At 39.5% G+C, this 120000-nt stretch overlaps 2 protein-coding genes across 15 annotated transcripts in view; one reads left to right on the top strand and one right to left on the bottom strand.

Annotated features, from left to right (window-relative positions):
- Nucleotides 1-3700: 3700 nt before the first annotated feature.
- LOC143284607 (calcium/calmodulin-dependent protein kinase type II subunit delta-like) lies at nucleotides 3701-95194 on the top strand. Of its 4 annotated transcripts, XM_076591443.1 has the most exons (20): nucleotides 3701-3793; nucleotides 4358-4489; nucleotides 5014-5108; nucleotides 8745-8804; nucleotides 17383-17437; nucleotides 18905-18970; nucleotides 21046-21118; nucleotides 23768-23870; nucleotides 25521-25604; nucleotides 26055-26149; nucleotides 27608-27730; nucleotides 29160-29243; nucleotides 48449-48491; nucleotides 59026-59043; nucleotides 65522-65602; nucleotides 66538-66606; nucleotides 81368-81443; nucleotides 84611-84705; nucleotides 86076-86190; nucleotides 86571-95194. In XM_076591443.1, exons 2-20 carry the CDS (start codon nucleotides 4425-4427, stop codon nucleotides 86689-86691), a joined length of 1521 nt encoding a protein of 506 aa, XP_076447558.1. In that variant the 5' UTR covers nucleotides 3701-3793; nucleotides 4358-4424; the 3' UTR covers nucleotides 86692-95194. The 4 variants fall into 4 exon arrangements, with proteins under 4 accessions (XP_076447558.1, XP_076447567.1, XP_076447576.1 ...); XM_076591452.1 differs by lacking the exon at nucleotides 59026-59043; XM_076591461.1 differs by lacking the exon at nucleotides 66538-66606.
- Nucleotides 95195-110404: 15210 nt separating this feature from the next.
- Nucleotides 110405-120000, bottom strand: part of LOC143284534 (netrin receptor UNC5C-like) — a 908143-nt gene continuing 898547 nt past the window's right edge. For all 11 annotated transcript variants that reach the window (XM_076591319.1, XM_076591328.1, XM_076591302.1 and 8 more), the window contains 3 exons: nucleotides 117683-117804; nucleotides 116985-117086; nucleotides 110405-116461 (listed from right to left, as the gene is read on the bottom strand). In XM_076591319.1, coding sequence (XP_076447434.1) covers nucleotides 116290-116461; nucleotides 116985-117086; nucleotides 117683-117804 — 396 coding nt within the window. In that variant the 3' untranslated portion in view covers nucleotides 110405-116289. The remainder of the gene's footprint in view (nucleotides 116462-116984; nucleotides 117087-117682; nucleotides 117805-120000) is intronic.

Here is a 120000-nt window from a genome sequence, read left to right as displayed (position 1 = left end):
TCTCTCTCTCTCTCTCTCAGTGTGTGTGTGTGCATGCATGCGTGCGTCCGTGTGTGTATGTATGTATGTGTGTGAGTGCCAGTGCGTGCATGCATGCGTGTCAGTGTGTGTGTGTGTGTGTGTGTGTGTGTCTGTGTGTCTGTGTATGCATGCATGTGTGCATGTGTGTTCGTGTGTGTGTGTGTGTGCCAGTGTGAGTGTGTGTGTATGTGTGTGTGTGCGTGCGTGCGTGCGTGTATGTATTATGTGCGTGCGTGCGTGCGTGCGTGTGTGTGTGTGTGTGTGTGTGTGAGTGTGAAACGGCTTTTTCGTAGCACTAGAGTTCTGTCCAGTTTTTAATTAGTTCGACGTTGATTGTTCAAATAACAAATAGCAGTCAGCAAGCGATGTGGAGTTCAATCACAATCTGTCATTGTCAGTGTGTTTGTTTGTCTGTGAGTGCGCATGTGCGCGCTCATGCGTGCGTGCGTGCGCACCTGCGCACGCGCGTGTGTGTGTGAAATTATGTGTCTGTCTTTGTATGTGTATGAAGTGTGGGCCATGGGAGGTAGGGCTGCGGGAGGGGATGCGCGTGAGCGTGTGGGTGGGAGAGGGGGTAGGGTCAACATCTTTTCACAACGCTGTGTTGATGCATACATGAAACCACACCTGCATGCTGTCTCTTATGATCCATTGCGCTTGGGAGAGCTATGTGGGATTTAAAAAACGAAAAAGGTTATCTTTCGTCTCGTGTATCACACACACACGCGCGCGCGCGCGCGCGCGAGGAGAGAAGGATGGTCTTGGATGTCCTGGTTAAGCCACGGTGGCCATACCACTTCGGTTTCCTCTTGTTGACAGTTGACAGCAGGTCCTCATAGCTTTTCTTGTGGTCACAATCGTCAAATCAAACGGTTTTCACCCGACTACGCTGAGCAGGACAAAATTGATGTACGTCCAACAAAGCGATGGTCATTCATTCAAGCGTTTTTATCTGTTTGGGGTTGGTCCATTACGACGATGTTCTAAAAGGAGAATGTTAGATGAGGGTAGTGGTCGACTGGACGTGAAATGCACCAGTCCACATGTGCTAAGGAACACTGATAAAGCACTGACACATCTCTGATAAAATTTGGGATTTATTTTCCTTTACTTTTTTTTTCTGGTGGTGACTGAATACTTACGTTACATTTCATTCCTTGGATATGAAATCAGATAAAGAGCACATGGACAGTAACATTTCAGTCAAGTAATGGAAAAGGGAGAAACGCGCAATTCAGATTCTATCGTCCCCCTCCTCTCCCCCTGCTTGTACCCCAACTCAACTGAATTCATGATTCAGCTGGATCTGGAAGAGAAGTTGGAATCCATTTGAATTAATGTCAGAGGTAAATGTCGAGTGTGAATATTGTGTGTGACAGACAGCAGTGTATGGTGAGAGAGCACGCAGATCCAAATTCACGCAGATGTTTATGTGCAGCTGGATAAACAATTTCAATATGAGCTCAGTTTTAGCCCAGTTTTTAGGTAAAGTGATTCAGGTGCATCTTGCTCAAGTCGTGGCTGCCAGTGTGTAATAAGACAGAGTCTGTCTAAAAGATCTGAACCCAAATGGGTTTCCAAAGCAAAATCCTCATCCTCGTTCCCAACCATCGTCGGGAAAAAAAAATCTGTGTGTGTGTGTGTGTGTACATGTAATTTTACTTTTTTTCCCCAAAACAGCCGATATGGTGTGGCGTTTATGGATTGGTGCGCAAGTTTTGACATCTCATTTAAAGTGAAATTTCCACTGCTTGTGGTGAGTTCCTGTCAGTCGTTTAATTGTGTCAGCGAGTTTATGTGAACAGTTATTGGCCGGGATTCACAAACCTATCAGAATATATTCATATTTCTAATGATGCACTAGACCACAGGGGCCTTTAAGCAACCGAGAAACAAACAACGTAATAAACGCAGTCGTGTGGGCGATAACATTTACTGACATAGCAAATTAGCAATCGGCACAGCAATGCCAGTGTAGGCTTATGTTTGACTTGCTAATTTGACAATATACCGCGCTTTCATAACAAATTCGCAAATATTTATCCCTTATCTTTAGCTGTATGTTTACCTACTTTATTTCTTTGAGCTTAAACATTAATGTAGACACACTAGAACAATGCGTGAATATAGTAGGCCTGGTACTATTAACAGGTTCAGAAGAAAAAAAACTTGCGTCACGCATTATTACGCTATCATTTATCGTATAACAGATAATACATTAAGGTAATGCTGGAAATTGATATTTTGATTGAGAGAAGGCACTTAACTCCGATTTTCCACCCCTGCTCCACCCATGTGTGAATAGGTACCTAACTTTGTTGGCGCAGATTTAAACTCAGTACTGAAGGAGAGGACTGAGACCCGCTTTCCTGTGCCGATCTTTCATATATCATATCTCCCCCCCCCCCCTCTCTCTGTGTGTGTGTGTGTGTGTGTGTGTGTGTGTGTGTGTGTGTGTGTGTGCCGGGTGTCACGGTGTCTGTGTGTGTGTCTGTGTGTGCCGTGTGTGTGCCATGGTGCGTGTCAGTGCCGTGCCGTGTGTGTGTGTGTCAGTGTGTGCAGTGTGTGTGTGTGTGTGTGTGTGTGTGTGTGTGTGTGTGTGTGTGTGTGTGTGTGTGTGTGTCCGGGTATGTGTGTGTGTGTGGGCAGTGCTGTGTGTGTGTGACGGTGTGTATGTGTGTGTGAGTGTGAGTGTGTGTGTGCCAGTGTGTGTGTGTGTGTGTGTGTGTGTGTGTGTGTGTGTGTGTGTGTGTGTGTGTGTGTGTGTGTGTGTGTGTGTGTGTGTGTGTGTGTGTGTGTGTGTCACGGTGTGTGTGTGTGTGTGCCGTATGTGTGTGTGTGTGTGTGTGTGTATGTGTGTGTGTGTGTGTGTGTGCCGTACAGTACTGTGTCAGTGTGTGTGTGTGTGTGTGTGTGTGTGTGCGTGCGTGCGCGCGCGCGCGTGTGTGTGTGTGTGTGTGTGGTTGGCGTCAGCCGAGCTGGGCCGACTGACGGAGGAGGTGTACAGGTGTATATGTACCGGCATCAGTAACTGAAAAAGTCCTAAAAATTGAAAAAGCAGTACGAAGGTAAAACTGATGTAGGCCTGTTCGCTGGTACCCCGGCGCCGCGCCCCGGCTTTCCCGCGCCGAACTCATACAATATTTGTATGTCACGGTACCAATTTTCAAATCCATGAAATAGTCGATCTTTGATTTGTTGATCATTATCATCAGTCATGTTTATCTGTGGTTGACTAGTCCTCTTTAATTTTATCAGTGCACATGACATGCTTTACCGCCGGTGTGAAACTATCATTGTTGGCCTACAGTCTTCAGGTGTTTTTTTCGCCCCGCGTCCTGAGTCTTAACTGAACTCATATACTCCCCCGGCGGCTCACTTCCCCGTCCGAGTCCCCGGGCCGTCACTGCTGTTCAAAAAGTTGGATTACCCGGCCCCCCCAAATCCTTCCCCCACCCCACCCCCCGCACACACATACACCACCTCGGCCCCCGCCCCCCTCCCCGTTCGAAAGATAAAGGATCTATGATGGCGGTCACAGTGACTGCGATTGGGATGCTTCGTCATGTCACGGCAAAGGAGTGGAATTATGTGTTTTGCTTATCTCACATGAAAATGGACATCGTGTAATTTGTATGGCATAACTGTTTACCGTTGGCCTTAATCATAGTGCCGTCCGGGCGTGTGGCTGTGACCAGTGACACCGGCCGGCCGAACACTGACGGAACGGCAGTGCGTTACTCACGGCAGATTGCAACCGTGAGAAAAGCAGGTCGTAAAGCCTTTGTTTTACTTAAGGACGATTATGGGGATGAAATCAGAAAAATTTGAAAATGTGATCTTGTGGCCAGGATTAGTGTTACATGTTTTTGACTGTAATGCTAAAAGTAGTAAGAAATACTGTCGCTTAGTCGGTCAGTTTTGCAGTACGTGCTCCCAGGTCATAATATTATTTGGATGGCGAATAGCCTACCTGGTCCGGCATGATGATGGATTGGATAGTGTCGTGACGTTGCTTTATTTGATTATTTTGGGGAGTTTGGGGGTGAGTGGAACGGGAGGAAGGGCTGGCCGGAGAGGGATGGTAGAGTGGATCGACCGGTGAGCCGGAGAGGTCCGTTTGAGGAAAAGACCAACCTAGTTTCTGTTTCTCATTAAACCATACACCTCCATTCTCACTTCGTCTACTCATATAAAAGCGATCTCCTGCTAAATAATATCGAATGAAAATCTCATCAGATATTTTCCCATTCAAATATGAATCTAGTGCCCTTGGGAAGTGAGAGCGTGTGGATACCAAGTGAAACGAACTGCGTGCTTTTTTCTTTCTCCGCAGGCATCCGTGGTCTCGACTGATGCGCGAGACATTTCGAGATTGATGCTGGTATCATTTAGCATTCAACATGGCCGCCCCGACGTCTGCTGTGAAGTTCAGTGATATTTACGAATTGAAGGAAGAACTGGGAAAGTAAGTACAGTCTTTGTTGGATATTTCATGTATTATGGGTTTGTTGGTGGTTCTTTTAAGGCATGAGTGATGTTAGAATATCAAGAAACAAGGCTGGCGTTAACAATCCGTCAGGTTCTGTTTCAACTTGTAATCGTGCACACAGACACGGCACAAACAGCACATTTGGTGAGTGGTGGTGCTGCTTCAGATCATACAATAAACATGGAACCAGACACAAAAAATCACACATCTCGAAACATGTGATTCTGGGTTAACAGTCTGTTGTATGCTAATTTGAAGATATTGTCGAGTGTTATTTTGAACTCCCAGAAAATTATAATTTGAGTGAAGTAAGGAGTGAAGCGCAGCATATTTTTTAAATCGAATTATTAGCACAGGACAAAATAGCATGAATTTAAGAAAAAGATCTAATTATTAACACAGGAATGCATGGATAATTGTTTTGATAGATATGTTTATTAAGAAAATTTTATTCATTGCGTGTGTAATCATGGTAATTTGATTTGTGTTTTTATTTGCAGAGGAGCATTCTCAATTGTCAGACGATGTGTGCAAAAAGCAACTGGATTAGAATTTGCAGCAAAGATAATTAACACTAAAAAATTATCAGCAAGAGGTAAGCTTTTTGGCTCCTTCCTTTACATGTATGAGTTAAATTGGCTTTGTTTGAACAAATGCTTACAATGTTGACCCATTGCAAATATACATAATAATGATAATTCATAGAACTGTCCCATTGTCAGTGTCTGTCGGTTTAGTGTTAAGTGTAATGCAAACAGCATTATTTTACTACTAAACACTTACTTGCTGCATAGTCTACACTCAAATGACATTATGCTTACAGCCATATGTTAAAACGTTTGGGATAACTTTTTATTTTTGAGTCAGTGCAAACCAACACTATTCAGAACAAACTGGAGTAAAGTGCATAACAATCATTATCTTTTGACAAAAACAAGCATCAGACATACAGTAAAATGAAATAAATGATAAATTGAGTTAGTAAACAGCAATTGATTGATTGTCATTTATGTGAATCAGATTGGGTGGTTGATACATTAGATCAGATATATATATATTATATATATATATATGAATGTGGCTGTTTGTGTTATAAAAAGGAAGTCATATGGATCACTCTGTCCGAGATTTAACAACATGGGGTTTGACTGCAAATTTTTTACCAATGGAAATTGGAATGCTTACCATTGGTTTGCTGGAAAGCATTTATATCTGATAAATTTGTTAGTTATGCTCCAAAAGCCCAAAACATGACAAGACTAATGGAAGTGTAAATGCGGAGAAAAAAAAAGAAAAAGAGCAAAATAAAAACAAACCCCAAAACAAACAAAAAAAACCCCAACCAACAATAAACTTATCACGCTTATGAATGTATGTTATAGGAGAAGGGTGGGACTATAATTGGGGGGTGGGGGGGAGGGGGGGGGGCTAATGTTGTACACAATAACACTGAAACTGTTTAAATAGATGTCTTCAATTTATAGAAAATATGAGAATGTGTGCTGGTCGCCTGGTCTCCCTGTTTGCTGAACCAAAAATTGTATGTTATTTGGCAATGAATTTCTTTTTTCTTGTAATTTAGTTGAGTTTTTTCCTTCTTTCCATAAAAATATTTGTCATTCAGGTATTCAGCAGATACATGTGTATGTGATTCTTTTTTTTCTATGCTGTCAGTCTGACAGTTTGCATTTTCATTGTTTATTTATTTGATATTTATTTGATTGTTTATTTAGCTTCATCATTTGCAGTTTCATTGTTTATTTATTTGATATTTATTTGATTGTTTATTTAGATTCATCAAAGTATTTAATTAATTATAGTTTGTTTGTTTTTTAATTTTTCTGCTGAAAAGAATTTTGCAATGATGTATTGCATTGTCCAGTTGGGCTAAATTGAATGTAAAATGTTTCATTTTTGGAAAAAAGAAGGGGAACCTTTGCTAGAGAGAAAAAGTATCTGAGACCTAAAACTGTGAAAAAAAGTTTAAAAGGGTATTGGTTGAAAGTTTAACAAATACAAACATATTTCATCATAATTTATCAAAGCTGTGATTGGAGAAGTTAAATCTTTCATCTAGATAATTGTGAAACAATTAAATGCCAATTGGCCTGGGGTGATTTAGAGGAATGTTTTCTATATTCATAGACAAAAAGTTGAAAAACATGCTCAACACTCGCACACACATACAGATACACACACACCCAGACCCCCTCCCTCAAACACCCCCCCCCCCTCCTCCCCCCCCCTCTTCATGACGCCCCTTTTTCAGTTTTAACTCAGTTGCCTACGCATTTTCAAATTTTGTTTTAGTTTCTGTTGATTTGACTTGATTTGGCATTTGTTTTAAAGCACCAGTTGACAGGTTTTTTTTTTTTTTTTCAAATCAATTAAGGAAGCTGTACATGGATTAATTTTGTCTTTTCAAAGAAAACGATTTTAACATTATTAACAGTCATTATTTTTGTAATAATTTGAAATGGTCTCAAATTGTTTGTAAACATTAGTCAATTCTAATCTGAATGTTTGGCAAATTTAGTGTACTTTTTTATGCAAGGTTTTGAGTACCATTTTTTTTCTTCAGTTTCTAACAATATGGTCTGGTTTACTTGTTAACAAGAAATAGATATGTGTGGAAAATGTGTATACATGTATCACTCAGTCCACTGTCAACTCTGCTAAGAAGTTTGGAATGGAGAGAGGGTGGAGAAAGAGGGAGATCACAAATTTGTTTACCCATGATTTATTTAAACAATGTACATGATTGCTATTCTTACACAATAACATTACCATAATAATGTGGATACAAACACAGTAACAGGTCATTTAATTCTTGTTTGACATTTGCACCAATTGATAAGAACCTTATGTATATATATATATATATATATATATATATATATATATATATATATATATATATATATATATATATATATCTTACTCCAAGTGTATTGTATATTTTAAAACTGTGTTTCAATACTTGGCTAGAGATGCTTGGATAATTAGTGATTAATTGCTGAATTTTACTATGTGGACGAGTGAATAAATTCGCAGACTGTCAATATATTGTCTGTCTGTGTCCTTCTCAGTGTTTGATAGTGGCCTATAAATTGCTCAGAATGATAACTATAAACTTGTATACTTGACATGAATTCTCATTGTTAATTCTCATTGTTAACAACCTATGAAGTATGATGGTTGAAATAAAAATTTCTTTGAAATTATACTGTTTCTCATTTACTTTTAGCAGCCTGTACTAGTGTGAAGTAACAAAATAAATGATGCAAGAGTGGAAAATGGTCTGTCAGTAATGTGATTTTATGTATGTTTTTGGAGTCAGTTGTGCAGTGTAATGGTAGAGTACGCCTTTTCTCCACACAGTGTCTTTCTGTCTCCTACACTGTACTCTATAGATCGTTCCACTTGAATTTCAGTTAGTTTGAGGCTGCAGTTAACAGCATGCAAACAGATTGGTCACACAACTCTCACAGTTGGTCACACCAGTTTTGCACATTATAAAGTATGTGATAAGAACATTAGTACATCATGCAACATGTGTGTCTATGCATACTGCTGTCCTTAACTTGGACTGATTGTGTTCCCAACCTTGCAATGTTTTCTTTTGGAGAAAAAAACAACACTGCCTGCCTGTAGTCAAATCAGTGGATGTCATTCCTCCTGCAGTTGTTGAACATTGGAAGCAGAGATCAAGTTGCCAATTTTTTTTTTCTTTCTGAAATGTAGTTACTTGGGAATGAGACTAGATGATAGAGAGATTGTGAAATATTTCATGTCTTTTTAATGGGGAGAGAAATTTCTTGGAGAGAGAGATGGATTTCCTTTGTTGTTGTTATTGCACACAATATTGTGACAGTGCAGCAGAGTATATGTCACATTGCACAACACAGTTCTTAAGTTACTGGTCAAAGTAAAGTCAAAATCAAATTCTACGAATTTCGGTATGAACTAATAAATTAGGGTAAAAAAAAAAAGTAAGCTTTTATTCAATTCTAAATTTATACAGCATTTTATTTTAACCTGCCATCAGAAAGAAAGAAAACTGGAAGTTAAAAATAATTGGCTTAATTTTTGATAACAAATAAACTTTTGTTAATGAGGACAGAGAAACCAGTGATTTATATAAATTAGTCTTTTCAGCTTCCCAAAGTTTACATCTTCTGGTTGACCTGTATGGTGTGCTTACTGAAAGCTGTTTTCACTCTTGTTTCAGATCACCAGAAATTGGAGAGAGAGGCTAGAATATGCAGATTGTTAAAACATCCAAACATAGGTACGTAAAATGTCAAACATTTTCTTTGATTTGTGATATAATGTTTATGTGGTTGCTGGTTTGATGTTTGCTGTGTTGCTTGTGTCAAAAGATACAACTGATATACTTATTTCATTACATATATCATCAGATCATGAATTATGCATTATGATTCAGCATGTGTGACTTGTGTGTGTGTGTGCGTGTGTGTTGTTGTTGTATCACATGTATGGGGCTTCCAGTTTGAGAATATATTTGTGTGTCCTAACTCCTATTCCTAATCAGTGAAAATAATTTGAAGTATAGAACTCATTAGAAGTAGTCTTTGGCATAAAGAATAGATTTGTGATTTGTTTGACAATGTATTTGGTTTTGACTCTGTGGTACAGCTTCTACACTCATGTGCAGGTTCAGTCTTCAACAACAACTGTGTACAATTTCATTTTTGATCAAATGCAACACTGCTACTGCTCTCCACACATGTACTTAAAGATTTTTTTAGTCTGCTGAACACACACAGCCACTTAAAGCAGAAATAAAGATGGCATCATGCTGATGACTTGCAGAATCTACAAAGATGCTGACAAAGCTGAAAATTAGACTGAAAAAATATGTCATGGTTAAGGCTTATCCATACCCACTTCTAACACAACTCCGCCTCCTTCCTGTTGATTTACTTTGTCGCATGTAATCATCACGAGGAAAACCAGAATCACTTCAGTTGATCAACAGCAGCATTACCTTTGTTTTCTATCATGTTTTTGTAGTAACTATTGTCAACATAGTGTGGAAATTCAAACAAAATTATTGCCACCTCTTCTGTACCGTACATCCTGGCAGCCATGTTGACACGCTTAACAAAAATTGCATTAAAATAGAGCCAAAACTTGCTGAGATATTGCTTTGAATGCTCATCAAGGCAGTCGTCATTTTCAGGGAAGTAAATGTTTGCACATGAGTGGGCTAGGCAGTTGATAATACAGTTAGCCCAAAACCGTAGATATATATATATCTGTGGTCAGAAGTGAAAAAGTTTAAGGTGAAGTAATGAACAGAAGTATTCAAATTTACTATAGTGTGTGATTCAATCCACCTTTATTGAAAAATAAACACAATGCATGCTTTCTTTTCAAATTCTAACAAACACTTTTCTTGATTTGTTGTAATTGTTTCATTCTTTCCTTTCCTGTGTTTTACTTAACCTCTCTCCAACCTTTTCTCTCTCATATGGTTAAAAAAAAAATCCCAGAGCAAACAAAAAGAATGCTCACACACGTGCACACACACTGAATTCCCCTGCCCTCGTGTGCGCGCACACACACACACACACACACACACACACTGTCTCTCTCTCTGTCTCTCTCTCTCTCTCTGACAGAACCTTCCTCACCCTCTATACCCCATTCTGATGTGTAATGTGGTGTGTGTTGTATGTTTGTGTTTCTTTGATCTTGTTCATTTTTTTTCCTATGCATTTTACTAACACCATGCTAGTGCCTGTATGCCATGTGTGTGTGTGTGTGTGTGTGCGCGCGTGTGCGTGCGCGTGTGCATGTGTGTGTGTGTTGTTTTGTTTTGATTTATGCATATTTTTTTCCTCTTTTGTGTATCTCTACTAACACCATGCTTTCATTTTATTAAATATTGTGTAGTGTAGACCCTATTCAGGGCAGGGACTGGATGTAAAAAAAGCACACCAGTGCTTATCTATTATCCTCAAAATAAAGAATTTGTCTTGTCTTGTCTTGTCTTGTCTTGTCTCTCACACACACACACACACACACACACACACACACACACACACTCACTGAAGTTACACATATATATACAAACACATGTATACACACATACATAGACATACAGGTGTGTGTGCACACACGTACACACACACACACACATACACGTGCGCGCGCGCGCACACACACACACACACACACACACACCACACACACCACACACACACACCACACATATGACTATGAAGCCTTGATCTATCTTGTCTTGCTCTTTCTCACACAATGTCACAAGCTCACAAGCTCACAAGTCAGATACACACACACACACACACACACACACACACACACACACACACACACACACACACTGTCTGACATTCACACACTTTCACATTTCCCACCAGACTCCTGTGTCTGTCTACTCTCCCATGGCTGTTCCTCGTTTATCATAGAAAGATTCTTATTGTTCCTTTTTCACAGTGTCAGAGTGTGTATATGTTTTTTTGATTTTTCATTTTATTTTGCCATTTGGAATAGGGTGTGGACTGTATACATGTGTAAATACACACAGATGCTTATCTATCATCCGTTGAGTTAGAAACAAAGATTTCTGTTGTCTGTTCTCAGTCTGTGTGCATCTTGATCTCTCTTGGTCTTCCAGTCTTTGCCTCTCTCTCTGTTAGACCCATTTATCTTTTAATTATTGGTTGAAATGAGACATGTCAGTTATGACATATCTCCTTTTTAGGGTGAATATGCTGACAACGTAACTGAGGTTGTGTGTGCAAGGTTGACTTGCAAACTGCATCAACAGGGACTGTGCATAACGACTGACGGCAAAAGATATTGATCTCTAGAAGTAGAAAACTGTAAACCTGCCCTGAAGTAGTAGCCCCTGTTACTGTCAAGATAATTCATTGTTGGGACACTGTGTGCATACTGTGTGTGTATGTGCATGTCACTTAGTATATTATGCATGTGTGATGTGTGTCTGCGTTTGTTAAGTACCAAAACTGTGTGTATTTGTGTGTGTGTGTGTGTGTGTGTGTGTGTGTGTCTTACTGTGTACATGTGTGTATTTCTCACTGTGTGGATGTGTGTGCTTGTGTATGTGTGTGACAGAGAGTGAGTGGAGAGAGAAAGAAACACAAAATTTTGGGTGAAACATGCAATTTCCTCATTATTTACTTTGAAGGTGAAGATAGAGGGGTGGCTCAGGGGATGGCAGTGAGGAGCCATTGATTGACAGAAACTTGTAATAGCACTAGAATACATAATAATAAGATAATAATATTAATAATCATAATGAGACCAGTTATGACATAGCAGTAGCATCAGTAATGTCAACTTCTACAGTAATGACAACAAAGATGAGGCAAAAGCGTGTGATAACATTGTAGTATCACAATAAGGAACAGTGGGTATACCACTTCTACATCATTGGAAAAGAAAGCTTTTGGTTAATTAAAAAACAACAAACAAACAAACAAAAACTCCCAGTACAAGTGTTTTGCAGTGGATGTTTGTTTTTGTTTTTGATTATTCCATAAGGACTATTATACGGAATGGTTTCTGTAAAACAGGCAAAAGTATAATTAGGTAATAGTTTCCATAATTGGCAGGTAGCTGTTCCACTTCGTATGAAAAGCGTAATTGTTCATCAGTATTTAACTATATTAGATGCATATTCTTCTACTTTGTATTTGAGCTGTGTTCTAAATGCATTGAGTTGTGGTTGTTGTTTATTGAATTTCCATTTATACAGAAAGTTTTTGGCAAATAAAATTATAAAATAAAAAATGTCATCAGTAGCAAATGTGTTTGAGTTGCCATATAAAACCAGTTCTTCACTTAATTGGTCATTTTGTACATGATTGCATTTGTTATTTATATCAGTTTGGAAAACAGACCAAAATCTCTGCACGATCTCACATCTCCAAAAAAGGAGCTCATTGGTTTGCGGATGTGATACGCAGAAGCAACATCTATCTTTATCAGATATTCATCTGTATCAGAGATCTGTTCATGAAAAGAATATTTGTCATAGAAGAGTGTGCAAGCACAAACTGATTTCAGTCACATTCCTGCAAATTACAGCACAATTGTGACTGAATTTCTGGGTAAACAGGATTTATTGCATTCCTGAGATGGAAGAGAAAAAAAAAAACCCATGAAAATGAGCTGAAGCAGAATTAGATTTGGACCCTGTCAGGTCTTACATAATGTTGGAGGTAATTGTTTTGCCTGAGCTGTACATTACGCAAATATCTCCTTTTTTCTCTCTCTCTCTCTGAGTCTCTCTCTTTGGTTTGGTGAGGGAAATGGGAGAAAGCTGTATGGTAATATGGAAATGTTGTGACTTTGATTTTTTTTTTTTTATACAGTGTCATTGAATGGATGTCAGTAGGTGTGTTGCTGAATTTCTATAATAATAAGTAATTTTAGGAAGAAACTTTCCTTTTTATGAAACGTCCCCCCCCCCCCCGCCCCCCCCCCACCCGATCTTCATGAAAAAAGTTTGTTGTGTGTGTGTTTCTGTGTGTATACATGTATAAAAATGTGTGTGTATGTCACATTGTGTGTGTGTGTGTGTGTGTGTCATTTACATTGGGGCACCCTCGTCTGTCTCGCACCTTCTGGCTGAAAAAAAAAAAAAAGAAGAAGAAGAAAAAGAAAAAAAGAAGAAGAAGAAAAAGAAAAAAAGAAGAAGTAAAAGTTGAATGCAGTAGAAGGATTTGTGATGGCTTTTAGCAGAAGAGAAAGGAAGACAATTTGCTTTTGTGGCTGAGATGTCCTAGAATTGAAAAAAAAAAAAAGAAAAAAAAAGAGAAGTAAAAAAAAAAAAAAAAAAAAAAAAAAAAAATCAGTGTTGAGACAGATATTTGGGGAATGGAAAAACAGAGAAAAAGAATTAAGGCTGAAAGAGACTGCATTTTGATTATTAATTTATTTGGTGCACATTTCACAAGAACACACATTATTTGGCATGCATTCAGAGAAAGGATTGGTGAAAGCTGCTGTTTTGAATGGAAGAAAAAGAAGATGGAAGGGGGTGGGGGAGTCGGGCTGGAATTGAGTGACATTGTTTTCCACATGACTCTTGTAACAAATGGATGTTTTTAGTGCTGTAAAATACTTTTAGCAGCAAGGGAACAGAAAACATGAAAGAAAGAGGTGTAGTTTAGGCTGTGATGTGGGATGCAATCCGAAGAGCAAAGGCAGACAAAAAGAACTTTGACGTGGTATGGCTGGATCTGGCAAATGTGTACGGGTCAGTTCCTCATAAGATGATCCAACTGGCTCTTGAGATGCACCATGTACCAACAAACATCAGTGAAATGCTGAAGTATTTCCGTGGCTTCTCAATGCGGTTCACCTCCAAGGAATACACAACAGATTGGATCAATCTGGAAGTGGGCGTAGCCATGGGCTGTGCAATTTCTCCAATCCTGTTCGTGCTGGCAATGGAAGCGATCTTGAAGGCCTCATTGAAGGGAACGGATCAAGCCGACCTTGGTAATGGATACCAGATACCTCCTTTGAAAGCCTTCATGGATGACACAACAGTCTTTTCAACAAAAGAGGATGACACCTGTGAAATATTGAAATGGCTGAACGAGCTGTTGCGTCAGCGAGGATGAACTTCAGACCAAAGAAATCACGGAGCCTCTCACTGCGTAAAGGAAAGGTAGCTGAAACAGTCACATTCACTGTAGCAACCAAGCCATTTCAGTGGTGTCAGATGAACTAGTCAAGAGCCTTGGAAGATGGTATGACAAGTCCCAGAAAAAAAGACACAAAAAGAGGAAAGACACAAAAAGAGGAAAGGAAACCAAGCAGACAGCAGAAGAAGGCCTGCATATCATAGACCAGTGTGGCCTTTCTGGCAAATACAAAGTGTGGTGCCTACAGTCCATGCTGATACCAAAGCTCCTGTGATCTCTTCTGATATATGATATAAGCTGAAGCACAGTTGAGTCGATAGAGGCAAAGATCAACAAGTACACACACAAATGGCTTGGTGTCCCACCTGGTCTCACTGACATGGCACTCTATTGTCGCCAAGCAAAGCTGAGGCTACCTCTGAAGTCCCTTGTCGAAGAATACAAGGTAGGAAGGCAAGACTTCTCAGCATGCTTGAAAGACTCATGTGACAGTATTGTGAGATCCAATCAACCCAAGCTGAAGACTGGCAGAAAATGGAAAGCCAGGGAGGCAGTCAGTGCAGCAAAAGAAAGTCTTAAGATGAAGGAAATAATAGGACACACCCAAATCAACAAGACAAGGCCTGGGATCGACAAAGATGGAACGGTGGTCCAAGGCAAGGGGGAAAGCGAAAAGAGACATGATTATACAGGAGATCAAGAAGGAAGTGGATGATAAAAGAGTCCAGAAGGCAGTCCAGAAAGGCCAGCAGGGGCAGTGGACAACATGGGAAAATGTTCGCCAAAGGAGCCTCAGCTGGAGCGACGTGGAACATAGCCCCTCTGAGGATCAGCTTCATTCTAAGATCTGTGTACAACCTCCTTCCCTGGAATACAAACTTGGTGAAATGGGGGAATGCAGATGACCCTGCGTGCCCACTCTGCCATGGCAAACAAACAGTGGAATGTCCTCAGCTCATGTAAAGTGGCGTTGAGCCAAGGACAGTACACATGGAGGCACAGCCAAGTGCTAAAGAAATTGCACACATGGTGAGCACTGTCCAAGGAGCACCAACCCCACCAGAAGTTCCAGTAGAGTTCGGCTTGGCAGAAGGCAGTAAAGTCTGGCCAGGAACAGCATCCAAAGTTTCCAAAGCATGGAAACGTGGGCTGCTTGATGGTGCCGAAGATTGAGAATGCACAGTTGACCTACCAGAGGGGAAGAAACGCCCAGAAATCAACAGCAAGAGCGGCATGAGACCTGACATGGTACTCCACTCCAAGGCAATGAAACAAGCGATTCTGATTGAGCTCACTGTGCCATACAAAAGCAGAATGGAGGAAGCCCACATCTGCAAGACCGAGAAGTATGCTAGTCTAGCCAGCAGCCTGAGAGAATCTGGCTTCCAAGCCAAAGTCCTCGCCATAAAGATTGGTGCAAGAGGGTTTGTGGGCGCATCTGCCTACAGCCTCATGAAACCGTTGTCAATTTCTGGCAGAGAGGGGACATGGGCTCTCAAGGCAATGGCAGAAGCAGCAGAAAAGAGATCCAGCTGGATCTGGTCGAGGAGGAATGAAAGTAAACTTCATAAGGATTAAATTTCCCAACTCAGACTAGGCGTACGTTAGCTCAGTGGTTAAAACGTCTGCCAGAAAAGGTGATTTTCAGTTTTGAAGTGGCGACCACCCTGGAGGCGCGGGTTCGAACCTGCTGAGGACCAGGGGAAAAAAAAGAAAAGAAAAGGTGGCAATACAAGGGCATCCAGGAGTCATGGGCCCCCTTAGAGTGTAAGGAGTTAAGGGCCGAAACACTTGACTGAAGGGGGCTTCTTCTCTGAAGACCTTGTACTGTCCAGCTCTCCCTAGAGTTTTTTATCACTAGGCTGTGAAAACACAAGGAATGTTGGCTGATGTTTTCTGTCAACCCTTCCTTGTTAGTGTTGATAAGATTGTGGTTAATGTGTTACACTGTTTAGAAAATGAATGTGTGTGTGTGTGTGAACAAAAATCCTGAAGTTTCAGACTCACACAGATGCTTTATATGCCATAAATTAATTAGTTGAAACGGATAAAAGTAGCTTGTATTATCGGTACCTGTGTCATTTTGTCACAGATTCTTTCAAGACAGTTAACTGGTATCAGACAGAAGTAAGGTGCATGTGGGAAGATTTTCTTTGGTTCTTATTTTGTATTGCAGTATACACAAATTCAGATATTATATATATATATATATATATATATATATGTATGTATGTATTCATGCCTCATGCCCACCAGTATCCTCCTACACAGGAGATGTACAAATGAATTTAATTACCACACCTTGATATCCTATCAGAAATGAATCTTGTTGAATTACGTGTACTGCGCTTATAAATCTGTCACATTGATCCTCCAGTTCAGTTTAGAGTCGCTCAGAACACAGCTCGTCCGTTCTACCATCAAATGTGGACCATCTTATTGATCACTGTATACACATAAATATATATCTGAAACTTCTGCTCGTCGTGTGTGTCTGTGTTTATGCACAGTCTTGTTTGTGTATGGTGTGTCATACTTAAGATATCAATATTAATGTACACTTAACTTTTTATTGTAAATGCCTTGAGCTTCCTGCCTGGGAAGTGTGTGTTTAAGTCTGCATTATTACTATTATTGTTATTATTGTCATCTCTATTATTACCTGTAGGGAGAAAGATACAATGTGTGACTACAGTCAAAGCAAGTGACAGCTGTTTTGTTCAGGGGACGAACCATATCAAGCCTTTTCCTTTCACTGTATCTTTTCCTTTTCCCCCTGTGTCAACAATTTTGTTTTATTTGTTCAAGGACAATACAGTGCAGCAATAAACACTAGCATACTAAGGTTAAGAAGTGGAAGCTTATAAAGCATCCTCTTGCAATAGTATGTGCACCGATTTGACTGCAGCAAAGAAACTTTAATACAAAAAGGAATACGAAGGGGAGAAAAAACAGAAACACACCATCCCACTCCATGGTTTGAGCATGCTGGAAAAAATGGTCCACCTCTGAAATAGGTTTGAAAGCTGATAACAACTGCATTATTTATATTTTGCATATATATATATTGTATAGCTTTTCATGTTTGTTTGCTATTTTTTTAATTATGTTTCTCTGCCCTGTGCCTTGTTCAGTTAAAATTGAAACTATTCATGGTGTTCTTTTCATGGTTTGATAATATGTTTTCTTTCATTTCAGTTCGATTACATGACAGTATACAGGATGATGGGTTTCATTACCTTGTATTTGACCTGTGAGTACTCTGTGTGTGCGAATGTGTGTGTGTGTGTGTATGTGTGTGTGTGTGTGAAACAAGTAGGTTGCAACAAAAAAACAGATGAAGTTTTATCTGAAAGACTGTGTAGAAATATATATATGTTACTGAAAAAAAAAATGTTTGGGGATGAATTGTTAGTAAATTCCCACTCGAATATAATTTACTGGTCTTTTGTGACTTTTCCTTTAACTTTAATAGCTTGTACTTGAATTTGAAAAAAAGAAAGAAGAAAGGGAGGAATAAAAGGAAGGAATACCGTATTGCTTTGTTAATGACAAGGACTACTGAAAAACACCTTCAAAAGGAAGACACTATCTTTAATCAATGAAATCCGGCTGTCATCTGATTTATAATGCACAGCTGTTGGTGCACACAGAGGCAGAACCAAAGTGTCAGGAACTAAGAAGTGGGTGCATATTTAACAAAAACAAATGAACAAAGCAAACAATAAAAGAAGGCCAAAAAACAGGTTTGTTAAGTAAGCAGTGATTTTTTGTCTTTATGTGAAAGCATGAGTGATTTTGTATTGAACTGCAACTGGCATTGATTAAGTATGGAGATATCTACTCTGTTGATTGCCAAGTTATGCAATGAAAGGGATCTAAGCTATTTGCTAAAAACTCAAACTCTGTGTGCACAGCATTATTAGATAATGAGAAATAATTTACTCACGTTTGTTTGTTATGCAAAGTAAGAATTGTATTGTGATGCGGATGCATAAATTATGTACAAAAGTGTGTGGTGTGTGTGCGTGTGTGGCTGGAGGGGTGAAAAAGTGTATGTTCTGGGAGGGGGTGGGGAGGATGGCTGGCTTTTGGCTGCGTGTTTCTTGTACTGCTAAATGCTGTCTTCTGTTGTTCTGCTTGTTAATTCCTCCCTTTTTCTCATTTGATTTAAAGAATATAAGCTTGACTTGTGCTTAATCTTAAATTTGAGTGTAAAAAATGATTCTGAATTTCTTGTCTCTCCTTGTCCCATGTACCCCACCTTTTTTTTTCTATAGTCAAGTTATTATTTAACTCATTTAACTTCATTCTGATGTTCTCCTTACTATTAACAAAAAAAACATTCTAATAATATTTGTTGTGAACAAGTCACAACCAGTCATTTACATTTGATCATTGTTGGCAGATGTACATCATTGTTCAGTTGAATACACAGGTGTGAGACTTAACCACTTCTGGTATTCATAGTTGATGGCTTCAACTGTTTTGTTTTGTTTTTCTTTCCTTTTTTTTCTTTTAGTCTTTTGTTCCCCTTAATATTGGTAATGTTTGAGTGGATTGATTTTGTTTTTAGTGCATTGTTGAAATGCTTGTTTTTAGTGCTTCGTTAAAATTCTATGGCATATTTTCGTGGCTGGGGTTTTGACATTGAAATAATCAGTTTGGTCACTCCTGTTGAAATATATTATTATATTAATATTAACATTGTGTTTTTCAGGGTGACTGGAGGAGAGTTGTTTGAAGATATTGTTGCAAGGGAATTCTACAGTGAGGCAGATGCAAGGTATGTCTTCTCACCTAATCCACTGTGGGGCATTCTTTCATGAACGAGCCCTTAAATTATGGTTTTAACCAATTATGGTTATTGTTGTAAATTATTCTTGACACCAGGGTACAGACAGATTCAGAAATCTTTAGCTTGTTCTTCTTGTCAAGTGAATGTGCTGTTATTGTAGAGCATTCAAAAATTAAAACAATAAGGAAAGAAAAGCCCACAAGCCATATTGATTACATACAATAATCTGGATGCAGCCATCAAATTATAGAGACTCAGCTTTATAATTTGGGTGTATTTTAAAATCAAATGCCTTTTGGTTTAAAAGACAGATGGACATCCTGGATATGTACTGTTAAACCTGTAATTATAAACAAAATATGGAAATGTTATGAAGCAGAGTTTGTATTTATGAAGATAATGGACAACACCATTGTTGTGTACAGACACAGATGCCTTGAAACAGGTGTGTAAATGATGGACACACATGCGCGCGCGCGCACACACACACTCTCTCTCTCTCTCTCTCTCTCTCTCTCTCTCTCTGTCTCTATCTCTCTCTCTCTCTATCTGTATTATATATTTATAGTGGTAGTAGAAATCTAACACACAAATATGTGTTTTCAGTGATTGTTGAGATGATATACTTCAAGTGCATAATTCTCAATTCTGTTTGTTTTTTGTGACTTTGTGTGTGTGTGCGTGTGTTTGTGTGCATGTGCGTGTGTACATGTACATGTACATGTACCTGTGTGAATGTGAATATTCAGATCCATTCATTTATTTGCCAATGTTCATTTCAGTGTAACCACTAAAGTTTCCATATTTGAATATACCCCCTTTCAGCCGGTGCATTCAGCAGATATTAGAAGCTGTGCACAACTGTCACATACATAGTGTAATTCATCGAGATCTGAAGGTCAGTGGGGATGCCACACAGACGTATTCTGTCATCTGTACTGTTGGCTGAGTCCGTTACAGTAGCAAAATCAGTAGAACTAATCGCTTGCGTCAATCTGAGAATATTAGCTTCAGTATGACTTTGTCATGGAAAATGCATTTCAGCGTGCATGTTCTTGTTGTCCACTAAATCGCAGGGTAATCCGAATCGCGTGGAAACTAATTTCATTTCTTTTATTATGTTTATTATGTGCTAGTGATTTACATATATATGTATATATAATTTGTCCTTTTACTTGTTTTAGTTGCAATATTATTGGGCACTTGTGGCTTAAATTATGAATGCCATCACCTGCTTTTGGTGTGCATTTATTTTGTTAACACTCACATGACTGTATATTCATTTTATTGCTATTGTAAAAATAAAGTGAAAATTGTTGGACTTCAGTCAGCAAATATGGTTAACAATACAGAATAAGAAAAAAGTATGAAAGTAAGTGAAGTTTTGAATAGGTCAGTTGAAAATTGCCCAGTAGGAATTAAGCAAGTGTACAGGTATGCACACACACACATGCATGCACACATGCTTATGCACCCACAGATGCACTTGCAAATATATGTTCGCTTGTGCTCACCCACATGTACTCACATGAACACACACAAAATGTGCACACACTTGCATGCATGCTTGATCATTCACACACTCATGCACAGAAAAACCAAATTTCAGTGAACTTAAATTAAATCATTTATAAAAGGATAAAGCTTGCTTGAAGATATTGGTGAACGTCAAGATGGGCAATTATGTTTTGGGCTGATTAGAAAGTCATGAAACAGGGAGAGGGACAGGAGAGGTGGAGGTGGCTGGAGATGAATGCCCATTTCAAGCATTAATGAAAGATAAGAATAGGTCAGAATCAAACAGTTTTTTGTTAATTTGGGGAGGGGAAAAAAGGTTTCCTTTTACACTCTCCATCCCAATCACTCTGTGTCTGTTTCTCTATTCTTGCTTATGTCATTGTCTCTGAGTTGTTTTGATTTTGTTGAAAAGGTCGATGACTGGGCACATGCTGCAAAAGCAAAAAACATATCAACACCTATATCACTGTACATAACGTTACATACACATGTATTAAAAGTGTGTGCATGATTGAGTCTAGGTGATTTGTGTTCGTTTGTTGCAGTCACTGCATGCAGCAGATATTAGAGAGTGTTAACTATTGTCATCTACATGGGATCGTACACAGGGATTTGAAGGTAAGGGGGAGACGCCCTGGTTGTGTAGTAAGTTTCTCTTCTGTATTGGTGTGTCATACTTATACCTAATATAATTACAGTTATTGCAGTATTTGAATTGTTGGAGTCAGAATAGCAGCAGCAACGAAAAACTTGGTAATGGTTGTTCATATGATAGAAAGTATCAACATCAAGGCTGTATGTGTGTGTGTGTATTTGCGTGTGCATGTGTGTGCATGTGCGCATTTAAATCTGAAGAAACTGATGGAACTGTTTCATTGGCAAGCCAATCATTGTTTGGATTGCAGTTAACTTATCTTTTACACTGCTGTTAATTATTAATTTCTCAGTTGCTGGCAGACATGACTTTTATTTTTTAACTTTGCCTGTGTTGCTTTTTGTCGAGGTACAAGCACATGTTAACTGTGTGTCCTTGTTTGTTGCACATTAATAAGTGTCAAAATGAAATGTTTACACTCTAAAACAAACCATTGTTAGAGCTTTTTTGAAAAATTGTGAAAAAGTATTTTGATCGGTTGAATAGATTTGTTTCATGCAATGCCAAAGGATTATTAAAAAGTTGTTCTGTAGTTTGGCTTTCTGAGGGAGAATGGATATTACAGCTTTGATCGTAAGTTATTAAATTGATTAAAGTTGAAAGATTTCATGTTCACTCTTGATTTTGATTTTGAAAGTTAATGGATTAAAAAAACAAACAGTCAGTGTTTTTTTTTTTAATGCTTTCTTATTTAGTTTGTCTTTGTAATGTGTGTTGAGCTTGAATAGTCCATTCCTAACTGATGCTTTGACTGTATAGGACTGACTGTATAGGACAAGCATGTTGTGGTTTTTAAATTTGATGATTTTTAAAGTGTTCCAGCAGTGAACATTGTTCTGTGTGTGTGTGTGTGTTTCAAAATGATGGTGACTCATCTGTCTCTGAAGAAAAGTTTTGTTAAAAGTCAGTGTTCATTTTTAACAAAATTGGTTATGATTATTAGCGGTGGTGTTGGTTGGCGGTTGTGGCAGTTTTGTTCCAAAAAATGAGGTTATGTGAATCATAACAAATTTTAGTAATATGGTGCGTTTAAGATCAGTGCAGCGGTGAACTGTCATAATTTACTTGTTTTTTACTTTGAGAACTGCTCAATTTCACACACACACATGTATGTGTATGTGTGTGTAATATGATAAACCAATTTTAGTTTGGTACAGACTTGAGGGTTACTTATTTTAGTTTGATACTCAGACCTATAGGCTATACTTAAGAACCAGCTGCTCAATATATTTGTTGTTTGGTAATTGTATTTGATGCTGCTAATTTCTGGGAGTTTCCTGCACTTGATAGTTACAAGAGCACGGAAGAAAAATAATGTGTTACTTGCTAGTGTGCAACAAATCCAATTTTTTTTCTTTTGATTTAGACATACACAATAACAAATACTTGGAAACATGCAGAGAAGTGCCAGCTGCTGTGCTGTTGTGATAGTTTAGTATTTGTGATGAGAAAAATAAAAGCTGTAATGCAAGTAGATTTTTCGCTTACCAGTTGAGGGTCATGAATGACCCAGCATGCATGGCGAATTGAAACACATGCTCACACACTCTGAACATGGTCATGATATATCATGCAGTTACAATCTTATACTGACAAGAATTTTTCGATAATACAGTGTGAAACTGTGAAAAGAAGGCACAGAAAGTGAGTTTTCTAAATTTATTGGGCTTGTTTGTGATATTGGAATAGTGTGAACATCAGCAGATAAGAAGCCATATTATCCAAAGAATTACCATCGATGAACCTAGATAACTGAAGTCACATACCACATAGTGTGTGTGCGTGCGTCCTTTGCACTGATCACTTCAACAGCTGTATTTGGCCAATAATAAGATAAACTAAAAGAATTCTATTTCCTCAATATAGAATTCAAGCCGCCCAATCATTGCTCCACTGGCTGCCCCTTTCAGTTGATCCCCCACAGTGTACACCCCACCAGACCTGCCCGCATTACTGCTTGAACAAAAAAAAAGTCCCAGTTTATCATGATGGCATAAGTCATGCCATTATGTTTGCAGATATTTGCCTTCACAGACCAGTTGTAGTGCTGCTGTAGAGATGTTGCAGCTCCAGATATTTGTTGTAAGATTTTACTTGTACATCAGTATAAAACGTGCAATATCACCAACTTTTTATAAGTTGTGATCTGACTGTTTTGCAGGCAGTCTTTGATTTGTGGTATTGGGGACAGATGGTTTGGAAACCTGGCATAAATTGATATGTCATTTTTTGGTCATGGGAAGTCAAAAAAGAGACTGGCATCTCTGCCAACACACACACACACATCTGTGCACACATAACAGCACACACACACACACACACACACACACATGCAGAAACATGCAGAAACCTTTAAAAAGAAAAAAAAACAATTACACAGGCTGCATATAAACAGTTTAAGTATGTTGACTGATTTTTTGCTTTGTGTATCTTGTTACGTGTGTGCAATGGCTCAGTGTACAAGCATACATAAACTTTTCATCAGCATATTAAAAAATATATATAGTATTTGTATGGTGCAAACTCCCCAGATAGTGGGCTCTCTGAGCACCACCCATGAAACAATACATACACTGTAGTAACAAAGATGCCGTTTTTTTCTCGCTGAACAGCCAGAGAATCTGCTGCTGGCCAGCAAAGCGAAGGGAGCTGCTGTCAAGCTGGCAGACTTTGGTCTGGCCATTGAGGTCCAGGGGGACCAGCAAGCCTGGTTTGGTAGGTGCCCAGCTGTTCACTCATCCTCCACACTTTGTTCAGACAAGAATGTTAGATTAGATGGATGGGCATCTGTCAGTCTTTGGAGTTGCTGTCCAGGTAGTGTTTTTTTTAAGTGCCAGGTTTCTGGCTGGACAGGGCAGTATGGAAGTGACATTCCTTCCCATGCTGTGTACTGGTGGTCTGCCATGGGTCAGGAATGTTTATGGGACTGATATATTTGTACAAAACAGGCGCACCAGGTGGGTTAAGGGTGGAGATTTTTCCAATCTCCCAGGTACAGACATGCTAATTCCTGAACCCATACTGTGTATGTGCATGCAGATAAAATTCCCCCAACTGTGTATATGCATGCAGATCAAATTTGCATGTTAAAGATCTTGTAATCCATGTCTTTGTTTGGTGATTTATGGAAACAATAATATATCCAGCATGCACACCCCTGAAAATGGTGTATGGTTGCCTACATGGTTTGGTGAAAGTGGTCATGCTTTGAAAAGCCCACTTATACATACCAGTGAATATGCAGCCCATGAATGTAGAAGAAATGCAAAACAAAGTTCTTGGACATCTGAGAAAAGTTCTCATGATATTTCATTACTGGTTAAAGTACTTAAGAAAAGCACCAGCTGTGAGAAAACGGCACATTTTTGTAATACAGAAAGTACTGTATATTACGGTTTTATTTTCATTTGCATCTGCACATGAACCAGGAAAAAAACCCTGCAAAAATTGGATATTGTGGAAAGTGAACTTTTGGGATCAGAATCTGTGTTATGTTGTATATTAGAACAGTTTTGTAATGTGTTACAACTGCTGAGAGATGGTTTTAGTGATTTGAGAGCAGAGGAAGAATGTATAATGCCAGTTTTGTCATAAAAAAGTTGCGAACAGGAAGCAGCTGGCATTGTTGTGTGATTTTGTAACCTGCTTGGAATTTTGTGGGTCATAGGTAGTCAGGTCAGCTAAAGCATATGGTGCTTTGGAAGTGTTCAGTGGAACTGTTTTAGATTGGGAAGGTGATTGTACTGTAAGCCATAAATTGCGTGACAGGTTCAAAAACAAACATGTTCACACAAACTTACAGAATACACAAACACGCACATGCACACACATACACAAACAAGTTCACACATGTATATATACTCATGTCCACGCACACACACACACACACACACACACACACACACACATATATGCATACAGTGATTCTGTCTCCCACCTCCCTCCCTTCGTCTTTCACATGATGGAAAAGTGATCATGGCTGGCCAAGGGGCCTGATGTGGCTGCTTTTGTAACACTAATTCTTGTATGGCAAAACATTATTTTCTGGTATGTGGGCACATCTGTGCAGGTGCACGTGTGCATATAAATATCTTGATTGTTTTTAGTTTTATGACCTTTTGGTTATTAATCGTCGCATGTATTAACAGTTCATGTCTGTATTATAAAGAAGGAAAAAAAAGCCATATCAAGTATTTGTGTAAGAGTGCTAATGTTTATTAGCATTTGTGTATGTGTATGTGAGTGTGTGTGTCAGATTGTGTATGTGTGTGTGTCAGATTTTGTTTAAAAAGGACAGAGAGAGACTCAGAGAGAGAGGAGTATAAACATATATTGTTTTAATTGTGGGCCATGTTTCACATACAGGTTTTGCTGGTACTCCTGGCTACCTGTCCCCTGAAGTTTTGCGGAAAGACCCCTATGGGAAACCTGTTGATGTGTGGGCATGTGGTGAGTAGTGCTTTGTGAATTTCATGGGTTGCGGGCTTGTTAACTTTATTACCTCAAAGTAGAGACATTTGGCCAGGTGCAGTATCGCAGCATGGACAAATAGACTGCTCAACATTGAAACATGGTATTTAAAAAATGCAGGTATTCTATATATGTGACGAAGACACGAGTGTGTAGAACACAACACAACACAGCACAGTACAACACAATATGTGCTGTTTCTATTCCTCCTGGTAATGCCAGTGAACTTGAGGATCAGCAGTTATGAAAGCAGACCACAGCATAAGTATGACATCAGAACCGGAATGTTTTTAAAAAGGGGAATAGCAGTAAGTGAAGGTAAAGTAATACTTGCACTCTAGCCTTTTCTATTTGCTGATAGTGATGTGTGTTGATTTGTTGTCTGTAACTGCATTGACTTGAAATGCTATGACTGCCATGTTCCATCAGGTGTGATCTTGTATATCCTGCTGGTTGGCTATCCCCCATTCTGGGATGAAGATCAGCACAGACTCTACGCTCAGATCAAAGCTGGTGCTTATGATGTAAGTCTCTGAGGGTTATAATGTATTTATCTGTATAATAATGTGCGAGTGTATTCTGACGTGTGTGTGTGTGTGGTGGGTGGGAGGTGGGGGGGAGATGTTATGGAGGGGGAGGAGGGGAACGAAGTATAAAGCGCTTTGAGCAGTATTTCTTGAAAAATGTGCGGTATAAATGCTGATTATTACTATTGTTGATAATGTTAGTAATTAGTAAATCTCTTTATGCAGCAGTAAATCTTGTGCAGAAACAAATCTAAGCACTTTCACACCGTTTATATGCATGCATAACTCAGAAACAAAAGGATGGAAGAAAAAAAATCGGTGTTCCTGCATGTGAAAGTTATGAAAGCTGTGTTGTGAATCGTAAAGGGAGACCATATTTGTGACAATTTTTTTTGTGTGTGTGCATGTGTGGGATTGCTGCTTTTGAGTATGTTTAGTGGGCTCTTATTTGGTGGCGACCATGAATGTAGAATTTGTGTGGTCAGTAAATATTATGCGTAATAGTGTGTGTGTGCCTTGAGAAAACTTGAATATTTGTATGCATATGTAATAAAAATTTATGATATGTATTTAGTTTTAGCATAACTTGCTCTGTTGTATGTATTGCATCTTCTGGCAGTTAGGGTTAGTTGGGAATAGTTACAAACCACCCCTGTGCATGTTGTGACTCTTGCATTTTCATTTCAGAATATGTATGCTATTCTGTTTAAAAATCCCCAGGGTTAGCCTCCATTTTCAGTTGCAGGACTGTACAAAAGAAATTGCAGTGATTGCATTTCAAACATAAGCAGTTCTGCTGGTAATTGTTAGACTTCAAACAATAAAAGTGGACCTTGTTGTTGAAGAACAGCTGACTAAAATGCGAAATTCAGGTTCTTGTTGTGGGGCAGGGGAGATAATCTGTCCTGACAGAATATTGTCCAGTGGAACAGTGTAGTGGTATTTCTTTGTTGCTGATTTTAATGCTTTTGCTATTTTTAAGTTACGGTTGAAACATTTTGTTTACCTCTGCAGATCAGTATGTTTTGGTTTATATTTAGATATTTTATGAGGGAGATTGTAGGTGAAACAAAGTCACAGCAGCACAAAAATGAAACTATAACTGACTCTGCAATTACAGACTCTTGAACTTTGGAAAATGTTCAGGTTGATTTTTTTTCCCTCTGGTAAAGAATTAATGGAATGGTCAGTCTGAGGCATGGTCTAGGTTTATGTACATGAATCTGAATTTAATTTACCTAATTTTCTTTTCTATAGTTTATTACTTTTTGTTTTTCCAATTCTGTGGAATCAGTATTTACAGTTTTTCAACACTGATAATGAAGCTGTGTGTTCAGCTTGACTTTAAACAGCAAAGAAAGAAAAATCTCAGTTGTATTTCAATGGTAATGGCATATGCCTGTATGTGTGTGTGTTTGTGTGTGTGTGTGTGTGTGATCGCATGTGTGATTGCAGTACCCATCACCAGAATGGGACACGGTGACCCCTGAGGCCAAGCACCTCATCAACAGTATGCTGACTGTCAACCCTGCCAAACGCATCACAGCCTCCGAGGCCCTGAAGCATCCTTGGATATGTGTAGGTTCTTTGCTTCTGCTCGCTCTCACTCTTTTTCGGGTCGCAAGAAATCCAGTGAATGTTAGGTTTGGTGGGAGTTGTTTTTCATTAGAGAGAGAGTGCGTGTGTTTTAGCAGATACATGGTAAATGGATTTATGTGTGTGTGTTGAAGCTAGTATTTTTGTATGAGGTTAAATGATGTTGATTAGTCCTAATTTCTTTTGAAGTGGTTTTTCACCTGATACTTGCTTGAAACATTTATGGAACAAATGCAAAAGCAGTACACAGCAAAAAGAATTTGATTGATCAATGTACCCATGTACTTGAGCCTTGATAGTAAGAGAACAGGAAAATGATAGAGCAGTATAGCAGTACAGTTTAGCATTGAAAGTATTAATTATTGCTGAATAAATTGCATTTTTAAATATACTTTAACGATTTTTATAAACAGCAAATTGATTTTGGTCAAGTCTTATCTTGATAGTTTGTATCTTTATTATTTCTAATCATTAATGACAATATCTCAACTCATATTAGATACAAATAGAGGGAAAGTGGTTCACCTTGTTTATGAACTCTTTCTAGCTTAGACCAGCTGGAATACTGACAGTGCATTGACAAAATAAAACACCCAAAGTTTTGTACAGTGTTCTAGTCCATTGTACAATACTGGGACCAAAATGAATGAAATACAAACATTTTTCAACAAAACGCCATATGCTGTCAGTAGATGTTTTGTTTTTTTTTTGTTTTTTTTAATTGATAAGCAGGAACACATGGTTTTTCAGCCTGAACAATAACATTATAAATCAGTTGTATGTTTTTGCCCATGTAACATTCTTTACAAAAAAACTTTTGACAATTTGTTAATAATACTTGGCAGTATAATATGTAATCTTTCAGAAATTAAAGATGAGGCTTAGATTTAAAAAAGAAAAAAAAAAGAAAGAAAAAAAAGAGAGAGATGAATTTAAAAGAGAAACCAGGTGCCAGTTTTGGATAAACTATCTGGGCTTGTTATCTTTTGGAAGACAAATTACAGTTCCTTGCCCCTGAGAGCTTGACAGCAGTTCACATTCATAACGATTATTAACTGATTGAACCTAAAAGTGACTAATGTCTGTAGACAATTTTGAAAAAAAAAACACAGTAAATCCATCAGGTCCTGGACTTTTTTGATTTTGCACATTACTTAGTTAATGCATCTGCTGCTTTACTATAAACACTGTTTAAAAACCATTCCCTTCCCAAACGAATGGTATATTTGTATGTATAGTCACATTTGCTGGAGAGGTCACTTGAAAGTTGAAATATTCCAAAAGCCAGTGTGTCATGCATGGTCCCTGTGAATTTCACGGTAGCGTCAGGTTGGGTTACAATTATGACGTAGGTGTTGGGTGTGTGATTGGTGCAGATAACTAAAGCCTGGGATGGTTCCTGTTGTTACAGCAGAGGGAGCGTGTTGCATCTGCAGTACACAGACAAGAAACTGTAGACTGCTTGAAGAAGTTCAACGCCAGAAGAAAACTGAAGGTGAGTTGCATTGTTTGTGTCAGAAAAACATTGTTCCGTCTTGTGTCCTTAGGAAACAAGAACTGGTAAAAATTCACTGCCAAAAGAAAACTGAAGGTAAGCATTTTTGTTTGCATCATGGTGAACATGTGAAATCGGTATTGGAACAAATTCAGCTTCAGAAGAAAACTGACTGAAGTCATATTGTTTGTGCTGTGGTTAACTTTGGAAAATAGTGTTGGCTCTCTTTTTTTTTTTTTACCCTCTTTGTTTTAACTTTGGGTTTTTTTTGTTGTTGTTTTGTTGTTATTTAAAATTTTATCTTGTTTTATTTTTTTGAGAGAAGAAATACGTATTCTGCTGCAGTTTTAATGTACAAATAAACAGATGTGTGACATAAATCAGCATTTAAAGTGTGGAAAAGATGTGGTGACTTTCTTCTATATTAGTAGCTGCATTCACATTCTTTTAAATTTTGGATCGCATTTGAAAAAATGCTAAACAAAAATGGAAAAGATCTGACTTTGAACCCAGTAAAGAAGCTTTGGCTTGTATTATTTTTTTGTCACAATAGATTTCCCCATGTGAAATTTGAGCTGCTATGTTTGGAGAGAGTGCCTTGCCACAGTGCAATGCTGTACATAAATTTTTCTCTTGCAAGTATATTTATTTTAGTATCAAAGTGGATTTTTCCTACGAGTTTTGCCAATTTCAGCCCTTTTGTTGTGGGTTCTTTCACATGTGCTAAGTGCATGCTGCGCGCTGGACCTTGTTTTTTTGTTTCATTTGAATGACTAGAATCCAGACCACCACTCAAGGTCTGTTGGAGGGGGAAGTAAAAATCATGGTCCATATAATCAGTGGGACTTGAGCCTGTGCAACATGTTGTTATCTGGCATGCAGCGTTGATTTGATAAGGCATGGCTCAGACATACAGTCAGTCAATATTAGTCACCGATCAACATTGATTGGTATTCTCCACAAACACAGATAGCTGAGTGTTGAAAGCCTTACTCTGACCTTGTTTCCTTTACCTTTGACCGGACCATTTTAACTGCGTGCACAGATAATTTTTTGTCTGAAAATTGGTTGTGCCAACAGTAGATGTGAGTGATTGTTGAAGCAAGCTTGTTAGATATCATATGGAAAAAGAAGAAAAGGCGATTTGGGATATGAGGTGGGCTGCAGACATATGGAGACTCACATTGTGTTGATATTGCTATAGATGCATTCATGGAGAGTTGTACGCTTCAACTTCATTCTGCATGTGTGTGTCTGGGTGGAACAGTCACACAAAGAGTGTTGCATGCAAAGTCATGTATCTGCCATTTTATGTCATTTTTTATCTTGATAGCTCTTTATATGATCTAGCTCATAGTTTAAGTCAGTGTGTTCATCGATTGGTGTATTTTGACATCAGGAATACCATGTGCAATAGATTTTATTGTTGAGTCAGCATTTTGTCAAAAACGTGCCACTTATGTAATGGAAAGCAACTACATGTTATTTAGTACTGCCAGTTAGTTCCCCTGACTTTCCCCACATATGACCCATTTGTATGGGTAAGAAATAAAATCGCCAAAAAACAAATGTTAGAATTTATGAACTGAAAACTTCCAGACTGATCAGTAACATACTGAGTTAGTTGGGGACAAAATATAAAACGTCCTCACTTCTTATGCTATCATGCAGTTAGATGATTTAAGTATCCATATTTTTTTAGTTGAAACTTGCACACACTGATGACTTGTAAATGAATCAAGGAAAGCGTACACGGAATTTGAAACAGATTGAATTCAGTATGTTACATAGCCCCAATAGGGTTCCTTCATCTAATTCTATTGCGTGCATTGTGACTGAGAAGAAACTGGGTCAGACACCATTGTTGATACGCACTGTTCACATGACCCAGTCATGGCAAAAATAACTCTCATGCTCGTGAGCACAGCAGCACACTCTGCATTTATTGGTCATGATGGAGAGTGGAAAGTTCAGTTAAGATATTCTTAGCTTATAATGTCATTTGACAGGTGCAATAGCCGAGTGGTTAAAGTGTTGGACTTTCAGTCTGAGGGTCCTGGGTTGGAATCTCGGTAACGGCGCCTGGTGGGTAAAGGGTGGAGATTTTTCTGATCTCCCAGGTCAGTATATGTGCAGACCTGCTTGTGCCTGAACCCCCTTTGTGTGTATACGCAAGCAGAAGATCAAATATGCACATTAAAGATCCTGTAATTCATATCAACATTCTGTGGGTCATGGAAACAAGAAAATGCCCAGCATGCACAACCCGAAAATGGAGTATGGCTGCCTACACGGCAGGCTTAAAAAAAAAAAAGGTCGTACAGGTAAAAGCCCACTCACATACATACGAGTGAGTGAACGTGGGAGTTGCACAGCTCATGAAGGAAGAAGAAGATAATGTCATTATGCAGATTGGTGCCACTCCAAAAATTCAAAGCTGTCTAAAGCCCCGATCAGGCTCCTTCATCTGAAACAGTTGCAGACTGTAGAGCCTCGATCGGGATCCTTGATCCGCTGTGAGTTAAAGTCCCATTCTGATTGGGTGTTTGAATCGGAAATAGGACCACTTAACCGGAATACAGACCTTCGTTATTCTTTCAACATTACTTCCATCGATTTTGGGGAAAGGTGTGGGAAAGCTATTAAACCCACCTTTCCACCCTGGATAGGTCCAGCTTGACAATTTGATATGTCTGAAGACTACCTGTGTATTTGATACAGTCCACTCTCTGCTTTAATTCCAGAACTGAGAATGAAGAGTATAGATTTGGCCAAATAGAGAGAAGCCATTTTGCTATCACTGTCATATCCTTAGTTTTGGCCAGATTTTGCCAAATAGAGAATAGCTGTTTCGTTTTGGCTGTCCTATCCCTCCTGGGACAGTTTGAAAGTGCAAGACTCATTGCGAACATTTTCTTGTGTTTGCCTTTTAAAAATTTTTTTTTTTTAATCTTTCTCTCTCCAATGGTGTGTGTGTGTGTGTGTGTGTGTGTAAAGTTGGGTACGGAAGTGGAAGAGTCTGTTAAAGTTTCTGCAGTGACTGTAAACTAATGCAGTGAGGGGGTAAGTAGGGGGTAAGGGGCTGGAGATCATCATCGTCACCATTACCTTTTTGTCAGTGTGTGGAAGTTTTTTCATATTACTAAGTAATGCAATCATTGAATGAAATAAAATCATCATGAGTATTTTCACTGACCTGAACTTTTTTTTCCCTTAAGACCACAAAAAATATACAGAATTTTATGCTAGAGTGCTCCAGAACCAGAGGTGAATTATACAGAATTTCTAATCATGAAATTATTTGCTCATTTCCAAAGTGAAATATGTTGAATAATTTACAGTATCTGTTGGCATGTTGGTTTCAAGAAAACAGTTGATCAAAATGAGAAGTTAAACATTAGATTAAGAATAGACAATAATCTTCCATCCTGCAAGGACACTTACTTTTGTAGGATTAGCTCGTATGTTAGTTATTAAAAGTTACAGTTGAACAAACTAACAGACAGTAATCTTTCATCCTGCAAGCACATTTAGTTTTCTATGATTAGCTTGTTTGTAAGTCATCAAAAGTTACAGATGAACAAATTAGAAACAAATGAGATGAACTAACATCACTTAAAGTGGAAGACATTAAACTGAAGAAGAAGAAGATGAACAAATATTTTGAAGTTCTGGGTTGTTCCTCCATGCCTCTTATCCATATTGTTGGGGAATGGTAAGCAGGATTGGCAGGAAGTTGTGAGCTGTTGTAGGACTAAGGAGCGAAAGTGACAGCACTAACTCAAGAAAATGCAATACTTTGTCCAGGACTGTTTGTTAACCCTTTCACTACTGCAAAAGATACTCATGCAATTTTCCATGCCTGGGAGGTTTTAGAATTAACTTTTAGATTTAAGATATAATTATATAACTAAATTATTTAAAATATGAGACTTACAAATATCTTTCACTTGATTTATCACCTCACATGGCATTATTCACTACTATCATTGTGAATATTGTCATCATCAAGAGATCTGTATACATCTGGGAACAGTTTGTTTAATTCTTACTGAGTAGTGAAACATGAACTTGGCTATGAGCATAAACTAAGCTTGCAAAATAAAACAAAAAAACCTATTTAGTTACCCAGAAATTTATCAACGCATGAAAGTTGCTTCCTGATTCTGTTTGAAAGAAATATGGGAGAAAAATTATGAAGCAAAATTTGATAGTGTTGATGGTACATGATTTTTGAGACTTTGTTCAGACATAATGAAGGCGATTCTTGCTCCTGTTCTGAGGCATGTCTTTTATCCTGAAATGTAACAAAATCTAGCTCAGGTATTTGGGCAAGTTGAAGTTGTTTACAAAGCAACATGAAAGTGAAATTGAACATTTCACAGATTATCTCAGATCGGTGTGTTCTCTTGTAGATTGATTAACTGTGGAACTGAACAGAAAAGTACAACTTGCACTTCCAGACACATTATATATATGTCTTTGGTAATTGTGCCTAACTCCCTTGGCCAAAGAAACAATACATGCATGCCATAATTTTGATTAAGCTCATCACTTTGCGCTCAGATGCCTTCAGAAATAAAAGTTTTAATCAACCCCTTCTCAAGATTAGAATCAGACCACTGATGAAGAAAAGCAACAGAAAAAAAAAGAAGAAAAAAAAAAGCCAAAAAAAAAAGCCACAGACACTGACTGCACTGTGAAAGGCCTGTCACTGTATCAGTCTAATAAAAGCTTTTTGACAGTGCAAGGTGAAAGGAACGTCAACCACAAACCATTCAATACTCTGTATATCCCATGATAACTGGGACTGCACTGGTGAAAGCACAGGAACATTGGATACCGCTGCAAAATGAAATTAACTTATTAAGAATATATATTGACATCAACATTTGTAACAACTGTGGATAACACAAGCTAGACCATGGGCATAAAATCCAGTGAAACATTCAGATCTTGGCCGTACAGGAACTAACATCTTCAGGAGAAAAATCAGAGAAGCTTCAATGATACAAAAAATTTGACACATTCACGGAACAGTTGACAAAGCTGTCTCAGAAAAACATAATTCTTATTTATTTGTTTATTTATTTATTTATGTTTACTGGCATGAAGAATGATTATGAAATTGTCATTCTGGTGTGGATCTGAGGGAACCCTAGGTCATTTTTTGTTGTGGGTAATACTTCCAGATTTTCAATTGTAATGAATGATTTATTATGTGCACTAACAAATTGTCATTGTGTGTTTATAGGTGAGAGAGAATAGCACATCTGATATTTGAAAGTTGTGTTATCTTCTAATATCTTATATTCAATTGACGGGTGCAATAGCTGAGTTGTTAAAACGTTGGACTTTCAATCTGAGGGTCCCGGGTTCTAATCTCGGTAACGATGCCTGGTGGGTAAAGGGTGGAGGTTTTTCCGATCTCCTAGGTCAATATATGTGCAGACCTGCTGGTGCCTGAACCTCCTTCGCACATTAAAGATCCTGTAATCCATGTCAGCATTTGGTGGGTTATGGAAACAAAAACATACCCAGCATGCACATCCCCGAAAACAGACTATGGCTGCCTACATGGTTGGGTAAAAACGGTCATACATGTAAAAGCCCACTCATATACATATGAGTGAACGTGGGACTTGCAGCCCACAAACGAAGAAGAAGAAGATATTCAGTTCTCACAGTTCAAGTTTATCTAGTGTTTGAAAAAAAAAGAAAGAAGAAAGCTGATTGATAACTTGTTGAGATTCAGTTGTTGTCCTTGTAACCATTTCTCTCCAAGAACAACAGCAACAACAACGAAAGAAAGATTGATAAGATCTTCAGAACTCCCATATGATTCACATGAAATCCAATGTAGGAATTAAGGAACATAAAAAAGAGGATTCTGCAAAGCAAATAATTTGCAAATGGGTATTGAATTACACACTGATGTGAACTTGGCCTATGACTCATGACTCATACCTCCATTTTTCTCACAATGCCATGTTGTGACTCTTTTTTTTTCTTTCTTTTTTTCACATGATCTCCAGGCGATGTGGGATTTTTATTCTAACCATGACCTATCACAATACCAATTTTAATGAGGATTGTATACATGCAAGACCATAACTCTTCTGTACCTTCATTTTTGTTTTGTTTTTTGTCCCTGTTATTGTCACATGCCTTGTTGAAACCTTGCCCTTTTGACCCTTGACCTTAAATTTCAGTGGAGAAAGTGTCACCAAGGCCACTGATGAAGATCTGATGTCAGGCATAAACTCTCTCAATCCTTTTCAGTTTTATCAAGTGTTAACATGGACTGTTGACCTCTCACCCTGCTTTCTACATCATTATACAGAGAATGACTTTACAGGTCCTGATGTCCTGTTGATAACTAACATTCTACTGGTTCGACCAGCAGCAGCAGAGAAAATGCCAACGATGAAGTTTGCCATGGACATGCACACACGCGAACACACTCATGCATCCATGCAGGCACATGCACACACCCATCCCCCCCTCGGCCCTCCCCACCCCCCCACACACAGAGTCCATATTGTTCACACGTCAGTAAAAAAATTAACACACACACATCACTTACCCTTGTACACATATGCAAACACACTCACAATGTAATTGCGTTTACACAAGCAAGTCATAAAGTGACATAAACATTGCCCACCCCCACACGCGCTCTCTCTCTCTCTCTCTCGTTATCTCTCTCGCACATATTCTGTGTGTGTGTGTGTGTGTGTGTGTTGAAATGCAGAATGACATAAACAACTGTGGTATGTGTGCCCAAAGTACAGTGAAGGGCAGCCCAGTCATTTGCAGATCTTGTGGGGAGGAGATTCTCATTTTGCCAAATGTTTCACATTTGTCCTGTAAGTGTTTCATCAAGCACTGTCACTATGCATTTCTGGCGGCGCCAGTTATAGGCCTTGTTCGTTAGGAAACTGGAAGTCAATGAAAAGTTCAGCCCCTTCACCTTGGGACGTCTGGATAAGGCAACATGGCGACTCTGTCTGCTGAAACTAAAAGTGCGCTTGAATTCATATAAGTTAAAGAACCGAAAGAATATTTAAGAAAAGAACGGACAACTGACAAGTAGCGCGAAAGTTGAACTTTGTTCGTTGTGCAAAGATTTTCAATTGTTGCGGAACCAGAAACAAGAAGGCGAAGTCAAGTCAGTTTCTGCTGTCACAGAGACATTTCTGCTGTCACAGCGACATAAACCTCCCGCAGATTTTTAACAACTGAACTGAAGAAAAAAGTATCGCTCCTGTGTGTGACCCATTCATTCAGAATCTATAATATATACATTCTAGCATTTCATATTGTTGCTGCATAGTATGAGTGAGTGAGTGTGTGTGTTTGTGTCACTGTGTGTGTGTGTGCGCATGCCTTCTAAAAACAGATTTCAGACTTGAGAAAATGGCCATTGCTGTTCCAATGAATTTGATCTTTTTCTGGCTTTTCTATCACATGACTTTTTAATACATATTGTGGGGAGGAGGGTGTTGGAGTTGAGCATGGGAATCTGGGGAAATGAGTGGTGCAGTTTAGCGTGGAAATTGTGGAGACAAGAGTGCTGGAGCTGTGCATGGAATTTGATTAAAGATAATCATCATCAAGACTGATTCATATGTGTTTCATCACAGTTGCATTGATGATTAACTGCAAGTAAAAAATGATTTCATCTTATGGTGTAGCATGCATGCATGTGTGCATACAGTACTCACTCATTCATCATTACAAGTGACATGCATTGATAAGTCTCTCAAGACTCCCAGACATTCAGACACACCAGTCTGGTACAATCAGCTGGCCTGTTTACCCAGAATGGTTATGTCTATACTTTCACCAGGTTAGAATCTGTATTTCTTTTATGGAAACCTGTAAGTTCAGTGTATCTAACAACTGGCCAAAGGATTAACACATACAAACCAGTTTTCTCTTTGATGTCATTTTTTAGAAACTGGTAGTGCTGTAAATTCTTAGTGTAAATATTTGCATTTATTTACATTTGCATGCCCCACCTCCCATCTTTTATTTCCTATATTTAAAAAAAAAAAATCATCAACATATATATTTCATTTGCTTATTGTTTTTTGTCAAATCTGTACAATCAAATTTGGACTGTTTTCAAAATGCAGTGTAAACAGGTCAGTCAAACACAGACTTGAAGAAAATCACTTTGATTAGATATTCTTTTATTTTTTTGTATCATTCATTCATACCTAAATGCTAAACAATGAACAATTGTCTAAACAATTGGAGTTATTTATTATGTGAGCACCATTTAGTTTTGGATGTTGTGCATGTGTGCATGCTTGCGCATGTGTGTGTGTGTGTATGTGTGTGTGTGTGTGATATACATCTGTATTGAAGTGCAATGTCTACATTCACAAAGTTTTGATTTTTTTCCATGATCAGAAAGAAAAATACAGAACTCTGCAGTGAATCTTAACTGGTTTGAACCACACTGCACCCGTCCCCACCCCCCACCTTTCTCTCTCAAAGAGAAGAAAAATCACAGCTACAGGTTCTGAGTCTTTTTTAAATGTACCATATGATCAGTATTATTAGCAAGCAGTGGGTATAAGCTTTGGCTGTTGAAATCAAATTATCTTTTGTATACAAGTGATGTATATATTGCATATAAAGCAACATTATATCAGATAATTATAAACAGTATATGAACAGTTGCAATATTTGTTCACATCAGTATGAAAAAAATATCAGGAGCATTCAAACTCCATAATTCCCAAAAAGAAAGCTTAAAAATAAATCTTCATACACAGGTGATAATCTGACTGCCCTACACAATTTGTCAATACCAGTGATCCACCTGAATCAATCTGCTCTCAACTAACACACGCATACACTCTACAAATTGACACCCACTATTGTAACCCCCCTTCAGTCTAAATTTTTTGACAAAACAGTCTTCAGGGCCCTAATACGTCATCTTTCACTGTGTCATCATTGTCAGATTGGTGTAAAGGGGGAAGCAAAGCTGTCAGATCATTACATATTTTCACTTCCAAATTTGTTAAATTTTGTAAAATTACTCAATTTACTGTCAGCAGCATTGGTTTCCACTGCTGATGCAGAAGTAGCAGTGATGTCTTCTTGGACTTGCACATCTGACAGCTGTGACAAAAAAAGAAAAGAATATATAATTATAGCTTGAATGTTATGACATTTGTTTTAATCTCGTAGCTGGTATTCGTTGCGATGTCACCTTTTTTTCCTTTGAAGTTCGAACAGCACACACAGTACTTCTTTCCTCCCGTTTTCCCCAGACCAATTGTGAAGCATTTACACAAGTACAGTCGACGAACTCACAACTTTCGCTTTTATAGACTACCCACAAATTCTCTTTCCGGCGTAATCAAGGGCAAATTACTCTAATTTTTTTTCTAACAAACAATGCCTATAGAATCAGCTTGTTTGCACTCTAACTTATCCATTATTATCACCTACATCACAAGATGATTGGCATTGTACCAGTATAGCAGATATGTTAAGATGCAATAAATGCTTTAACTACAACTGGAATGTACTGTTGACTGTAACACCTACCCACCCCCCACTCTCCACCCCCCACCTCTCCAGATTTGACCCCTGTTCAAGAAAAATTTACAGAACAGACCATATGAGTTACTAACTGGAAATAAGAAGGTAGATTCTTTAAAAGGAAATAATAATAATAGTAATAATTCATAACTTTTCTATGGCGCAGTACCCAGTACTAATGCTGCTCAAAGCGCCTTACATCATCGAGCCAGATATAAACATAACATAAAACATTACAACAGCTCAATCCAATGCATTCACAGAATGAATAAAAAAGCATGATCCACCAAACAGTAAAAATATCAAAAAAATAATGCTTATATTAAAAAGAAATACATTCCTTAAAAACACACATTTTTTAGACACACACATACATGAAAAAAAAACAAAAAAACTTTTTCTGCCAAGCCTTAAGTTAATTGTAATTAAATGATTTAAATTCTTCATGATTGTTAAGATGTGAATATGACAGGTGCAGTGGCTGAATGTTCAGAGCGTGAAAGTTTCCTTTGTTTGATCCCCTGCTTCTGTTCAGCTGGTGGGTTAAGGGTGGAAATTTTTCTGCTTTCCCAGGTCAACCTATGTGTGTCATTGAAACAAGAATATACCCTGCATGCACATCCCTGAAAATTAAATATGACTGACTACATGACGGGGTAAAAATAGTACACTTAAAAAGCCCACTTGTATTCATACAAGTGAACATGGCAATCACAACCTTCAAATGCACAAGCAGAAAAAGAATGTGGTAAAAACCACAAATAATTTGTATCATGAAAGATTTTCTGTGCAAGCGGGATAAATTGTCAGAACAATTGCATGCATGCATTTTTGTTAAAAGGAAAAATGTATTGAATGATTCCCCCCCCCCCCCCCCCCCCCCCCCTCCCCTGACATAGCTACAAAAGGAACCCTCAGCAGTACCAAAAATAAGGAACCTTCAGCAGTACCAAAAATGTTCTTCATGGTTATTAGGGTAATAAAAGATTTCAGTTTCTCAACTTTTAAATCTATTAAGGATTTAAGTGCTGAAAGTGGTATCTGTGTATGTGTGTGTGTGTGTGTGTGATATAAAAGTATACTCAGAATTCAAGTCAAAGGGATAGCCTCTTAATCTCACACACACACACACACACACACACACACACGTGCACACACACACACACACATTAGTAAGTGAACAAAAGCACATCTGAAAGAACATTTGATATCAGTCATTGTTTAAGCCCTTGGAAATACCTTTCGGTGATTTGGCTGACATAAGTTCCAAATTCTGAAGTCCTCCAGTACATGTGTATGCAGCTTCTGGGAATGGAACAGCCTGGTATATCCTCTGGGTTGGTGGACAAATTCGATTGTCACCCACCTCCCCTCCCGTTCCAACAGTAAAATTACCACCACATAACCCTACACTCACACACCCCTTCCTTCTGAACTGGAAAAAAGACACCCAAAAAAGAAAAGAAAGAAAGAAAAAAAGGGAAATGATTCAATCCTTCCTATTGACCATATGTGAGAAGTACAATCCAAATCTATCCTATTCATATTCTGCTGCTAAAGAGTAATATATACTAGGGCCACTGAACATCCCTTGTTAGGTCGGGTCACCTTATTAATAATATTCCCAAACTTAATTTTTTTTAATAGTGATATAGCCTCCCACTTCTGCCCCAGCTTCCCCACACCTTCTTCCACTTTGTCGATGTTATGCAAACTTCCAGTGGTGATATTTTTCATACCAGGTGGGCTTCCCATAGAGGGCATACCACATAAAGAAGTACAAATAAAACAAGAAAAAAACAACAGCCCAGCATTTGGGTTCAAAAGATCTTAAGTGGCATCATTGTTGATCATTATGACAGTTTCAAAGGTCTGTTCTTCTTTTCATGTGAGGATGGGTTAGGTATAAACAGAAGGCTAAATGCAAACAATGCAGAACTGGTGGTGGTGGTGGGGGTGATAGAAAAGAGAAAATTTCATGCAAATCTGTTTAGAATTTGGGGATATTACTTAGACCCTGTACACAGAGTCCAGGGTGCCCCGACTTCTTCACTACAAATCCCATCAATTCAAGCTAAGGGGAAGATTACATACAACAGATGAAAAAGGTATCATTTATAATGGGCTTACACATCTTTGTTACTTGCCCCATCATGTTCACAGAAGTTAAAGCTTTTAGTATCTCAGAACAAAATAAGGACCTCAGGCAAGGCCCTTCCCTATGGTGAAATGAAGATGAAACAGATCATTGGACTTCGTTCTAAAAAATAAGGAAAATATTGATCCGAATTAGAAATCTGAGATTAGATCCAGATCTATTGATCTCGTCCGCATTGGTAAGATGGATTGCATGGGCCACCCAGGAAAAGTACCGTTACATAGGTGATAATGACAAGAAGCGTTTTATCTTTTATCCTAGTTTTGATTGGTAACATTTTGGAATAGACTTCATAGGTCCAAATCTAAGATCAAGTAGTGCGTCTTTTTGTTTGCAAAATACCAGGCCTATTTTATTTTTGTGTAGATTTTCAAGATTTTTGAGGAACAGCTTGCATGTAACAGTAACAGCACAACAAGACCAGATTCTTTTGTTCAGAAGAAAAGTTGTTTTGTTTTTGTTTGTTTGTTTTTATGGAAGAGGAAATTACACAAGGGAGTGGACGGGATGTGAGTGGTGAGCAGACCGGAAGCACCGAGGTTTTACTTGGCTGTTCTCGAGACACAAACACACAATCTTTTTGTACACAAGCAGCGTACTTAAAAGGAAAACTAAATCTTCAGTGAAGGTTTGTACTAGAAATAGGCTGCATTATGCAATTATATCGACCCTTGCTCTCTGGCGTATTCTGTGTGCGTGGTTTTGAAATAGATGGGCATGGTTTTAACTTTAACCACTGCTGATGCGGTGAGCTGCCGAAACTTGACCGACGTCCGATGTCTTAGTCAAGTGTGGTTGATGTGAGAGGAGTTACGTGTGTGTCGACGTGTTTCTGAACAGCAGTAATCACATTCAGTTTTGGATTCCTTCCTTTTTGCACAATTCACCGCGTGTGTTAGAATGACTGTTGTGGTTGATTACTGCTTGATAGTTTCTGTAAACTGTCTTATAAGTGCTCGCCCTATCTGCACACAAATTTTTACCCCTAAGTTGATGGTGGGCATTTTCTGGGTCCTTTACCCTTTGCGGGCGCCCATTTTGCTTTTTTCTTTCATCATACAGTACTGGCTGGGCTCTTACTACATGCTTCAGAAGTCCCTCTTTAAACTGATATTAATAGGAAAATGTGTACAACGGATTTTTTTAATGTGCAGTCTTCTCTGTCTCCATTCCCCCCCCCCCCCCCCCCCCCTTTTTTTTCTGCCTGTTCCCGCCTCCTCTCTCTTCCTTTCACAAATACATGTGCGCTCCTCGCCCTCATTAATTTTGATTGATTGATATGGATAGCGCCTATCCTCGGTCGGAGACCAAGCTTAAAGCGTTTTACAAACACGGGGTCATTTACACAACAGCTAGGCTGCCTTCCTGTGTAGAGCCGACTGACGACTGCCATTGGGCGCTCATCATTGTTTCCTGTGTCGTTCATTCATATTTCAGGCACGCACACATACACACTCGGACAAACATGTAATTTGTGAGTGGGTGGGTGAGAGGGGCAGAGAAAGAGAGAGCTATCCACTAAACAAGACACTGCATAATGGGATAGTCATTTTCATTTGGTTTTTCAGTTTCACGTCGACACTTTATGAAGGTGTTCGTTCTTTATGTGTAAATCTAAACAACCACTGCTTTGAATTTAAAGCTACACAATCAAAAATGGCAAACTGAATTTTCATGAGTTGATATTTTTGTTTTCCTTTTTTTTTCTCTCTAAGAGGGGGATGATTGTTTACAAGATAATTTACCTCATGCACATTTTTGACACTCCAAACAAACAAAATACAAGATAAAAGAATACTTTATTATTTATAACGGGGGATTACCAGACACGGGTGTGTACAAAGTAACTAGCTCACTGAAGTTTCCTCTTTTCATAGTCTTGCCGATTGATTTGTGCAAGGAGAGTTTATTTTCGTTCTTTTTCATAACCTACCAAGGTCTTGACCTCTGTGCTATCGCTGTCCGGAATTGTCTCCTGCCGGCGTGGCAAATAACCGAGGGGAATCGAAGGCAGTGGTGTTCGTAGAACAGCGACAGATGGCTCGTACGGATTAGTGCTACAGATAATAGTCAGGGCGGCTGGTAGACCAACGTTCGTTTGCGAGGTCTCGTGATCACTGAGCTTTAGTAATGGTTGAGAGGGGCAGTGGTGGTTGTGGGGTTGGCGATGTCATGGAAACGAGAACGAAAGCGGGAACGCCTGGAGGCAGTGTGCACTGGCTGTGGACACTGCGAATGTGAAGCAGCCGACAGTGGTAGGGATGGATGGTGGAGGGTAGGAGGAGGGAGGGAGGGAACTACAACATAATGCACAGTGGACAGTGCCTGTTGATCATAGCAGACGACAGGGTTGCCATTTAATGCGAAAGCCCCCCACCCCACTCCCACCCCCAGACTTACCTACATACCAGTCTCACCGTTTGGTGTTGTATAGTGTACCATGTCAAACATGCAAACTCGGCCTATGTTAGTTTGCTTTATTGGTTTGCTCTGTTTGGCCAACATTCGCGGCTAATTGGTTCAGTTAAAAGACTTCCCGCTGTTTGTCTGCCGCCTGCAAGTGCTTGATATCTGTTCCCATTCCAACCTCATATTCCCGCATACTCTCCCTGCTTTCGCTGTGATTGCCATGGATTGTAAAGCTCAGACAATCACAGATGACACCCCTTTCTCCCTCCTGCCATGGATATTATTTCCCCACCCCTTTTCCGCCCCCACATTCTCGTTGTAAATAATTGGGGGAGGGGGGGGGGGGGGTGGAGTGTAACGACATAAAATTAGAATTTCTGCACTATTGGGAAGAGAGAGAAATATATATAAAAACTATGGGATGAACATTTTTGGTAGATAAACGATGGGGGTGAGGGGTGATGAAAGTGATATATATATATATTTAAAAAAAAAAGGGGGGGGGGGGGTAAATTAAACGAATTGTAACTTAGATAAGTCGGGGTTTTTACTTTCGTGCCTTTCACATTACTCGTAGGCTTTTCAAAACATTTAAAATATATATGTCATTACTTCAAACAGTACCGGTGTAAGGAGGAATGAGGGTAACATTCGTATGATGGTTAAAGCCGTTAGTCACGTTGCGGCGCCACAGTAGCCAATAACGGTTGACGGTCAACATCAGTCAGTACCCGTTTTGTCTTCATCGGAGACAATGGACTATCAGCACACCAACGCAGCTGTTTATACCACGTCACATCACCACCGACCCTCTGTCACTGCATACACCACAAATAGTGCCAGACGTCACAACGCCAAAGCGTGCTGGAAGAGATGAGCTGAGGGTATGTGGGGGGCATAGGGAAGGAAGAATGTACGTACGGCTTGCCAAAGCCGAAGATGTGCGCTACAGTTGCTATCTCTTCTCTTTCTCTCAGACAGCGAACGAGTTATTTTGAAACTCGGGGGGATGGATGGATGGGGAGAAAGATGACATGGGTTTTGTTTTAAGGGGCGCTGACATTGGAACAGTTTCCAAGGTTCATCATGCACCGTTGGTATGTGTGTGAGGTGGTGCAGTTTGGTGCTTGAAGTTGAAGGCAAAATGAAGTGCTCCGGGGGCTCGCGATGTTTTCCCTCTGTGCCTGTGTTTCGCGTGTGTGTGTGAAGTGACTGCTAATTAGTGTACGAAGTTTTAGACGGTTAAGACTATATGGTGCTGCAAGTGGCGTGCATGTAGAGTGGCAGATTTTCTGTTCTTTCTCTTTTATTTTGATTTACCTTTTTATTTTATTATTTTAATTTAGTTTCGTATGTTAACCCGATTCATTTTCGTAAGAGTTGTAGTTGTGGATTTTTTTAATTTTTATACATATATTTTGTTGTTTTTATTGGCAGATACTGAGATAGGGTTAAACTTTCCGCCAGTTCATTTGATTCCTCTATTATCGATATAGTTTGTGTGACTTTAATGGAAATCATAGTGATAGTTTGAGGGACATCGTCTTCAAAGTTTGGGGGGTGGGGGTGGGGGGCGATTGGATAGCATCATCATGGGAAGTGTGTCAAGGATGTGCATGTTTGTTTAACCTGTTTCTTCTAGACCGTTTTAATATTTAACATGATTTATTCAATTTTAGTATTCATTTAATTCATATATTATTCAGCTTGAAGTTCTTTCCATTTAACTTTAAGCCAGACCTGCAAATAGAAAGTTTCCATACAGTGATACACTTAGTTATACTCAAGATCAGTGCTCATATTCACTAAATTATAAATTTGTCAGAGGAATAGAATGTTAATACTGGTTCTGAGCAAAATACAAAAGTTTACAGCATCCATTGTCTAGATATTACTATTCAGAAAATAATGAATTTGAAGGTGAATGTTAGATTGTTAATTTCATGCAGGTCATAATCAGTAATACAGTTGATGAACTTGTTTGCTGGATTATTGATGAAATTAAACAATCAAGTGGTCAAGTGCCAAAGCAAAGCTAGACTTCTCTTTTGAAGTACACAATTCAAGCTCTGATACTGCCTTCAGGTTTGCTCAGCAACAATCGTCAACTGACTGGAATGCATTGTAAAAGTGCAAGGAAAAGTGACAAAGTCACTTTTGGGAGGGGGGGTGGGGTGGGGGGGCAGATTTTGGTATTACTTAGCAGCAGCTGACGAAGCTTAAAGTCTAACTTTTACTTGACATGCAGTACTGTGTATTCAAGCAGTCAGGCAGTACTATTTCACAAATAGTATATTTCACATTCTGGACTTGCTTAGGAAACCTGATAGTCTAACGTTTCATTAGCATTGTGTACATTCTGTGTAGCTTCAGTTACCAAACACTATTCCATTCACATGTGACTACTCTGGGCAACAACAGTTAAACTGGCAGCATTACCTTTGTGGATGTTTCAATTGATGTTCTTCTCCACATGACTGTGCCCATAGTCATCACAGCAGTCGAGGAGAAAGAATGTGAGAAATCAGGAGAGACCATTTAACCAGCGCCGGTTCTTGTGGTTTGAGTGAAACTTTGTTCATTCAGCCCGTACTGGGTGTTTGTGGTGGAGGTGGAAGTGTGTTTGAGGGCCGGCGGAGGAGGAGGAGGGGGTAGGGCAAGATGACAGACATAGAGGTGAGGGTGGAGGATGTTGACCTGGGGAAGACCAGTGCTCAGCTCTTCCACCTCCCTAAAAATAAGCCACAGATGCCGGTTCATGTTCAGGTAGGTACCTCTCGAGGACAATTCCCATGACCAGCTTAGTCATGCCTTCTCTGTGTGCCCCCTCCCCCACGCCCAGTCCATCCCCCCAATATCTGTACCTCATGCTTGTTTGTGCTTATGTTTAACATTACCAGAGACACACGGATGACCAAAGCACAGTCACACATGCATGCACACAACACATACGCCACAAGAGTGACACACACACACACACACTCAATCACACGCGGTGCACATGCATGAGCACATGAGAGTGAAAAACTTGCACGCAGTCTTATGCATGTGTGTGGATATGTGCGCGCGCACACACACACACACACACATGCGCACACTGACAGACATGCACAAGATGTTGAGATGATTGTAAATTTATCCACCATACATGCACACTACTGCAAGGAAAATGGGACACAGTTCAGTTACCCATTTGGCTCAGTTTGTAAGTGATACAAATTATTAAAAAAATGAAGTGCAGTTAGATCATGGAGCACAGTATAATCGGATGTGTCAATGAGGGAAGTATGTGGGGCTACTGCTTAACATGGCAAGGTGTGTTCAGTTCCATGCCCAGACATTTACAGTAAGATCTGTGATGAATATTGCTGTTACAGTATCAGGAAGAAATACCACCTTGCTGGCTTTACAGTGTGTGTTATCTGGATTTTATTCTGGTTTTGAGTGAAACAAAACCCAGTATTGACTATTGAGATATTTTAAAAATGTTTTTTCCCTTTCTCACTTTCTCTCTCGCTTGTCTATACCTTTGTTGTGACTGGCGAAGCCCCATCCAATCTGTCAACCTTGCGTGGTTTGTTAACACAGATAACAATTTACAGAAAAGTTAGATTTGATGAAGTTGTATGTGTGTGTGTGTGTCTTCTGTCTGTCTGTACATCTGTCTATGTGTACATCCAGGTCATGGTTCTTTTTGGGTTTTTTTGCAATATGATGGGAAAAGTGACAGAATGGTTAAGACGCTCACCTGCCAGTACAGTGTCTGTGAGGGTCTGGGTTATTTCCCGCTCTCACCATAAGCCCTTTCTTCCAAGTTTAACTGGAAAAATCAAACTAAGCTCTCGTTAATCGGATGAGACGATACACTGAGGTGCCATGTGCAGCATGCATTTAGTGCTTTGGAAAAGAAGAGAAGAGTTGTCCTCTGGCAAAATTCTGTAAAAGAAATCCCTTCTGATAGGTACTCAAATATATAAATATATAGGTACTGATAAATATAATATGCATGCACTAATGGTCTGACAAAGCACATTTGGTTATGCTGCTGGTCAGGCATCTGTCTAATAGATGTGGTGTAGGGTATATGGATTTGTCTGAACGCAATGATGCCTCCTTCCAAGTCCTTGAGAAACTGGAGAAACTGGCGCTGAAGCAAACAATGGTCTGTTTTCATATAACCTTGTCACAATGCCAAGATCAAGAATTGATGATGATTTAGTCAGTCATTTTGTGCATGAGATGTTTAGCAACTCATTTATTGCAATAGATGGACTTCATCTATTAAATAATCTGAATTAGTCTCTGTCACTCAAAAAATATATAGAGCTATGTTTATTTCATCTGAAATAATGATGTCATCCAACAAAAACATTATGCGCAAGTTGGCATTGTTATATCTAACCTCTATCTGTCCATCCAGCCATCTGTGTGTATTTATTTGTATTACATTTACAATTACACACGTGTGTACACACACACACACTTATCTCACATGGCAGACTTGTAATCTGTGTGTACTTATCTATATTACAATTACATCACACACACATGAACACATCTCACATGGCAGACTTGTTTAGTGGGAGTATGATGTCTGTTTTTGTTTTTGTTTTTTTGTTGTTGTTTTTTAGACTGTCCTTTTCATTTCATCCCAGTCTGCTCAAATTTGTGTGTGTATGTGTGTGTGTGTGAGTGAGAGAGATAGGGGGGTGTGAGGGGGGTAGACTCAGATAGGGGGGTGTGAGGGGGAGAGACTCAGAGAAAGAACACTAACCAAAGGGATAAATTATTAAAAGAATGTTTCATCTGCAGAACTCCATGTTTGCTTGGTTGGGTTTTTTTGTTTTTTGTTGTTGTTTTTTTTATGGTGACAATGTGCTTTCTTGTCTTCCTGCCAGCATGCTTTTCTTTTTCTGTCTTGCTCTCTCCCTCTCCCTATTTCTGTCACAGTGTGACAGTATGATAAGACTATAGTCTTTGGGGTGAGGGGTGTCATTAAAATGCTAATGTATTATTTTGCGAACACTTGTATTTTATAAGTTGACTGCTATCTTGTCTTGTTTTTTTTCAGGGTGCCATCTTGACCACAATGTTGGCTACCAGGAATTTCTCCAGTGAGTATTGTATTCTTTTCTCAAGGAAACAGTTACTGACAGCTGATAGATAGTTAGCTTTGAACTGTGGAAGCAGCCCACCCAGTTTGGTAGTAGTGTGTTGTTTTTCAGCCTGTTTGTTGGTGTTAAAAAACATTCCTTGATTTGTGTGAGCATGTGCAGTGTGTGGAGTAGCCATCCCAAGATGTCTGTGTGCAGTGAATGTGTGTGTATGTATTGCCCAGTTCAACAGATACTATTGTTGTCCAAGATGGTCTGATTAGTATATTATATAAATATTGCTTCATACTGTACGGTGCAGGACAGTGTCTTGGGAATGCATGGCATATAAAGCATGTGCTACAAATGTTCCATGGAGACCTTGTGTACTGTTGATGAGGTTTACCCGTTTTACACAATGCCACTTGGCTGCTATCTGGTCAGCTTCTCAATTGACTGTAAAAAAAATGCATCATTAGCTTGGGGTGCTGGTAGTTAGTTGCATGCCTGGCTATGCTGCTGATGTTGAACATCATTGCTTTCATGATAATAATTACGTCTGGGCTTGTTTTAATATTGAGAGAGGATCAGAGCAGGTCTGCTGCTGCAATTCATTTCACAATTTTGGAATTTTCTTTTTTTTAAATATACTGAAATATGCAAGCCACAAATGAACATATATATCAATAAATATTCAAATAAAACAACAGCAACAGAAACCTACCCATTGAATGCATGTGCGCATGCTGACACACACACACACATTCACTCAGCCTATCCACAAAAGATAATGGAAACAGTCACAGGTCCATTACCAGGAAAAAATTGGTGATAACAGGTCACAGAACCAAAAAAGTGGTGAAGCATTTAGTTGTCAAGTTTAAAATCAATGGGGTCTGAGGGAATACAGGACAAGGTTGAGATCAGAAAGCTAGTGATCACATCCAGAGAGAATTACATCTTCCATAGCACCCAGGATTTCCTGAATATCAGATTTGCTGAGGAAGGTTCAGCGAAACCACTGAAATAAGCAGCAAGTTCAAACTTTCAATTTTGATTAAGGAAACATCATTCTGTATGTACCCAGAATCAGAGAACCTAAGATACCAATGAATCATCTGTTGCTGCTCCTTCCTTACCCACATCAGCTCCTCCGCTGCCCGTATTCTCCCCACCCTGTTTGGCTTCCTACTGCCGTCATTTGTCTTTTCCTGTAGCACAGCAGTGATTTGACAGATGTCCTGTGGTGGAGTGTGTGTTTACTTTTATTTTCTCCCAAATTTGACAAGACTTTTAAATCTTTATTTTAGCCTGACTCATGGAGTTTGCTGCAATTAGTCCATGAGACAGAGCAAACAATTGGAAAATGAAAGAGAAGGTTGAATATATTCGGGGGGGGGGGGGGGGGGGGGGCTTAGGGGGAGGAAGATTGGGCAAAAGAAAATTTTCCAGTCATGGGGAAACTAGTAAGTCAGATGTTTGGTTTTATGGCAGTCTTGTGATGCAAAATAAGTTTCATTTTTGTTTGAAATAACAGTTGGTATCAATCTTACATTTTCTTGTCTTGAGGCCGTGTGAAAGCCAGTTTAGAACCTGGGCTTGCACTGTAAGTTGTTTAAAGAGTAATGGGATACCTTGTGCTTTCTCCTTGTCCCTCCTCCACACACATGCTCGCTCAAGAGTGGAAAAAAGAAAAGAGAAGGATGGGGGGCAGTTTGATCTTTCTCCAGTTATTGTAAAACATTGTCAAGGAAACTATCTGCTTTCTGTTGTTCCTCCTTTTTTTCCCCCTTGAGTTTGGTTGGTTGTGTTTTTGCTGTAATTTTGAGTTGTTTTTTGTTTGTTTGTTTTTCTTTGTTTTTGCTTTGAAATTTTCTGTTTGTTTATTTATTATTGAAAGAGTGATGCATTGTTTGCAGTCATTCCTTTGTTTAGTGCTTGTGTTTTATTTGTTTTTGTTTTTCAGTTTGATCTATCTTGGATTTTGGGATTGCATTTGTTATTTTATATTTTCATTTGTGTTTTTCTACTTTTTTTTCAGAATTTTTTTATATGCATTTATGTCTTCTTCTTTTTTTTTTCTTTCTTTCTTTCTTTTTTTTTTTTTTTTTTTGTTATGTTCCTGGTTAGTGACCAGGGCAACTCTTGATGTGCAGAATATAATGCAGTTCACCTCAGTTGGGTTCATGGGTTTTTTTGTTTGTTTGTTTGTTTTTCCAGCTTTTTGAACAGAACAAACATTATACTGCTCTGCTATAAGAACGTTTTCAAGTTACAGTTTATCTTGATCTTGACTGCGTTGTCAAAATCAAAATGTGCTCAGATTGTATTTTGATTGGTCAGTGTTCAAGTTTTATAAAACTTTGCCGCAAGCATAAAAATTCTTTACTTAATAAATTGAAACCATTATTCATTTAGATTTTGGTATCATATGTATCTGATGAGAGTCTTGTTTTTGATTTCATTCAGTAATTTGAAGCAAAAAAGAAAAAAGAAAGAAAAAGGAGAAGAAAACAGTGAGACTGATACTGTCTTGTCACTTTACTGACTATACTGTCTTGTCATTTTGCTGACTTTAGTCTTTTTTTTGTTTTTTGTTTTTTTGTTAAAGGGGACTTCTGTACAAACATGGGGGTCTTGAACTTTAAGACATTACGAAAGATGTGTTAGACTGTATTTACAGTAGTTTGTCACTAGTGTGTCATATTTGTGCTTAAATTGGGACTGCTTCTTGGCCACATGATTGCTGACATTGCAAACTACTGTATGTAAGCAGAACAACATTGATTGCCCCTTTTGATAATACTAATACTGTAATAGATTATGGAAAAACAATCAAGCAATGCATGTTCATGATTTTTTAAAAACCCAAAAAAACCCATACAATTTCACCATGTTTTCTTCAGATGATGCCATTGAAAGTAAGCTTTTGAATTGAATGTTCTTTTTTTTCTTATGTTCTTTTAACATTGTTTGCTTATTAATGCAAGTTATGTTTTGAGTTTTGACAGACTGACATTGGTTTATTCAGTTAAACAGTTAAAATTTGTTTCTAACATTTCTTATGCTGCATGAGTAAATCACATAGAAGGAAAATCATATGTTGTCCAATATCTTGATTTCATTAACACATACAATAGTGGTGTTCATCTAAAGACATTGATTTGAGTAACTCATACACAAACAGTTTAACTTCTGCTACTTGTGCACAACCAGAGAATCAGACATATGACTGCATGTGTGTACCCACATATGCACAAATGTGTGTACATATTACGTAGGTGTATGTGCAAGAATGCTGTACACTCATTGTCTCTATTTATCTGTCTGTCGCTCTCTCATGAACACACAATGTTCGCACGCACGCATACGCGCGCGCGCACACACACACACGCACACACACACACACACATGACAGCAATACTGAATAGATTAAAAGTTTGACAGATGCAAATGGAAAACTGTAAGTTGTATGGATTTTTAAATGAGTATATCTACAAAAAAAGAAATAAGAAGTAGTAAATTTGTGAGCAAAGAAATTTTTTTTTTTTGGTTCAACTATACCTGCTGCCATTCATCCAGTTGCAGTAATTATGGATGTGAAAGGAAATAACTGAAAACCATTTTTTGAGTTTTTGTTACAGTTTATTGAAGCCTGAAAGATGTGATGAAGACCGCGAAAATTTGAAACTTTGAAACTATAGATCCAAAATTCTAAACATAAGATGATAGGATGCATATTGACATGGACTACGTAAGACTGAATTGTTTCTGTTTGTCAAAAATATAATTTCAGTGATACATGCTAGTAAGTCATGGTAACACCCTCCCCACCCTTCCCTACATTTTTGGTTTCATTATTGTTGACATGAAGACTTCGCCACTACTGACGTTAGTTATTGGTTGTTTTTTTTCCCCCATTCTGATTTTTCCATTATAATATACATATTATGCCCTCACAGTAACGAAAAAAATCTGGTTAAGGTTTTAGAGAAGATATTTATTTCACATTATTCTTCGTGCTTGAGCTCTTTTTTTTTCTTTTTTCTTTTTTTTTTTTTTTTTTTTTTTGTACTCTGATTCTCTAGTCAGCTAAGTTTGCACAAATGTGAACATTTTTGAAAGTTGCCCCTTTCTGTTAGCCATCTTTTTTTTGTTTGTTTGTTTGTTTGTTGTTTTGTTGTTTTTTTGTTTTGGTATTTACATTTTTCTGTTTGTAAACACCTAGCGCTTATTTTTAAGATTAGGCATGAATACTCATAATAATATTAATGATAATAATGATAATATCAATGATATTAATATAACAGTATGTGAATAATATTGATCATGTTAATGATTATTATAATGATTGTGCTAATTATGATAATGACAAGACAAAAGAAAAGATATTTTTTTGTTTGTTTACAGTTTTATTTCAGAAGGGAGCAGTCCTGTTTTTGTGTTCTCATAGTCTTGAGTATTCTGTCACCATAAGGCTACCTTCCCAGCATGATAAGAAGAAGATTAAAACAAAAGAAAGGATACTTTTTCTTCTTTTTTAATTAAAATTTTTTTTTTTATACAGTTTTATTTCAGAAGGTAGTGTCCTGTTTTAGCATCCCACTCATAGTCTCAAGTATTCTATCATCATTTGACCACCTTTCCAGCAGTTGTTTTGGTTCAAACAGTCTAATTATGTGAGAGTTTTATCTCAACCTTACAATTCAAACATAGCTGTTAGAAGCTGTTGGTCTCCGTCCTGAGATGGCCTTTGCTGCTCCTTATTGGTGGCTATGTTGTAAACAGTCTGAACTGAACTCCTAGATCTTTGACAGAAAAATTCAAGTGCAAAGTTTTCTCACTGCCATAGTTTGTTGACAAATAGTGTACACCTTATTCTGCTTAGATGTTGCAGGAGTCTGCTAGCCATGAAACTGTTCAAAAAGACTGAAACCTTTGGAAGATGGAGATCAAGTTTCTGTATTTATATTACACTTGTATGTGGTGTGATGTATCATTCTGATGGATTGGTTAGTCTTATTCATTGTTTTGCATTGGAATCACCGCACTATAATGAACCAAACTCATCTTGCGTTTAAATCATGCATTTTGTATTTCTTTCTTTCTGTTTTTGTTTCTTTGTTTGTATTTTGTTTGGTTGTGTTACCAGCCATTAAAGGAGGAGGCTGTGGTAAGTGGTGTGCGAATGACAAACCAATCGCAGGCAGTCAAATGAATGTATACTGCTACTATTTTTGGCACCACATGGCACAGTGTTGTCAGTTGTGTCAGTAAAATTGCACAGCTCAACTGTTCATGGTAGATATCATGTCTTGGCAGTCTGAAGTGTATTGGTGGGAAAGATTGAGGTTTTGAGATGAACTCTAACCCACTTCCACTCTAAATTGAGGCCTTTTTACACCAGTTGATAGGTTTAGTGTTCATTTTTCTTTTTTATTTAACGGAAAAGTGTGCAAATTTTTGTCAGAAATCCGTGCAATGAGACCTGACTAATAATTATTTTTTCTCCATTTCTCTGGATAATCCTGGACTGAACTTTTTTGTTGGTCTGTTTGTTTGTTTTGTTTGATTTGTTTTTATTTACTTCTTTATTTATTTTAAACTTGACGGGTGCAGTAGCAGAGTGGTTAAAGCGTTGGACTTTCAATCTGAGGGTCACAGGTTCAAATCTCTGTAATGGCGCCTGGATGGTAAAGGGTGGAGATTTTTCCGATCAGGTCAAAGTAGGTGCATACCTGCTTGTGCCTGAACCCCCTTCTTGTGTATTCGCAAGCAGGAGATCAAATACACACATTAAAGATCCTGTGATCCATGTCAGTGTTCAGTGGGTTATGGAAACAAGAACATACCCAGCATTCACACCCCTGAAAAATGGAGTATGGTTGCCTACATGGCGAGGTAAAAATGGTCATATATGTAAAAGCCCACTTGTGTACATATGAGTAAATGTGGGAGTTGCATATGAACAAAGAAGAAGAATTTTTAACTTCTCTTTAAGACCATTTGAGTATTTTGATTCATCAATTCATGATCAGGTTCCAGCCAGTAAATGAAAGGATATTCAGATAGACCTAATGGTTGGCTTGTACAATTTTGTGTGCACACTGCTGTTGTTCCTAGAATGTGCAGTGAAATTATTCATTTGTTTAAGAAATATTTGACAAGCATTTAAGTTGTTGATATTGTCTAAGGCTGGTGATAAACAAAATAATCATGACAGAACATATGAAATAAGATACATCAAATAAAGTGTTGTATTCTTTTGACTGTTTTGGGAGGAGCACCATCCTATCTATGAATAGATATATAGTTCATGCAGTGGTAGTATTTTATTGATTTATTTTCATTATTATTATTATTTGTGTATGTGTGTGTGCACATTTTCTGAGTGATCCCTAATGTTGTGAGACCGGTAAACTGAGTGTTGTTTTGGACAGAGGCATTGTCAGGAAAACAAAACTTTGAACAGCCAGAAAACCGTACCTACAGTACCTGTGAACAAGGTGGGGAGGGAGGTTTCGGGGGGGAGTGGGGGATTCTTTGGTGTCTGAGCCTGTAGTATAAGCCATTTTCCCCAGAATACTTTATTTAAAACTTGGCGAGAAAAATATGACAAACTTCTTATTTAAATAACACTGAGAAGATGGCACCTCCGCCCTCCACACTTCTACCCCTCCACCCCCATCCCCACACACCCACATGCACTCCCACAACCCTTTCACTGGAGAAAGCAAACAGAGTGGTTATTGTTGTTGATGAGATGTGTTGGGGAGAAGCAAACTGAGAGAGATATGTAATGTATTGTTTCTCTTTCTGTCCTGTTCGTGACTGTGTACTGCATTCACAGTAAACAAAGGTGAGTCGGTGATCAGCAGCATGGTTTTTTGTTTTTTTTGTTTAAATTTTTTTTTTTTTTTTTTTTTTTTTTTTTTTTTATTCCCCCAGCTTTTCTGAGTTCCCCCATTCTTTTTGGAGCATTGTTATTTTCGCTTTCAGCACTTTTTTATTTTTAGAAAGTTGTCTCTATTTTATTTTATTTTATTATTTTTTTTGTGAAATGTCCTGTTTCAGTCAGTCCGACCATCCTACATCCCAATGCGCCCCTCCCCAATGACTGGAGAAGTTTGCATTCTGCTTTTGAGCACGACTTGTGTTATCCTAGAAACTGTTCACACACAAGAATCTTCATGCTTAAAAGAAGAGAGAGAGAGAGAGAAAAAAAAAGAAGTGAAGATTGATTCCTGTGTTTCTTTTTTCTTTATTTCTTTCTGTCACTTGTTGCATTTTGAGAAGGTTGGATGGTGTGGATTTGATTTCAAGTGAATTACAGGTTTAGGAGGTTAGGATTTTTGTTGGTTTGTTTTTCGTACAGGTTTTTTTTTTGTTTTTTGGTTTTTTTTGGTTCCCCCCCCCCCCCCCCATAAGGTGTCATTGTCTTGCCGGTTTCTTACATGTTATTGCCACACACAGTCATGAACAAGGGCCTTGTCCTGTGCAGTTTGTGTCTTGCAGTTGTTACATTGTTTTTTTTTTGTTTGTTTGTTTAACGTGGACTCTTTGTATTGTAAACCACAATTTTTGATAGTTTTACCAGGGTAAGGGTCAGTGATTTGACCTTGCAGACATGCTGATGCAGTGACCTTGACCATACTATGGACATTTGTGCCATGGTCAGTGTGTTTACTTCCCCCGCCCTCATCCCCCCTTAAAAAAGAGGGGACACACACAGACACACACACACACACACACACACACACACACACACTGTATGGGTCATATCCACAGTCAAAAGTTTGAAAAAAAGAAGAAAAAAAAGTGAAATATGTTAAGAACAAGTAGGGGATTTTTTTGTTTAAAAAGTGTGAAACTTGTTAAGTACAACTACAAGTAAAGAGGTTTATGGTTTTGCATGAATCTATGAATTTATCTTTTTTCTCTAGTTCTGTAATACCTTCCTTTATAACTGAATTATTTGAACATGAAATGTGAAATACAGGAATGCAATATTTACTGGTGCTAGACAGTCAAAAGATTACAAAAAAGTGTGAAATATGATAAATGTGAGAGAGATTATATGTCTGTGCATGATTCTGTCTTTTTTTTTTTTTAATAGTTTTTGTTTGATACTATTTATTTGCTGAATTTTTGGAATATGAAATGTGGAATATTAGATTAAGATTGAATAGTTACAGGTTCTACACTGCACATACTGATTCCTTATTTGTCAAGTGCCCCTCTCACCCTTCACCCTCCCTCCTTTTCTCTCCACCCTCTCAGTCTCATATATGCATAAAGGTTTACTTTCTCAGCAACAACCACAATAGAGATCAATGAGATTTTGTGTTTTAATGGCCATCAAAAACACCTTGTCATTGTGTCATTTCAAAATATACTGAATGCAAAAATAGAAATATGTTGTCTGATCATCTTGTGCTAATCTGCATCACACAAGCAAAAAACAAAGAAGACTGTTTTGAAGTTTTGTCCTTCCTTCTGCCAACCTCTACCCCCACCCCCACCCCACCAACTCCTGCCTCCACCTGACCAGCCCCCCAGTTTTCCTTTTACAGAGGCATGCCAGACCAGAATGTCCTTAATTTTCTGCCATAATTATTTGTTACGGTGGTGGGTTTTTTGTTGTTGTTTTATTGTTTGTTTGTGTGTGTGTGTGTGTTTTGTGGTTTGTTTGTTTTTTTAAATGCCTCAGGATGTGAACATCTTGTCTTCCATATTTCATGATGATTGATAATCAGGGGGTTGATGGACATAGTGCTATGGGGGTCCATTTGAGGTTGGGACTGTTTGACAGGACTTGAGCAACACTCACCAAAACACATCTGTGAAGTGGGTACCCTTGACTGTGTGGTCCCAGTCTCCCCTTTTATGCCCATAACACACTGGAGTCTATGCAGGAATTGCCCCCTCCCTTCTCTGTGAAGGGAACAGGGGAATCATGGACACAGAGAATTGAACAGCTGTAAGAAAACGAGAAAGTCCAGAGAGCACAAACAGGACCATTCCTCATAAAGTTGTGTGTTGTGAGCTGCTTTCAGTTTTCTTAGGACATAGGGATACAATGTAGTCCTGATGTCTGGTAGTGGTACAGAAGGGAGCAACACATGGCGTAGGTTTTATGTAATTGCCATGGATTAGTAAAGATGTATGTACTGTATTATATTGTATTGTATCAAAGTCCACCATAGATCTGTGTCATCACTGACACCTTATATCAAAAACATTAGTTTCCTGTTGTGCTAAGAATATGACCTTGCTTGTTATGGCTGTGAATGGCTCGGACAGAAAGCACGATTCACAAGAGTCCAGGACATTGGAACAGATCTGAATGAAGATAGTTTATACTTGGGTATCAGATTTCAAAAGGATAAACCTCTTAAGTTAAATGCATGAGAGAAAAAAACAACCAATTCAGTTGTATTCTTGAAACTAGGGAACTGTGGCAATACCAGAATATTGTGGCTCTACAAAATAGTTTACAAAATAGTTGTTTCTTTGATAGTCAGATATATCCTTCTGATCATACGTGCCTCTGAGTGTGTGTGTGTGTGTGTGTGTGTGCACGCATGCTTATGCTTGCCCTTGTGTATGTGTGAGACAGAAGTCATAAGAATTATTTACACTACAGTGCACATGAACATGTATGTGTTTGCTGGTGTCCACACAATGGCATGATAGTGTTTTCATTTGGTTGTGAACTGATAGGATTAGATGAATGGGCGCAATAGCCGAGTGGTTAAAGCATTGGACTTCAATCTGAGGGTCAAGGGTTCGAATATCGGTGATGGCGCCTGGTGGGTAAAGGGTGGAGATTTTTCCAATCTCTCAGGTCAACATATGTGCAGACCTGCTTGTGCCTAAACCCCGTTTGTGTATTTTTGCAAGCAGAAGATCAAATACACACATAAAAGATCCTGTAATGCATGTCAGCGTTTGGTGGGTTATGGAAACAAGAAAATACCCAGTATGCACACCCCTGGAAACAGAGTATGGCTGCCTACATGGCAGGGGTAAAAAAACGGACCTGCATGTAAAATCCTGCTCATATACATATGTGTGAACGTGGAAGTTGCAACCCACGCACGAAGGAGGAGGAGGATTAGGTGGCATTGATATTGCCAGTAATCTGGTTTGATCATAGTTGATGCAAAGTATTGAATGTAAATTGTAATGAGAACAATATAACAATGATAGATAGAAAATAAAGCATGTGATTCTTAGCTGTAAACAATGATTGGTGTCACAAAATGCTACTTCAGTGATGTGAAAATGCATGAAAACACAGACACGCACGCGCGCGCACGCGCACACACACACACACACACACACATACACGCATATTTTCCTCAGTGAGTTGAGTATATGCCTCTGGCACTGATGACCAAAATCACTCATCCTTGTAACTGGTGTTGCCACACTGTTGTCTTGCTCCGGGGATTCCTACTGCCTAGTTAGATTATGTTTGAGCATTTTCACCCTCTGATAATGACCCTTCCTTGATTAAGTAATGTGACTCCCATCTCTGGCTTTGACTCAGGTGAAAACACAGCACAAGGTAGGTTTGATCAAACCTTGTGTGTTGGATCTGGCTATATGGAGTAGGGGGGGAAATAAATAACCCTTTTTTCTGCTCTCTACCATTGCTTTTTCCTCATGTCAGTGTGTCTATATTAACACATGTAAATACCTTGTATCTATTCAGGCCCCTTCCCTGTACCTTGGCTGTCTCAAGTCCTTCACCTTTGGCTCTCTTTTGTTTTCTGTCAAGAACACTGTTGTTCTCATAATCAGTTTTTTCACATGTATACAGTGAAAAATGTATCATCTTAACGGAACTTAAATCATAGCGAATAACACGATATTAATTATTTCTTTGGTACGACCAACTAATCTGGATGATGGTGGTTGTATCTTCTAATGTTTATGCAGTTTCTTGATTTAATTCACCACTGTTTGTAACTGGTTTCCTGTATTGTTCCAGTTTCAGTGTTATCATAACATTGCAATATTTAAAATAGTGTTTAATTTGTAACAGTTCTAAGAACTGCTAGCTTGCTCTTACCTGTGTGAAAGTGGTTTTGATATTTATTACAGTGTATTGCTTGCGTAGTTCATATATTGTTTGAAATATTGCTGAGTTATATGCACAAAGTAAAATATAGATTGATCTGATCATCTTGCTGAGTGAATTGCATCACAGAATGAGAATATCACCATAGACAGTGACACGTTGTTTGCCCCTTTTTTTCATGTAGGTATCAGAATCTGCTTGCCCATTTTGCTTGCCAATTTTACTATTGCACAGTGTGTGATCTTTCAGAGTTCACCCTTTTTTTCTACAGAAAATGCAATGTTGTATCATTTTTGCTGTGGAGATCAACTGCATCAGAGGACACCTCCCCCACCCCACGCTCACTTGCTCTCGACTGTCTCTCATGTATCTTTTTGGCATTTCCTGTGTTTTGAACAATATTGAATAGGAAAATTCATGAAGTGAAATAACATATTTTGTTGCTAAGTTTATGTTTATATCAGTAATATATGTACTCGAGTCAGTTACAGTGAGGAAAGAAGTTGTAGTACTTGTACTCTGTTACAGTGAGGAAAGAACTTCTTGTATACTTATAGGCAGAAGTTCTGCACATCAGAAGAAACAAAACTTTCACTTGGTATATTATGGAATGAAATCAAGCTTTGGTGGCTCATTTCCCCTCCGATTTTTAGTTGGCTATGATCACACAAATAGAAATAGTAGAGGAGACAGAATGCTGACACTGAAAAACAAGGTATAATTCAAATAATAGCCCATTGTTCTGACTTTCAGCACAGCAGAAACCAGTTTCTTTTGTTCCCACTTTACAAGCAGCACTTTGTCAGGCCAAGAACTGTCCTTACATACATGGACACAAAAACATTAAATTGTAGCCATGGGCATCTGCTGCTAAGTATACTCAAGCACAGCAGTCAACTATGGCCTGTTGAGGGAGAAGCTTCTCCAATCAAAAATCCAAATGATCTCACAGGTAAAGACACAAGGGATCACACTCAGTCCCATGTTCTGGTCCCCCTGACTGAAGCATGCAGCTGCTGTTCCTTTTGAATGGTAGTGTGCTGTGGTGCATGCCTGACTGCTTTTACCATTGGCAGTGCAGGCATCAACTGTGGTTGTCTTGGCTCAGCCACAGCAGGAGTGCACAAAACTCAAACAGCTTGCAGCATTTTATGGAACCTTCCCGTCAGTGTCTCATGTAAAAAGGTTGGAATATAGATTTCATGTCTTCCCTATTACTAAGCTTTTTGTGTGTTTAAGAAAACAGTGAAGTCTGTGAGTCTGCATGTGAGTGCCACTGAAAGTGACAAGGCAGAGAATTAATAATGTATTCTGGGGAATGTTTCTGATCGCTTTTTTTTTTTTTTTTTTTTTTTTTTTTTTTAAGGTTGGATTTTTGAATCATCATGAATTCAGTTTCCGTGGAACTTATGCCTGTCAGTACACTTATTATTATGACAGTAGTAAAGGTTTTAGTTTTCTAAGTGCAAATATGTTTTAAAGACTTGAAAAAAAAAAGAGGAGGAATTGTCCCTTTCCCTCATAAATGCTCGTGAATATATAAAGTTATTTTTCTGTACTGTGTGTGTGTGTGTGTTTAGGACAGTGAACATTCCCTGTCCACAACATGAAAAAAGTACCCATCATCAGCCTGCTTGTCTCTTTTGCAGCATTATTATTTATATTCATTCAGATTTCTCTGTGCATGTGGTTATTGTGGCACATGCACATGTGTATGAAAGTAAGAGAGAGGGTGGCAGATATTAAAAAGAAAAGAAAAAAGAAAGGAAAATGGGAGAGGAAGAGGGAAATTGTCTTCATTCCTGCTCTGTTCTTCAGTGGACAGGGCGGCAAAAGGTGAGAGAAGGATATGTATGGGAGAAAGAGCGTTTTTTTGTTGTTTTTTTAATTATTCACAGACCTTTCTTCACCCCACCCTTTTCCACCCTTGTCTCTTCTCCTTCTCAGAAATGTACAGTTTTCTTCTTTCTAGGCTTTGTTTTAAATGGCTCACTGTTTTGATTTACTTCTTTCTTCATCTTGCCCTTCCCCAGTGCAGAAAAGTTCCTAAGTTGGCACAGTTGGCAGGAGTCTGTGTGATAGGATTTCCAAGGAATTGAATCAATACAGAGGAGGGTGGTGCGACAACGCCTCTTATGTTGCAGTCAGGTACAGGCTGACTGTCATGTAACCAGGGCTGTTGTATTGAAAGTGATGCTGTCACAGGAAACGCGTTTCTCATCCTTGACTGTGGGAAAATTATCTGTGGCCTTGTACAGTGTGCCAGCTGAATGTGGGTGGTTGTCATAAAGGAGAGGGAGCAATTGTCTCATGACGACGAGTCTAATGAGGCAGTAACCTCCTGTGCATAGATCTCCCTGGCATGATCGCTGTCTGTCTCATCAGTGTCTGACTTTCTTCACAGTGGATGGGGTGGGGAGGGAATCACTTCATGGTGATAATGTTGGACAGTTGCACAATTCAGCTTGCTAACGTGTTTTTGCATGTGGCGGCAGTGTTGCGAGAGATGTAATCAGTTGTTCCGTGCTGCATGGGACTGGACCAGTGAGCCTGCAGACTCGTCATCGACACCTGTTGCGTTGTGTGGTGGTGTGGGAGTTGAGGACGGCCAGCGGAGTGCAAAGACTGCCGATGTGTGTGAGATGATGGTTGTGAGGGAGCCCCCGGCACCACAGGGTCCATCCAGGATGTTGTGTCGGGGTCAGGGTCACAGACACATTGGGGAGAAGAGCAAAGTTGGGGGAGGAGTTCACAGGCACCAGCTGGAACAGCAACCCAATCGTGTGAAAAACTCTGGCTTATTTTACCCCTGTGTTTCCAGCTGTCAAGGTTTTTGTGTGTGTGTGTGGATGTGTATGTTTTTCTTTATGTGTGTTTGTGTGTGCGTGTGTTTTTGCGTGTTTAACTCAGAGGTACAAACAACAACAACAACAACAACAACAACAAAAAAAAACATATGGCTTTTTCCTACAATATCAAAAGGTGTGTTTTGGGAATCGGTGCACTAACACAGGGGACACCTGAATGTGACCATGTCCATGGTAGGCTAACCTTTTAACTTTTTGTGTTATGGTTTTGAATGACTTATTCCTAAAAACTTGGCCAGAATTATGGGGAAATAAATCCATATATAAATAAAAACATAAATAAAAAGGAAAAAAAACAACAAGTGTTGCTTTGTCTTAAATTCGGAAAGGAAGATTAAATATAGGTTGATTTTTAAAAAATTTTTGTTTTGTTTTTCCCTTTTCCCAGAAACGAAGATCATTTAATAAGTTGACACTTCGCCATTGACAAACCTAGTTATTTGCATGTGTGTAAGATGATTTCTTGACAACCAGTTTTCAAATTTTGGAAAATATTGTATTTCAAATTTTATTATTCTTTTGAATCACCTCTTCAGATGTAGTGGGTATGGACACTACTTCTTATAATGAGATATGGTCACTTTTTTTTCTCTTTTTCATTTTTTACCAATCTTGATATAAAGATAGACTTGCTTGGGATTTAAAAAAAAGTTTTTATACATAAACAGGAAAAATGATCAGTACTTTACCACATGATACTCACTGAATTATCTGATCTCTGCGGGGTGGGGGGTCTTTAACCTGTGACATGGAAATGAACACATGACTAATCAGTCACAGACTGAAAGCGCCAGAGATACTGATGCAAACATTTACCTCTCTTGCTGTCACTCTCCCTTTCTCATTCCATGTTCTTGTTGGTTCAAGGCTGATGTAAGTGAATCAATATTATGTGTATGAGATGCCTTCACAGATAGATCTATCGGTTGAAATGTCAAGGCTATAGTGTAGATGGTTGCCACCACTTTGCCTTGTCAGACCTGCCAGGTGGTGTTGATACAACCAGAAGTTGATTTGTGTATGATACTTCTGCACATTTCACTAGCTGTGAAGAAAAATAGGACTGCTGCCCTCCCATCCCTTAGGTTTTGACCAGTGGTTCAAATGGTGTCATACTGTTATCCTCCTCCCCACCTTCACTTTTTGTAATTTTCCCTATCCTTAGACAATACTGAATGCCTATTTATGTACAGCAAGATTGCTGATTGCTGCGAGGAGGGGTTTAGTTCCAGTGTTGGCAAGATTCTTTTTTTATTTTCTTAAATTAGAAAATGTTATCAAGATGATGTGTTACTGAATGTGAATTAAGAATATAATGGTGATGTGTATGGATAGACATCACACATGGTTTCTTCAAACGTGCATGCTTGTTTCCCTTACTGTCTGCTTTCTTTTTCCCCTTTTTAGATAGTGACATTGTGATGGGAAGCAAGGGGATGTATGTTGTCATCTGGTGTTATGTACTTGAACAGTGACTTAAGAGGCTGCTTTCATTCATGTTTACCAGTAATGGTGACATTGATTCATTAATAACATTCAAAGTAGCTAAGGTACACTGATACTATATCTCAGTGCAGTATGATGTAGTGTTATTCATCAGAATTAAAGAATGAAAGAGACATTTTACAATGTTATAGTAGCATGAAAGGTTGCAATCTGTAATTATTATGTTTTGAAAGTGTAAAAGGAGCCAGTACCTCTCTAACTTTCAATTATTTGACTGTTATTGATTTCAGTGTTTAGAAAGCTGAAAGAATGTTTGGATTGTGTGAATCTTCTTGTTGTTTTCAGTGTATAGAAATCTTAAAGAAGTCATGTGCTTCATTTTCATCTTGATTGCTTGATGTTTGGCAACTATAGGTGTTTACTGTTCAGGTGAAGGTTGGATTAAGAAAGAAAAAAAAAGAAATTTTGAAACTTTGCAGTATTGCTCTCTCTCTCTCTCTCTCTCTCTCTCTCTCTGTGTGTGTGTGTGTGTGTGTGTGTGTCTTTCCCTTCACTGCTTCAATCTTCAAACTGTGTATTTGAAGGTGTGTGTGTTACACAGAAGAGTTATGCACGCATGCTGGCAATGTGCTTCTTGGTTATCACCACTGGGAATCTCTTGCTGTGTTCTGGATTAGTGTGCCTGAGAAACACTGTCTTTCAGTGGTGGGGGAAAAAACAAACAGCAAGACAGAAAAGCAGAGTAACTGACAAGAGTTGGCACACTGCCCTGTGAAGAATGTGGAAATGAAGTCTTTTGTTTCATCACTTTACACAAACACAAGAACATACGCAATCACACATACACACACATTAATTATACATTTGCACACTTGTATGCACATACACATATATCACACATATATGTGTAGTGTTGGCCTAGAGGTAACGCATCCGCCAAGGAAGTGAGAGAATCTGAGCACACTGTTTCGATTCCCACACTTGCTGGTATTTTCTTCCCCTCCACTAGACCTTGAGTGGTGGTCTGGACACTAGTCATTCAGATGAGACAGTAACGGAGGTCTTGTGTGCAGCATGCACTTTGCACACGTAAAAGAACCCATGACAACAAAAGAGTTGTGCCTGGCAAAATTCTGTTTAAAAATCCACTTTGATAGGAAAACAAACACACCTGCAGGCAGAAAAAAAAAAGAGTAGCTCACATCGTTGCGACACACTCTGCCGTGGTAGAGCAGCCCAAATTTCAATACAATATAATACAACATGCATGTATGTGTATGCCTTAACAGACACACACACACACACACATCACACACAATTTGCATACATTGGTCATGCATACATATTTGCAGACACGCGCACGCACACACACACACACACACACACACACACACACACCAAAAAATGGACTGGTAGGAATCAAAACAAAACAAGAACTTGGCACCCAAATGGGGAATGTGAGATATTTTACTATGATACAGCTCTCAGTTTTCTGTCCTGTCAGACATCATGTCAGTCTGACAAGAGATGATATTTGCATTGCTGCACAGGTGGGAGCCTGAATCTAGTTTATTTACAGTGAGATAGCTCCCAGTATCATGTCTAGTAATATGTGAAAGTGACAGAGACGGTATATGTGTACTACACAGGTCGAAGCCTGAACGTGAAGAAGAATGATGGCATCAAGGAGTCCACAGATGGCAGTACTATCGAAGATGAAGACACCAAAGGTAAGACTTTTCATACCTGCTTCTAGCGAGCTGTTGCATATTTATACACCCATGGTGCTGTGCAGAGTTGCCACTATGACCTTCCTATAATTCTGCAATATGAGAAATACAGGAGATAGGAATTAATCCGGATGCTACAAAGAGATTGCTATTTAGGGTTTTTAATCCTTTGATGAAATTTCAGCTGCAGTACAGTTGTGGTGGTTGCTAGTGAAAAAAAAAAATCTGTTTATTGGAGGGGATATCCAAGAAACAGTTGGGAAGCTTAATATTTTGAACATTAAATTCTACTGAATTGCTCACTGGCTGAAGTACAAATATTTGTGTGGGTTTTCTGGTTTTTGTTTTTTTAAGAAAAAGATACTTGTACTTTTTTTGTTTTCTTCTATAGGAAAATTTCAAAAATGTTAATTTCTTTGTTTTCTTTTTCTCATTGCCTTATATCTATGTCTTGGTGGAGTTAATGATGAAATAAAGATTTATTGTAAAAAAAAAAAAAGAAAAGAAAAGAAAAGTGAATAGATGTTCATAATTAGATGTGAAATAGTGGTGCTTATGGTTGGCTGAAGAAGTAGCTAAGTAGCTGGGAGGATAAAACTTGAGAAAGTTCCATTTTTTTCTTTCTTTCTTTCTTTTTTAATTATTTATTTATTTTTTAATAGCCGAGATCAGATTTTGTTTTTGTTTTTGTTTTGTTTGTTTTGGGGGGGTTTTTTTTTGCCTGTAAAGGTTTGTATGAAATTAATGTTGTCTGCTTGTCATTTCTTGGTGACAATTCTGGTAAATCTGTTTTGGGTATTGCTTTTTTTCATATTTGATATGATCATGTTATTTATTAAGAAAAAACAATACCTGTAATTATAAAGGGAAAAAATTTAATGTAATATTTCTGTGCTGTCAAGTCAGTATACCAATTTTTTAATCTTTGACTTAAGGGTTCCTTGCTAAAGGTTTCCTTGCCGCATCAGAGACAGTGGTTTCACCACCCAAAACAGATATGGAGAGTGAGTATGTGTGGACACCCCCACTGCTGTGGCACATCCAGTAGAACATTTTGCCTGGGATTAGATCAGTTGATTTTTTTTTTTTTTTTTTTTTTTTTTTTGAGTGCATTTTTCCTTTTTTTTTTTTTTTTTTTTGTAACATCAGAAACAAAAAGTAGGACCCATTCCTTCATGATCATGCGCTTGTGTGGAAGTAACAGTTACCATGGAAATAACGAGACATGGTACCATCATCAAAATCAAAATCATCTGAATGATAAGACAACAGTAATCAGACAGTTGCATGTTTTGCATGCCAGAAAATTCCATACTAGACTTAAAGAAGATGGCAGTTTGCTGACTAATGATCCTGAGTTAGGTTTGTAGTGATGTGGTGGTGGATCCAGAACATGAGATGGAGATTACACAGGTTGTAGTTTGGGACAGAAGTTTGTGTAGATGAGACAGGGTCATGCTGCATCGGCAAAACAAGTGCTTGCTGCTTGGATCGGCGCTCAAATTCTGTTAAATATGGATTGATTTAGAGGTAGGTGCAGATTGCCCCAAAAGTGGGATATACATCGGTTCTTGAATAATATTTCTCAGGTGAAAGTTTTAGTGATAGTGTTTAATGTTGTTGTTGTTGTCGTTGTTTTTTTTTGGTTTTTTTTTTGTTTGTTTCATGAAAGAAAATAAGAACCCACACCAGAATCAGCATACCATCAGAATTTGCACCTTGCGGACATACAATTATGAGATTGCATTTTGCATTGCTGGCTCTGCTTTTTGTAGGTGGACTTAAAAGAGACAGGAAAACAAATGTGAGAGAAACATGAGATGCGCATATTGCCCGGACTTTTGACTGGTTAAATTTTCACCCACATATTTAACTCTTCACACTGTCTTTTAAGGGTCAGACTTTTTTCACCCATCCTTGTTACAAAGCTGAAAATTGTTATCAAAGGGTAACGCTAACAGTGTCCTACTCCTAGACAAGTGTTTATTTTTATATTCAAGATGAATTTTAAAGAGAACAGTCAATAATTGGCTGTAGCACACATATAACACATGCACATGCTCACACACACACACACACACACACACACACACACACACACGTATGCCTTGCACACTTGCATTATTATTAGATGTTCAGCTTGATGACTGCTAAAATGGATAATTTTTTTGTGGAACACAGCTTCAGACATGGTTGGCTTAGTTTGCAAGAATGCGTCAGGAATAAGTGAGAGCCTTGAGGATAATACAAGCAAGACAAGCGTGGCACGCTTGCACCTTTGGTCAGAAATGAACAGATTGTTAAAGTCATTGTCTTATAAATCCCACTAAGTACATGTAAAAAAGACAGGGATGTGCAAGCGCATGTTGACTTGAGGGGGTATTAAGCACATATGTCACTTGTAAACACAAAGTAACAGATGTATTCAGCTGTTATGTGGAACTGAAATTATCAACAGGGAAGAACAAATTCTGGAATATTCGATTTGGCATTCATGATTTACTATACTAAATACATTCATCTGTTTCGTTGTGGAGTATGTAAGTTTTGGAGTAAATTCAAATATCAATGTAGGAAACTATCATAGAAAAAAATTAAATGTGTAAAGTGCAGTAATTATCTAGAATAATAGAATCAGTAACATAGAATGTTACTAATATTGTAATAATATTAAAAAAAATTGCTGAATCGTGGCTCTGCTTTTATGTTTGTTTTTTTAAAAAATTACCTTCCACCCTTGTGTAGACCCTTTGTTTTTGTGATTGAACCCAACCCCATGTTTTTGGTGTTTTTCTTTTTTACTTTGGTGTGCGCATCTGGTTTCAGTGCATTTTGGTTGTGTTTTGACCAAGTGACCAAGGGTTAGTCCAAAGCGATCATAAAATCCCCATTGTGAACAATATTGCAGTGATGCGTTCGGTGGACTACAAACGCCGAAGTTTTGGACAGCAATGCGCGAGCTTTGGCCAGCTTTGTTCCAGTTTTGGATCTTCTTGTTCTGGTAGGCTATGGCCCGCATTTCGTGAGACGGTGTACTGCAGGCTGCTCCTTGCTCTTCTCCATCGTTGCCTTAAGTTTTGTGGCAGTGCCTTGAAGTGACCGTCTCAGTGCAGCATACAGTGTGTGCGTATGCCAGTGGGGTGCATGCAGTGACCTGTATCATCATGCCTTCAACATATTAAGTATCCAAGTGCTATGATCGGTTCCTGCTGTAGTTTGGTGACTTTGTGACCCTCCATCAGTACACACTGTGCGGTGCAGCTCTTTCATATGTAGGCATGCTTCACACTGTAATATACATGTCTTGCGGTCTGTGTTTTGACTCTGATCAACTTTCATCTTCAGGAACACGGACTATCAAGTGCTGATTGAATGAATGATAGCATAGAAATAATTGTATACCTGTGGCTCCAAGTCTACTAAGCAAAATTAATCATCAGAGTGCTTATTAGGTTGATTGCAAATACCTGCATCAGATCATCTTTTACCTAAATCGAGGTGTTTTGAATTTCTGCCACTTCTGTTACAATAAAGTGAATAAGTTTTATTAGAATTCAGATGTTTTCAAAATGTATTTCAGATCTTTATTTAGTGGTTGCAAGCTTGAAATAGTGTTGAAAATATCTTGAGAACTGGACAGTTGAATCTCAGTTTATTATTCACTTTTGTCAAATTCTGTCTTAAGTCATGTTTATTCAGTTGTGATGAGTGTGTTTTGAAAGTAATGTTAGTGTCAGTGTATATGAATGGAAACAACTTGTTTAGGTTTGTTTAAAAACTATCTCCTCTACAATAAATGACTGTATACACACAAATGGTAGATAGGAGAGTCACACCTGAAGAACTTATTCCTGGGCGTGCACCATGAAAGTGGGCAAATGTTGGAGTTTTATGATTGCCACTTGATGGCAACATTTATATTGAAAAATGAAAAGTCATAGTTCTGATGAGTAGTCAGTACTGTTTTCAGGCATGGGACTCGACTTCCATCACACTTCATTAACATTTACAAGATCGGCTTGCGTATTGCCAATGGTGTTTTGAACTTGTCACAGTTGTACAACCATGAATGTTTATGTTTTAGTCTTTTGGGCCACATGTTTCAGAATTTGATGAATAAGTCATTAGCTTCACTGACTCAAATAGTCAGCTATCATTGAATAAACATTGCTGCCACAGCACTGCTTGGTGAAAATAGAAATGACTGCTGCAAGCACAGGTTCACGAGCTGACAGAACACGCACCACCATTGTTTTCAGATCTGTGTCTTGCTTTTCTGTGTTCCATCCCATTCACTTCTGTTAAGACAGAAAAGACAAAAAAACAAAAACAAAAAACAAAAAAACAAAAAAAAACAACCCACAATCAAACCCACAGAATGATAGAAAAATTATGCTACAGTTAACATAGGAAGAAATGTATGTTATGTTTATAAAGTAGCAGTTCATTGAAAGTCATCCGCTATTACGTTTCGAGTTAAACAGAGCAGGAAAAAGTTCTTCTTTTTTTTTCCTCCAAGGTTTGCTGTTCCTCTCCATGGAAGACTACTTTGATTTATGTCACTGGGAGCGACAAGATTTTGCTTGTACAATCCAGAAGGGGTGAAAATCTCATGTTTGAAGACTCAACCCACTGATATGCCCATGTTGTTACATGTGTTAAAGAAAGCTGTATTATGTACATTATTATAATCTGAGTGTAGTAATTAGTTAATTAATGTTCACTATGTTTAGTCCTTGTCCACTGTTTTTCATTTTTGTTTATTTTACCTATGATTTGTATGCTCTTGCCAGAATGATGTGGGTTTTTTTCATGGTCTGTTCCTTGAAAAGAAAACATATCTATTGTGTGCCCCATGAGAAAAAAGGACATTTGACTCTCTTTGTGTCCTTTTATGTTATGATAAGCATATTAACTTCTTGATAACTCACTTGCAAGAATATGGTATTTCCAAATTGTTGTCAGTGTGCAGTAAATGTTCAAATATATTCTTAAATTCAAGTGTACTAAATGTTTAAAAAATATTCCAATTAAGTGTACCAAACATTTCCTGCTGTCACTGTATATATTCAAATGGGAAGTGGTGGAATACTGGAAGGGTGCAAGTACAAAGCTTTCTGAAATGTTCAGAACTGTATATCTGATGGGATAAGACTCATTATAAATGAAAGATAGCACACTTTTTTTTCTTTTTGATTTTTTGAAGAAAAAAAAATCTGAGCAACCAGTAGTGAGTAGAAAATAATGGAAGGTGGGCTGGGGGAGCCTCTAGCAGAGTCTGTTCACCTTAGCTGTAACTAGCAATCAGCTCCCAGTCAGTGTCTTTTGACCCCATTCCTTTGGAGTTGTTAAATTTTTAGTTTTCAGTTTTCTTTCTAATCAAATTGTTATTTCTGTTCACAGAACATTTTGTTTTATTTGAGGTGACTCTCTGTAAGAGGGTTGAAAAATAAGTTTAAATGCATTTCAATCTTTCGTTATTTAAGAGAGCAGAAGTTTGACATTATTTGTTTACAAGAAGCACATGTAACAGCCAAAGACATACCACTTGGGGAGAAACAGTGGGGTGGAACTATTTTCTTTAACGAAGGCACAAATAGAAGTAGGGGAGAACTTATATTAGTAGCAAAGCATTTCCCAGGTAAAGTTAGTTTGAAAACAGCAGAAGACAGGGTACTAGTTGTTTCAGTGTCGTATGACAATTATGAATTTATGTTAGCCAATGTGTATGCTCCAAATGAATCATCTGATAAAATAGCATTCTTCAGCATGCTCAAAGAAAAGTTTAGCGAATTTATTGACGGACATTTTTTCATGTTTGGTGATTTCAGTTGTGTTCTCAATAACTCTCTTGATAATACTGCAGGTCTCCCTCATAGAGAATCAGAAGTTAAAGCGTTTAAGCATTCAGTCAGTACATTAGAACTAGTTGATCTTTGGAGAACATTACACCCTAACAGTAAAGATTTCACATGGCACAGAATAAATCCATTTATAGCTAGAAGACTCGATTATTGTTTCACATCACACAGTATGCTACATTGTTGTGTTTCTTGTGAGCATCGGACAGTCCCTAACTCGGACCACAAAACAGTTGTTACAGAGCTTAATCAGAATATTTTTTCCTGTGGGCCAGGATACTGGAAATTCAATAATAGCTATCTTAAGAACACAGAGTTTGTCAAATTAATGAATGAACTGCTAGATAATCATTTAAATTATGATGTCAGTGATAATATTTCCTATATAAAAAAAGTGGGAATGTTGCAAAATTGAAATCAGAAATTTGTGCAGTGAGTTTGGTAAAAATTTAGCATGTAAAGAACGGAATAACGTGAAGAGATTAGAGCTACAAATTTCAGACGTTGAGAAAGACTTAGTAAATGATCCCTCTAACAAAAACAAACAGACTCAATTTCTAAAATTAAAACAAAATCTAGAATTATTGCTATTAGAAAAAGCCAGAGGGGCACAAGTTAGATCAAGAATTAAGTGGATTGAGGAGGGTGAATGAAACAAAATATTTTTGTAATTTAGAAAAAGCTCGAGCCAAAAAGAAAATTATAACAAGACTTAGTAAAGAAACTGGTGAAGTTATAACAGATCAAAGAGAAATACTACTTAAACAGGTGTCTTACTTTAAAAACTTATATAGTCAGACAACAGCAGTAGATGATGTAAGGGAAGCAACCGATATATTTATGGCAGATGAAAATTTCCCTCGTTTGAATGGTACGGATGCTGCTGTGTGTGAGGGACCTGTCACTTTAGAAGAAACGAGCAATGCACTTGCGAAAATGAAGAACGGGTCTGCCCCAGGCTGTGGTGGAATTACAGTAGAATTCTTTAAAACATTTTGGTGTAAAATAGGCAGTATTGTGACAAATTCCTTCGTAGAATCCTTTAATAAAGGTGAACTCTCTTACTCTCAAAAGCAAGGAATTATAACATTGATACACAAAGGAAAAGACCTAGAAAGAGAGAAGCTAAATAATTGGAGACCTATAACCCTACTCAATACAGATTACAAACTACTTGCAAAAACACTAGCAGAAAGGCTGTCGTCCGTTGTTCACACTTTAGTTAATGAAGATCAAGCAGGCTACATTAAGGGCAGAAACATATCTACAATTATCAGATCGATTGATGACGTTATTAATTATCTGAATAAAACAAAGAAAGCGGGATACTTATTAGCAGTAGATTACTCTAAAGCATTCAACTCCATATCAAAAAGTTTCTTGTTACATGATTTTTCTGTCTTTGGTTTTGGACCAGTCTTTCAAAAATTGGTTACTGTCTTATTTAAAGGTTGTACAAGTTCTGTTAATCATGGTGGTTGGATATCTGAACCTTTCGACGTGCTGTGTCCTCTATGCCCATTTTCACCTTTGGCATTCATGTTAGCTGTTGAATTATTAGCTATTAAGATAAGAAACAGTCCCATAATGGGAATCGTAACCCCTCGATCCGAGAGAAATGAGGATGTGCATTTAAAAGTAAAACAACTGGCAGATGACACAACCTTGTTTCTTAGAGATATAGAGGACATGAATAGATCGTTTAACATTTTTACTTCTTTTGAAAGATTCTCTGGACTGAAATTGAATGAACATAAAACAAAAGCACTAAGACTAGGTAGACAGAAAAGAGAGGTAAATCTTCCATTCTCAACAGTAGATAGAATAAAGATATTAGGAATCCATTTCGAAAGTAACCGAATGGCCAAAGACATTGAAGATAACTGGACAAGCAGGATTGATCGAGTGAACAAACTCATTAAAGAGTGGAGTAAACGTGACTTAAGTATTCAAGGGAAAGTAGTCGTGATAAAATCATTTCTTGTCAGTCAATTCATTTATGTTATGCAGTCGATTGGCCTTCCAACTGAGGCTCTGAATAAAATAAACTCAATTCTGTATAAGTTTCTGTGGCAGAAAAAACACAGTAACAAGAGAGTTTTCGAGAAAGTAAAAAGAAAAGTAATGGAAGTGAGTGTAGAAGAAGGTGGTCTGAACATGATAAACATGATCCAGCTCCAAAAATGTTTTCACCTACAATGGGCAGGAAAACTGTGGCCCAGAAACTGGAGTGTGATCCCTAAATGGCACATGGATAAACTTGTTAAAGAAAATGTGTTTCTCTTAAATTGTAGATCAAAAGATCTAATAGGTTTGAACATGATAGACAACGATTTTTGGAAAGATGTAGTTCGTATCTTAACAGCAGGCCGTTAAAATCACTTTCAGACATCAAAAGTAACAACTTTCACTCCCAATTGCTGTTTAACAACGCCTTGATAAAGTATAAAAACAAATTATTATTCTTCAAATCTTGGAATGAGAAAGGACTTGAACAAGTAAAGGACATAATCAATTTCAGGGAAAATAGAGTGTTGTCTTTAAGAGAGATACAGGATATAGTCCGTAAAAACAAAGCAGGCATTGTTTTTGAATATAACGCATTGATAAATTCGATACCAAAGGCATGGCTTCAGTGGATAGAAAGAGGGGGAAAGGAGGATGAAACACAGAAATGTGATGTAAGCCTGTACAACACAAATTTAAAACAGATTAAAAAAAAATACACTCATAAACAAAGAGAAAACTTTTCCCAACGCATACTACTTCTGGCTCAGAAAATTTGGTATCCACTTACTCGGGTCAACCTGGTCTATAGCGAGAGATATAACAAAAGAAACTAGATTAAGAGTTCTGCACTGGAAAATTTTACACAACATCTACCCCACCAATATCCTCTTAAACAAAATGAAAGTAGCAGATAACAATAAATGTCCCTATTGTAAAGATTTGGTAGATTACATTGAACACTTTTTTTTTGATTGCCCAGTAACACACAACTTCTGGGAGTATATTGAACAAAAACTACTAACAGAAACAAGTGTCCACTTGAAACTGTCAGCATCAGATATCCTGTTTGGGATTGAAAATTCACCATATCTAAAAGGAAATTATGCGTATATCAATAACATAATATTAGTGGGTAAAATGTGTGTCAGTATCTATAAAAAGACCAAATTAGTCTTTCCCTTACAGGTTATTTTTGAACGAGAATTTGAAACAAGACGAATTCACATGGAAAAAAACACCTCCATCTACAAATAACGTCAAATGATCAAATGAGAAGTGAGAAAGAGACAAATATGCACACAGAAAGCACACCAGAGCATGACCCCCCCTCCCTCCCCCTCAACCCCTCCCCACCCCCCAGACAAACCAAACAATCTTCCAACACTAAAGTTTTGCAACGTGATTGTCCATATATGAAGAAACAGACAGACTTAGAATTGTGTATGAATGAAGGTGAAAAAACAACAACAACAACAACAAAAAACAAAACAAAGAAAAACATAGATTCCAAGTTTTGTACACTTAATTGTATGACTTGTACATTTTCCTTCCATATTATTGTAACAAGCCCAAAATCAGTGAATGAAAAGTCGTATTTATTCCATAAACGCTATTGATTCCTTTGGCATTGTGTGATTTATATACAAAATAAAACGGTGGTCGACCCATGAAAGTCCGGGTGAAAAAAAAAAAAATGGAGGTGACTCCAGACGCGCATTTCGAAATAAGAGTGAACAATTACTGTAATTGGATACAGGCTTCAAGTTTTTTGACAAAATTCAAGAAACTTTTTTTTCTGAAGACAACGAACAAACACAAATTGTTGTTTTAGGGCAACGGTGCCATAGCCCTAGAGTGGCTTGTGTTCAAAGGTTTTTTTTCAGTTTCAGAATATTTAAAAGTTTTCAGTTAAAACTTATTTTGTAATTCTAAAATAAAGTACAAACTGTGTCATTACTAGTTGGGATTGTAATTAACTAACAGACTGAAAGATAGATGTTGAAGTACAACTCAGTGCTGTGTGAAATTCTGGTGATTAAGATACTTGGTGCTCTCTGACCTTCCTGTATTGTATGTCATATGGTAAGGGTTCTGTGATCTAATTGTTTAAAATTTTAGGGGATGACCAGATTTGTGATCTGCATGTCAAAGTCTCTGGTCTTCTTTTATGTGAAAGTGTGCAAGATAAATAGAGATATGGTCTTTATTTGAATTCTTGAGAGAGAAAAAAGAAGAAAAGGGGTTTGCTGTCTTTATTTTAATTCCTGTGAGATGATAAAGGCTCTGTGTTTTGTTTTGTTTTTAAATTCCTCTAAAATGATAATGGTTCTGTGGTCTTTGTTTGAATTCCTGTGAGATGATAAAGATAGACTTTTTAATGTCTATTAGAATTCCTGTGAGATGAAAATGGGCCTGTCGCATTTGTTTGAATACTTGTGAGGAAAAAAGAGCCCTGTGGTCTTCACTTCATTTTCTTTAAGAGGAACAGTTTTGTGATCTTCGTGTCAAATTCTTGTGTGATTGAAAGGGTTGTTATCTTTATCTGAGCGCACTGGTTCGAATCCCCCAGTCGCCATTATTTTCTCCCTCTCCACTAGACCTTGAGTGGTGGTCTGGATGCTAGTCATTCGGTTGAGATGATAGAATGAGGTCCCTTGTGCAGCATGCACTTAGCGCACATGAAATAATTCATGGCAACAAAAGGATTGCCCCTGGCAAAAGTCTTTAGAAAAATCCACTTCGATGGGAAAATAAATAAAATTGCAGGCAGAAAAAAGTACAACAAAAAAAGAAAGAAAGGGTGGCACTCTCAGTGTAGCGATGCGCTGCCCCTGGGGAGATTTTCCTGAATTTCACACAGAAAAATCTGTTGTGACAAAAAGAGAATACAATACAATACAAAACATGAACAGGATATACCTCTTTTGCAAAAGAAATGATGTGTGTACTCATGCAGTGTGCAACTGACAGTTTGAGAACTTTACCTTATGTACTTTCAACAAGTGCAGTAACTTGATCTTTCAAATGAAACAAGAGGTGTGCAGTCCCAGCCTGGAGCAGCTAAGTGCTCATCCATTTGAAAAAATATATGCCAGTGTAAGGATTGTGTCTTTGAGTGTGTTACATGAGAGAAAACCAAATCAGAAGAAGACACTTTTTGATTGACTGATATGGCTACTCATATAATGCCTATCCACGGTCGGAGACCAAGCTCTAACTGCTTTACAAACACAGGGTCATTAATACAACAGGCTGCCTACCTGGGTAGAGCCAACTGACAGCTGCCACTGGGTGCTCGTCATTCGTTTCCTGTGTCATTCAGTCAGATTCCAGGCATGCGCATATACACACTCAGACAGACATGCAACATTTTATGTGTGTGACCATTTTGTCTATTTAACCCACCATGTAGGCAGCCATACTCTTATTTTCAGGGGTGTGCATGCTGGATATGTTCTTGTTTCCATAACCCACCGAACGCATGGATGTATTTGATCTTCTGTGTGTGTATACACACGAAGGGGGTTCAGGCACAAGCAAGTCTGCACATATGTTGACCTGGGAGATCGGAAAAATCTCCACCCTTTACCACACTTCCACTAGATGTTTGAGTATGTCGTGTTTAACTCGAAACCACCATGATTTTTTTTTTTTTTTTTTTCTTTTTTTCTTTTTTTTAATCCAAAATGTGTCTGTCCACTTGAGCAGAATTTTTTCCCCAGTAATGATTTAGTCACAGGTTTCATCCAGAATGTGTCAGTCTACTTGAACAAATTAAAAAATCCCAAATGTTTTACACAGGTTATGATCTTTTAGACTCACATTTCATCAAGTCGATCAGATGTGTATTTTATGCTAAAACAATTATTTAGACAAGATCAGTCATGTATTAAAAGATCATCAATTTTGACAATATGAAATTCTGACCACATGGCGTGTGTGGATGATAATGGCTTGTTACAGGTCTGCATTCTTTGTCCTGTGATCTGATTATCTTTGTAAGACAGTTGTGGCATGAGCTGTTAGCTGGATGTTTAAAGTTTTAAAGTTTTGAAATGGTGTATATTAACTGTGCGTGTGAGCTCAAATGTCTTCAAACTGGTGTGTGTGTGCACTATGGGGTATGTGAGTATGTCTGTGTGTAAAATTTTCTTCCAAGAATATGGTTGGAAGATGCATCATTTTGGTGGTGGACAAAAATGTTCATTGGTTGTCTGAAATACCTGATTTGTTGTTGTTAAAATTGTTGTTTTGAAATAAAATGTGGACTTAAATTTTTCCCCCTTCTGAAGTGCTTGAACAACTTTTCTGAATTCCTGAAGCCTTTTTTTTTTTTTTTTTTTTTTTTACTGGGCTACATCTTAGATGGATTTTCACTGGTAACTTGGTCTGCTGTTTTTTTGTTTTTTTTTCTTTTCTTTTTAAACAGTAAGCTTGTTTATGTGTAACTGTTTTCTCTAAGCAGCTTACTTTTTGAGATTTAAAAAAGGTATTTTCATTTATAAGTTGGAAGACATTGCGCTGTGGGGTGCTTATTATTTGCATGGCCATGTACAGGCTTTAGTGCGCTTGACTTCAATGAAATGGTTCCAGTTTATCATGGTTGTGTGGCTGTAAAATGTCTGTGAAGTTGCTGTCTTTTTCACTGTGTCTTCTATACAGCAAATTTCGCAGCATGTATATTTGTAATGTTTGGCTGTGGAAATGCCTGTAGCTGATTCAGGAGCATAGAAACAAATTAAAAGACAAAACATAGAAAAGGTTTACAAGTATACACTCTACCGCTATATTTAATCAATAAGCAGTTCCATTCCTTTTATTCTTCCCACATCTGCTGTCATACTAGTATGTTTTGTTCGTAGAAAGAGCCTTTTCAAATTTTGAATGTTTAATAAGTAAGTAAATTTAATGAAGGTTTGTAGAGTAACATGTAGTTTGGAATTCTGAAAACCTTACTGAAACACTGAAGGCGGTACATATCCAGGTTTATGTGTTTGATCAACATTTCTTTGAATACCTAGAAGTCATGAACAGATTTGAGGTGGAAGAACAAGGTGTGTCCTGTCGACACCTGCCCATCATGACAAAGAAACGGAAACTAATTACTTGTGAACTCTGCTGGTTGCTGACAATTTGTGTTTCATGTTGTTAGATTGACATGGTAGTCCTGATTTGTCTTTATATTATCTGCCCTCATTCTGCTTTACTGTATGGTGTTTTGTATAAAACAAATTTTTTTCAAAGCAACTGACGTAAGCAATTTTCATTTCAGCCAATGTAAAAACATGGGGATTTCATTGATGACATGAGTACTAATCCTTTGAATCAGTTGTGCACACCAATACCCTTCCAACTGCACCACATTGAAGCATGATTTTTATTTGTTTATTCACTTATTTTTAAGTGAAACATCCTGCAAGTCCAACCAAATCCCACATTCCGTCATTTATATTTATGGTGGTGCAAGAACTTGGGTTCATTCTCCATTACCTCCGCCCCCTTTCACAACTTCATTCAGATTTTGTTGTTGTTGTTGGTTGTTGCTGCTTTTGCCATCATTGAATCGGACATGATCAAGAGCTTCAAAGAGACATGATGGATACATGCTGTAGCTGAAGCAGAATTGATATAATGATAATTTATCGGGACCTGGGTTCATTTAAAAATGGTTCAAGTTGCCTGGAGATGACTGTATACCCATTTATAAAGACAGTGTTCAAATTCTAGTCACAAAATTACCTTAAAAAGATTAAGTATTGGTTTTAATAGAACTTTGTTGATATCTGTAGAACATGTATTCTTGTGTACACATTTCATACATGACTGTCTACGAACATGAATATATTTTTTAAAGTCTGTTTTTGATTTTTAGCAAAAATGGTTTTGAGTGAGGATTTTAGTTTTTTAACCCTGTGTCACATTTTGAATCACCTTTCTGTCAAATTGTCCTGTCTGTCTGTCCCTCACCCATGCACATGCACCCATGCGCACACATGAACACACAGACCAACTGGGATAGGAATGTCATGAAGAGTTAGTGGAGACAGCATTCAGATTGCTGCTTAGTCAGTCATGGATTAGGTTTCATTGGAAGATTATCTGTAGGATATTAGCTGCACCATTGTGTTTTTGTTTAGGGAATTTTGTACTTTTTTTTTCGGTTGGGGGGTTAGCATAAAGAGTTTCTTTTGTGAATTTTTTGACTACATTGAGTAATTGTCTTTTGAATTTTAAGAAACCACAGTATAGTTTCCAGTTAATTGTGCTGATGAAATCAGTATTATTGTCTTCTCATATAGGCCTTTGACAGAAAATATGTTTTATGTTTATCTTATTTTCTGTCTTTATTTATATCCTCTAATTTGGTTCTGCATCAGCATATTTATTAACAGTGTATTTGTTTTCAGGCTCTGTGTTGTGACAAAGTTAAACTTGAATACGTGTGACATATTTATTATATATGTTGATTTAGACATTGTAGACAAACAAAAAAAAATCACTCATCTTCTCCCATTCTTTAGTATCTGTTTATTAACTTTCAATGTAGTCATATTTGAAATGAAAATGAAAGTTGATCATTTTCTTCATTGAGCAGGATGTGCCATATTTATGTTTGCATTATAATTTTTGTCCCAGCACAAATCAAGCCTTTGGTGTTATTCCATTCCTTAGAATAGTTCACTTGGTATATCTCAGCACATCACCACCGTGCTTTTGTTTCCAGACTGCAGTGTTGATATTCAGTTATCAGTGTCTGTGTCTTTGAGTTCTGTTAAAGTTTATCTTGAAGTTTTTCACTATCACTATCTTGATTTGTAATTTAAATTCACATGAAATAAAGAAAAGAAAAGAAAACAAAGTGGGAAGGAAGAGGTGCCAGTGAATGAGTGGCAGACTTTGAGTATTGTTTCTTTTCAGCCAGAGTGAATTTACAATCTAGCAGTGCCATGTACAAGTAAATATTTTGACTTGCCTCTCAAATGAAGACTGTAATCTAAAAATTTAATTTATCGCTGCAGCGATGATTTGGGACAAAAACTTAAAATTATCTCTTCAGTGAAGATTGCAGACAAAACATTCAATCACTTTGGCAAGGAAAGCAGAGATAACCAGAATGTCTTATTGCAATGTATGTTAACTTCATTAACCATGTTTGCAGAGAACCCAGTGGTCAGTTTTATTGGGCCAGTTCATTTTGAAGGAGAGGACACGTAATGGCTTTAGCTTCTTATAACTCTGGAGTATCAAACATGTCCACATTATGAACTGCTGGTATATATTTGTGAAATTATTTGCTTTGTACAGATGGCTTGGCTCTGAAGAGTAATTGTATTGAATATCTGTCATCTTCTTGGGTTGTATCTTGAAGTTTACAGGGCCAAGACGATTTCTTGAAGCATGTTGGAGTTTTGAGAGATCAGTATATTGCTTTGTGTTTGATTGAGACATTGCTGAATATGTTCCATTCATACTTCTTTTGGTTTTTTTAAATGTTGGGCAATTTTGTGTGTTGGATTTGATAATGTGTTAGTTTTGATTTACGTATAGCGCACTAGCTGTTTTGACGTGTTTTTACCTTGCTGACATTGTCGTTATGGGCTGTGCAATAAATAGTGTTTTCTTGCTACCCATCTGTCTGTATCTGTCCATGTCTGTTAGTCTCTTTATTATTTTATTTTTTTTAATTGATTTATTTTTCTAATACAGATGGTAAACAATGAATCCTTGCTTAAACTGAATTCAGTGAGAAAGTACAGCTTTCAGAGAAGACTTTCAAATGCATTTGAGGACAGAGAGTGACAGTTCTTTGCAATGTATGATAACTTGAAATTGATGGCTCAAGTTGAAGGTGGAGAGTTACATGCGGTTGCTGTCACTGTTGTCACTGTTTCAGGTCGCAAACAGGAGATCATCAAACTGACAGAGCAGCTGCTTCAGGCCATCACCAGTGGAAACTATGATGATTACACGTGAGTTTGGAAGCCGCCTCAGTGAACAGCTTAACTTTGGGTCACCACTGACTCTGCTGGTGGTTTTTCTTTCTTTTGAATTTTTTCCCTCTTTAATGATTCCTATATGCAGGGAGGGGGAAAAAGGCTTTTCTACTTGGAAACATGTATATTTCCCAGGTCCCTAAGATATAATCACACCTGAATTACTACTTTACACACTACAGAAATCCATTGATTTGTTCTCTGTAGGCAAGGCAAATTTGGAGCAGTAGAGATATGAACTGAACTTTAGACTGAATGTACACTTCAATTTTTTTATGATTGATGTTGTTGTTTTTTAATGTCTTCCTAACATCTGTGAAAGACAAATAACAAGATAGAGATATATGGCAACTATCTTCAAAGACATAGGAAACTGTATTATAAAAAAAAAAAAAAAAGACATAGGAAACTGTATTGTAACTAGGTTGTATTTTCTGTGGCCCCCTCCTCCCCCAATTTACAGTATTGTTGATTGTAGTGGTAGTGCTGTTATTGTTGACTTCAGTGCTTTTTTCTGTTCGTATGTCTGTGTGTTCATTCCCGTGTTTTTCTGGTTGTTGTTGACACAGTACACCTATGATTTATCATTCACTTTGGGTGTACACATTAAAACAAACAAAATACCAAAACTTGGCACAGCAGCCCAAGAAGTACTGAAAATAGCACATTCTGGCTGGGATGGTCAGTTCACATGGTGAAAAGAAAACTACTTGGAATTTCATTTTCTGAAGAGAATAGTAAGGTTTATCCATCCTCAAGCTTTTGTGGAGATTTTGATACTTAGTTAAGGCTGGCAGGCAGATCCACATAAAGCTACACAATATCTAATGATATATAATTAAACAAAAACAAATTTTAAAGAAGAAAATCCAATGTTCTGGTCAGACCTTGAGAACTAAAATTATTTCCATTGTTTCTGTTGAACTGTCTCAGATTTTACTTTCAGTTTCTCAAGGAGGGGTTATTGCGTTTGGACAAATCCATATATGCTGCACTGCATTTGCTAGGCAGATGTCTGACAGCAACATAATTGAACATGCTTGTCAGGCATGCATATATATATATATATATATATCTGTGCCAATCAGAGTGGATTTTTTTTAACAGAATTTGCCAGAGGACAATAATTTTGTTGCTGTGGGTTCTTTTTCCGTGCAACAAGTGCATGCTGCACATAGGACCTCAGTTTATCATCTCATCAAAATGCTCAGTTTGATTTTCCAGTCAAACTTGGGAGAAAGGTTGAGAGTGGGATTGAAACCCAGACCCTCGCAGATGCTGTACTGGCAGATAAGCATCTTAACCATTCTGCCACTCATAAACCTGGAGACCTCCTCTCCAGAAGACAATCTAGGAAAATAAGTTTTATCAGATTTGCAGGGATTCAAGTTTGTACAGATGGCCCTAAAATCTGTTTATGTATGTTTTATTATTTCTTTTTAATATGTCTGTGTCAAGTCTTTGTCAGATTATTAAAATTGTGTTTTGGGAGTTTGCAAACTATTTGATTGAAGTTACTGTTTTTCATAGGTGAATAATTTAATGAACAGTGTTTGCAGTCCCCATAGCTTTCATAGATGTGTGTTGGTGCCATGAATTTTTGTTGGGTTTGTAATAATAATTATACTGATGTAAGCAGAAGAGATGTGATGTAGTTTGACATTATGTTGAAGTGCTTTGTTCATCAGTTATAGTATTTATGCTCATAAACAAGAACAATACTCTTATAAGCTGAAGACATTGTGATGTTTTTGTAAAAGTAAAAATACATCATGGGACAACAGAGAGAGAGAGAGAGAGTTATGTTTATTTTAGATTTCTGTATTTGTTTTGTTTTCACTGTGTAATCAATTCAGTTACCAGATTTGCATTCCGATTTCTGCATTAGTTTTCACTGTGTGATCAGTTGAGTTACCAATTGGATGTGTTCACTGTGTGGCCAGTGTTTCAATAATCAGATTGATGTTTTCACTGTGTGGCCAATGTTGCAGTAACCTGGTAGATGTTTTCACTGTGTGGCCAATGTTTCAATGACTTGGTAGATGTTTTCACTTTGTGGTCAATGTTGCAGTAACCTGGTGGATGTTTTCACTTTGTGGTCAATGTTGCAGTAACCTGGTGGATGTTTTCACTTTGTGGCCAATGTTTCAGTGACCTGGTAGATGTTTTCACTGTGTGGCCAGTGTTGCAGTAACCTGGTGGATGTTTTCACTTTGTGGCCAATGTTTCAGTGACCTGGTGGATGTTTTCACTTTGTGGCCAATGTTTCAGTGACAAGGTGGAAGTTTTCACTGTGTGACCAATGTTTCAGTGACATGGTGGATGTTTTCACTTTGTGGCCAATGTTTCAGTGACCTGGTGGATGTTCACTTTGTGGCCAATGTTTCAGTGACCTGGTGGATGTTTTCACTTTGTGACCAATATTTCAGTGACCTGGTGGATGTTTTGACTTTGTGGCCAGTGTTTCAGTGACCTGGTGGATGTTTTCACTTTGTGACCAATGTTTCAGTGACCTGGTGGATGTTTTCACTTTGTGACCAATGTTTCAGTGACCTGGTAGATGTTTTCACTTTGTGGCCAATGTTGCTGTAGCCTGATGGATGTTTTCACTTTGTGGCCAATGTTTCAGTGACCTGGCACATATTTTCACTGTGTGGCCAATGTTTCAGTAACCTGGTGGATGTTTTCACTTTGTGGCCAGTGTTGCAGTAACCTGGTGGATGTTTTCACTTTGTGGCCAGTGTTGCAGTAACCTGGTGGATGTTTTCACTTTGTGGCCAATGTTTCAGTGACCTGGTGGATGTTTTCACTTTGTGACCAATGTTTCAGTGACCTGGTTGATGTTTTCACTTTGGGACCAATGTTTCAGTGACACAGTGGATGTTTTCACTTTGGGACCAATGTTTCAGTGACCAGGTGGAAGTTTTCACTGTGTGACCAATGTTTCAGTGCTCTGGTGGATGTTCATTGTGTGACCAGTGTTTCAGTGCTCTGGTGGATGTTCACTGTGTGACTAATGTTTCAGTGACCTGGTGGATGTTCACATTGTGACCAATGTTTCAGTAATCAGGTGAATGTTTTCATTGTGTGGCCAATGTTGCATTAACCAGGTGGATGTTTTCACTGTGTGACCAATGTTTCAGTAACCTGGTGGACCCACATTTGACCAGCTTTGAACCTGAAGCTCTGGGCAACCTGATTGTGGGCATGGACTTCCATAAGTTCTATTTTGATCATGGTGAGTTCTGCAGTTATGTTTAGATGGATGTGTGCGTGTGTGTGTGTATGTTTGTATGTGGGTAATCAATTTGACAATATAATAACCCTGTAGTTGGTTTTCTGTCTGTGTGTTTGGTAAACTTGAACATTGTCATTTTCTCTGGAAATACTTTGTCTGCCAATACCAAATTTGGATTGAACATAGTGGGAAAAAATCTTCACATTCATACCAATAATAGATTGCAAGTCATCGGGATTCAGATGTATTCCTGGATCATTAACGGTTTGTTTTGTTGAGGATGCAAGACAGCTTACCTCATTTTTCTTGTTCACAATTAAAAGAAAAGAAATATAGATTCTGGACAGAGCACATACAGTGACACTAACTACACATCAGTATGATTACTGCATATGAATATTTTTAAGTGGGTACTAAATTGATAATAGTTACGTAGAAGTGAAATTGAATGGACAGTGTTGTAGTTTCTGAAAGCCTGTAGAACACAATCTCTGTTTAAAAGGCTTTTTCATTAGAGGTTTATAAATATTTTTAAAATAATTTAAAGTATGTCACTAAATACTGAAAAACAGACAGATGTGTACTGTGTTCACTGTTGAAGGGGCCAGTCTGCAAAACTTTCGTCGTCACCTTCAAACTTATTGTCTGGTTTAAACTGCATTTCTTCGTCATGAAAAAATAAGAATATTAGTCACCATTGCCTAGGAGGTCAGGTTCAATGTCTGAACCTTGTTGTATCACAAATTATATTGCCTCTCAAAACGAGTAAGACTGGTGCACTGCCATTTGGTTGAGAAAGTAACCTTTGATGTGTGTCAAAACAACACTGAAAAGTAATATTTATGCCCTGTCTACAGTCTAAGGGAAAGAACTGCATGTAGGAAAATGGTCACTCTAAACACCTGTATAGTTTCCCTTTAATTGAATGTCGTTTTGTCAATTAGTGTTGTAAAATTTTAAAAGTCGACGTTTCACTGATGTTCAAGCCTTGGCTTGTTGTTTTGACCTGACAGAGTGCCGAAGCCTAAGCATCGGCACTTCTCCAAAGAGTTAATATTCTCTGGCGCCATCTTGTCATGTGTAACAATGTTTTCTTCTCATTGATCAACAATATTGTGTTGTAATCTTTGCACAGTTATATCATCAAAAATTTTTGTTGCGAAACCATACTAGTGGCACACATTTCTTGATGACAAACTTCACAATGTTTTGACATCCTTCCTCAAGTGTCTCTATTTTTCTCCTTGTCAGTCGTGTCATGTGTCTTTTATGAATCAAAACAAAGGATGCTGAATTGATTGTTCTATATGTCCATTTATCATTTAAAAAGCGAAATTGAATTTTTTTTTTTTTTTTTAAATGTGTTGCAGTTCTTTCCAAGAACAACAAACCAGTCAACACCAGCATACTGAACCCCCATGTGCACCTGTTGGGAGATGATGCGGCCTGCATTGCCTATGTCCGCCTAACGCAATGCATCGACAGGTAGCGGCTAGGATATGCATATTTAAGGACACTTTGGATTATTACAAAGTATGCATTGATAAGTATTCCCATATTTAAAGACACTTTGGATTATTACACAGTATGCGTTGATAAGTATTCCAGTCATAGTTTTGTTACGTTTATCACACTCTTTGATTTGATAGTGTCCATTTTGATCTGCATCGAAGTGGCATCCAGTCCCCTAAATCACAAGGATGACCTGTGGTGATTTCTGTGTGATTTTTTTTTTTAAAACATCTAATCTGTACAATTTTCCCATGTAGATGAAAATAAGAATGGACTTCTTTTTCAGCATATACTGTTACCACAAAACACTGGCTGTTAAAAGTAATGAGTTTTCCCTCCCTTATGTGAAGCAGATCCGGCCTGCCATTGACTATGCAGTCTGAGGAGACCCGCATCTGGCAGCGGAAGGACAGCAAATGGCAGAACGTGCACTTCCATCGCTCAGGCGGCAGCGCCACCCCTCAAGGCAAATAGGCTGCAGTGGCTGCGTGGAGAACCTGAACCTCCTCATTTCTTCACATTTGTGTATGCCGTCCCCCGGCACAGGGGTCAACGTTGCAGTGGAGCTGTGCTGTGCTGCGCTGTGCAACACTTTGCCTGCAAGTCAGCGGCTTTCTTTTCACTCCCCCCCTCCCCTGCTCTTGCCAAGAGGATGAAGGCACGGTCATGGGCACTGAAGGGTGCTGGCAGGGGTACTGGCCAAGGGCTGACAGCCCAGCTTGGTTAGAACTCCCCGTCCCCACCTAATTTTTTTTTTCTACCTTTCTTCCCTGCCTACCCTCCAGACATGCTGCCAGCCCTTGCTGTATGCATGGTTTGGTACATCTTTCTTTTTTGAAATAGCCCCTCCCCCTCTTTCCCCCCATCCTCTTGTCTTGTTTTTCACCTTCATGTGAATTATGTCAATGATATCTCTTTTTTGAATGGTTACCAAAGTAACATCAATAATGACTTTATGATTGTGTATCATCTTTTCTGTTCCATCGTATTGAAATGGCACTTTGCTGTTGACTGATTCATTCTTGTGATATTTACGTTAATAACACAGTTTGTGTGTGTGTGCGTTGTTTTTGTAGGGATTTTTTTTTGTTGTTGACAAATTTTGATTTTCAGTTGTCATTTTTTCCAGTGCCACAGAATTTGCAAAGATGATAGGAAGACCATGTCATGCATGTGTCTGTGTAAGCATGGGTGTATGTATGCAGACAGTGATTTCTTGCAGTGTATTGGTCTGATTACAGCATGGTTTGGACCAGAGTGCAGTTTCAGTTCAAAATATAAAAAGGTAATTTTGATCTTGGTGTGCAGCAGTGATTGAGCATTCATAACTGACCTGATCTTGACCTCAGTTAAATGGAGCAGGTCAGTGTTTGCACTTATTTCTCTGAATTAGATTTGGATGAAGCTCCTGCAGTGTAACATCAACAGTTGTGTCAAAACTTGTAGTTTCAGGACAGGACAGGTTTCTTTTAATATTTTGAAACATAGATTATCAAAAAAAACAAGTGAATCAGTGATGTTACTGGTCTTGACCTGTGAGCAAGATAAGAAAATATAGGTCAGATTTGGATAGGTCTTTAATTTGTATTTTCTTGCGTAAACTGAAGGGAAATGACACAGCGTGCCCTGCTCCTTTTGTTACGTACTTAGTTTTCCATGCCAGGTTGTTTTGGAACAGTGGAGGTATGATGAGTGTTTTTCAGTTGATTTTGCCCTGCTCCTTTTGGTTAATTGCACATTCTGAGCTCCAACAGGGCAGTGTTTATGCAGAATGGTGTTGACAATCTGTACTCTGTGTACATTTCTGCTGTCAGTGTACTGCTTCATTTCAAAACGTTTGATTTCTTCTTTGTTTGATGGTGTTGCCTTTTTTTTTTTTTTTTTTTGGTAAAGGGGTTATGTTTTTTTGTTTGTTAAGGAAACAGAAGCTGGAGGGAAAAAACTTGAAGGATGCAAGGACTGTAAAGCATTGAGTACCTGCAGCATTTAATTTTCATAATTATTTTGATCACCATTTCTGGCAATATGTCTGCACTTGCACCACAGTTATCAGCATTGCTTGTTTTCAGGTTTCTGTTTGTTTTGTTTTGTTTCCTTTTTAGAGAACAGATGTGTTTGGCAAACATTTCAGGCAGAAAAAAAAAAAGATGTATGGTTGGTAAATCTTTGAAGTTGAAAGAAAAGTTTGAGCGCGAAAGCTTATGAGATCTTTCAGTGGCATGTGTGCATTGACTTGGTGGAGATAACTTTCTGGTGTATGGCAGGCAGCAGGAAATGCCCTTTTTATTGTGCAATATTTGCTCTTCATTTCTTGATCGCTTGTCTGCCGTAGTTTTTTTCTTCCTCAAAACACATTTTATTTTACACCAGGTTATTCATGTGCTTCTGAGTTTCACACGCATCAGGTGTCTAATCACCCAGCAATACAAGAACAATACAGTGCCATTTATTGTCAGGAATTCAGAGAGAACATCACAGTTTTTTGTGTCGTCACCTTCTCCATGTGGCTGTGTGCTGATTCCCAACTGTTGTTGTCTTGAAGAAGTCTCTCTCATTGCTTACTGCGTCAGTGTTTCTCTCTTTGCAGTGTATGCCTGTGTGTAGACATGCACCAAGATCTCTTCACATGGTGTGCCAGTACCTGGTAACAGCAGTTGACTCTCTTTTGTGTTGGTGACAATCGTAGGCTTTCTTCCCCACATTTTCCCTTTTACCAGTGCTTTGTGCTGTCATTTTCGTCGTAGGCGGTTGAACAGAGCTGCTGTGCATTTTTGGTCAGAAAAAGAAACGAAAACCCCACAGTGGTCTCAACAGTAAGCTGGGCCATAAGTAAAGTTCAATTTGGTTGAACCAGTTTTGACTGATTCGCTCATTTAACAGGAAAAGGGCACGTATAAACTTTGCTTGACATTCCTCTTTCCCTTACAGATGGAGCCAAAGAATTATAGTTGTAGTTGTGTTCTTCAGTCATAGGAGGAGTTAGAGGTGTGTGTAAAGATGTCTCTCCAGTGTTTCAAACTTCACATCATTTGGTTGCTAACATGTGGTTTTGTGTTTAATTCATTTCAGTAAAACCCTTTTACTGGCTGGCTGATCAAATTTAATAGACTACTTGGTTTGAAAATGGGGCACAGGAAGAGCAGTGTATATATATATATATATATTTTTTTTTTTAATGAAATACCAGTGTTCATTTTTTGGTTTTACTAGGTCTTTGAACAACACCTGACTGTACAATGGAGAAAATATGCCATCAGATTCTGAACCTGTCTTGACACTGAGAAGTTGCTTTGCAATCTATTGCTATGCTTGTAATAGTGTTGTGGTTTGTGATGTCACAGTCAAACAGGTGATGGATGCATTCAGGCATGTGATATCCCACTACTCCTCTTTTATTTGAACTTAATTTCAGATTCCTTCATTCACTTGTTTCCTCCACAAGAAATATAAAAAGAGACGTTGCTGGACTTTTCACCAGAGACGGCTTTTGTCAAGGAAACTATTGATCTCTTCCAAGGTATATTGAGCAGTTGATAAAGCTTGTACACCATCCAAACCAAGATTTAGAGACAGTTGTTTACAAGTCAAAGTAGTTTCAGGGATGATAAAAAACACAACTATCATTGTAACAATGATTGTCATCTCACCTTTTTTTTTTTTGTTGTTGATATAATTAAAGACTGTCCTGTTTTTTGTCTTTCAAGGTTACTGTAATATCCCATAGATACAGTTTAATTATACAGGTGTTATTAATGTTTTTCCTAATGGCAACAGTTTTGAAAGACTGTCCTGTTGTTGTTTTTACTTTGATTTTTACCGTAATACCAAATACAATTATATAAGTAGTATTAATGAACAGCAGCTGAGGTTTGAAACTCTAACACTGCCAGAACTTGAGTCCAGGAACAAAAGCACATCCTGAAAAAAAAGAAACAAAGTATAAGTCAGCATTTTTTTAAATTATAATTTACATGCAAAAGTACAACTGGTTAAAAAAAAAAAAAAATCTTGATATTAAGATTTTCATTACAACTACTTTGCTTGGCATATAACCTGTGTAGTACTGTGATATTTTCCATTAGTGTGTGGTGTCTGAGGCATACAGTGTACAGCTGCATGGTAACATAAACGCTCTCATGCTCTCAGAGAATCACACTCAGAATCACAACATGACATCGACATTTAAGTGTGACATGTGGCTTTCTATTGGGTCAGATGAAATAACTTAGTATTATGTTTATGAGAAAAGGATTTCTTTCAGTATTGCTGGTTTGCAGTATATATGTGAGAAAAGAATTTCATTCAGTATTGCTAGTTCATTGATAAAAGTTACAGCGATTTTTAGTGTTGTATATACATACTGAAATGCATAATTTACTGGTAGTATTTGTGTGCGTGAAATGTAAAAAAATATTAAAAAAAGAATAATGATAATAAAAATTTTAAAAAAACACCCAAAACAAAGAAAAAGCCAAAAACAAATGAAAATAAGACACTCCTCCAGGTGTCTACAGCAGAAGGTTGTTCCCTCTTATTTCATGGTTCTTTTAGTATGTGTGCATGTGATTTGATTTGATTTAACAGACTTGGAATTAATTTGTATTTTGGTTTTTTGAGTGTTAAGATACAATTTTTGCAGAGGCATTATTTTTCTGCATGTACAGAAAATGATAAGGTAAATTGTGCAGGTACAGAGAATGAGAATAAGGTAAATTGTGCAGGTACAGAGAATGAGAATAAGGCAAATTGTGCGATGTATCAATAGTTTAGAATGAGCATCATAGGAGTTGAAGATTCAATAGATAAGGAGCAAAGTTGAGAATATTCCTTGTCAGATACACAGAATTGCTAGTTCGTTGTTGTTTTAAGCACATGCGTTAGTTCGAACAGTTATTGAAAATAAAGTAGGGAGATGTTTGTCTAAGTTGCTCAGGAATTAGAAGAAAAATGAGCAGCTTCAGTCTGTTCCAATTGTGGTAGGTAGCAAAAGAACTAATGATCATGTTGCTGTTTTTCGTTGGGGGGGGGGGGGGTGTCTTTCATGTTTTTTTTTTAATGCAACTGGGAAACAAACAAAAAATGCAAAAGCATATAGGTTTGTGTGATCTCTCTTCTCCAGCTTTCTGATTTTGTTCATCTTTCAGATAATTTTCTTCTTTTTGAAGCTGTGTGCACATTTGTGTGACATTTTCTCCATTTCAGAAGAAATAGAGGGAAATGTGCCAGTCAATATTTTTTGCCCTCTTTGCATTTTAAAGAGTGTTTTTGGAAGAGCTTTTTCTTGTTTACGCTTAATCATATAGTGTTGTTATGAATAATAGTCATTGATGTTGTATTTTTATTTTCTTTAGTAGTTTGAATCACCCAGTTTGGAAGGCAGTTTGCTCTGCAGGGTTTTTTTTTTTTTTTATGATATGCATATTTACAGACCTGAACATCAATATAACATTTGTTCTTTTTGTGATTCTTCTTGAAAAAGATGTAAATCAGCTTCATTTTGGTGTGAATATGTGACAACGTTTTCTCCAGCAAGAAAGTATATGATGATTTTTTGGTGGGGGAGTTGGGGGGAGGGTTGTTGGTTGTTTGTGTGTATGCTATTTTCTTTTCTTTCCCCCCCCCCCCCCCCCCCCCCAACAAGCATCATTTTTACCCAGGCTCCTATTTACCGAACAGTGTTAATATTCTAGTGTTAGCAGTTGGTATTGCACACCCTAACCAAACTGGAAAGTTCTCTCCATTGTTGTAGGTGCCTACAAACGTCTTGAACCTCACACACAAATCATTCAAGTCTCACCTGACAAAAAAGACAAGACATACACACACATCACATTGGAATTTCATGTAAGTGCTGGCAGTGAGGCGGGGAATGGTGCAACAGTTTGAGTAACAAACAGGAAGTCAAGGATGTCTTTACCATCTCTTTCTGGACATCTCCCCAAATTACATTGGAAGTCCACGAGATTCTCTGAAAGTGTCTGCAGGAACTGTTATGAGAAAGATGTTTTCGGTTAGATGTTTAGAATGTGTTCATACTGGTATGTCCAGTGTGAGAGTATATATCCATATATTTTGTATTAAGACGGGCATCTCAAGTTGATTTTTTGCCTCCCCCACCCTCCCTCCTTTTTCTGACCACACACAAGCACATGCTATGTGCACACAAAGAGCCAGTTTGTATTGTTAATTGGAAATACACAAATGTTTTATTTCACAGTCCAACAGACTGGCCGCAAAGTTCAGTGGAATAAGGATGTTAATAGTACAGGCTTGGTTGCAGGACTTAATTACAAATATTTTACTTCTTTCTTTTACTGAGTCATATAACTGTCTCCAGAAAGGGAGGGGCACTCTTTGGAAAAGTTTCACAACTGCACACGATTTCACTGCAAACTTCTACACAGCTAATATTTGGTCATGACATTAGTTTCCTTTACCGGAGTTGACACAGATGCACTGCAGGCACAACACTGATTGACTGTGAAAGGTGTACGACATGGTTCTTGGTTCACTTTTATTACATCTAAACTTGGGTTTACTTGTTTATTCAAAAGAAAAGGAAAGAAAAAAAAAAAACCCACTGAAATTTTAATCAAAGATTCACTTTAAAAAACTTTTCATTTTCTGTCCCTTGATCTCTGTGATGTCACGCTGAAAGAGCTTTCATTACAAACATGTTCTTGTTGTGGCAAACAATCGATGTGGACTTGACATATTCGTTCTTTTTTTGACAGTCCCTCTCCAAAGCCAGGAACACTGTCAAAGAGCTGTAGTAAAGTCGTCATCCAGTCGAATGTACAACAGACTTGCATACTATGGGGAAAAGATTGCTTTTCTCAGAGGGCGGATTGGTAATCAATGAGTCGCTCAGTAGGAATTTCTGTCATCAGCTGTACATGTCGGCACTGGTTTAACTAGTCGGTCTGTTGGTCAGTTTTCAGGAATGCAGTGATAACATGCCCCCAGGCAATCATTGTGTCCGACTCCCTTAAGCATGAATAACTTTAGCCGCAGTATGGCCAACAGTCAAAAGTACTACACCACCACATGCAGGTTTTTGCTCTGTCTCACCTTCAGCCTTTTTAAAACTTCCCTGCGTTCCACACAGGATCTGTCTCCCATTGTGCTCTCCTTCCCTCATGGTAAGTCCCTTACTGCTCCCCTTGTTGGATACATACTTGGGCTTCATGGTCGGCAGTTTAGAAAACGTCACATATGCACATGAATTATGGATCATTTCAGATACTGGATAACATTTTTGTTCTTGATGTTTGTCAAGCCATGTCATTTCTTAAAATGTCAGTGTCATTGTACATGAAATGATTGTTGGTTTGAATTGTGTATTTAAAAAAAAAAAAGCATTTTGTTCATTATTTATTGTACTAGACTAATGCAATGTTCTTTTCTTTACAGTTGTCCTCATTTTTGCAGTGTGTGAGAAGAAGTTTGAGAAGTCCCAGTTGATTATCTATGTCTTGATGCACAAGCTACACAAAGCTGGCTTGCTCTTAGCTCTGCTTATCATCTTCACAATGGAAGTGAGAACCTCGAAACTCTTTCCCACAATTTTGATTTCCCAGTATGTCTTTGAATGTGAGGTTACCATAGCTGTTTTTGTGTGATCTTTCTACAAGTTATTTTTTTTAATTTTTATTTTTATTTTTTATTTTATTTTTTTTTTATTATTATTATTTTTTTTTTTAAAGTAATTTACTTTGTGATGAATAACTTGCTCTTCAATTTTGAGGTGCTTGTTTATTCCAAGATAAGATGAATGCAGCTTCCAACTAAAAGCACACAAAATATTTGAATTCTGCCGTCTGCCACTTCCCTACCTACAAATATCTGGTATTTGTGTGAAGAATCAATTTGTATCAACAAAATTGTGGGCACAAAATGCCATTTATATATTATTCTAGGCAATCGTTTATGGTCATAGATTTATCTTGATTTCAGAAGTATAGAGCCAGATCTGATACAGTATTCACTTCTTTTTTTCATGTTGACAAATGTTTATTTTGTGACTGACCATGAGGGTCGTGTTACAGGTATTCATTTGTATTGGAAGCATAATAGATGTGTGTGTAGATACAGTTCTGGATTATTCCATGATGTATCCTTGCAAGCATGTGACCCTTAATGACAGCAACCCAAAATGGAACAGGGTTTTGGCTGAAATAAGACGTTCTGTTCAGTTGCAGGCCTAGTCGACAAAGGACTGACAGATGTGTGCTGGAAGAAGAGGCCCAGTATGTGAAAAATTGTTTGCGTTGACAGAGAAAATGATGGGTGTGACAGAGTCCTTTCAGTTTGCTGTACGATTTTGTGATAATGTGGGGTTTTTTTTGGTTGTTTTGTATATTTACTCAGTGTTTCTGTAGATTGTTCAGTGTATTTTGACTTTTAATAGTGTTAACTGATTGTGTGTGTATTATAAATATCTTCCTCAATGCAACCTTTTCTCTTGCTTTGTTTTCCGTCTTTAATCCCCATTTATTTTGGATGTATTTTATCGGTCGGTCGTATTTATTACAAGTATGTACATTGCTCTTTGAATAAAGGACTCATCCTTTAGTGATGAAAAAAATGTCACCTTTAAGTCACCCCCCAGATCAGGAGCCAGAGGAGTTTTGCACCTGCACAAGTCAGTTCTAATGGCCTACTTCCAGACTGGGAAAAGTAAGTCCAAGGGAGGCGTACAATTCCATATAGAGTGCTATTTCTTGAGCCTGTTCTACAGCGTCTTATGAGAGATTCCTTGCTTGGGCTCCATAAACCTTGTAGTAAAAAAAAAAAAAATTCTACTTTGTGAACAATTATTTTTTCAAACGTTGGCTGCAGATTTTGTGATTGTGTGATGTGATGTACAATGGTTAACACACACTTATAGACTTTTCAGATTCTCACAAGAATAAAGTAGTGCTTTGATTATTATTATTGTCCCTTATCTTTGAATAAAATATGAAAACAGTGAAAATTTGTGTGAGTGTATGTGCTTTCGTGTCAGGCCTGTTGAGTTTATTTTTGCAAGTAATCCATAATGTATGTTTAATCAAAGTCTGTCTCCAAAGTGGATCTGTTTCAAGCCAGTGTATTAGAGTTTGAAGAAAAATGGAAGCAGCACCATTTCAGTACCAAAGTAAACACATGCACATATTCTGGGTGTCTACGGTAGGACATTGACTGCCTCACTTTTGCACCCACACCTCACAATATATGATGTCATCAATGATCATTATCACAGAAAAGATTACCAGCATCTTAACAGGGTGACATAACAAAATTTCTCTTTTTTTTTTCTTTTTTTTTTTAAATGCACGTTTTAGAAAATATTAAATCAGGGTCATTATTTGAGTTTGACTTAGAGCCCATGTAGTCTGCTGCCAAAGCCTATACCAGTGCTGAAAACATGAAACATACCACCAAAAGAAACAAGTCTGGAACAAAATTATTTTTTAACTTACAATGGAAAGGAAAAACTAAAAGAATGGAGCACAAATGTATCTGTATTTTTTTCTTTTTTGTCACAACAGATTTCTCTGTGTGAAATTCAGGCTGCTCCCCCAAGGGGAGAGCGTATCGCTATACTGAGAGCGCCACCCTTTTGTGTGTGTGTGTGTATTTTTTCCTGCGTGCAGTTTTGTTTTTCCTATCGAAGTGGATTTTTCAACAGAATTTTGCCAGAAACAACCCTTTTGTTACCGTGAGTTCCTTTACGTGCGCTTAGTGCATGCTGCACACGGGACCTCGGTTTATCGTCTCATACGAATGACTAGCGTCCAGACCACCATTCAAGTTCGAGTGGAGGGGGAGAAAATATCCGCCGCTTAGCCGTGATTCGAACCAGCGCGCTCAGATTCTCTAGCTTCCTGGGCGGACGCGTAACCTATAGGCCATCACTCCACTGAGTGGAGCAACAAAACGAGAATGCCTCGAACCTAGGCCATTCTACCAGTTTTATTAAACCCGAGGATCTAACACACACACACACAAACATATATCCACATAGATGCAGTCCTAAATTAACTATCCATGTGCTATAATGTGCCAACAGTGTCACTCGTCCACCACCCACACTCTGCCCTTCCCTCTCCATCCCTTCACCACCACCACCCCCCCTTCTTATCTCCCTTCCCGCTCCATCCAAAGTCCAGTCTTTGAGGTCGCGCCACCCTCCCTCCTTCCACCCTCCCGCACCCCCACTCCCTAGTCGGCCCTCTTTGGTCAGCGACGCTGCGTCACCCGCCCCAGCTGTAGGAACACGTGCAGTTATGTGATGTCTGCCACAATTAGTCCAGGACAGATACAAAAAATGGTCAAAATGTCTGCAACAAAACCGTTCTTTTCACGATAAAATAGATAAATCATACTGATCACGCTGATATAAACTTGACCGTTGTAGGTGGGCGGGAACATGATTAGATTTTGATTTTTAATAATTATTTCTCACACATTTGGCCATGAGAGAGCGCCTTACAAAGATCCGCAAGGCATGAGCAAGCGAGGGTTACGCAAGCGCGGTATAAGGGGTCGCCAGAGGAAAGCGTTTAGCGCGGTACAGTACTTGTGGCTGACAGCAGCCGCGCTGATGCTATCCTATACCTCTGTTAGCAGGTCGCTGCGGCAGATAACATATACCGTACAGAAAATAAGAGAACTCTTTGGGGTCAAAAGGAAACAAATTTTTTTGATTTCATCTATTACATACTAAATTGGTAGAAAACGCAAGTTTGCTTTTATGAATGTTTTACAGTTTTTTTTACCCGTCCTGACATTTCATAAAGAATGAAATCGGTATTATACCAACTGCAAAGGTGAATTTACGAAGGCAGCACGGGATCATTTAGTTCGCAGGAACAATTATGTTGACATTTTACGCAATGCAAAAACTTGGAAATACTTCATGCTCTGCTTATTAACGTGTAGTATATGAATATCTCAATACCTGTTAACTAGGTTTGTTTCAATGAACATTGTTGGAGCACTGTCCAGACAATTAATTCAGAAAGCATGGAAGGCAGATGATGGTAAAATCGACCAACATCATGTCTTGATGTAAAAAGAACGGTATGAAATATATATTTTTCTTTGGAAATGAAGCGGTGGTATTTGCAAATGTGGCTCAAAAACCCTGCCGCAGTAGACACGTCGGTTTAGCATGGGAAAGAAAATGTATCTGGCTGGAGTATGAAGGTGGCAAAATGAAGTGCATCAGATAGTGATGAAGAGCAAAGACTGCCTGGAAAATGAAAATGGGTCAGTCTCCAGAACTTTGTTGGAAATGGGGGTCTCTCAGTCTGATTCAGTATAAACATGTGTTTAGAATGATTATTCAAATGTTTCACATGTTATCAGGATTGCAATTCATTAGAGAAATGCCTGCAACAATTTTATGGGAATATGGTTTGTTCTTGTGTCTTAAATGTGTTAAAAATTATTAAAAACATCAAAAATTTCGGCGCCATTTTGTGACATGGCAATGTGTCTAAACATGAAGTGGTCAGAAACAAATAAGTACAAACCTGATTAAAATCCAGTACATACAGACCTGATCTATATTCATTCGTTTTGATAATAAAACATTGATTATCAGTAAAAATGGTACATTAAGTTTGAAATATTACGCAAAAAAACCCGCGTGACAGACGTAAACAACCCATTCCTCTTGACGTATTTTTATTCATTCAAAGGCAAGCACATTCATGAATACACTACACGTTCTTTACTTGCAACAGGTGGTCAACGCATCTATCTTCTGCAGCACATACACTCATTTTCTGAAAAAAATGACTGTTCAACTATTTAAATGCAATCGACGTCGCATATTAATTTTCAGTTCCGCTTTTCTGTGTTACTTCAGTGCATGTAAATGAAATGAAATTATGGTGCTTAGAGCCTCGCCGACCACTAAGGCCATCTCAAGGCTATCGCCGCGTCAATAACTACTACAAGGATAAAAAAAAAAAAAACCAATTAAAACGAGTCACCACTTCAAACTTTCCACTCCAAAGTTAAAAAAAACTTCCATAGTTTAAAACCTTCAAATCTGGTTAAAAATGTTCACTTCTTTTAAGAAGTCCATCAGCGCCCACGGAGGGACATGACGAAACAAAGTCTTCAAAGAAACCGCCGTGTAATGTCTGCGTCTAACGTCATGCAGATCCCAACAGTCAAGGAGCACGTGTTTCACGGTGAGAGGCGCGTCACAGGGAATGCATCGAGGGGCCTCCTCCCCCTTCAACAAGTAAGAATGAGTAAAAAAAGTGTGCCCCGTACGCAGTCTGCACAGCACAGACTCCTCCTTTCTGTTCTTCACCCCCGAAGGGAGGGTCTCTTTTAGGTCCGGACGGATCTGGAAGAGCTTGTTGTCCGTCTGGGTGTTCCACTCCTCTTGCCAAAGATCCTTAACGTAAGTGTTCACCTTCCGCTTCATGTCTGTATAGGGTACAAAGGATCTGGATAATTCTTTCTTTACAGCGTTCCTGGCCAGCAGGTCCGCCCTTTCGTTACCACGAATGCCAACATGTCCGGGAACCCAGGCCAACACAACCTCGTATCCTTTCTTCGTTGCGAGATGAAAATCTTCATAAAATTCTAGCAGTTTGGGATGAGTGATATTCCTGCAGGCGATCGCCTCCAGGGCTGACAAGGAGTCGGAAAAGATCATGAATCTCTTTTGTTTCGAAGAGAGAACCATTTTTATCGCCAGAACCAGTGCGGTCAGTTCCGCAGTGTACACCGAGCTGTCAGACAGGATGTGTTCCGTTAAGGGCTGGTCAGGAAAGGCGGGACAGAACGCAGATGCAGCGACTCCGTCCTCTGACTTGGAACCGTCAGTGAAGATGCTTTGAAAAGTGGGGAATTTGTGGCACAGTTCCGAAAAGTAAGTTCTGTAGGCCAGAGAACTGGTGGTGTCTTTTCGGTATGAGGCCAGATCGAATCGGACCTCAGGTGTTGTAAAGGTCCACGGAGGGCTGTCAGGGAACTTAGAGAAATCTGAGATGCCACCGACATCCAGATCGGCATTTTCCAAGTGCGGCTGAATGCGGAGTCCGAGAGGAGGTATGCAGTTTGGGTTGTCTGTAAATTTCTTATCGAAAGGGTTGTTGAATACAGCGTCATAAGCAGGGTTTGTAGGTTCAGAAAACAATTTCAAATAATAATTCAGCGTCAGCTTCAGTCTGCGGTTGGAGAGAGGCGGTTCCCCCGCCTCTGCATACAGGCTGTGCACAGGGGTGGTGCGGAAAGCACCTAAGCTGAGACGGAGCCCTTGGTGGTGTACAGGGTCCAACAGTTTCAGGTAGGACGGTCTGGCCGAGCCGTATACTACACTTCCATAATCCAGTTTGGACCGGACCAGGGCTCTGTAGAGGTGCAAGAGAGTTCTCTTATCAGCACCCCAGTTCGTGTGTGCCACAACTCGGATGATGTTCAGGGCTTTTTGGCAAGATACTTTCAGCTGTTTAATATGGCTGAGGAAGTTCAGCTTCTGATCAAAGACGACCCCTAAAAATCTGGCTTCCTTGACCGCCGGGATGGTGGATTTTCCCAGACGGATTTCAGGGTCCGTATAGAACTGGCGAAAATTATGAAAATGGATGCATTCAGTTTTGGAGGACGAAAATGTGAAGCCATTCTCCTCTGCCCAACACTGGATTTTGTTGATGCAGAGCTGAAGCCGTCGCTGGATGCTGGCGTACGTGCTGCCAGTTGCATATAAGGCGAAATCGTTCACGAACAGCGAGCTGTCCGATCCCCTCTGAACGGATTGAACGATGTCATTAATTTTGATGCTGAAAAGAGCCGGCGACAGGATGCTCCCTTGCGGGACACCCAGCTCCTGCTCGTGAATGTCGGACAGGGTGGTGCCGAGTCTCACCTGGAATTGTCTGTCTTGTAAAAAATTGTGGATGAACTGAGGCAGGTGTCCTCGGAAGCCGAGCTTGTGCAAGTCCGAGAGAATACCAAATTTCCACGTGGTATCGTAAGCTTTCTCCAAGTCAAAAAATATGGCCACCACATGTTGTTTGTTCACGAAGGCATTTCTTACAGTGATTTCCAGACGAACCAGATGGTCAACGGTAGAGCGATGCTTGCGGAAACCGCACTGTTCTTTTGTCAGAAGGCCGTCGGTCTCTAGTTTCCACATCAGTCTACCGTTGACCATCTTCTCCATCAGTTTGCAGATGCAGCTGGTCAGTGCAATTGGGCGGTAGTTGGAGGGGTTCGAGGGGTCTTTTCCCGGTTTCGGCAGCGGGATTATGAGGGCTTTCCGCCAGGAGGGTGAAAAAAAGCCTGTGACCCAGATGTGGTTATAAACTTTAAGCAGGGTGTCCAGACAGGTTTGGGGAAGGTGCTTTAAGACTTTATAATGGACCTCGTCCATTCCTGGACAGGAATACGTACAGGTCTGAAGGGCAGATTTAAGTTCATTCATTGTGAAAAGAAGGTTGTAATTCTCTGTGTTGTCGGAAAAGAAGTTACATGGTGTTTTTTCTGACAGGTTTTTGGTTTTAAGAAACCGAGCAGATTTGTTAGCAGATCTCGAGTTCTGTTCAATTGTGGAGGCAAGCAAATTGGCAACTGCTTTCTTCTCTGTGACCAGAGCGTCTGAAAGTTTAAGATGATGAAAGGTCGGGCATACGTTTTAGCCCTTAATTCTTTTTAAAACCCTCCACACTTTCTTCTTGGGTGTGTTGGAGGTTAAGGAAGAGCAAAAATCTCTCCATGACTTCCTCTGGCTCTTTTTAAAAACATACCTGGCTTTCGCCCTCAGCTGTTGATGAGTTCGAACGCTATCGGTCTCCGGTCTCCGAAAGACGCGTCGCTGCGCTCTCTTCCGAGACTTACGGGCCTCCCGACATTCCGCGTTGAACCAGGGCGTTCTAGGGACCTGAGGCTTGGAGGTAGATGATGGGACTGCTGCTTTGGCGCAATCTAAAACGATCCGAGTCGAGTGTCAGCAGGGTCCTTGCTTTTCAATACTGTTTCTTCCTGCAGCTCCGCTCTTATCTTCTTGGTAAAAAAAACTCCAGTCTGCTTTGTCATAGTTCAGGCGGTCAGGCAGAGAGTCACCTTCTCCATCTGTGGGGCGGAGGACGACAGGAAAGTGGTCACTCCCGTGCAGATCGTCGTGCACTTTCCACTCGTAGTCCAGGACCAACGATGGATCGCAGACCGACAGATCTAAACACGAGAGCTTTCCAGAGGGCAGATGAAGGTAAGTGGGAGACTTGTCGTTAAGACAGCACAAGTCCATGTCGGAAAGAAGGTTTTCCAAGAGAAGACCTCGGGCTGATGTCATCTCACTTCCCCAGAGCGGGCAGTGTCCATTGAAGTCGCCCAATAGTAAAAACGGACGTGGGAGCTGGTCGACCAGGTTCATGAGGTCCTGCCTCAGAACACGGACGGAAGGAGGAAGGTAGAGAGAGCAGACAGTGATGGTTTTCTCAAGTGTGACTCTCACTGCCACCGCCTGTAAAGGGGTGCTTAAAAGAACTGTACTGTATAAAAGGGACTTGCGAATAAAAAGAGCGACACCTCCCGTCAATCCCTCTTGCTTCGGTTGAGCGGGTTTAAAAACTGAGTTAAAACCAGAGAGAGATAAAACCTTGCCATCTCTTTGCAGAGTCTCCTGCAGCGCCAGCACTGAAGGTTTCAAAGCACGACAAAGCAGCTGGAGTTCCTGAAAATTGGCGTAGAAACCCCGGATGTTCCAGTGGATCACTGCCATTAAAAAGGTTAAAAAAAATAAAGCAGCAACCTATTCCATCGCTACCCCCTGCTCCTCTGCTTGCGGTGGCTCAAGGTCGGCCAGGATGGAGTATTTATTTTTACAAATTACTTTTTCGGATTCCGACCGAGTCGGAATATCCACCACCTCAGCCCCTCCCGATCCCACCGAGGCCGCAACCCTCCCCTCCTTGAGTTTTGGAGGTACGGGGGGTTTCCGGCCACTTCCGCCAGCCCGAGGGCCAGGCAGAGGAGAGGCGGGGCGAGGGGTGCCGGGGGGTGGGATGGGGCGGGAGGCGGACAACGTGCCTCCGCCCGAGGTTTTCCGCTCCCGCCCAGCAGCCCCTGAGGACTGCCGCACAGGATGGGAAGGGGTGGACACGGCGCCTCCACCCAAGGCCAACGGTTCGGATGAGGTGGGTAAGTCGTCCGTCTGCGTCCCTGTGGACGTCGTCTGGACCGCGACGTCCACCGTCCTGGGTCTGACGACAGAGGCGTACGACGCCTTAGGCGACGCGGCCTCCACTTGTTTCTTTGCCTCAAAGAAGGATATCTTCTTTTCTGTCTTGACCTTCTGGATTTGTTTTTCTTTTTTCCAGGCGGGGCAGTCTTTCGATGAGGACGGTTGGCCACCTCCGCAGTTCGCACACCGGGCTGCACTGACGCAATCGCCCTGGTGCGCCGCCTTCGAACAGGTGCCACACGCCTCTTCCTCCTTACATCGGTCTCTCACGTGTCCGAATTTCTGGCATTTAAAACATCTCAGAGGGGACGGCACATACAGGTTTACACTAACTATCAGGTATCCGACCCGAATGTCCTTATGGACATCCGGGCAGCAGAAGGTGAGGAAGAAAGTGTTGGTCGGGACTGTCCGACCCCTTCCTCACCGTCACCCTGTACACGTCGGTCACTCCCTGAGAGGACAGTTCGCTCTTGATTTCAGCCTCAGACACACCTTTCAACTCCGGGCATCTGATGACCCCCTTTGAGCAGTTGAGACCTTTGTGAGGGGAAACCTTCACCGCCCTATCCACGAAAGTGGTCGCCTTGAGAAGGAGCTGTGTCTGCCTTTTGGACTCTGTCTGAACTAAAAATGCTCCGCTCCTCAGCCTCTTGATGGATTTCAGCGGTCCTGCCAGACACTGAAAGCCCTTCTGGATAGCGAAGGGGCTGAGAGCCGACAACGGCTTGTCGTCATCAGCGCCCTCCATCACAAGCCACGATGGCCAAAATCCAGAGGTCTCAACGACCTCCGAATCGGAGTCTGAGTCGTCCGTTCCTTGTCTTCGTCTTTTACCAGAGTTAGGGGTGTGTGATTTTTTGGAAGTCATGTTGAAAAAAATGTAAATTCATCCCTCCCTTACCCACCCACCATGGGGTCCAACTTAGGGGCCAGGGTCAAGGGAACACCAGCTTGATCCCTTCCAGGTTTCGGGAGGGATATACGACCAACAGTCTAGCTCCAACGTGTTCCTCCCCGATCATGCCCAGCTCCCGGGGACAGAGAACCGAGCACTACGGGGGTTATCTTCGCTAGCCACTAAACTGCCAGCCCCACGAAGGGGTAGCCGATTGACACACACGGGCCAATGTGTGCCGCCTGTCTTAGGAGAGGTCCGAGCCAAAGCGATGTGTTGAGAGCAGCGTGCTCTCTCAATCCCCAGGATCTCATTCCCCTCCATCACAGGTCGTGCCGCACGGCAAACACGGCGGGCCTGAAGAAGGCCGCAGAGAAAAAAGAATGTGGAAAAGAAGGCTTGATGGGGAGCTGAGGACAGAAAAGAGGCGGTCAAAAGAAGAATAGAGAACAGCGAAAGGGACAGTGGGTCACGTTTAGTTTGGGCCTCACTCACGACCTGTTCGGCATGGGAAGCCCTATCAGGGGCATCAGTACAAAACCACCACTTATTCAGCCCTAACAGCTACGATGGCTATGTAGGCTGTCAATTAAGACCTGGGACCAGAGCACCAAACCCCAAGAAGCACTGATGCCCCCGCCGACATAGCTCGCTCGATCACTGGCCACTAAGCCTCCCGACCACAACAAGGTAGTGACCCTCCCGGGAGTGGGTCAAGAGAACACCAGCCTGACCCCCTCCAGGTTTCGGGAGGCCTCACCATGGTCGACATCATCAATGTACGCGGAGTGCAGCAGATCCTCTCCAACATGAACCACAACATGAACCACACCAAAGCAGCTGGTCCAGACGGCATCTCACCGCGCGTACTGAACGAGCTAACTGAAGAAACAGCGCCGATCACCACGCAGATCTTCACCTCATCTCTATAGACCAGCAGTGTGCCGAGTAACTGGAGAGAAACGCTGATGACCCTTGTCTTCACGAAGGGAGAACACTATCGCCCGTCAAACAGGCCCATCTCTCTCACCTGCATCTCTGTCAAGGTCCTTGAGCACATCATTTTGAGCGCCATTATGGGGCACTTTGAATCTAACGGTATCCTATCTGACCAACAATATGGATTCTGCAAGCACCGATCCTGCGAGACCAACTACTCGAATTCATCGAAGAAGTCTCGATCAGCAGCAACGGAGCACGGCACAGCTACGGATGTGATTGTCCTGGACTTTGCCAAGGCCTTCGACCGCGTCAACCACACCCTGCTCGCCAACAAGTTCGACTACTACGGGGTCAGATGAAGCAGCAACTGCTGGACAACAAACTTCCTCTCTGACACACAAGCCGTGGTGGTTGACGTTGCGCGATCAGACTACGTGAGCGTTCGGTCTGGCGTCCCACAGGGCTCGGTCCTTGCCTTTTCCTGGCATACTTAAACAACCTGCCTGCCAAAGTATTCCCCTTCCCGTCTCTTTGTTGATGATACGGCCCTGTACCGCTTCATCGCCTGCCCAGTGACCATGCTGAGCTCCAGAAAGACTTGCGCTGCTTGGAAGCCTGGGAGGAGGAGTGGGACATGGCTTTCCACCAGCTGCCTCTGACCCGGAGTCAAAGGCCATTAAACGCCGCTGCTAAGTACACCCTCCACGGCCACACCTTGAGCATGTCTCCTCCACCAGACACCTCGGGGTTACTCTGCAGACTGACAACACGTGGACAACGCCTGTGCAAAGGCAAACTGTGCCCTGGGCTTCCTCAGAAGGAACCTGACCTCCAGAAAGACCAAAGAACTGGCATACAGGACGATGGTCCGCCCAATTATCGAGTATACCAGTTCTGTTTGGGATCCACACACCAGCAGGCTCATCACAAACCTGAAGGAAGTCCAGCCCCGTGCCACCAGGTTTGTCCTCAACCGCTACTGCAACACCTGAAGCGTAGGTGACATGCCCCAACAGCTCCAGTGGCCTTCACTGGGAGAGAGGCGCAGATCCGCCAGGCTGGCCATGCTGAATAAAATCAGCAACGGCGCTGCATGCGTGAGATGGGCTGAACTACCTCCGACCGACACCACCCTGCGCTACCAGAAGCCTTCACCCAAAGCAGTACCAATGAATGTCCTGTCGCACAGACTTCAGAAAGTTCTCTTTCTTCCCCCACCAAATGGAACTCACTTCCCTTAGTCAGTGCCTTTACATGGGAAAAAAAAAAGAAAAGAAAAGAAAACACTTTTTTTCCTCCTGTCAGGTGGGGTCCGGCACCCTTGGCTGAACTGGGGGGCCGGGGGTGGGGGGTGGGGGAGGGTTGAGGTGGGTAGGGGGTTGGGGGGGAGTGTGTGTGTGTGTGTGTGTGTGTGTGTGTGTGTGGAGGGGGGAACGGACTCAACGGTTGCACCCATAGCCTGCTTTTTTTTTTTTTTTTTTTTTTTTTTTAGGCTTTCTCTCTCTATCCCTTCTCTCCACTCAAAAAGTGCTATGCGATCCTTTAACATGTCAGTGAAGATGGGCGATGACCGATGGACATTATAGAGAGGAGGAGAAGAAGCCTGCTGAGTAGGCTGGAGAGTTCTGCAGCCATCTTGGATCTTGCGAATGCGCTTTCATCCCAAATGCGAGCAATGCCAAAGGCGATCGACATAAACAAAAGAAGCAAGCATGTGCGACCTCGACACTTAACCCCAGTCCCTGCGTTCGCGGACACAAAGGCGTTGAAATCGTTCTTTCGTGAGGAAAAGGACTGTGGAGAGTTAATTTCACGAACTTGTCACCATGTAAGATATTTCTTGTGTTTTGTCGTCATTGATGAACACGAATAAAGGTTTTTAATTTGCGTTTGAGCATACCAATTTCATTGTCTCGTCAATCAACAGGATACGACTTGTTTAAAAAAACAAAACAAAAAACCAAAAACTTGAGCTTTTTGTGTTGAAGTATCGAAATAACAAATGTTTCGTTTCTTAATCTGAACGTTATTCATTATTGTGATGTTTGGTTGACTGTAATTGGTGCAAGATGAGCACCCCAGTACTACACATGTACACGTGGTATCTGAATGCATAAGACTGCAAAATAAGACAAAAAAAGAAAAAAAGAAAAAAAAAAAAAAGACGATGAATTTACTTTTAGTGGAGTGATGGCCTAGAGGTAACGCGTCCGCCTAGGATACGAGAGAATCTGAGCGCGCTGGTTCGAATCACGGCTCAGCCGCCGATATTTTCTCCCCCTCCAGCCCGAATTTCACACAGAGAAATTTGTTGTGATAAAAAGAAATACGACAACAACAACAACAACAACAACAAAACAACTTTCATGAGTATCACAGAGAGAGAAAAGCAACATTCATCATCCTTTCCCCAAAAATAATTGTTCAACTGTTAACTCGTCATTATTATTATAATAATCATCATCATCACAATTTTTTTTTATTACCGTTTTATAATTATAATTATCTAACAGGTGTATTCCACAAGCACTCGGGAGCTCGTGTAGAACGTCATGGATGTATTCCATTTGCTGTCCTGCATTTCTTCAGTTGATAGCCTCCTTTACTATAAAAACACTGTGCAACTGGAGTGCCATCGTGTGTAAAATACGAAAACTAAAATATGAAGCAAAAAGTCGAAAAAACAAACAAAGCCTGTTGTTTTACAGGTTCTGCCTCTCTCGATCGCCCTCGTTGCTCGCAAATTCGGAGAGCCAATCAAATTCCAGGATATAGATCATGTGACGCGCCTCTAAGTCATGTAAGCACGGAACACTGTTCAGGGGTCTATTCCGCCCACCCCCAGACAATTGGAGATCATGGGATACAGCCAGCCAACGACATTTTTACCGCTTCCACTTGACAGCTAAGTAAACACCCCAACACAGAAGTTGTTTTCCAAATGTACTTGATTGTTTTCACCTTGATTTCCGTAAAACTCACGTTGATGAAGTTTCGATACCAGTGTCAGTTGTTCATTAAAACTAAAATTCGATGGTATTTTTTTCCTGTGAAAGGAATTTGTCAGCTGTTGAATCACAGCGCTGAAACCGATTTATCTCCTTTGCTTTTCGGGTGGGCGCGTGTGTGTGCGTGCGTACGTGAGGGCGTTTTGCTATTCAGCATGTGTGGCAGGCGAATGGAGCGAAGCAAAAGCAAAAAAGTATCTCAATCTACCTAATTTTGACATTCTGGTGAGCGCAGGGTATGGCGATTTTTCCAATGACAGCCGAGCCGATTTTAAAATTATCTTCTTTAAGGAGTTGATAGAGGGGTACGCTACCTGGCAAGTTGTTCCAGAGGGAAAAAACCCTGTTGACAAAAGTTTCCTCTGACGTTGAGCCAATGTCGGTTTTTCTGGAGTTTAAAAACTGTCCCGGTAGGTCTACTAGTACTATCATTTCTTTTTAAATGATATAAATAATATACAAAAGAATGAATAAAAAGTATATAAATAATGTAAATCTCAATGATGGCTTTACATCATCTTGTTGAAATACCAATGATGGTAATACCCCTATTTTGTGTTGATTCTCAATCTGTTTTAAAAAGTTTGCTCCTTTTTGAGAATAATCAAAGAAGATTTATCGTTTGAAATTAAGTATCTATTGCACTCCCTATTTGTGAAGGGTGCAAATGTTGATCTTTATTGGATACCATCCCATACAGGATTCCTTTATAACGACCAAGCAGACATGGCAGCAAAAAGGGGAGCAAAAAATCATACATATAGTATAGATGTATACTGCCCATTGTCATACAAGGAAATAAGCAATATACTAGAAAGAGACTTTTATAGGTGCTTGAATTCAAGTCTAAAAGCTCGTCAGTTGACTCTCTCAAACTTTGGTCCGATTCGCAGAATAATTCTAAGTTTAACTCAGATTATTATCAAATTCATTGCGGACCAGGTATTGTTCTAATGCCAAGTGCATATGCTTTAGTAACCTCACAATTAAGCATATAAGTTTTGACTGTAGCTTGATGAAGCCTTATGTACACGAAAGTGTGTCTTCATAAGTGACTGAGAACGTTGATGTTTTTGACTTTTCGCATTCATTATCAGTTGTTTCGCTTGTCAGTTTAACGATTCTCTTATCGAAGTCCTTTCAGTCATTTCCTGTAATTGTATTTAGATATTTTTTTTTTCCAAATTCACCATCATTTCACCCTCATTTGCCGTTTCCTTCATTCATACCTCCCACTCCTTCTAACCGATAATACTCAAATGTATTCATAAATACTTTAACAAAATGTCTTCAATCACCGAAATGTGTGACGGGACATTAAATTAATTTCCTCCTCCTCCAAAATTGGGCCAAACAAATGATAAATTCGTTACCCACTGAGACGACAGTTGTTTGATAGAGAATATGGCATAAATCAAGATTTTTTTCTCTCTAATTCCATTACCTTAACCAAAATATTAAAAGAAAAAAACCAACAACAACGAATAATTAAAAAGGTTGACAGTGCATGTTTAAAAAAAGAAGAAAAAAAAAAAGCAAAAAAAAGCAATACATTTTTTAAAGAACACGGTTAGCAGACCGACATTTGTCTTTCTTTGGCTCATCCCTCAAGACGAAAACAAACATATGCCAATTTACGCTTCAAAAGCCGTATGTTTACAAATCATCTGACAACACCAACTAAACATACCTTTTACGTAGGACACCGTTTCTGCTTGAGTTCAACACATACCCTGCACAGCAACACACTTCGGTGGCTGTGTCAAAATGGCTGTCGATTCGTTCGCTCAGCGTGAGTGGCTCTTGCCTCGGGCAAGGCATGCAATGCGCGTCGTCTATAGCACGTGCAACATTGTACTTCATGGTGACATTAAGAAGCACAGAGGCCATACACACAGAGGCCAGGCACTTTAAAGGGAGGTAACATCTGAAACTTTTTACATTTCAGAATACTGTAGTTACTTCCCTTGCACTTTTTCTCGTTGGCAGAAAGCGAATGAAGGTGCAATGCTGTTCCTTACATAAAAACAGACAGACAGACAGACAGACGCAGACACGCCCACGCATGCTTGAGTGATAACAAGCATAATATACATGTGCGCGCACACCAGAATGTGTTTCAAGGGAGGGAACATTCTATATATTTTTAATTTTCTAAAAACAAGATTTATTTTCCTTGGAATAGTCTTCTTTTTGCGGTCGTTCAGAGCACACGGTAATAACCAGTTCAGCGTCTGTAGCCTGCAGGTCAGTATGTACGGATATCACTCTGTTTTTTATTCAGGGAACGAAATTGTTAAAAAAAAAAAAAACAACAACAAAACAACAAACAAACAAAAAAACAAAACAAAAAAAAACCTCTTCGATCAAAGATGTATGCCCCATCGTTCATGGAACATTTGTTAAGTGAGTTTCAAGCTTTCAAGCTTTCGTCAAAGCGTATGGACTGACCTTTGGCACTACATATCTGCTGAGAAAAGAGTTTGATTTGACCTCACGAACTTATTGCATGCTATGTGAAGCCGCTTCTGTTGTATTTATCGTGCCAGTGTCTTAAAGTTTTAACCTGTGAATCTCATTCTCGGCATGCATGATGTAAAAAGAAAGAAAAAGAAGAAGAAGAAGAAGAAGAAGAAGAAAAGAATCATTGTCATGCGTACAAAAAATAAGGCCACCTCTGCATGTCATTGTTTAAAAACCAAAAACGGTGTAATTGCGTGCGTGCGCACGCGCGCGCGCGCGTATGTGTTCGAGGCGAACTATGCAGTTCTATTGGTCATTGGCTGTGTGAATAAGGGAATGCATATATGTGTATGTGTCACAGAGATAGAGATGGACAGAACGAGAAGAGAGAGAGAGAGAGAGAGAGAGAGAGAAGATGTGGAGAAAGAGATACAGGTTGACAGTGATATGCTCCGGGCAAACATACCTATTATCTATCAAGCATAAAAGAAGCGGACGAGCAAAAGAGAGAAGAAAAAAAAGACAAAGATAAAACAACCAACTAAACAAACACATACATAAAGTCTCACACACGCACACACATACACACGCTTACACACACAAAAACACACGCTCATATGTCACACACACACACACACACACACACACACACACACACACACAAACACAAAAACCCCAAAACAGTGTCTTTCAAAACATTTATTGATTTTTTTTTTTTACTTCGTATATGTACAGACATGAGGAACCGACTGCACGAGGCACGGCCATCACCAGTACGCACACTGATGTCCACAGACCACCGATACATCTCCACAAAACTGAACCACAGACAGACAGACAGAAGCAGGTTAAAGTACACATGGGGTCTTCCCACTGGGATGACCACCACATTTGTTGTTGTAACTGTTGCTGTTGTTGTTGCTGTAGCTGTTGTATCATACTCTTCTGAATCAAGTCACAGTCGACACTGGCTTGCTTAGTTATTTTTCCTTTCTTTAATATGTTTTTACTTCTGCACCAGCACAACGATGTCAGAAAATTATCAGACTTGAAAGGATTATAAGGATCGAGAGAGAGAGGGGGGGAGAGAGAGAGAGTGGGGGGGGGGAGAGAGAGAGAGAGCGAAGGAGAGGAGAGAGAAAGAGAGAGAGGGGGAGGGGGATGGAGAGAGACCGAGAGAGAGAGAGAGAGAAGGAGTGAGAGGGGGATGGAGAGAAAGCGAAGGAGAGAGAGAGAGAGAGAGAGAGAGAGAGAGAGAGAGAGAGAAGGAGAGAGAGGGGGGATGGAGAGAGAGCGAAAGGGGGGTGGAGAGAGACAGAGAGATGGATAGACAAAGAGTTGTGCCAGTAGGAAGTTAAGTGCTAACACCAACAGAGCGCCTTGGTTGAAGAAGTAAAGCAGTCAGTCGAACGTTCAACAGCGCTATACAAATCTCTGACACACAAATCAACTTTGGAATACTGATGAGTTCAAAGAACAAGGGAGTTCATGTTTGTGCTGAGGTTGGAGTGACCTTCCACACACATCAAACATGTAACTAACCTCAGTAAATCAAGTAAATGAATCACTTTTTCTGTCTCTGTGGGAGACATAATTGTAATAAATCACATTATCAAGCCGTATAATAATTTCAACTTTTAAGTCATGAGTTAAATAAGATGGAGTTAAGAGATAGATAGATAGATCAGATAGAGAGAGAGAGAGAGAGAGAGAGAGAGAGAGAGAGAGAGAGAGAGAGAGACAGAGACAGAGAGAGAGACAGAGTGAGAGAGAGAGAGAGAGAAACAGACAGAGACAGACACAGAGAGAGAGAGAGAGAGAGAGAGAGAGAGAGAGAGAGAGAGTCAAAGACAGAGAGAGACAGAACTTTTTTTTTTATATCATACATGTCAGCTGATCATATTCATACAGTACTATACCAGTCACTGAAACACGATATCCATACATCTCTTTCCATGGTTTCGAACCAACCCTAGCGTTCACATCAAAGTACAAACCAATCATTTCAACACTCGTTCTTGTCTTTCCACAAAAGCTCTTTCATAATGTGAACATCTTCACACATATGAATTGTGAATCAAAAGTGGCCCATATCACACAAACACACATGCACAGTAACCAGCCAAAGCATTATAAAACAACAGAAAGGCAATTTTGCTACATGTGTGTGACTGTGCTGTAATCCTTTATTATTATTTTTTGTCTTTTAATTGTTATACATTTTGGCTTGGTCACCACACACACACACACACACACACACACACACACAACACACACAGACATTTTCGCTCAAGCACAGACAACATGGCAATGACATATTCAAACAGAGCGTTGTTATCATAATTAAACATTACAAAGTCAAATACTTTTAATTCAGCAAAAAATGGGCACTGATGAAACCCCTGAAAGGAAAGCCAGACTTTGGCAAAAATTTGGTAAGAAGCATATTATTATCATAACAACCGAAGATGTATATCCAGGGGCAAAACGAAAATGTGAGTTTTGCCCGTTCCTCCGGAACAGCCACCACGCTGCTGGGTGCTGTGACAAACCTTGTTCCAGGCAGTGCGGAAATATTTCTGCCCACACCCTCAACGCTAACTACTAGGTTCACACGAATAATGTGGCCTGAACACTGTCACCTGGTGCAGTATCTTTGGAAACATTCCATTCCATAAACATTCTTGTCGATTTTCTGACATGTCATGATCTCTTCATGATAACGTGTTTACAACATTCTTAGACCACCGACTTTTTTTTCTGGGTCAAGCTCACAGCGCGTTCTCTGACGTTTCATTAACTTCATTCTGACTGTACATTTTCAAATGTACTAAAATCCTGCTGAATCCCGCCAGCCATGACACGCAGAAATGACTTGCCGGAGTCCGTGTAAGAAAATTATGTTACTGATGGCAATACAAGTTCAGACTTCAAACAGCAGAGACTGTGAAATGAAGAAATGCAATAACTTTATCCACTGGTCTCACATTCCTAACATTCAAGCTGGAATTCGCGGTCACTCATAAGGTATTTTTGGAACTATTATAACTGTTCAACATCGTGTTACCAGATTTCATAACATGGAAGTAACTGATCACAAAGATCATAATTTTTTTTTAAAATCCAGCATTCAGATAATACAAGGATTGTGACTTTCAATACACGTTTTACAATATTCTATAACAGCTACAAGAGTAAAATGAAAAGCAAACATTTTAACATGTTAATGCTTTGGATCAAAAAGTAAACGAAGAAAAGAAAGAAAGAAAAAAACAAAAACAAATAACAACAGAGAAAGCAATTATTTGCTAAACTGAAACGGGAAGATAGGGGTGGGATGGCGAATTCAAATGACTAGACAAGGATTATTGTTACCACAGAAATCATTTTACTGTAGTCATATTATATACAATAATTCCAATATTTTTTTTCAGAGCAAAAACAAGATGTCCATCATCTATTAACCTCTATCATGAAAGAAAAAACCCATAAACCTTTCACGTACCTATTTTAAACAGTAAGAAATAGCATTTTTTCTGCAATCGTTTGTGACAGAAATCGTGCTGATTAATCTTGTTAAACTAAATTGTTATTATAACCAACCTTAGAACATAAGGAAGAAAAAATGTTCAACTGACAACAAACTGTGTTCCATTTTGTGATACTGTCTTCAGATATTAAAGAAGTCTCTTCTTGCTCTGTTTGCCCTTGTTCACTGTTGAACTAAAGTCCACTTACAGTTGTGGTCCTAAAAAGAACGTCCTTTATTACCTACACAGAAATATTCAAGAAAAAGAAAAGAAAAGGAAAACGGTTTAATTGTTATACTTTCATGAAACATCAGCAAAAAATAACCACCGCTGGAAAGTACATGAAGTATGCTATTTAACACACTAACTGCTACCATAAACAAAAGAGTGAAAAGATGACAAAGTATCATTTCATGATTATAACTCTGACGAGAAACAAAACTCACTCTCTCCCGAAAGATCTACCCCGTATGTTGCCAGCAAAATACAGATGTCTACAAGGCAGTTTTCTTTTCTTTCTTTTTTTGTTCAATAAATATTTTTTTAATACAAACAGAAGTGAGAAAATGATTTGGCTGACTTCAGTTGCTCTTCCTAACACCCTCAGACGACAAGTGAAGCAGATCACTGCATAGTCAAGTCCATTGCTTGCACAATGGAGAACAGACAACAGAAGGACGCGCAGATACACAAAAAGGCTGTGACACAATAAATGCACTAAACTTTGAAACATTTAAGGGAAAAAAAGCAACAGCAAAATAATACACAGACTGAAAACTGCATTGAAAATAATGATGGAACAAGACTCCCACCACCCTTAGAAGTCCAAACCTGAACTGAAAAATAAACTAGGCACAAGTTGAATAAATAGTTTATCAATGGCAAGCGAAAGGGTTCAGTCTGTCTGCTGGCGTCATCAGCATCCATCGGACAATGCCGTCCACTAAAGTGCACGTTCTCTGGAACATCTCTCCAACGTTCACCCAGTCAAAAGAAAAAAATGGTAAGAAAAAAGAAAAAAAAAGAAGAAAAAAAAAAAAAAACAAAAATAAAAATCCACCCACCACATGTTGGGCGAAACGTTTCGTTATAATTCTTTCCATGTTGTACACAGAAAGATATCAATATCCTCTTTCTTATACGATGGGGATAACGTTGTAAGTTTATATAAATCAACTAATTTTCAATGATCTGTCTGTGCAAGACTGTAATCTATAGTGATCTCCAAATTAAACAGCTTTTCATTATGATCAATCCCAGCTGAAAACTGTCCATAATTGTAATCTGGTAACAGCACACACACAAGTTGAGCACCAGTATGAAAAGAGATGTGGACACTGACAACGATATTTGTTCAATGCCTGCATCATCACACAGTCACCTATGTGACCACCACCTTCCCATGCAGCCAACGCTTCTGGTTGAACACATCGTCAGGGTCACACATCTCAAGAGTATGGAGTTTTAATGCTTAGAAAGGATAACTCTCTTTAAATTTAAACACGTTCTCTAAGTTACAGTGTATACACCAACCACTGATAATGCTGTCGATAACGCATCTATTCTCACCCTGACGAAGTGCGGACTGTGAGGTCTGTGGATGAAGTTACCCATCAAGCACAAAGTGCACAGTAAGAGTTCCTCTCTTCACCCCAATGACTGAGTGGGCGGAACTTGAAGGAGGGGGAGGCGGGGTCAATTCTTGTAGTTCGGGGCAGAAAACCAACAGAATGCTTATCGTACCCATGCCCCCCTCACGAAATCGTCACGATGTGTTCACACTGTGTCCAAATGGGTACTCGGGAACAGAACCTCCATTCAGAGTAAGCAGACGAACATGTAAGGCTACCCACTCCGTTAATTGTTGCATAGTCTGGATGACAAAATGTACGTTGTGGGTGTCTGTGCAGTCACAGCCATTAGTACATCTTTCCATGGCAGAAGTACTGGGGGAAAAAAACCCAAAAAGATACAAGCTGGACCCTTGTGGAGTGTGTGTGTGCACGTGTAGGTTATTTCCACCTCGAACCTGCCTTCACACCAACCTCTATCACAAAAAGCTGGAACATTCCAACAGTCACAGAAAGCACAGTGACCACAACACACACAGTGTTTGCTTCCAGCTCTCTCACAGTTAACGTGCTGACAACCGTGAAGATTAATGTGATCTTTTCAGAACATGAAGACACATCAGCCAAACTCATCCAGGTTTTGACCATCAAACTGATACAATGCAGCCTTCCGGTTTTTGCCGGAAAGCCGCACCATCCGATGTGTTGACAGGTCAGTTCAGCTCTACATAGCATGCACACTGACCTCAGAATATGTTGGTGATGTTTGTAAGGAAAGCAGAGACACGGAAAACTTTCCAAATGTGAAAACGTTGGTGATGTTTGTAAGGAAAGCAGAGACACGGAAAGCTTTCCAAATGTGAAAACGTTGCCTGACTGTACTCCCTTTTCTACAGACATGTCAGCCGCGTGTATTCCACGTGTTCCTCTCTGTACAGGTGACATATCTACAGACATGTCAGCTGTGTGTATTCCACGTGTTCCTCTCTGTACAGGTGACATATCTACGCTTTGGTTTAGAGCTCTGGAGATAACATTATGGTGACCGTAAAGACACAAGCCTGCTCATTATTTCATGAAGCTTGACGTCACCATGTCCGGACTTGTTACAAGACATCACACTCACACACCTGTGTCAGCCCAGCTCCCAGTCACTGGTTCCAAACAGGCTGCACTGCACAAAGTAGGGAATTGCAGGATCCGTACACTGGACCGTGAAGCACAAAGGTCCATCACGGAAGTCCTCACGCAGCACTGTGAGGGCTCCCTGACCTGTCAGGAACTGAGGTGACCGACACACGCAGCAGCCAGCGTGGCTGTCTCACGTCCCTGCACAACTGCGGCCAGTCAGCAGCCCCACACAGTGCCGCATGTTCCACGGAGTCTCTCATCCACTGCCCCCAGCAGGCCACTGTCCGTCACTGTCTGTGCAGTGTGCAGGGAAGGGGGTGGCCCCGCGGCCATATCACAACCAGGAGCCCATGTCTTTCTCCAGCACGGCGGCAGCGTCCATCCTGCCCATGACCCTCAGGATGTTCATCAGGTCCGTCACTGCAGACTCCTCCCGGTGCCGGGCCTCCCACAGGTCCAGAATGTGGTCCGTGGGGCTGGCTTTGGTGGCGAAGTAGTTGATGTACCTGGACACACACACACACGTCGCTCACACAGGTTAACATCCACAACGTAAATGATAGATATATCTGTTTCCTCAATTTTTTTCACATTTCTTTTAAAGCTTGTTTTCTTTTCGATTCTGCTGGTAAAACACTCCATTAATTTCACTAAGGTTTCTACGTGTACCTACAAAACACACGCCAGAAAGAGAAACGAACCATACTACACGACACCACAGCCCCCTCCACATCCCCCCACAGTAGCATCAGACAGACAGACAGCAAACAAACAAACAGAAAAACAGACAGACAGCAGTCAATGAGCAGTCAGACAGACATAAAAAATAACCATACTGTACACTACAGCCCTCTTCATATCCCCCCCTCACCCCCACCCCCCACCGCCCACAGAAGTATCATACAGATAGACTGACAGACTGCAAATAAACCAGCAAACAGAAAAACAGACAGACATAGACACACTGACAGACAGCAAACAAACACAGAAAAACAGACAGACAAACAGTCAGACAGACAGCCAGCGCACCTGTCGACGGTGAGGGCCTGGGCCAGCATCCTCCAGTCGTTGCCCCTGGCGTTGGGAGGGTCCAGCAGCATGCACAGCTGACTACGTATGTGAGGCGGTAACCTGTCCACAGAGCACAGCAAAGCACACCGTGCAGCATGGGTCCACCTGGCCTCGCATCAAAACACCAGCACTGTGTACCTACGTGTCCACTGCTTTGTTTTCAGAGTCCCCCCCAAAAACACTGTGGTGTTTGGAAAATAAATAAGTACAATACCCCTGCATTGTCGGCTTCAGTATTTCTCCACCACCCGTTATCTCCTCTGCCTCACCATCTGTTCTGCTGGCTCCCTCAGTCCTGTACGTTACAGCGAAAAGGTGATGTGAAAAGAAATGGCTTGATTTAGGGGGGAAGAAAAAATAACCTAGCTGGGGGACCTAATGGAAAAAAAGGAGTATAAAAATATGTTTATTTAATTGTGATATTTGTGACCTAAACCCATAAACCTTCTCTACTCCCTCTTTCCCCGAACCTGACTTCATATCTCTCACAGTTACACACACACACACACACACACACACACACACACACACACACACACACACACGCGCACACACACACACACATTCCCAACCACTCTCACATACACACACAAACACACACACACACACTCACTCCCTCACCTGCCCACCCACCCATTCAATGCAGGTGAACTTACCTGAAGACCTGTGCGGAAGGATCCAGGGTGACCATGGAGCTGAATCCAGAGCTGGAGTTGGTGGTGTTGGTGTTGACAGTGGACGACCTGGCCGCTCCCACCGGCTGCACTGGTGTGGCCTTCTGTAGCAACAAACCCAACACGTCATGTACTGTAAAGTGTTGGGTGGACATGTGTTGCACTGTAATGTATCGTATCGCATCGTATCGTATCGTATCGTATCGTATCGTATCGTATCGTATCGTATCGTATCGTATTGTATTGTATTGTGTTGTATCGTATTTGTGGCTGCTCTCAGGCCCTGACTAAGCGCGTTGGATCACGCTGCTGGTCAGGCATCTGCTTAGCAGATGTGGTGTTGCGTATATGGATTTGTCCGAACACAGTGACGCCTCCTTGAGTTACTGAACTGAACTCCCACCGCCTGCACTGGTGTGTGGCCTTCTGTTGCAAAACACAAAGCACGGCATGTATTGTATTGTATTGTATTGTATTGAATACGCTGGTGTGGCCTTCTGTTGCAAAACACCCAGCATGTCATGTATTCTATAGTGTTGTATCGTAATGTAACGTGTTACATTGTACTGTGTGACTGCCCCATCGCTTGCACTGGCGTTGCCGTTTGTAGCAACACAGTCAAACACACTCACAAGTCATGTGTGTCACACCTCTATAGTTTTCTTACCCTGCCACTCGTCATCTTTCTTAAGCATACACTGCATTGGTACTTGTTTAGTTTTAAATAAAAATCTTCACAGTTATCTCATCCACTTTATGCTTTATCCATTGCCAAAACAGACACGCCTTCCATTTTGCTTTTCTTCTTTAAAAAAACCCACAGACATACAAACACGAGACAAGACAAATAAAAGCATGAGAAATCCTTCAGAGGAAGAATCACTTGTTATACACGAGAGAGAGAGAGAGAGAGAGAGAGAGAGAGAGAGACAGAGAGACAGACAGACAGACAGACAGACAGACAGTGTGACAGACAGACAGACAGAGCACTGAACGGTCAACTGTTCAGACAGCGGCAGGAAGACACGTCAGAAAGGCACTGGGCGATTCAAGCACCTGAATGGAGTAATCGATGTGCTAAGAAATGACAACAGATTGAACTAAGTGTTGGGAGTGACAGAAGGGGGCAGAGGAAATGAAGAGTGTAGAACTTGATCAGTGACCGGGGGGAGACATGGCTGAGAGGAGAGAAGTGTTGGACTGGGTGAGGAAAGGAGAGGTGTGTGTGTGGAAGGGAGGTGGGTGTGTGTGTGGGGGGGGGGGGGAGACGTAGGGAGAAAGAAAGGGTATGTGTTTGGGGGGAGGTAGGAAGAGAAAGGGTGTAAGTGTGGTAAAAGAGGAGCTGGGGGTACAGACGGAACCAGTGAGAGAAACACTGAGAAAAGGAGAGCGAGAAAGAAGCTGGTAAACGACAGAGATACTTGAGAATGTTTATTGAAGGTTTTTCTGCCTGCAGAGGGCACAAGAACACAGACACAGACAGAGACAGAGAGAGAGAGAGAGAGAGAGAGAGAGGGAGGGGGGGGGGGGTGAGAGGGGAGGGTGAGGGGAGAGTCAGAAACCTCTTGTTTACACCCCTCCCGGTACGAATGTCACTGCGCTGGGTACCGGGGCTCTACCTACAGGGGAGACAACATCCACACTTCCTGCCCCACACGTGCCGCCATGATGGCAGCACCTGTACCGCTCTGTGCGAGCGTGTGCAGCAGAAAGAACAATTATGTTTTGTTTTCCCACAGTCCTCTGCCTTCCCCCCCCTTCCCCACCCCCTCCCTCGCATGGCCAACACAATGCTTTCCCACTGGCCGTCGCGGAACCTCGCTATCACCAACCGAAGACAGATGCGTCTTCTGGAAACACATCTGGACAGCACAAGATCGCTGAACGTGACCCATTTCTAAATTCTGATGTTATTTCAGTATCATTTATCTTCTATGTATCTTTTTTCTTCTTTGATTTTAAAATCATATTTTCAGCATTGGTGTTTGTTTTTTTTTTTTTTTGCTAAACCATCTTATTCAAGTGTATGTTAACGTTTTTACACAAACTGACGGTTGGCTCTCAAAGCCTGACCACCGTGTTGAAGTTATGTGTAGGCCAGGTATCTGACTTATTTCACCTTATTTACGAAAGTGGTGAAGCGGATACCGATCAGGCCGCACGCTCTGTCACCACATTGAAACTGGACTTCCGGGCAGCATATAATTCGGATCCTTGATTTTTCGATCCCCCTAAAATAGTGTTGGTGACATTACTCCCCCCCCCCCTCTTCCCCTTTAATTCTTATACGTTTTCATCTC

Source organism: Babylonia areolata, chromosome 1 (assembly GCF_041734735.1).
Source record: "Babylonia areolata isolate BAREFJ2019XMU chromosome 1, ASM4173473v1, whole genome shotgun sequence".
NCBI classification, from domain to species: Eukaryota; Metazoa; Mollusca; class Gastropoda; order Neogastropoda; family Buccinidae; genus Babylonia; species Babylonia areolata.
The sequence above is the reverse complement of the archived record's forward strand: the minus strand, read 5'-3'. Positions and strand labels throughout refer to the sequence as shown.

Excerpts from the sequence above, each read along its gene's own strand:
- LOC143284607 (XM_076591443.1), top strand. The coding sequence starts at position 4,425 with ATGGCCGCCCCGACGTCTGCTGTGAAGTTCAGTGATATTTACGAATTG. Across the intron at positions 18,971-21,045 it reads TACAGTGAGGCAGATGCAAG|TCACTGCATGCAGCAGATAT; the intron begins GTATGTCTTCTC and ends CGTTTGTTGCAG. Across the intron at positions 26,150-27,607 it reads TCAAAGCTGGTGCTTATGAT|TACCCATCACCAGAATGGGA; the intron begins GTAAGTCTCTGA and ends GTGTGATTGCAG.